Source organism: Arvicola amphibius, chromosome 1, assembly GCF_903992535.2.
Source record: "Arvicola amphibius chromosome 1, mArvAmp1.2, whole genome shotgun sequence".
In the NCBI taxonomy this organism is placed as follows: domain Eukaryota; kingdom Metazoa; phylum Chordata; class Mammalia; order Rodentia; family Cricetidae; genus Arvicola; species Arvicola amphibius.
In genome coordinates, this window is record NC_052047.1 from 17,952,972 (window position 1) to 18,080,540 (window position 127,569).

Here is a 127,569-nt window from a genome sequence, read left to right on the forward strand (position 1 = left end):
AATTTTGGTATATGACTCAGCTTCTTCAATGCTGTCCCAAGCATTCAGAGCTACTGTACGACCTAGGGCCAAGATGTGTTCATTATAAATACACCGTCATTGCAAATCAGCATAATAGCCTTCACCAAGAAGTTGATTTAGGAAATTCTAACATCTCTGGCCCTGCTTAGTTGTTCTACAACCCTGGCCTCGTCTTTCCACCAAATCTTCCATTATAACTGAGGACCTACTTCCAATACTGCTGCGACCAAATCTTTCCAGTCTTGTGGAATAATCCTGTTACTAGTCACCCATGTATTTAACATCTGCTTCATGAAAGGTTAATGCATAACATATTGCTTCCTTAAGTCTCCTTAAACCTAACATTTGTACAGGATTCCAGTAAGCTCTTCCGTAGCCTTGGGGGAGCCTGTCATTTGGTGATTTTTCCTGTATGATGACTGGATAAATTAAAGTTGGGTTTCTGGTAACTTTGGAACACTCTTCTTTAATTTCATAATGCAATGATGAGGCAAGTTCTGCTCTAAATTTCTCTGCATGTGTCTGAATACTTTTATTAGTAAGTTTTTCCAAGGCTTGTTTCTTATCAGTCAAACTTTTATTTTCATTAGTGAATATTTCTAAAGTCTGCATTTTATTTTTATTGTTTTAATTACTAAGTATTTGAAAGACTTGTATATTATTATTTGTAACCTTTTCTAAGGCTTATATCTTATGAATAGTAAGTTTTTCTAATTTTTTATCTTATCTGTCATTTTCTCGTATTTGGCACAGTTATCAAACCATTTTAAAGATGAAATATGAATAATCAAACTGATAATAATTATGACCAACATTAAGTCAATTCCAGCTAAGTTTATTATCCCTTCATTTATCCCGTAAATAGTAACAGTAAGTAGGGTCCTAAATTCCTGGGTTGTGATATGTTTAATATTTAATGAAGAAGATTTTAAGATTGCCCCCTTTTTTTCTTGTCTTTCTATTTATTTTTGTTTGTTTGTTTACCGTTTAAAAATTACGACGTGTCTTACCAGCTCTGTCGCCAATGTTTGAAAGGACAGGGTTGTGCAAAGGTAGATGTAGTGACGATGCTCAGCCAGCAGAAGGAGCAGGTGCAGCACCGAGTCACGAGGGGAGTAGATACTGAGAAATTCAGGTGCAGGACAAACCAACAGCTCTGGCTCAGCGTGCTAGGAATAAATGCTCTCAGGCCTCAACGGTGTTGATTCGTGGGAGACACAGAAGAGGGCTTCGGCAAAGGCAGCTGGACTAGCTTCTGCCATGGTGCTTGTGTGCTCAGCGGGATTGGCCTGGGAGAGTAGTGGTGGACACACGCATGAACTGAGCAGACCTGGGAGTTTGTGCCTGGGAGGGTGTCCAGGGAAAAAACCCTCGAATGCTGGAAAGCAGGCAAGGAAGGAGTGGCGGAAGACTGACTATGCTTTCCATTACAAACAAAGTGGCTGCCACAGCATGTAGCATGACAGAATCCCACTGCCTTTGTGTGGTTTAATAACACCCTTTCTGCGCACCAGATAGAGCAATTTCTTTTACGGTGTATTATGAAATAAAACTAGGAATATTAAAGGTAAAATCTTGAGATAAGTGCAAATGACCACAACCGCCACCATCCACTTCCTGGCTCGAAAAGCTGCTCAACCCAAGGGCCTTTCTTTTTACAATCTTGTAAACATGAAATACAGAATTACCAGTTGAAACTCATGTGTGTTAACGTATGCGTGTTTTTATCATCAAAGTTTTGAAATATGCATCTACTCAACAACAGCTAATTGATATTATTTACCTGCATTTATATTTTATATAGCTATATGCAGCACATACCAGACAGAAGGGCTTCCAGTGAACACTATTTTTGACACTACTCCAAAAATACTACACACAACATATACATAAAACCAATAAATGCAAAGTCATTCCCTCTTGATTGGAAGATAGTCTTACGCAGCTTAAAAAGATACAAAATTGTTTTAGAGCCTTGAGGTCACCAAAGTTCGGTTTGACCAACTGCATTCCACACCATCAGATGGTGCCCGTTAACAGTGGACTTTGAAGTGTGGGAGTTACACATTAACTTCTTGATTGATTTATTGTTGCATGGAAGCATGAGTTCATACGAATAGCAAATGTGAAAGAAGTTCTTACATTGCACCAAGCACCTACACAGCTTACTTACCTTGGCTCCTCTGCTGATGCCAGGACATCTTACTTTCACTCGGGGAATTGTGTAAGCGTGCTGATGTGACCTCGGAATACAGCCATGGGATAGCTATTGACACATCCTGAGTGAACTTTTACAGAGATCCGGAGGGGCATTCAGTTCTTACTGACCCCAGCAATCTGAATTCCTTAACACTTGAGACTCTCTCCGTATATTGGATGAAACAGGAGTTTGAAGATCACATCACAACATGAGTCAATTAGTGATTACGCGAGTAATGAAAGTGTTGATTTGGGAACTGTTAGTCACAATAGCCAAGAGACTTTGCAGAATATTGGAATATTCTGGACAGTGCTGCAGAGACTCTTGACAAAGCTGCAAGACTTAAACTTTGATGTTATAGTTGAAGATGCCATTTGTCAGTGTGGTGAGCTGGTGGCTGATGGTTTTTTGAGACAGGGTTTCTCTGTAGCTTTGGAGCCTATCCTAGAACTAGCAGCTCTTGTAGGCCAGGCTGGCCTTAAACTCACAGAGATCTGCCTGACTCTTCTGGGATTAAAGGCATGCTCCACCATGGCCCAGCTAGTAGCTAAGATTCTTAAAATACTTTTTAAAAAATTACCCTCTGCACTTCTGGCCTGGCTATACAGTGGACAAGTACAGCTGAAGATTTCCTCCCTTTGTAGGACATTGCTCTCTCTGAGCTAAGTGAGAAAATGACATTCAGAGAGAAGGTTAAAAAAATAGAACTTACATGGTTTCTCTTTGTCTTTTCATTCCAATCATCTACTGAGAAAAGACAGAAATAATTTTAGAGTAAAGTTCTAGAAGTGTTTTAAAATAGGTGATGTAAAATCTTAGTGTTTCTGTTCCTTTGAAGGTGAACCTGTATATTGCTTTTTTATCGAAAGACTGGACTTTTGTAAATCAGGCCTGGAATCTGTTGTAAGATTGTGTCTGGCAACATCAGAAGCCATACCCCTAAAGTCTCACCAACATGACCACCTAAACAGGAGATGAACAAGGACAACAACAAGAGACATGTCAAGGTGGAGAAAAACCAAAAGGGGTCATCCCTACAATATGAACTTCAGGCAGCTAAGGAATGCTGAGAGCAGGAGAATTAGTCTTCCCCAATACCAAATGGTCATCCCTGAAAACCTATATACATACAAGTAACATTATATAGATTTAGATATGGATTTAGCTGGTTATCTTTAGGACTTGGGGAGGAGAAACAGAGAGAAAGAGAGAGAGAGAAAGAGAGAGAGAGAGAGATCACACATATAACATTAGAGTCTACATAAGGGATAAAACATATTGTCAGATTTGTTTAATTACCCTAATATGATTAACTCCAATTGTGTCTGTTTTCGAGAAAATGACATAACTTCATCTTCTAAGGCTGAAAAGTCCCATTTTGTATATAAACTACATTTTCTTTGTTGTCTGTGCTTAAACTTAAGTTGGTTTTATAACTTTGCTACTGTGAATAGGGTTGCAACATTGATGTGCAACCTTGGAATCTCTGGAGTCAAGCTCAGAAGTGGTATAGCTGTGTTGTGTCATATATATATTAATATCAGAGCAAAAGTTGTCATACATACAGCCTTACATAAGAACACTGAATATTACATCAAAATGGGTAAATCACAATACATACTTCTGGATTACAAATAAGGTTCTTTTTTACTAAATTTCTGAATTCAAACATCATAAACCAAAATTCAGATTTTTTTTAAACTTCTTGTCATTAAAGAGAGATTTAGGTGGCAAAACTGGGAAACTTTTACAAATTTAGACAATATATAAAGGAATACAGAAGGTAAGAGATGGAAATATACTGTAATTATAATTTCAACTACTTCTTACATATCTCATGATCAAGGAAAAAATATATACTCAATGAAACAAGTCCCAGATAACTTGAAAGAATTTTGTAAAAGTGTAATAATAAATAAATGTAAAGTAACTAAATAACCCCTTTCCTTTTGAAAATACATTGTGAGGGCTGAAGAGATGGTTTAGAGGTTAAGTGATCTTGTTTCTCTTGTGGAGGACCAGAGTTCAATTCTAAATACCTAAAAGTTGACCAGCTTAAAACTACCTATAACTCTGCATTGCCAATATGGTACCTTCTTCTGGCTGCCATGAGCATACTCATACTTGTGCACACATGTGCACACAAACATATAAATAAATAAATAAATAAATAAATAAATAAATACTTCAAAAATACATACATATATTTATACGTATTAGTAGTAAACAATAACATTGCAAATGGTAAGTCTGAGTAGAATGTTTTCTTAGTGTCCCAAAATAAGTCTAGTCAAAAGAACATATGCCCAGTGTCTGTGGAAATGTGACATATCCACCAGAGAAGACTACTTAGACATGGGTTCAAGCCAATAGTAAGCTTTTATTCACTGGCTGGAGAAAGTCCCAAGCCTTTCTTAGGTTGAGCTTTGAAGCACAAAACCACATCTTGAATTGACACACCTCAGTTAGCAAAAACAGTTAGTCAGAAGTATAGCTATAGGGGCTAAAAAGCATTGTTAGTACATTTAGGGACATTCCTGGAACTATGGGCTTTGGTAGATTAGGTCTCAGTTCTTGTTTTTTTCTCTTTGTTTCTCAAGTGTTGCTGCCTATATGCTGAGTTCCAAAGCCTGAATGTGTTCCATTCTTCCACTATGGCATCAATTCTGTTAAGATCCAGGGGTTTGTTACAAAACACACCACAGTAACTTTATTTAAGACCATGACAATTTGTGTTTCTATCACCCAAACCATATTTTCAGTGTGGAGTGCTGCAATTTGAATATGACCTATCCACATGATAAACTTTGGTTATTGTAAAAAGGTTGAGAAGCAGTAGAGACTTTTGACAGATGATTATAAATTTCTCCTGGGAGTACCTACATCAGTTAGGATTAGAGTCATTCCTGTAATAATAAATTGTTATGAAGTAATGCACATACACATTTCATGTCTTATTTCTCTGTCATTTTAATATATAGACAAATTGCTATCACTAGGGATTAACCCCAGGCTGTCTGGGCTTTCCAGCTACCAGAATCATGAGCAAACTATAGCATTTTTCCATGTGTTGTAGTATGTTGCAAATATTTTGTTACAGAAATATTTTTTAAAGATTTTTTAATGATAAAACTTTAACAAATGAAATGTAACAATTTTATAATTCTATAAATTTACTGTACATTATTGAACTTTAACTTTTGAATTTCTAAATTGTATGCTATGTTGGTTTTATAGTATCAAAATTTTAAGTACATTTTAAATGGACAGATGAATAATTTTGACACAACTGCATTGCATCATCTTTATAATTCTAAGTAAAGGAGAGTGTAAGCAAGGTGGTTGTAGATGTAAAAGAGAAAGGAGATCACAAATAAATTTTTATAACCTTCAAGTCATCTGAGCTCTATGGTACCGAAGTGTCCACATGATCAAAAACTAAAAGTATTGATTTACAAGAAAACATAGAGGTTAGACTTTAACTTCTTGATTGCTTTGTCCTTAAAGTGAACCAGAGAAGAAAAACAAAATTTGCCAGAAGCACTTACATTGCAGCAATATTCCTAAGCATGGTGAGGGGCTGGAGAGATGGCTCAGAGGTTAAGAGCATTGCCTGCTCTTCCAAAGGTCCTGAGTTCAATTCCCAGCAACCACATGGTGGCTCACAACCATCTGTAATGGGGTCTAGTGCCCTCTTCTGGCCTGCAGGCATACACACAGACAGAATACTGTATATATAATAAATAAATATTTTTTAAAAAGCACAAGCCAATATTTCTGCCTCGTTATCCCTTTTTTCTGCTTTCCCTGTCATATCTGAGTCTAATGAGGAAAAGTGCATCACCTCCTCTCTCCTCTTTAACTGTCATGATACCCTCCTTATATTATAAAGTTCTTTATAGACCAGCAGCTGAGTCTAAGTAGCATTTACATCACCTACAGCAACAGTCACACAAACCACTCTACTAGAATAATATTTGATTTTATCTGTATTTGTCCCTTTTTGGACTACATTTACATAGATGATGCTTTTCCTAGAAACATGAAAACAAATGTCTATTAAGATCAGAAAAGGCATTGATGAAAAACCAAATTAGTAATTTCACTCAAGTGTGGCAAGGTGAGTCAAGGAATTTATTGGGTTATTGCTGTGACTTATGGTTATTGTTAATAAAAAAAACTAACGGGCAGATAGCAAGACAAAAAGAGATTGGGTGAGACAGCCTGCCACACAGAGAATGATGGAAGGAGGAAGGGTAGAGTCAGGGATGTCAAGGGAGGCACAAGTGAGCTGCCAAATGAGCCAGATGTACATAAGGTGAAGTAACAAGTCACAAGTCATGTGGCAATGCATAGATTAAGAATATAGATTAATTTAAGTTGTAAAGACTAGTGAATAATAAGCCTGAGATATTGGCTGACCTTTGTAATTAATATAAGCCTCTGAGTGATTATTTGAAAGAGGCTGTGGGCCAAAAAACAAAAAACCCTCTGCCTACATAAGGCAACCACCATCTGGTGTGGATCCACGTAAGACCTGAAAAGGCTTTAGAAAGGTTCTAAATACACAGAAATGAAGCTGCACTGAGTTTTCTAGGCTCTCATGCTAGCCATATGGTACATAGACACATCTCTAAAGAACTGCCCATGAAATGGAATCAGACAACAACCACCATAAGCTAAGTAGAATGGCAGATTTCTGCAATCTCTCACATGGGCCACAGTACAGAGAGGTGTTTCTCAGTCATTGCCTTTATACTTGAGCTGAAAGCATCAGCTTGCTGCACAACAGATTTGAGGTTTTTCTCATACAGACAAAAAAGGTTACAGATACACAGTAAGGACATATTAAAATAGAAAAATCTCTAAACATGTTACAGTGTATTCAAAAATAACATTGGGAGAGACAGAAAAAAGAGTATATAAAATAATTTAAGAGTAAAACAGTAAAGGTCTTTAAAAACAGAGCAATAAAAACACAATAAGCCAAAAAATGATGAATAATACACAAAGAATATGGATTCTATATGTTATTGTGTTGTCTTTAAATTTTTTGGTTACTAAGGGACATCAGATTATGGAAACAGCTGGATTAAGCCAACCTATATATTTTAGCAATATTTTGACTTCAAAATTTAAGTCAAAAGATATGTTGCATTGGGGGAGAGGTTATGCTTTTATTTCCATAGGAAATGAAAAGTTGTGTGTGAATTCATTCTGGTTTTAAAAAAATTAGGATTGAAAAGGAAGACCCCAGACATTAAGGGCAACATTGAATAAATGGGACCTCCTGAAGCTGAGCAGCTTCTGTAAAGCAAAGGACACTGTCACTAAGACAAAAAGGCAGCCTACTGACTGGGAAAAGATCTTCACCAACCCCACAAGAGACAAAGGTCTGATCTCCAAAATATATAAGGAACTCAAGAGACTAGACTTTAAAATGCTAAGTAACCCAATTAAAAAATGGGGCACTGAACTGAACAGAGAATTCTCAACAGAAGTTCGAATGGCCAAAAGACACTTAAGGGCATGCTCAACCTCCTTAGCAATCAGGGAAATGCAAATCAAAACAATGTTGAGATACCATCTTACACCTGTCAGAATGGCTAAAATCAAAAACACCAATGATAGCCTTTGCTGGAGAGGATGTGGAGTAAGGGGTACACTCATCCATTGCTGGTGGGAATGCAAACTTGTGCAACCGCTTTGAAAAGCAGTGTGGAGGTTTCTCAGGAAATTTGGTATCAACCTACCCCAGGACCCAGCAATCCCACTCTTGGGAATTTACCCAAGAGATGCCCAATCATATTACAAAAGCATTTGTTCAACTATGTTTATAGCACCATTATTTGTAATAGCCAGAACCTGGAAACAACCTAGATACCCTTCAGTGGAAGAATGGATGAAGAAAGTGTGGAATATATACATATTAGAATACTACTCGGCAGTAAAAAACAATGACATCTTGAATTTTGCATGCAAATGGATGGAAATAGAAAGCACCATCCTGAGTGAGGTAACCCAGGCCCAAAAAGATGAACATGGGATGTACTCACTCATAATTGGTTTCTAGCCATAAATAAAGGACATCGAGCCTATAATTCGTAAAAAAAAAAAAAATCCTAGAAAAGCTATAGAAAAAAATCCTAGAGAAGCTTTGGGTGAACCCAAAGAAAAACATATAGTTATCCTCCTGGAGACTGGAAGTAGACAAGATTGCCGGACAAAAAATGGGAACATGGGGGTGGGGTGGGATGGGGGGATGGGGGGATGGGGCGAGAAAAGTGTTAAGTGGAGGATGGGAAGAGCTTGGGGGAATAGGATGGTTGGGATATAGGAAGGGTGGATATGGGAACAAGGAATTATATATCTTACTTAAGGGAGCAGAGACTTGACTCTAGAGGGGTTCCCAGGTGTCCAGGAAGACGCCCCCAGCTAGGTCCTTGGGCAGCTGAGGAGAGGGTGCCAGAAATGTCCAGATCCTATCGCCATACTCATGAATATCTTGCATATCACCATAGAACCTTCACCTGGCATTGGATGGAGAAAATGACAGAGCCCCACATAGGAGCACTGGACTGAGCTCCCAAGGTCCCGATGAGGAGCAAAAGGAGGGAGATCATGAGCAAGGAAGTCAGGACCGTGAGGAGTGCGTTTACCCATTGAGACGGTGGGACAGATCTAACGGACCACCAAGTCCAGTTGGAATGGGACTGATGGAACAGGGGACCAAACCGGACTCTCTGAATGAGGTTGACGGTGGAGGAGGACTGAGAAACCAAGGACAATGGCAATGAGCATGAACTCTACAGCATGGACGGGCTCACTGTGAGCCTTGTCAGTTTGGTTGCTCACCTTCCTGGTCTTAGGGGGAGCTGGGAGGACCTTGGACTTAACATAGTGAAGGGAACCCTGATGGCTCTTTGTCTTTGGAGAGGGGTGGAGTGGGGGTATGGGTGGAAGGGAGGGGAGGGAAGGGGGAGGAGGAGGGGAGGAGATGGAAATTTTTAATAAAAAAAATGAGAGAAAAAAAAGTGCATCTATGTACTTCGAATTAAACAAAATTCTCTCACAGGCATGTCCTTCACTTTTGGATTTTATTTAAATCCAGAGGTAGTCAAGTTGTCAATGAAGAATAACTCATCACAGACATGAGTGTTTTGGAAATGTTTAATGAAACGATTTAATTTCTTCAAAAAAAAAAAAAAAAGGAAGACCCTCCCTGAAAAATCTCTGATGTGAGCCAATGGCTCAGATGACCCACCATCTCAGAACACCTCTGTTTCAGTTTCCTCTGAGCTCCACAGCCAAAACATCTTCAAGGCACCTGGTAAAGATGGTCCAACCACACAGACTACTACAACTGGGACTTTATCATTATCCCAGTTTTCTCAAGATTCCCCAAATATTAGCAGGACGCCAACTAACATGAAGTCATCTAGAAAACTACTCCCAAACTCCCAAAAGTTGAGGTATGAGGGGTTGGTTATTCGATGGATTATAAGTGTTTATCATTGTTTAGGAGGAGTGGTTACAAATTATTATTTGCCATGGTCAAAATAAGTCTAAAGTATGATTTCTTAGTGGCAGCATTGTCTCAGGTGGGCTCTGTTTGCTAGAGGCAAGCAGAAGAGTGGCTCTTTTAAGAGAGGCTTCCTGACTTAGTGTTAGCAGCAAAACCTTGCAGCTTTTAACAGGACCACTGGCATGCTTCTTGGTGGTGGAATGTACCTAAAAACTCCACAGAGTTGTGGGGAAAAAAAACGTGGCTCCCACCAGTACCTCTGCCATGAAGCTATGAAGCTAGACTCTCAGGAAGCCAAGGAGTAGGCTGATCCAGCTGCCAAAGATGCAGCTTTAATCCTAGCCATATCATTTAGCAAATTAGAAACTTGTGTAGTCAGTAAAAAGAGATATACAGTAAAGACAGATTTGGAAAAAAAAAAAACTCTATATGGTTTACGGTGTGTTTCAAAATATATGTAGGATTGAGAAAGGAAGGAAAAAAGATAAAGTTTGACCTGAAGAAAGACATGCATGGATCTAAGACATACATGGGTCTAATCTACATGGGAAGTAGACAAAGATCTCCTGAGTAAATTGGGACCATGGGGACCATGGGAGAGGGTTGAAGGGGAGGGGAGAGGAATGGAGGGGAAAAAATAAAAATGTATAACTCAATAAAAATCAATTACAAAAGAAAAAATGAGAGTATTTGGGTATAGTGGCATATGCCTTTAATCCCAGCACTTGGAAGGGCAGAGACAGGCAGATCTCTGTGAGTTCAAGGGCAGCATGGTCTACAGAGTGAGTTCCAGGACAGCCAAAGATACACAGAAAAACCTTGTCTCAAAAACAGGAAAATTAAAAATAAAAATAAAAGAAATAGAATAAAAAAGTCATGTAAAGATGAAAATACACAGGGAATCCGGATACTGTATGTTATTATGTTGTCTTTGAATTGTTTGACTCCTGAGGAAAGAGCAACAGTTGCTAAAAGACATTTGATTATAAATGCTGCTAGATTAATCCAATATATATATATATATATATATATATATATATATATATATATATATATTGAAAATGCCTTGACTTCAAAATTTAAGTCAAAAGATAAGTTACTTTGGAGAAGAGGTTTTGCTTTTGTTTCCACAGGAAATGAGAGGCTGTGGATTCATTCTGGGGAAAGAATCTTCAGTGGAAACAGATGGCCCAGATGATCCAGTGTTTCAGAGGACCTCTGTTGCAGTTTCCTCTGAGTTCTTCATCCAGAACAACCTCAAGACTGCTGGCTGAGATCATCCAGGCTCACAGAATTCAGTCAGTACTTGACCATAATCCTAATTTTTCTTAAGGTCCCTGTAAGATTATTAGTGTCCCCATCAGCAGGAAGTAGCCTAGAAAACTACACCTTTATTCCCTCAAAACGGATTATGGATGTTTGTTTTTGTTTAGCATGTTGGTTGCAAGTTGTTTTGGATGATGGTCAGGAAAAAAGCTAAACAAAGGAGATTCAGAGCTCTTGTTTTCTTTTTTTAAATGAAGGAAGTTCTGTGAGCTAATGCTCTTGTACCTTGTAAAGATTTTTGTCATTCATATTGGTTTATTAAGGCCCTGATTGGCCAGGAGCCAGAGAGGTATAGATGGGGGTGACCTGACTAGAAGAACTCTGGGAAGAAGAAAGACTCAAGTCTAGAGTCACCACCCAGACCCAGAGGAAGCCAGATGAAAATGCTACACTGAGAAATGGTACCAAACCATGTGACTAAACATAGATAAGGATTATGGTTTGATTTAAGTTGTAAGAACTAGCTAATAATAAGCCTGAACTAATAGAACAGTGTATAATTAATATAAGCCTCTTTGTGTTTCTTTGGGACTGAATGGCTGTGGGACCAGGTGGGACAGAAACTTCCATCTGCACTCCTCTCCTGAGTATTATAGGATCTCCTCCTTCTTCCAGGAGGAAATGCAGCAATTTGATTATAACATAATGCATTATATATAATCAAGAATTTAAAAAAGCACCATTGTCTAAGAAAAGCTGATCTACCCATACCCTGGTTTTATTTTTACTGCTATGAAATAAATAGGAGGTTCTCAGTTGTGACTCCTTCTATGGCTCTAATATTATATTTAAGACAAGATAATTGCACACGGGAATCATTTGATCTTAGCTGAATAGTATCAGGCACCCAAAGAAAAGGGGACAAACAAACTTTGTTAACCTTGAGTTCATGTTTCATGTTTGTATTTACACATGACATTACACCACCAGGCTTATCAATTCATTGATGTGTTTTGCAGTTACATGTTAACTTCTTGATTGATTTATCTTTGCATAAAAGCGTGAAAATTTGTGAAGAATGATAGATGTCAAAAGTCTTCTATTTCAGCGAAATGTCTGTGAAACAGATCTCAGCTTTTCTGTTGATTCAGCTGATATGCTACTTTAGACTTGGAACTTGTGGGAAAGTGCTGGTGTGGCCCACAGAATACAGCCACTGGATAAATATAAAAATAATTGTGGATGAACTTGTGCAAAGAGGTCATGAAGTGACTGTTTTGACATCTTCAGCTTCCATCCTTATTGATCCTAGCAGTGACTCTTCTATTAATTTTGAGATTTACCCTGTACCTGTGAGTAAAGAGGAGCTTCAATATATGTTTCAATCATGGGTAGCTGAATGGACATATGACTTTCAAAAATACTCCTTTTGGACATATTACTCAAAGATGGAAGAATTCTTTAGTAAATATTCTGATGTGATTGAAAACTTTTGCAAAGCTATAGTTTGGAACAAGAGTCTTATGAAAAAGCTCCAAGAATCTAAGTTTGATGTCATTCTTGCTGATGCTATTGGTCCCTGTGGTGAGCTACTGGCTGAACTGCTTAAGACACCTTTAGTGTACAGTCTCCGCTTCTGTCCTGGATACAAATTTGAAAAGTACAGCGGGGGTCTTACACTCCCTCCGTCCTACGTGCCTGTGGTTCTCTCAGAATTTAGTGACCACATGACATTTGTGGAAAGGGTGAAGAATATGTTGCAAATGCTATACTTTGACTTTTGGTTTCAAACATTTAATGAGAAGTCCTGGAGTCAGTTTTACAGTGAAGCCCTAGGTAAACTGTCTTTCACTGCTATACTGAAATCCTGGCTTCTTACATCTTTGAATATGAGTGTGTGGGGAGGGGGGATATAAAGTCATATAATGAAGTTGCTAATTGTAAGTTGATAAAGTAAAATAGCCTCCAAACAAGGCAGGCCAGCTGTTGAGTTGTTCAGGACACTCCAGAAATTACTAACTTTGCAAACTAAAACAAAGATTTCTCTTGGTATCATTTTATTGTATGTTTGTCTTAGTATAAGAAACTCTAGGTTTCATTGAATGCTTTAGTGGCTGTAAATATATACACTAAGGATAAATAATTCACTTCTATGAATATCTATGTAGCACTGGAGAGAATATGTTCCTTTATTTCACTTGCAAATTAAAACATTTATCTAGAATATCATGAAAAGTAGAGTTTAAGACTTCTTAGATGCATAAAACTTATGAATTAAAGCTTACAATTTTGTTACAAAAATGCAGATTTTTTACTGTTTTAATACCTTTACATTAAATAGAAATAGCATCCAAATTAAGACCAAAAACAACTTAAATGTTAATTTTTGATGGAAAATATCAAGATGTGACTTTCACACATACAGCTGTTAGCATTGCTAGTCCCTTATGATGAACTCAGTAGAGCAGGAGTTAAAAGGAATTTAGTCATGCGTTACAGATTATCACAGTGCATTTGAAGAAACAAAGATCAAGTAACTAGCTTCTAAAATCTGTGAATTAGACTAAATATTCTATGAAAACTTTTTTGTATGTATTTTCAAGGTTCTTTGCAGTGGTCAAAATGCTTGTAAATTATTGATGTAACTTTGGAAGATAATATAATTTTTGCACAAATTTGTGTTAATCCATTTATATTGTAAAGGACAAGTGAAATATTTTAAATTGTTGTCAACTTTATTTCACCTTATCTCCAGAAATCACATGCTATATGCCAGACAAAATCCTTTCATCACTGTATATTTTTACTTGTTTTTGTGATTCAGGGAGACCCACAACGTTATCTGAGATGATGGGGAAGGCAGATATATGGCTCATTCGAACCTACTGGGATTTGCAATTTCCCCACCCTCTTCTACCTAACTTTGACTTTGTTGGAGGACTCCACTGCAAACCAGCCAAACCATTGCCTAAGGTAACCCTCTGTTGTTTCCTTTGGTAAATTGCTTTGTCTTTTTCACAGAAACAATTCTACACCACTCTTTCAAGATATTTGGTTTCATGAGAGATATAAAAAGAGGATTAGAACTCTCTGCCAATTGACATATACATTATTTTCATACGTCAACACATCTCTCTGTCTCACTACTGTTAAGAAAAAATGTCAAATCCTTTTAGAATGTGGTCAGTGACTTAAGGACATTTATGTAACTCATAAAAAGGAATTTGTACTCTATTCGAGAACATAGAATAAATGCCAAAGATGTATGTTGAAAATCTAAAAAAACAATAATAAATTTCTCTAACAGAATTTATATTCTACTTGAACAGATTATAAGCATGAAGAAATATATACAGTATAATAAATGTTGTGTATTGTGTTTTCAGAGAGGGATAGATATGTTGAAGAAATATTCAACAGAGATCACAAGAACTGTCTTAAAATCCTTACATAGCTACAGTGACCTGGCCAGTGTACAGGGTTAGATGAAAGAATGAAAGGGAGAAGGATAAAAGACTACAGACAATTGCAAGAACAGTTGTCAAAAACTCCACACTCAGCTAAGCAGGAAGGTGGTGAGGCAGACAGTGTTAGAAAGCTACATCTAGGAGTGTCCCACATGCGCTCTTGTCCTCTCCACTTTGTTATGGTCTTTCTACATTTACATTTTGCTGGTGGTTTGTTTTTGTCTTTGTAGTTTCCACTTATAAAAGGAAACAAGGCTTCTCTTTGTGAGTCTGGCTTATTGATAAACATGGTGTCCTCTAATTAATAGCTATTTTCCTGAAAATTATACAGTCCTAATACTTTTACTATCTGGGTAAAACACAATTATGTATATATACTAACACTAACACTCTTTTACACATTTGTCAGTTGAAGACTATTTAAGCTAGTTATATATTTGAGCATTGTGAATAGTGGTATAATAAACATTGTTATGAGGACTTTTTGCCCTTGTGACTATTTCTCTCAGATCTATCATCCAAGAATGGCATAAATGAACCGTCCATTTAGAGCAAATGTTATTTGTATGAAGAACCTTATGTTTTTCATATTGGTATCATTTCACAATCCTATCTACAATAAATATATGAATTCTGGATTTACATAATGTCTGTGGGAGTATCTTCTATTGTTTTAATTTTGTAACATTCATGCTAACTGGATTATGATGGACTATCAACATCTTTTGAGTTTTATTTTCCTAATAGCTAAAACTATTAAAATATTTTTCATATAATTATAAGCTACTTGTACCTCTACTAAGAAATATCTCATTTGAATCATTTGTCTATGTTGAATGAATTCTTTTTCTTTTGATGTTTAGAGTTTTTAAATTCATCTACACTCTGGACATGTTTTAGATTTTTCTCCCAGTTTTTAAAGAGTTTCTTCATTTTGATGATATTTTTCTGTGTTGTTCAGAAGCTTTTCCTATGGAGTAGTCCCATTTGTTAATTCCCAATTTATTTCCTGGGCTGATGGGGTTCTAATCAATAAATTACTGTCTTTTTCAATGTCCAGGAGTTTCCTTAATGGGATTTGAACTTTCAGTTCCAATTTTCATCTAATTTGAGTAAAATTTTCAGAGTGAGAGAGGATTCTATTTTCAACTCGTTTGTGCAGATAAATGCAATTTTCTGTAACATTCTTTAAAAGGGCCATCTCCAACTTGCGTGTACAATTTGAACTCATTTGTCAGAATTATAGAAGAGTTGTAAGCTTATTTTTCTTTCTCGGTTTCTATGTTTGTTTTCTTTTTACTGGCTATTTAAAGAATTTTATACAGTTTGTTTGGATCATATTCAGTTCTCCCTAACTTCTCCAAAATCGACCTCTCATCCTTACCCAATCTGATTGTGTGTGTGTGTGTGTGTGTGTGTGTGTTTTCTTTTTTACACCCTTCTAGTCAAATTTGTGCTTCTTATGTACTCTTGCAGGGATGACCTTCTACTGGAGGTCATCAGCATACCAGGGGCAACATTATTAAAGAAAATGACATCACCTCACCCAGCAGCCATCAATTGCTAGTGATTCCTTAACTTAGGGTAGAAATTCATGTCTACCTCTCCTTTCCATGCTATGATCTTTTCTTGCTTGAGCTTGACAGGACTTATGCATGCTGAGAGAGATAGCGATCACAAAAATAAAAATAAAAATAAGAGCTGTGAACTAACAATCAGTAAGACCAAAAATGCCAAGAAAAACAAATTGAAAGACAAAGCCAACAAAAGAAAAAAATCATGTGGTTTATTTTTTGTTGACTAATACTTTTGGGAATGGTTTCTGCTCTGGGATATGGATGATTTACTCAGTGACACTCCATTAGAGAGAGCTGTCTTCCCCCTTTGCTGTCAGGTATCAACTACAAACAAGTGCTTAGTTAGAAATGGAAGTCCATGTCCATTTTCAACTGTCAGTGCTGGAACCTCATCTGGCTTGAACCTGTGCAGGTCTTATGTTGCCACAATCTCTGGAGTTTAAATGTTCATCACTCTAACAGTGCCTGGAAGACACTGGGAAATCATCCACCCCTTCTGGCTTTTACACTGTTTCTGCCTCTTCTTGGTGTGATCTTTCCTAATGATCATCTAAATTTCAGTGACATTTCTAACAACATTACTTTTTTATCTCTAATTTACTTACTTTGGTCATTTGCACTGTAGTACAAATGTGCTCTCGACAAATATTGAGTATCAAAGCAAAGGAAATCTTAAAATAACTCCAGTTATTACATTATTTCCTCTCATAAAGTCTGTCTCAGTCCCTTAGACAATTCTTCCCATGCTGTCATTCATTTGTGATGTCACATCTTTCTTTGTAGGAAATGGAAGACTTTGTTCAGAGTTCTGGAGAACATGGTATTGTGGTGTTTTCTCTGGGTTCAGTGGTTAAAAACATAACATCTGAAAAGGCCAATATAGTTGCATCTGCTCTTGCCCAGATTCCACAAAAGGTGAGATAAGTCTACTGAATGCTGAAAGGATTTAGAAGGGAAATTTTCTGTGTGGAAAGTAAAAAGAGGAAATAAAACAATGAGAAATATTACCTTGGAGCTGAAGAGATGACTTAGGGGTTAAGAGCACTGGCTCTTCCAGAGAGCCTGAGTTTGATTTCTAGCACTTACATAGTAGCTCACAGCTGTCCCCAGCTCAAGTTCCAGGGGATCTGAATGCTCTTCAGATCTCCAGAAGGCATGCTTTATAATGCACAGAATTACATGCAGGCAAAACACCCAAATACATAAGATGGAACAAAAATGTTTGTAAAGAAAGAGGAGGGGAAAAGATCTTCCCAATGACTGATGTAGAAAACATATTTTTTAAAAAAGCCTGAAAATAGTTCCTGAACCTGAAACAAGCCCAGGATTATAAGATTATAAATGTATCTACAGGAACTCTGCTTCTAGATCACCAGGTGAATATTTCTTTCTCGTTGGGGAAAGAGAAAGGAATTCACAGTGGATTCAGGAATAAGTCAGTATTGGCACAGGAAGAATCTAGCAGCTCCTGACTCCACAAATTTTTGTATGGTTGACTCACTTTCTGAAAGCATCCATCTTTGGCTGTTTGTGAGCAACATTTACCCTATTATTTGATAACAATTTTTCCTGTTCATCAAGATATTTTTATGTAAACATAATTTCTTTTATCAAACACAGAGCATATAGTAGGTGAAGACAGACAATTTATATTCCAGTTTGTGGAGACTGCTTATATTTCAGTACTCAGTTAGGTACTAGACATGAAATATATTTAGAGCAATAGAAACCACGCTTAAAATTTTTCTATTAATATTTTTCTTTGGGCAGTCCTTAAAGACTCATCTGAAACTAAGTAAATACACTTCCTAGTAAGAGAGAAATTATTTATCAGAATAGTAAATTATGTCAATATGATATTTTATGCATCAAAATAAACCTATTATAATGAATAGTGTAAGGAAGATGGGAATATTGGTAAAATTATGTGTTCATGACTCAAAAAGATATAAATTAATATTGAATTTTTAAAATATGACCTAGGATTATACATACTACATACATAATCATAAATTATTACTAATTGTTCATAGTTTTCCCAATCAGGATTATATTAATTTACTAAAAAATTCATGTAGACTTAAATTTGTCATTATCAAACCTGCATACATTAATATGATTAAATATGATGCTCAAGTTATTATAAATCTGTGTACAGAAAATGTATTATTTATTCCGGTCTTTTAACATCTCATACTATTTTAAAATCCCCTCTTAATTTAATTAGCAATCATCTGAATAATATTCAACTGAATAAAGTCCTTAATTCTCCAGAATCAAAATATACCAAGGAGTTGTGATTTCTATAATTCAATAAGGTATTTTCTATGTGTATCAGGTTCTGTGGAGATTCGATGGTAAGAAACCAGACACCTTAGCATCCAATACTCGGCTGTACAAGTGGCTCCCTCAGAATGACCTTCTTGGTAAGGCAAAGGTCAATAAAGAAAGAGAAAACAAGATATTGAAGAGAGTAAAAAACAAAGCAAACTTATTTATACTTATTTTCATAAATACAAAATGGAAAAGAACTGCCTATAAATGTTACCATTTTGTTATTCAAAATCATCTTCTCTATGTCTAGAATCTATCTTAACTTCAGCTATAATAACTATTCCTAGAATCATCCAGAGACTGTATGAATATCCTCTTTGTCTTCTGTTTCTTCATTTTTCATTATCTTTTATTCTGCTACAGAAATATTTCAAATACCACTGAGAATATGAGCCCTTCCTGCTTCAACACTGACTTTATGTTTTCTATGCAAACAAATGTACTATCTATACCACAAACTGTGTAGTGGGAATTCTAATTGGTTTTATTAATAAAAATTTGGAGTCAGCTATCAGAGGTGAAAACTGAAGGATCAGAGAACCAGAGCATTCATCCACTAAAGTCCTTACTTCTACCAATTCTCAGACTGAAGGGACAATCTTGTCTCTATGCATCCTCAGACTGCATGCTCAGACTCAGACTGAATCCTCAGACTGCCTCTCAGATCCTCTCTCCTCCCACCTTATATTCCTCTCTCCACTCAGCCATATCTCTTCCTGTCTACCCTCCCTAGTGTTGAGTTTAGAGGCATGTGACTCCCGAGGCTGGGATTAAAGGTGTGTGCTACCACTGTCTGGCCTCAATGGCTAACCAGTGACTTAGCTCCACACTCTGATATTCAGGCATGCTTTATTTGTTAGATTACAAACAAAATATCATTACAAAAGGGCTAATGTATTTCATAAAAAACTATAGATTGATTGGCCTTAGATTACACTATTTACCATCCTAGTGACTATACACTACACATACCAGACCCACTGTCACAACTATTACTATATACATAGTCTAATTGCTTTTTGAGTTTTAGTGTAATATATTAATAAAAATTTTGCACTATATATTTTAGTCAAATTAAACCATCAACTCCATTTACCTTAATTCATCTCAGATCTATCCTCTTTCTCCCACTCAACCACATTTTTTCTTTCTTCTTGAGTGCTATTATTGTATCTGTACATACAAATAAATATACAAATACAAAATGTTGAGTCCATTCAGTATTCCTGTTATATTATATTTTTTGGACTCACCATTTGGTTTTGGATAACAAATTTGGGGTCATCCCTGGGGAAAAATGAGTCTCAGCATTTATTAAGGGTCTGTGCCTCTTTCTCTGGGAACAAGGCACTCTGAAATTCTTCACCTTTACATTGGCATGTCAACTGTTATATTCAATGTACTGATCTTGTTTCAGCCACCATAAAGTTGAGATTCTCCCTGTACTATATGAAGACTCAGTCTCAGAGCAGACATCCTTTTCCTACAATTCTTACACTATTTCCACCCCCACTCTTCTGAAATGTTCTCTGAATGGTACATATAAGAGGGCTGTATTATAGATGTATTATTTGGAGATTAATGCCTCAAGGTCAGTTCTCTGCATTTTGACAACTTTGGCTTTCCATAATGGTCTTTGTCTGCTGCAAAATAAGATTCTTTGATTGGAGCTGAGAACTACACTTACAAGTGGGTATAAGGATAAGGATTTCAAATGCAATTAGAAATTATACTGGTTTGGAAAAGTGAGTTCTTCTCTATGGTCAGATATCAGGGGAAACTCATACCTGGTAATATAAAACTGACCACATAAACTTTTTCCCACTAGATTTTTGCCACAATCGTCCTTTCATTTTGTTTTTTTGATTATTTTATTGTTATTATTATTATTATTATTAAAATTTTCCACCTCCTCCCCTTCCCCCATTCTCCCTTCCCCTCCCTTCTCCCCCTCCCCCTCCGTCTCTCTCTAGTCCAGGGAGCAGTCAGGGTTCCCTACCCTGTGGGAAGTCCAAGGTCCTCCCCCCTCCATCCAGGTCTAGGAAGGTGAGCATCCAAAAACAGACTAGGCTCCCACAAAGCCAGTACATGCAGTATGATCAAAACCCAGTGCCATTGTCCTTGGCTTCTCAGTCAGCCCTCATTGTCCGCCATTTTCAGAGAGTCCAGTTTGATCACATGCTCCATCAGTCCCAGTCCAGCTGGCCAATCTTGTTTTCATTTTTGCACATCTTAAGACACATAGTACTTCCTCCAAGTAATCTTCTCTTACCCCTCCAGCTCACTGAAGAGCTTCTTACTATGAGAGCCCACAGCAGTTTCACTGCAAATCTGTGGCTATAATAATATGTTTTCTGTGAGAACAGCCCCCTCTGAACCCTTATCTTTCATTCCCCTTTCACATTTTAATAAATAATTATGCAAAAATGATTCTAATTGTAGGTCATCCAAAGACTAAAGCTTTTATAGCTCATGGTGGAACCAACGGCATCTATGAAGCAATCTATCATGGCATTCCTATTGTTGGTATTCCATTGTTTGCGGATCAACCTGATAATATTAACCACATGGTAGCCAAGGGAGCAGCGATTAGAGTGGACTTCAGCACACTGTCAACTACAGAGCTTCTTAATGCCTTGAGGACTGTCATTAACGATCCTTCGTAAGTATAACTATTTTTGGTTTGAGTTTTCTTTTTTGAGGCAGGGTCTTACTGTATAACCTCAAGACTATACTTGAACTCATAGAGATCTGCCTGCTTTAGCCTACTGAGTTCTGGGATTTAAAACATGTGTCATGCTTGGTATATATAACTACTTCCTTAAAAATATTCGGAAATATTCTTATCATAGTCATATTGATTTTAAGCCCAGTTGAAAGACAATAACTGTGAAAACCTTCCAATTATTTTGCATATCTGAAATATATGCTTATTTTCAACAATGATTAGTCTGAAATATTCTGTATATATAAATAATGTTTCAAATATACATCTATTGGCTGCAAGGACACTATAAACATGACAGAATATACATAATAAAGTAATTAACTTTAAAATTAATGAAAGAACATTTAAATATTTACCCATATTTTCTGAAGCTATAAAACTTTATTGAAATTTTATTTTATTTCATCATTTTTTTAACAGGATCTCATTTTGTAGTACTAAACTGGCCTCATATTCAGAGAGATCCTCCTGACTCTGCCACCCAAGTGCTCAAACAAATGACATGTTCTACCAATCCTTCAATAGAAGCTGTGGTGACTAGTTTTGACAAAATGTGTTCTAAATTCAATTATATGACATCTCAAAAACCCTTAGAATAGTTTAGGTCATTTTATCACTCTAAAATAAATATCGAGTCTCACTGAACTCATAGCCAGCATCTAAGGCTGCTAAGCCAGTGGTGTCAACAAAGGAACCTATGTTAGTTGAAAGTTGTGTTAAGCCCTGGACAATGAGATAAAAGCAACCATACTGGAATGACAGTCAATAATAAATTTATAACATACACAGGGAAGACCACTGGAAGGTTCAAGGCTTACCAGAAGATAGTTGTACCTAATCAGAAAGTCAAGACGTCAAACAATAAGAGAAAATGCTGCTGGTTCTTACATACACAATTTTCAAGTCCAGGAACAGGATTAGATGGTTTTTTTTTTTCATTTTGTTGAGAATTCTTGTGCAAGTTCTATGCAAAGAAGAATCGTAATTCTAATGTTTTCAAAATATGAATCTACCTACAGATTGAAATTAGGAAACAGAGATAGGAGAAGGGAAGATAAACAACAGGACACATTGTCTCTGTAACGCAATTGTAAGACAGTTGTAAGACGATTCTATGTATACTTCACTTAACGATCTAATAGCAAATGTTACATGTTCCTCACATAAAAAAGACTTACATCTCATTGCTAATTTTCTCTTGTCAGTTTGGAAAATATTGCTGAAATGCAAAAACACTGATTAAAAATAAACATTTTATGGGGAATAAAGCAAAATCAGAGCCAGCATTTGTAACTAGGGTGCTGGTGCATGCGGGCAATCCCATCAGTTGGAAGGTGAATAGAGAAGTTCACTAAGTGGTCCAAGGTCAGTGTAACCTACACACCAAGTTCAGAGCAAACCTGTGCTACATGAGACTATCTCAACAGTCTCCCATGCCACCTCATAAAGCAGAAAAGTCTGTGCTTAAATTTGAGTCACTTTGGGGATTTATTTCGCAAACCAGCAAATATTAGTGTGCTCTGCAAATTAGTTTCATTTTGATTTAGTTGTATGCATTGTCCCTTCAGGTACAAAGAGAATGCCATGAAACTGTCAAGAATCCAACATGATCAACCAATGAAGCCCCTGGATAAAGCCGTCTTCTGGATTGAGTATGTCATGCGCAACAGAGGAGCCAAACACCTTCGCCCAGCTCTCCATGATCTCACCTGGTTCCAGTACCATTCTCTGGATGTGATTGGGTTCCTGTTGGCCTGTGTGGCAGCTGTGGTATTCATCATCACAAAATGTTGCCTCTTTTGTTGCCATAAGACTTCCAACATGGGTAAAAAGAAGAAAAAAGAATAGCTGCATTGAAGCCAGGAGAATCTTGAGAGATGGGACTCTCGCAGCTGCTTCCAGCAAGAAGAGGCTGTGATAGCAAATCATTTCCCTCTAAAACAAGACAGTTTCAGGGTGTCACTAAAGATTGTTTTCATGTATTTCATATGTTTAAGACAGTGAAAGATTTTATGTCAAATATACCCTCAGGGATTATAAAAACAAAATCACATGTTCAGTTTAAAGTGTTTTGATGTAATTAAGGAGCTATCCTCAACAACTCTCACTGAGCTTACCTATGGTTTGCAAAAATCACATGGGCAGAAAATGTATCTAAATACCAGTTATGTTCACAAATGCCAAGCCTTCTCTGCCTTTATTTGCTGAACAATTTCCTTTCTTGTTTTTACTATACATAAATAATAGTGTTCAGATTACAGACTTTTGAAATAAACTAACTGGTCTTTCCAAAAGGGAAGCCATTGCTTCTGGTTATTTTTCGGTACACAGACCTCACATCCTTTATTTCCTAAAGGACCTGTGATGAAGGTCACCCTCCTCCAAGCAGAGGTATTTCTCCATGGCACTCAAACAAGCATTCTTACCTGCTTCTGCTAAATTCTACCACTTGGGAGGTTCTGAACTTGACAAGATTATTCATTCACTTTCCATCATATCCCTTCGTCACAACTGACCTTGACACTGTCGCTCTAATCTCAGGCTTTTAAGTAGATTTGAGCTGTCAAAAGTTCCATTTCCTCTCATTCATGGAGCACACATGGAAGACCAGACCACAGTGTTTTTAGGTTGCATCATCACTTACCACATATTATATTCCAAGTTTAAAATTACCACACAGAGTCACAATTTCTTCTGTGGATTTTGTTTAATTTATTCATTCAGAATTTCTTACTTAGACTCAGTGAAACATTAAATTCATCCTTCATGACCATATTCCCACCTCCCACTGGGTGTCACCTGATAGGTTCCAGTTCAAAAATTCTGTCCAATTATTTTATTTTTGATAACCCAGTAAATCCAATTAGTACTGTCTATAGATGATGCATGCATTCATGGGGAGGGGACATTGCTGTATCATGGCCAATGAACAAGTGACTGCCCAACTCCCATAATAATAACTTACCATGTCCTAGAATCTATGATTGCCAATAGCTCTTTATTTACAAGTGGAGTATTAAGAGCTCCTCTCCATTTATTATGGAATTTTGGTCTCCTGATTTTATGTCAGTCCTATAAAGCTGACAGATTCTTTTGGTTTATGGCATGTCAAGAAGGAAGTATTCCATAGCACTTCTCTTCAACATCGGATTCTTACATTATTTCCCCATTTTCCACAGTATTCCTTTAGCCTTAGCATGGGCCTGATCATTCTCAATCATGTGAGTTGTAAATTGAAAGTGTCCATTACAGATTGGTTCCCATTACAACAAAACCTCTCAAACAAAGGTTGAGAACCCAAATCAATGGCTATTAACATAAGCCTTTAGAAGGTAATTTGTTAACATGATCTTTAGCAAAACAGCAATAGTGGGTCCCAAGCTAGAATTGTCTTGACTTTTAATCAGGTTTATGGTGTCAGGTACTTTCCAGTGGAGTGGGGCTAAAATCCAATTAGAAAGTAGTAGTTATCCATCTAGTTAGCTTCAGTTGTTAACTTGACAAAGTCTAGAATCATTGAAAAGTCTGCTCTATTGGCAAGTCTGTAGGAATAGATACTGATTGATGGAGGATGGTCCAGTTCACAAAGCTGACCTGATATGGGAGGGACCATCCCTGTGGTCCTGTCCACAGCAGGTTGAGCCCTCCTACATCATGATGGTCCTGCATTGAAGAAGGGAGCTAAGTAAGGATGAGTTTGGGACTCACACAACTCCAACTTGATCTGGAGGTGTTATCAGCTACTGCTCTGATATAGTCATGTATCATCATTCCACCAACAGATTTCATTTCTATTCCAGTTAGATAAAAATTCAGGAATCATAAACAACAGGAATAAAACAGCAAATGATACTCAGTTCATACCATTGTGAAAGCCTATATCACTTATTTGCATTTCAGTGACAGCTCACACCCACCCTATATTAAGCTCACCCTGGACAGAGATCATGTCTTCTTTAGATATCCCTACTTCACAGAACAATGGGATACTCAGGAAATAGTTTTATAATGAATTTAAGAATCTTTTCTATAATCTGGGTATATTTGATAAATTTCTCATGAGTAGAATAAAATTCTAAATGTAAAAACAATACTATCCTAACCTAAGATCATTTAGATAGAACTTGATAGTGCTATTCTAGAAATGGAAAGAATGAATCAAGACATAGTATGATTTCTGTATGCAGATGCATGAATTTACTAAGAAACACCAGGTTAGTCTATGACTCTGATCATAGATGAAGATTACCTTTATGATATAAAAAAAGAGTTTTTATGATGTTAAACCCCAGTCAAATGCTCCATAGCTGAACCTCCAGAGAAAAAGTTTGTGCTGGCAGTGTGGCCCAGAGGGCCGTATTTTAAAACCATGTGGGGTTTTTTTCTGTTATAGCTGAATCAGGAAAACTTTTCTTAAAGGAGCTGCTGTACACTGCCATAAAAACAGCAAGAAGCTGTCTTAAACTCTGTATTTTTGTGACTAGATTTCCTTTTCAAACTCTCTTGGGTTTTAAGTGGATTTAGCTGGCCATGTTCGAACCAATTTGTTGGAGGAAAGGGACTTGGTTCCTGGCCACCTGGCTAGCTTAGCCCTGAAATAATCACACAGAACTATATTCATTAAATCACTGCTTGGCCCATTAGCTCTAGCTACTTATTGGCTAACTCTTATATTTTAATTTAACCCATCTCCATTAATCTGTGTATCATCATGTGGCAGTGGCTTACCAGCAATGTTTCAGCTTGCCTTACTCTGGCAGTGTATCCATGGCATCTCTGACTCCCCTCTTCTTTCTCCCCGCATTCAGTACATTCCTCCCTGCCTACCTAAGTTCTGCCCTATCAACAGGCCAAAGCAGTTTCTTTATTCATTAATGGTAATCACCACACATAGAGGGGACTCCCGCATCATTATAATCAGCTTTTAAAGTCTTAATACCAATGAGTGGAAACAAGTTATCACTATGTAAAGAAGACAGCAGAGTAAACTACCAGAATAAACTATGAGAAGCCAAGTCTCCAGATAAGAGCAAGTCAAAGAAAATCTGTATCTAGTACATGATGTGACCCCACATGTTACAGAAAAATAATGGTTTGTGCAGTGCAGAACTAAAAAAAAAAAGAATGAACCTACTGCCATCCTAATCCCTAAAATAAAATATTCACACATTCTGAAATGGACTCCTGCAGTGGTGAGCATTGGATTTCAAAACAGTCAAGAGGGCTTCTGCTCCAATATAAACTGAGGTGAAATTAGCTGGATTTTATCAACGACAAGAAGGAAATCCTGTATAAGATGCACATGTACTGAAACTAGAAACAATCCTACTGCCATAAACTGTTCACATAAATCAGAGTTCAGAAGCAGCAGACACCCTAGTTAGTGAGAATGAGGTGAACCCTGTAACAATATTCCTGTCACACCTGTAGAGTGTACTGATCCACAAAAGGGTGGGAAGTTAATTATGATCTGGTTGCCCAGGAAGCATCAATAGTGGAAAAGGACAGAAAAGAAGAGTAACTGCAGCTACTACAGAGTGTCCTACAAAAGAGAGATGAGGAAGCTGATCAATCAAGAGCCCTTGCTCCTTCCACACCCAGGGCGGACTGAGATCCCCTGTGTCTAAATCCCAGGGCAATACAACCAAGCTGATGCCAGGAATAAATGAAATAAGGAAGAGAGCTGAAGCTGCTCAAATGAGTTCCCCATAGATTTGCAAACAGATTATGCCAAAGTCCCCAAGTTACAGGCCTGAGCTATAAAGGCAGCACTGGCCAAAAGAAATCTTTGCTCACAAGGGTTAAAAGAACACTGATTGTTCACAGACAGAAACATGTCTGATAACATACAGAGAATCCATACAAAGAGACTAGTAATGGGAAGCAGAGTCAGCAAGAAAAACACACAGACTTCTTTACAGAGGGTTAAAAGCTACTTTTTACTTTTTTATTCTTTTTGTTGCTTGTTCTACTCTATTCTCTTTTCATTTTGTTCTTCTACCCTGATGTTTCTCTTCTTTCTCTTTCCTGGTGATTTCCTTTTCTTTTTCTGATGTTTACCTTCTACATCTTGACTTCTATCTGCATCTTTCCTGATATTTTCCTTCTGTCTTCTTTACTTTTATACTTACAGCTTTATGCTGCAGCAGAATCTTTCAAGCAATATAAAAGTTATGGTGTGGTTACATTCTATTTATTTATTTTTAATTATTTTTTTTAGAAAAACTATCTTTTCTTATTTTACGTACAAATCCCAGCTTCCACTCCCTCCCCTCCTCTCTTTCCCTCCATCTTCCCCCCATTCCACCTACCATCCACTCCTTGGAGAGAGTAAGGCTTCCCATGGGGACTCAAGAAAGTCTAGCACATTGTTTTGAGGCAGGACCAAGGCCCTGCCTACTATATCTAGACTAAGCAAGGTATCCCTCCAAAGAAAATGGGCTGCAAAAAGCCAGAACAAGCAGTCGAGATAAATCCTGATCTCACTGCCAGTGGCCCTAGCATCTGCCTCAGTCCTACAACTCTCACCCACATTCAAAGAGCCTAATTTGGTCCTAGGCTGGTTCCCTTACTCTCATTCTGGAGTTGGTGGGCTTCCATTAGGTCAGTTAAGTTGGCTATATTTTATTTTATAAATGAATGATTATTATTAATAAAAGAAAAGACACCCTGTTTTAAATGTCCCTTAAAATATTAAACATTTTGTGTATTACAGGTAAAAAACAAATTATCCCCAAGAACCTACATACAGTGAAATATTTACCTTCTAGACTTCTCAGAAATCAGGAGCCTTTCAGCCATAACTGTTTACACGCACAGTAATATTTATAAATGCCAGAAAAACAGGTTAATAGTTTCACTTTTCATATTTCAGCATTCAGGTCAACTACCTTAACTAACTATCCCTTTCTTTGTTTTCTAGTTGCATGAAGTCATTATTTAAAGCTTTGTTTAGCTATGAGATACACCAAAACATGTGAACACTTTTTCCAGTATCAAAAAGAACTTAAGCCATTCCCTGGGACTTGGTTGTTTTTCTTAATCATTAAACTAAACAATCATTTATGAAGCTCCACAAGGGACACTCATAAGTTTTAGTTGTGTGACATTTCTTTATTTTCTATCTTCTGCAGCCCCTGCTTTATCAGGTGCTGGAGCAATACTATACCCTACCTTTTCCTAGGTTATTTTTTCCCACTAAACTAACCTCTATCATAATTCCTCATTATATTTGTTAGAAGCCCTTAATCATCAAAATTCAATTAGTTAACACTATTATTGTATGTAATCATTACTTCAGATAAACAGTACAACTTAAGAGGAAATCATCTTCATAATAATCCACAGTTGAGAATGTCACATAGTACGGGATATTTCTATGAGATAATCACACACTACACTAAAAGCCATGGAGATCCCCCACACCCACTCACACCATGCCAATACCAGAGAAAAATGACAGCCATGCAAAGGCACAGCAGGTAAAGACAGACATTCTGAAGTCAAAGCCCTTGAGGATTTGCTTATCTGAAATTCACCCATTCGTGGCTTCTTTTCTAGTAGGCTGAACTCCAGAATTCAAGTGCCACCTTCTGATCCTCTGACATGGCCATGGGCAATAGCAAAAGCAGACTCTGGCTCCTTTCTGCTAATATTTGCATTCAAAGCAACCCTGAGCAAAAACCAAAGGTCATATTTGATGAGATCAAGTAGGTTCCGGATGGTGTGCCCATTCCAAAGTTCACTTAAACACCCTCTTTCTGCCTTTCTGTGTACCATATGCATCCTTCATGTACCATGTCTTTAGCACATAATACCAGCTTTTGCACATCTAGAATTTAAAGGCATATTGGCCCATTAATTTTCATACTGAAGTTTTTATTTTATAAAAGTTGCTTCATAATGGGATCATAATCCCTCTCCAAGTCTACTTGTTTGGAATTGCATTTTAGTTCCCTGTGGGCCTATATTTTATATAAAATAATTTACAGGCAGGCTCACTGGCCAGTAGGCAGATGCAATCCTGCCAAACAAGTAAGACAGCTGACGAACAAAGGCCGGGATGTATCGCTCCTTTCTCCTTTGTTAAAAATGTAGATCGCCTGGGGAGAGGTGTTTGCCAAAGCTGGTGAATAAGTTGCAGGTGTTTCCATAGCCCCGCGTCCCCAAGAATATTAACGAGAATCCACCTTGGTTTACATGGGGGGATAAAAGATGTTTTGTATAATAAACGTGAGTAGTCTTCAGGATGGAGAGAAGCCTGAGATGCTTTTCCGTTATGACTGTGTGAACTGTATTGGTTATTTCTCAAGCCTCCGTACCGGTCCAGTTAGGAAAAATAGTTTTGTATGTTGGGGCCCACGGGCCCTGACAGTTTCCTATCTTTAAATCTTATTCATTTATATATGCTGTATGAGTATTTTCTCAGCATGTGTGTGTGTATGTGTATGTGTACCAAATGCATCCTTCATGCATTCAGAAGCTAGAAAATGCATAGGAAATCCTATGACTGGAGTTCCAGATGTCTGTGAGCCATGTGGGTGCTAGGAATCTAACTTGGTCCTCTGGAAAAGCATTCAGTGCTCTAAACTGCTGAAATAACACTTTAGCAGCAGGGCTTGATGTGAAACTTATGGTTCTTTGTTTATCTCTATCCTTTCTTTAATTTCATTTGTTTTTATGTTTGTTTATTTATATACTTGAGACAGAATCTCACTGTGCAGCTCTGGCTGGCTTCAAACCCTCTAGATAGAGGCTAATCTTGAACTCAAAGAGATATACCCGCATCTGCTTCCTGATTGCTGGTTATAAAGGTTTGTGCCATCTTTCCTGGCTAACTTAAACTTTTTAATTTTTTTAAAAATTATATGTACATAAAATGAAATTTAAAAAAGTAGCCAGGTGTAATGGTACATGTCTTTAATCCCTGCATTCCAGAGATAAAAGCAATGGATCTCTGAGTTCTAGGCCAGTCTGGAACTACATAAGAACCCCTGTATCAAAAATAAATTGTGTGTGTGTGTGTGTGTGTGTATGTATGTATGTATGTATGTATGAGCATTTTGCCTACATATATATCTCTGCACCACCTGCATGTCTGGTACTTTCAAGATCAAAAATAGATTAACTTTGATCTGGGCTTTGAATCCATGTCCTCAGAGAAAAAAACAGTTCACTTAACCACTGAGTACTTGTAAAGCCCTATTATTTGAGAATTTTTGTATAATAGATTTGGATCATATTTAACTCCTCCTAGGTTCTTCTCTGCTCATTAGCTACCCATCTTTGTGTCCTTTTCCTTACCTCCTATATGATTGTCACCATTGTAGATGTGGTATCATTTCTCTTTTTCAAGAGGTTTCTCATTTTCAAAGTGAATCTTTATTAATTTTGATGATATCCATAATTTTTCTTCTCCTGTGGAAACAAAAACGAAACCCCTTCCCCAACGTAGTGTATCTCTTGGTTTCCGCTGTAAGGTCAACTCATCCTTGAAATATACTGGTTGACTCAACTCAGAAGTTTTTTTCCATTATCCAATGCCTCTCTGCTGTCGTTCCTTTCTCATTAGTGTTAAGAAAATTCAAGGTTAATAAAGCATTATGCAATCTATTTCTGGGGGTATTTTCCATCCTTTTCTCTTTGTTCAGCATATCATTTATAGTACAATTTGACCTTTCTATAACTGCCTGACCTTTAGGATTATTTTGTATACCTGTAATGTGCTTTATATTATAATAAGCAAAAAAAGTTTCATTTTTTAGATACATTGCCGGACCATTGTCTGTCTTTATTTGTGCAGGTATACCCGTGACATCCATAACTTCTAATAAATGTGTGATTATCAAATCAGCCTTTTCTGAGCTCAAGGCAGTTGCCCATTGAAAACCTAAATACGTGTCTATGGTGTGGTGTACATATTTTAATTTACCAAGTGCCGTAAAGTGAAACACATCCATCTGCCAGATTTCATTCCTTTGAGCAAAAAATTTCATTTTTTGCTTTGCAGGTTACTTCCTACAGGCAATGGTGTTTGATTATAGAAAGAGCAAGTAGGGCATCTCTTTATAATCTCCTTAGCTAGTTCTCATGTCATAGAAAACTCTTTAAACCTTTCCTATTGACATGATGTTTTTATGAAATTCTGAGGCCTGCAACATGCTTTAAATCAATAATTGATCAATTTCTGCATTACCTTGTGCTAGAGGACCTGGCAGACCTGTATGGGATCAGATGTGTGTTATGTACATAGGACAAAGCCTATTTCTGATTATGTCTTGCACCTGGATAAACACTGAATCAATTCTGTATCATCTGGTATAAACTCAGCAGTTTCAATATGCAAGATAACTTTTCTTGCATATTGTGAATCTGCATAGCAGCAGACAGGGTGGATCTCCATTTCCGGGGTCCCCGCCCTGAGCCTGTTAAACTCAAGCAAGATCCTGCAAGATGTTTCTGCCCAAACTTCCTACCAGCCCAGCTCCCTGCTGCACCCCACTATCATACCCACCCCAGGACTGGCCACAAGTTCTACCCTGTATCTCTCTCTACCTAATCTGTCTACTCAGGAGCAACCTAATTTGTGGGTCCCAGAAAGGACAAGTCAGGATAAATTCGGTTCGGCCCAAGAGCGTGATGGTGATCCATGCTGCTAACTCCTTATAAAGACACACTGAACTGTGATATTTTAAAAATATTAATCAACAGTTAGTCTTTACTTCAAGTTCTTATTAAGGAAGCTACATTAGAAGCACAGAGAGATCTTACTTTCCACTGTTCTCCAAGTAATTATACATTCAAGGTCATTGAGAATCAGGAGTCATTTCTGATGTGTGCACATCTGCCTCCTGGTTTTTGCACTTGACATCCTGAGGTTGTGACTATCCCATGTCTATTTGCCTTAGTAGGTACAAGTTATACTTTAACTAAATGACCATTACCCTTTCTTTAACTGCAAGAGCTGAGCAACCACCATTTGAAACAAAACTCTGAATTTAACCAAGATGTCTGTGAAAATGACAGCAGCCCTGCTCCTGCTACAGCTGAGTGGCTTCTTTGGACCTGTGAGTGCTGGAAAGGTGCTGGTGTGGCCAATGGAATACAGTCATTGGCTCAATTTAAGGATAATCCTAGATGAACTTGTGAAGAAGGGCCATGAAGTGACTGTTCTGAGACCCTCATCTTCCCTTTCTTATGAGGTTGATAACACATCTGCTATTGAATTTGAAACATACTCTTCATCATATTCCACAGCTGATGTACAGGGACTTTTCTTGGAGTCAATTAGGAAACAAATTTATGAGATGTCAAAGAAGTCATTTTGGAGATACTTTTTAATGTTGCAAGAAGTGGTTTGGTTATATTCAGACTATTTTGAAAGTCTCTGCAAAGATGTCGTTTTTAACAAGGAGCTTAGACCAAGGTCCTCCCAACTCCCCCCAGGTCCAGGAAGGTGATCGACCAAGCTGAGAAGGCTCCCACAGAGCCCGTCCATGAAGAACAATCAGAGCCCAGAGCCATTGTCCTTTGCTTCTCAGTCAGCCCCCGCTGTTGGCCACACTCAGAGAGACGGGTTTGGTCGCATGATCCATCAGTCCCATTCCAACTGGAGTTGGTGATCTCCCATTAGTTCTGTCCCACCGTCTCCATGAGTGAACGCACCCCTCTCGTTCCTGACTTTCTCCCTCATGTTCTCGCTCCTTCTGCTCCTCATCGGGACCTTGGGAGCTCAGTCCAGTGCTCCAATGTGGGGCTCAGTCACCTTCCCCATCTGTCGCCAGCTGGAGGTTCCCTCACGGTCCTGACTTTCTTTCTCATGTTCTCTCTCCTTCTGCTCCTCATCAGGACCTTGGGAGCTCAGTCCGGTGCTCCAAGGTGGGGCTCTGTCATTTTCTTCATCTATCGTCAGGTGGAGGTTGGGGAACCCTGATGGCTCCTTGGCCTTGAGAGGGAGGGAGGGGAGGTATGGGTGGAGGGGAGGGGAGGGAAGGGGGAGAAGGAGGGGAGAGAAGGGGGAGAAGGAGGGGAGGGAGGGTGGAGGAGGAGGGTAGGAGATGGAAATTTTTAAATATAAAAAAAAATAAAAGTATAAAAAAAAAAAAAAAAAAAACAAGGAGCTTATGATAAAACTACAAAATTCAAGCTTTGATGTCATAGTAGCAGATCCCTTCATACCCTGCGGTGACCTGCTGGCTGAGATTCTCAAGACACCTCTGGTGTACAGTCTCCGATTCTTCCCTGGCTCCACATATGAGAAGTACAGTGGAGGACTGCCACTGCCTCCTTCCTACGTGCCTCCTGCTATGTCACAATTGAGTGATCGATTGACATTCATGGAGAGGGTGCAAAATCTAATCTATGTGTTTTATTTTGACTTTTGGTTCCAAACATTTAACGAGAAGAAGTGGAATCAGTTTTACAGTGAAGTATTAGGTAAGTACCTATTTAATTGGGACTGCTGCATTCTCAATTTGCTGTGTCATTGAAGGTGAACCTGAATCAACAGGATTGGCAGAAGGACGATTTCTCTCTCCTAAGTAAAATGGTGAAAAGTCTGTGAAATTATCTGCCAAATTCAAAGCGTTGTAGAAAAGCTTATGTCCCAATGTCAACTACAAAACCTTGTCTATGACATGAACAGAACACTTCAGAAAAGCATAGACCCACAAAACAAAACTTTAAGAATTTCTCTAAGAATTAACATATATGCAATCCATTTCAGTTCATGCTTTAAAAAACTAGTTTTACCTCAGTTGTGGCATCATCAATATCATTATTATATTGCTGTCATTACTATAATCATCATGAGAACATGCATACTTGTGTTATGGGTTGGAACTTATGCTCTGTGTGGCATATGTAGAGATCAGATTAAACTTTGAAGATTTTTTTCACCTCTCCCTTCATGTAGATTCTCAGGATGAATTCAGGTGTTCCAACTTGTATGGGGACTGAACTCAAGTCATTATTCTTGCACGGTAAACTCTTTTACTTCTAATCCATTTCACTAGCCCCCCCAAACAGTAGCTTTAAACAAACTCAATGTCTTCATGATTTATATCTTTATGCTTAGGACTAATACATATTTCTAGATAGATATCTACATAGAATTGAGAAATTTTTTATTTATATAAATTAGTTTTCTCATTTATACTTTGAAACACTTTCTCATTTCACCTACTAAATTCCTGCACAGCTGTGAATACACTGTCTATGTACCAAGCACATAAAACATGTGAATTCAGGATTTTGGAGAATCTATGTTTATTTATTAGGATGAATGAAATTGTATTTAAAATGTATGACATTGAAGTGCAGAAATAATGATTATGAGTTTCAGTGTTTTAAAATATACCTAATGAACAAACAGCTCTCCTTCCATATTTTGTGACTTGTTTACCTTTATTATCTGAAAACAAAATTGCATACACCTAATTATTACATAGTCAATCATGAATCAAGCACAATATGAGGACAAGGAACTCAGGCATAATAGAAAATTTTCTCGGAGGTCAGCCAGGGTGATACAGTGAGACTGTGTCTCAAAATGAAATCCTGAAACTAAATCCCCACAAAAAGTTCACACTGGGTGAGTGCCAGTTCACACCCATAACCGCAGCAGTTCAGACCTGGAGAAAGAGGATCTGGAATTCAAGGTCAACTTTGGCTATCTAGTGACACAGGGACCACCCTGAGTTCTATCCGAATATCTGAAAACAAAGCCAAACAACATAAAACTCTCCGTTCCCTGAGAGGATCACTCATCAAGGTTCCAGCACCTACCAGGGAAAACTGGATGGAGACTTCCAAGAAAGGTGTTTCCCTGAGTGTGACAGACAGGATTCATAGACAATTGTAGTTGTTGTGGGCTTGTTGCCGCTGCCTATTGTATGATCCCTATTTCCCTGGGGTGAGAAGACATGGAGGCAAAAACACAGACTCTGGGAGATTCCAATACAGACACTTTTTATTGAAAACAAAAAAGTCAGGGGTTTTGGAGGTTTAGGGAAATTAAGGTAGAACAGGAACGTTTTTGGTTGGTCCTTTTGAAACTGGCAGTCACTGCTGGATGTTGTGACTGACTAGCTGTGTGTGTCTTTACTTACTATGCTGTTGGTCTGCTAACAGGTCGTTTTGGCCATTTTTGCTTATTCATTGAGTTTGCATGTGCTTGCCCTGCCTCATCTCACTCTTTTTATTTTATTCTTATTGGGCAACCTAGTGGGAGTTATGGAATTTTATAACCCCACCTCAGTGACGCCCCAGCATTTGGGGATGTGCCTATCATAGGCTGGCCTGCTAGACAGGCTCTTACCTGACTTTGACTACAAGTCCTCAAAGGGTTGGGTCCCCAGAAGGTCCCAAGAAGTCAGAAGCAAGGGGAGACTTTTCAGAGTCCTAGAGCTTTAAATGGCCTCCTGTATTTGTGTTAGCCAACCATGGACCACTCCCTTGGAGGTTTTGGTTCAGCATGCTCCATAACCATTAACGCCTGGAGCGTTGCCTTGTTCACCCGCTGTTATCGGGACCTTAGCTGTAGAGGACACTTCAGCAGAAATATGAGAGCCACTACCACCCCTCCCATGAGGCACCATGCAACAAGTTTAGAGGGGTCTAGCATGGATTTTATATGTTCCCACAATTGGTCAAAGAATGTGGTAGACATATTCAATGGCTCAGCTCGTGTTGATTAAGTTGCATAGGTTCTGATTAAATGTTTACAGCTGGGAAATGGTAAACGAGGTAAAACGTGAGCAAATTTTGAGGGGATAAATGAAATTGCTGATGGAGGTGCCTAGACTGTTCCAGCAAAGGCAAAGGCACTGTCATAGTCATAATTAGGCAGTCTACTCGTGGTTGCCTGTTGCTAGCATTCCTGGCAGCCCCATATGCAATCTGATATGGGATATGTGCCAGGTGTGTACTCTGGATTGTAATAAGTCTTGAATAGTTTACATAGTTTGGGAGATGGAATCCTTTGGGGACTTTAATTTTGTGCAAAGATAGTATTTTGCATGCTTTTATGGCATATCAGCTACATGAGAAAATATTTACAGATTGGTCATTTTTTGATATTTGGTCATTTCCAATACCTTAAGGACTGCCAATAACTCTCCTGGTTGTATTGATCCAGGATTTGGTTAGGTATAGGCCTTTTTCTTGTAATTAACTCCCATTATTACTTCAACCCAAAATTAGTTTTATTGGCATCTGTAAAGGTTATAGTAGCCAGGGCAATGACATTTTTTGATGGTGTGGCATAATTTTTTATCTTTAATTTTAAAAAGGGGGAGGGCAGAAAGTTGTCTATCCTGAGAGAAATGATTATCCAGGGTGCCCATACTGGACCTAGCAATGGCTTTAAAACAGACTTCCCCTCTAAGTGGTTTGTTGTTGTTGTTGTTGTTTTTGGCTTTGCATACAACAATGTCTCTGCAGTCTATAACTGTAACTTCTGGATCAGAGAGTACAAGTACCACCTGCAGCTACTGACTGACCTGAAGGGCAATAAACGACTTATTTTCATAGACTGTCCTGGGAAGCTGACTGAACATAGAGCATGAGCAACAGAAACTTCCTGCTGCCATCTTGGCTCTGGAAGAGCATCTAAAAGTATTCCACAATGCTGTCAAGCTAGCTCACAAAGGCACTAAAATCTCTATTAAGACTGGTTCTACTGCTGTTCAAGTAACCTCAGCAGAGAGAACAAAAGTATTGGGACAATCCATCTTTTTAAAGGATATCTATTGTGCTTCTGAAATTAAAGAGATCTGCCTAGTGAACCAGTTCACCTTAACCATTGCACACCAAGGCACAACACTTACCTTCATGCACCAGGAGTGTGAAGCCCTTGTCTAGTTTATCACTCATGGTCTGGACCCGCTGGGAGCATCTAGAGTTTTATTCCCAATGATAATCCTTTTGACATTTAGGGCATAGGGTCTTTGGACGAGTCCTGGGACAATCCCTATGTAAGTGGCCAGACTGTCCACAAACCCAACAAATATGGTCTGGCAGGGCGAAATTATCATCCTTGTCAAGTTTAGCATTGACCAAGGAATTGGTGGAAGCCATAAAGGTAGAAATGGCCTGTCTGTGTGTCAATATCATGGACAGCCAAGACCCACTTATGAATATTTTCATTTCTAACAGGTGCAATGATAGGTGACAGTGTTGAGCCCTCCCAGGTTAGCTGTATAGTAAGAATATCCTTAGTAGAGGCAGATGGAATGAGCTTTTTAACATCATTGTTGACATGGGTCAAAAATTCAGGAAATAGTTCCACAGCCTGCTGGACAAGATTTCAGAAATAGCCTGCACTGTCCTAGGGTATACAAAGATTGATAGCCTTGAAGGCTAGGTTGGACACTTGTTGGAAAGCGGCATGTGGGCCAATCATGGACTATGAGAATCAGTATATTTCCCACAGCCAGTAAGCATGTCCAAGGATAATATTAAGTCCAAATTGAAGATTTATACAGGCTTAGGTCTCTGCTGCATCATCATAGGCAGAGTGCAATTGGAGAAAAACTGAGGGGTCTAGGCCTGCCTTCAACATAGTGTACCCATCGTAATGTGTTTGGTGCTTCATGGTCCATTGCCTGAGTACTTGCTCAAAATAAGGAGAATCGGAGTAGCATCAGTTGCCCTTGTACACCACTGCATGGCTCCCAGCCTTGCTGCCACTGGGAGGGCACAATAACTGACAAGGACAGCATCACTGCAGCCTCCAGACTCCACAGGGATGGGATGCACCCGGAAATGCTCAAGGATATTGAAAATGGACTGGAACCACAGATGTTGGACCCGGCACTGACTCTCCTCATTCAGTGACTAATACAGGTATTTGGCCTCACCCTGGAAATTGAAATTGACCACATATTCACCACATCTTATCTCACTGTGACATACTAGGAAGACACCATGGGAGTCAGTGCCTCCTTCCAGCATTAACTGGGCAGCCTTGAGTCGAGAGAGCAGGCTGTGGAACCAAGGATATCCTGAGAGGGGCTGATCACCCTCAGCACCCTTTGACAACCCCCCTGGAATGACCCTGTGGCTGTTTCTGAAATATCCAGGGAGGGTAGGGGGTTGAGAGGGGATGAACTGTCCCTGCTGGTGGTCCCTCCTCAATGGGAATACAAGGGGGCAATTCCAGAGGAAGCACTTCCATTGAGTCAAAGTGGGAGGCAGCAATGGAGGCAGAATTAGGAGAGAACACTGTCAGCCAGTCAGAGAGGTCCCCAAAAGCCCCCTGCAACAGGTGGGCATTTTACTCTCACTGGGTCCCAGAAGCAGATCCTGGCTGGGCAGACTCTCTGAATGATTCAGACAGGGCAACTTCAGTCTGTCTGTTATCCTTTGTGAGGAAGGTGGTCCCAGGATCCAGAGAAAGAAAGATACTACAAACTTGTATCAAACATTATACACATGGATATAGATAGACAAATAGAGATAGATGATAGATAGATAGATAGATAGATAGATAGATAGATAGATAGATAGAGGGAGAGATAAGTCATAAAAATACGTAGATATACGCAAATATGTTATATCCCAGCCAAAAAAGAAGATGAAAGAAAAAAGAAAGATAAAAAACATTTAAATGGGGTACAGAACTACACAAAGAACTCTCAAAGAAGATAAAACATAAATGCCTGACAAAAATTAAAGAAGCATTTAATACCTTTAGTCATAGGGGAAAGGGAAATTAAAACTACCTTGAGATTCCATCTAGAACCAGTCAGAATGGCCAAGATCAACAACAACAACAAAAAATGACAGTTTATGCTGGCAAGAATGTGGGAGAAGGGGGGGACACTCATCCACTGCTAATAGGAATGCAAACTTGTACAGCAACTCTGGAAGTTTCTCAGGAAGATGGGAAGCAATATCTCAAGATTGAAATATATCAATTTTGGGCATGTATCGAAAGGATTCTACAACCTACCAGGGAAACACTGGCTCATCCATGGTATTGCTACTCTAGTCATAATAGCCAGAAACTGGAAACTCCCTAGATGTTCAACAGATGAGTGGATAATAAAATTGTGGTGCAGTTACATAATGGAATATTATCCAGCCTTGAAAAAGAGAAACTATATTATGAAATTCATAAATAATAGATAGAGCTAGAAAGTCATGTTGAGAGAGGTTACCCAGACCCAAAAAAGAAAAATACTATACTGTTTGCTTTTAAGCCAGCTACATGTAGACATGCTACAATATGTAAAACTTCAGAGGTTTGGTGTAGAGTAAGGGGTAGGGGGAGGAGCAGATCTCCCAAAGAAGAGGAAATACAATATATAGTTGTGGAAATTCAGTAGAAAGACTGAAGCAGAATTGAATGAGGAAGAGGTTTTGGAAAGAGGGAAGTGATAGAATAAAGGGAGAGACAACAAATCCAAGGGTCATTTGATTGGTTGTATGGAAACCTTCTATTTTAGAAGTTTTGATTTATACTATGGAATAAATTTAAGTGGAATTACCAAATGATTAAGGAGAGTAAGCATCTTTTAGCACAAAGAGATGCTTCTTGTGCCATGAACAAAGTACATATAATTGACTTGTTGGCCAAAGGGACCCAATGTAACCTCCCAAAACTCTGACTATTGTCAAGGCTATTGACTGCCCACCAAGAAACAATGGTAAGCCCCTATTGCTGAAGACCACACTTATTTAACTTATTAAAAATGGAGAAGTTGAGTGAGGGCCTGCCTAGAGCCTTCACCCCTACTGACTAGTATTCACCCTACTGACTAGTATTCAAAGGTACTTTAGAACCTATCAGAGGAGAAATATAACCACCAACTCAGCTATGCACTCTTAAACCTAGAGTGGGGACCTGCCTGTGTGACACACTGGAGAAACAGTGGCACACATGTAGCAACAACCAACTACTCTGCATTTACAGCCACTTCCATACCTGACAGTGCTCAGCTGATCAAAAACCTAAAACTGGATAGGCCATGGGCCTAGGGAAAAGTTAAATACTACAGTTCTGCTAAAGGAACACAGGAATAAAATGACTCCTACTAACATTTTGCTGTACCCAAAGATCAATGTCTTGCTCACCCATCATCAGGAAAGCATTCTCTTGTAGTGGATGAAAACTAATACAGAGACCCAAAACAGATACTGTGCAGAGAGTAAAGGACTTTGGAACACTCAGTCCTAAGTATGATAGGACTGAGAGACATCAAGGAACAGTAACAGTGCCTCTGAGACACAACAGGAAGTTTGTAAATATGAAGTTACAGAAACTGTGGCAGCATGCACAGGGCGTAGGTTCAAGACATACAGAATCTCAGTGTGGAGAGAGGGAGGTTGGTTTGAGCCCCCATCCCTAACAGTGAAGCTATCTCCAACTGAAAATTGCTCTCAAAGAAAAAAATTAGTATTCTTCATTAGAATCTCACTGAATATATAAATCACAGTTAAGGGTGGGTTCCAATTGGGCTCAACTCCCAAAGTCCAGTCGAAGAGTGGGAGAAGTGAGAATATGAGCAAAGAGATCAACACCATAATGGTGATACCCACTTAAACAGCTTACCTAAGCTAATGAAAGTCTTCCAACTTTGGCCTGACAGCAAGAGAGTAAGTACTGGACCAAACTAGGCCCTCTTTATGTGGGTGACAGTTGTATGGCTGGGGCAGACTGTGTGGTCATTGGCAGTGAGAGCAGGATTTATCCCTACTTCTTGTTCTGTTTTTTTTTTTTTTTTTTAAACCAATTCTCTCTGGGGGGGATACCTTGCTTGGCCTGCAAATAGGAGGAGGCCCTTGGTCCTGCCTCAAAACAATGTGCTAGACTTTGTTGACTCCCCATCAGAAGCCTTACCCACTCTGAAGAGGAAATGGAGACATGTTTCATTCCTCTTCAGGAAAACCCACAACACTCACTGAGATGATGGGAAAGGCAGATATATGGCTCATTCGAACCTACTGGGATTTGGAATTTCCTCACCCTGTCTTACCAAACTTTGATTATGTTGGAGGACTCCACTGCAGACCTGCCAAGCCTCTGCCAAAGGTAAATATTGTCCCATTTGTTTGCTTCTGTTTTCCTTGAATTGTCAGAAAGAGTGATTATCTTTTATTCCTTCAGAATGCTCATCAAACTCAGAGAGTCATAGGAATTTAGATAAAGAAGCTGTCTGTAGAAACACCTCTATAACACCATAACAAGAGTGTGACTATCAGTTGAATTAACTTAATTCAGCAAGATTTTGTTTTAAAAATACTTTCTTATATTTGAGTGTAGAAAACACACAAATACTAAACGCAGAGAGAGTTCCAGAAGATGAGATGTATGCAAAGTGATTAGAGAGAAAATAGATGGAGTGTGAACAAAGAAAAACAGGTCACAATGGCTCTATTTACTTTCTTGATCAATCACACAAGTGAAAGCACACATACATATACAGACATTTGCAGTAATTTATACAGTAAAAAAAATTGACAGCAGATAGTAAATTTCTTTCCAATAAAACTAACATCTGATAGAAAGAACACAAATGAAAACAGAATGGACAGTCTTAATGAAATTAGAAATAGATTTGTGGTCCATGAATTCTACTACTGAGTATATATGTAAAAGAACTGAATGAAGGACCTTTATGAGATAGTAATTCAGGGATGATCAAAGCAGCATTATTCCTAAAGGGAAGAGTACACAGTGGTTTGTATAAGAATGACCCCATAGGCTCATATTATTGAATTTTTGGTTCTCAATTGGTGAATTGTTTAGGAAGGATTAGGAAGTGTGGCTTAGTTGGATAAAATGTGTCACTGGAGGTAGACTTTGAGATTTCAAAAGCACAAGCTATGCTTCGTCTCTTTCTATCTGTCTACCACTTAAAGTACAGGTTTAGTTCTGGGTTACAATTCCAGTGCTGTGCCTGCCTGCCTGCCTGCCTGCCATGGTGTTCTCCACTATGATGCTCATAGATCAACCATCTAAAACTTTAAGAAAGCCCCCAATTAAATGCTTTCTTTTAGAAATAGCCTTAATCCTGGTGTGTCCTCACAATAGAACAGTAACTATGACATAGAGAAGTTACGTGGGTATCACTGGAATGGTTAGTAAAAATTATATACAATAATTTTTGTATTTGTAGTTTTCAAATACAAAAAACATTAAAACTTAAAATACTAGCATATAGAGATACATGGTATGAACTTAGTGTCAGTACACTTAGTAAACTAGCCAATGAGCAAGACAAAAGTAAAATGTCCTTATGAGAACTCCCTAAACTGGTCAAAATAATAGAAAAATAAGTAAGATATTTGGTGGCTAAGGGACTGGAAAAGGAGAAAAAATGAATTTAATATCAACAAATCTTGCCTTTCAAGATGAAAATGTTCCAGAACTCTTTGTGTGAGTGTGAATATGTGTAACACAAAGAGCTGTAACCTTACACTACTAAAAGTTACGTCTTGTATGTGGAGATGAATAGTTTTAAATTGCCCACCACTCTGGTCATTTCTAATGCTGCTCAGTTTCTTTCTGCCAATGTTTATATCAATTTTATGCAGGTTGGTATCACATTGGTGTTGCTGCTGTTTGCAATGGGCTGATATTTCATCAACAGGAAATAGAAGACTTCGTCCAGTCTTCCGGAGAACATGGTGTGGTGGTGTTTTCCCTGGGGTCCATGGTGGGTACCCTAACAGAAGAAAGGGCCAATGTGATTGCAGCAGGCCTTGCCCAGATTCCACAGAAGGTGAGAAACAGTGCCTCAGTGTGGCATGCTTTCTGAGATGGTCACATCCTGTTCAGGTGTGATTGAAGAAACCTCGTGTGAAATTGAAGTTGTGATGCGAGATCTAGCTCATCCCTGATGTCATTTGTGACACAGAAATACAGGGGGGAAATGCCAAATATTAGGTGGTGGATCTGAATAATAACCTTGTTATTAACATCATGTTTAAAAAGGAAAACATTTAACAAGTGTTTGCAAACTTGATGGTAGGAAGGTATTATATGCACAAAACTGTGGCTTGTTACTTACTTCAATTTCCTGGAGGATATCTGAAGATTATGCATGCACTAAAGTATAACTATACAACACTTAAATTATAACCAGTAAGTGCACTGTCCCTGCAACAATAAGGAAGCACTCAAAATTTGCAGTTGTAGAACTGGAGAAATGCCCCATCCTTGAAGAACATGCATTGCTCACCCAGAGGACATGAACTTACTTTGAGATGCCATGTTTATCACCTCAAAACTGCCTATCATTGTATCTCCATGGGACTCAATGCCCTTATCCAGCCTGTCATGACAGCTGCACATATTTCCATGCCTATGTATACACACACTGTCATAGGGCTTTTATTGCTATGAGGAGACACCATGATCACAGCAACACTTATAGTTATATATAATATAAAATTTCAAATATTTAATTGGGGCTGCCTTGCCATTTCAGAGGTTTTCTTCATTATCCTCATGGCCAGGGGCATGCAGGAAGACATGGTGCTGAGAAAGGAGCAGATTTCTACATTTTTATCCACAGGCAGCAGGAGACTGTGTGCCACATTGGACGCAAGTTGAACATATGAGTACACTAAGTCTGCCCCCAAAGTGACACAATTCCTCTAACAGGGCTACACTTCCCCTAACAAGACACACCTCCAAATAGTGCCACTCCCTATAGGTCAAACATTGAAACACATGAATCCACAGGACCCATAACTATTCAAACCACCACACATGTGCACGCACATAGACAGACACTCTAGTTTACTCATGACTAAAAATAAATCATTTTCTTCAAAATGGAGTTGGTGCTACTCTGATTTATTAATCTTATATATCATTTTATTTTTATTATTTACATATCTGTTTCTGTTCCTTCTTTCTATCTTTGATTTTTTGGGGGGATTTTAACAAATCTGAGACTCTGTTAAGTTGATACATGATAAGGTAGTAATGGCCTACTAAAGCATCTCATTTCCAAACACAGTACTTGAAAGAGAGAATGACTTACCAAGGTTGAAGAATTAAAATTAAACTCATAAAATATAGGACATATACAAAAAGAGACAGCTGTAAAGTTTATTTCAGATTATCTTCTAGATGGTAGTTTTCCTAGCAGACGTTATGCTCTTGACTCCGTGTTGAGAAATTAATACCAGGTCATGCCACATTGTTATGAAAAGACTATTTTGATAGTTAACCCTCATTTAGCGGGCAAGCAAAGATGGATTCTCAGGATCCCCAAATCTTTGCACTACACGTAGGTCATATTATAATTAGTTTGCAGAGTAATTTGGAATGCAAAGTGATTTTTATTCTGAAGCTTCCTAATTCAAATATGAATGGCGTACAAATAGGCCAAATCAAGAGTTTATTTTTCAACCAAAGTAAAAGCAGAAAGAAAATCTTCTTAACCACGACAGTATGGCTATTCTTCACAGCTTGAAGTAGCCAGTAATGGAGATTTTGTGTGGTTGTCATGGTGCCTATGGTGGTAATGGTGATGATAGTAGGGGAGGTGGTAGTGGTTTGATAGTAAAAATGTAGTACATTGCATTTAACTTCCCAATTTCAACTTCCCAACTCATCTCAAAGAAACTTCATAGACAAGCACAAGACTCTTATTACAGAGAAAATTTTGCAATGGTTTCTTATTCACTTTGTTGTATTTACCTGTTTGTCTTCTAAGGAGAGAGAAAGAAATGGTGTGGATTTGGATGAAAGATGAAGGGCTGGGGGGGAATATAATCAGAACATGATTGTGAAAAAAAATCTCTTTTCAATAAAACAAAAATCAAAAAAGAAGACAATAAAAAATTTTAAAATGGGGTTAATATAATAGTGTAGTATTACTTTATAATCTTGGTCAAATGTGATCGCCTATGAATTAAAATGACCTCATGTTCAGTAATATTTCCCTTGCTATTAAAAACAATAGGTGATAGGATTTACCAAACCCAACACTACCTGGGGGACTGAGGCTTTTATGTTGACATGGGGACATAGGGTGTAATTGGAGATGTGGTCTGGAAGTAAACATGGGCTTAGACAGTGTTGTGCTAAAAAAAATACCTATTATAAAATGATTATAAGTAAACTAACACAAATATCATTGACAAAGATTTATGTTGAATTTCAAAAATAAAAATACTATAAATATATTGGAAAAATCAAGGTACATATTAGTAACATTGGTGGATTGTTGAACTGGAACTACAATGACACATTTCTTATTTTTGTGTGTGTGTACATTGGTGTTTGGACTGCATATTTGTTTGTGTGAGGGTGTCAGGTCCTCGGAAACTGGAGTTACAGAGAGACAGTCATGAGCTGCCATGTGGGTACTGGGAATTGAATCTATGTTTTCTGGAACAGCACTCAGTGCTCTTAACCATTGAACCATTTCTCCAGCCCTGACACATTTCTTAACCCCTGCTTAATATTATGATATGATATTGACATAACTTTACCTAACTTGCTGTTAACTAAATGTTAAGGCGCCAATCTGAAACTCGGATAAGCATGAGACTAACTGCAGGACGGTGAGGAGAACTTGCATCCTTGCTGTACTAGTTCTTCACAGTTCCCATCATCCATCCTCACTGCCTGGCCCTTAGGGACTGGGGTTTATCTCCACTGATTCTTAATCTCCCCAGAAATCTCGTAGTAGTAACTTGACATTTGAACAAAGTAATAAGAGGCTATCTTCATCTTAACAGGTTCTTTGGCGATTTGAAGGCAAGAAGCCAGACACTTTGGGCTCCAACACTCAGCTGTACAAATGGATTCCCCAGAATGACCTTCTTGGTAAGCATAGGGAGATGCCTGAGACATAGGAATGGCTGCTCAGTATGGGGTATGTCAACATTAATGCATTTATGACAACTGTGATCTAGTCCTGGAGAAAATAAATAAAGAACTTATGTAAATATGTTGTTCAGTAACATTGGAGATGGGAGATTCCATTATTATCTCCTCTATAGTTTTCATTCAGGTAAACTTAAGCCACTTCTTCATGTTTGTGTTTTCCTCCTATTTCTAAACCTTTACATCTGCCCTTTCCTCTAGGGTAGCACAATTTCAAAGGCCAGTGAGGATGGTATTCTTTCTTTACTGACCCTTCATTTACTAGCTCCCCCAAAACCCCACATCATGTGGCAGTCCTGTATTAGATGAAGTATTGCTTGTCCTAAGCCTCATCCCATCAGGATTAGCAACAACCCCCTACCACATGGAAGGGACATATCACGAGCAGTGGCTTCACTGTTTCTTTAGGAGAACATTCTCTCCTGAACCACTGCCTGTGCTTGCACTTGCTGTTTACTCCACTTGGAAGGTACTCTGCCTTTTTGTCCATTGCAAAAATCATTCAACTTCCACATCCTACATCCTCTATGGGGTCTTCAATAATCATCCATGGACTTGAGATGCTCCGTATCTAAGATATAGAGGACTTCATTTCCATTCCATGGGTATGATGATGTTGTTGAGAGAATATTTGCCTTTTCTGTGCCTTTTTTCTCTCTCATTTTTCTTTCTCAGATTTATATTTAATGTTTGCCTTTTATTTTCCCCTTGCTAGGTCATCCTAAAACCAGAGCTTTTATAACTCATGGTGGCACCAATGGCATTCATGAGGCAATCTACCACGGAATCCCTGTCATTGGCATTCCTTTGTTTGGAGACCAATTTGATAATGTTGTTCACATGAAGACCAAAGGAGCAGGTGTGAGACTGGACATTCTCACAATGTCCAGCACAGATTTGCTCCATGCTGTGAAGACAGTCATTAATGACCCTTCGTGAGTACAGTGATTTTGTTCAAGTTGGTACTAGTTCTGATAAATTCTATCCAAAGGGACAGTAGAAATCATCTGATCTTTAGATTCAGTTTGAAAACAACAACATCAATGTAACTCATTTAAACACGGTATAATGAGCTTTTTACTGTCAATCAAGACTGTAAAATATCCCTACAGACTTACTGTATTAGAAGTTAGTTTAGAATAATTTGATGATGGAAATAATTTCTAAGCAAGTTATCAATGACCTGTATCCCAGCCCTTAAGACAGCTTGTGCAAAGTATACTCCATTCTCGAGTAGTCATTTTTAATTACTAATAGTGTTTTTATTGAAATTTTGGGAATTTTGACAGTTTCTTCTCAAGCGCATAAGTGTGATCAGTGTCAAACTGTATAAACCATCTCATTTACAGGGTTTGAAAGGGTCTATGGACATTTCCTCTACTGGAAAGATTTCCTTCCCACAATGATTTCCCATTTCAGTTTTGGAAAGAATTTCACAGAAAATACCAACCTCCAGGCAAACCTACAAACATGTCCCAGTCAAAACCACACTGTACTTAGTGTTCCTTTATGACATTTACTGAGTCTCTTGATGCTTTTCCTGAACCTTTCATAGGCTTGAAGAAAGTAAACTAACTGACTTTTGATGTTGATGTTGATGTCTTTAGCTATAAGGAGAACGCCATGCGGCTATCAAGAATCCACCACGACCAGCCAGTGAAGCCCCTGGACAGAGCCGTCTTCTGGATTGAGTACGTCATGCGACACAAAGGAGCCAAGCACCTTCGTGTGGCAGCGCATGACCTCACCTGGTTCCAGTACCACTCTCTGGACGTGCTTGGATTCCTGCTTGCCTGTGTGGTGACTGTGGTGTTTGTCATCACAAAGTGCTGCCTCCTTTGCTGCCAGAGATTTGCTAAATCTGGAAAGAAGAAGAAAAGGGAGTAGCTGAAGTGGGGAGAACTGACACATGGACCTCCTCCAGTGCATCACAGAAAGGGAGGATTTCCATCGTATCCCTTAGCCACAACTGACCTGGACACTGTCACTGTTATTTCCTCATTTTGAGGTAGACTTGAGCTGTCAAAAGTTTCATTTCCTCTTGCTTAAAATGTACACATTCAAGATGAGACCACAATATGTGTAAATTCCATCATCACCTAGCTCATATTGCATTCTAAATCTGAATATCCCACACAGGCTCACAATTTGTTTTGTTGATTTTTTTATTCATTCAGAATTTTTTAGCTTGATTTTGTGAAATATTAAATTTATCTCCCATGACCACATTGCTACTTCCCACTGGATTTCTCCCAATATGTCCCAATTCCAACATTATGTCCCCTTGTTTTATTTTTAATAACCCAATAAATCCAATGAGTTCTGTCTATAAAGGAATGCATGCATTCCTGAGATAACATGGCTGTATCACGAGCAATGTAGCAGTGTACACCCAACCCCCATAATAGTGATTCCTCCCCTCCCAGAATCTGACTCTCAATAGCTCTTTATTTTTGTTGGAGTATTAGAAGCTCTTCCTCATTTATTATGGAATTTTGGCTTCCCAATCTTCTGTAAATCCTGTGCAGCTGACAGATTCTTGGAGTTTATGAATGCTATGGCCATGGTATGTCCAGAAAAAAAAATGCTCAATAGCACTTCTCATCATTGGGCTCCTACATTCTTCCCTCATACTTCCGTAGTATATCTGGAGCCTTAGCATGAGGCTGACCATTCTCAGTCCCTTGAGCAATTTTATGACTCTGAATTGATTGGTACTCATTACAACAAATGCTTCTCAGACAAAGGCTGAGAACAATGCAGATCTCTGGCTATAGCTATTAACATAAAATTTAAGGAAAAAAAATTTGTCAGCATGACCATTTAGGAAAATAGCAATAGTAGGTTCCAAGCTAAAACTCCCTTAACCTTTAACCAGGTTTATGCTGTCAGGTTCCTTCCAGGAGACTGTGGCTCAAATCCAATTAGAAAATATTTAGTTATCAATCTATTTAGCTTCAGTTGCTAACTTGGCAAAATCTTGAGTCATTTCTGAGGAAAATTTGGCCTATTGGCAAGAATGGATTTTGATTCTTGATTGACAGGACAATCCTTGTGGTCCTATCCACAGCAAATTGAGCCAACCTGTTAAGGGAGGGACTATCCTTGTGATCCTGCCCACAACAGGCTGGGCCCTCCTTACACCATGATGGTCCGTGATCAAATAAGGAAGAGTCTGGGAGCCACAATGCTCTAACTTTATTTTGAGGTCATATCAGTTACTGCGCTGAAATAGCCCTGTGTCATCAGACCACCATCAGATGTCATTTCTATTCCAATTAATAAAAATCCAGGAATCCTAAATATAAGAAATAAAACAGCAAATGGCACTCAGGTCCTGGCATTGTGCCATGTTGTGTCACTTATTTGCACTTTCAGTGACAGCTTACACCCAACCTATATGAGGTTCATCCTGGACAGAGACCATGTCTTCTTCTTCATATATCCCCACTTCATAGAACAATGTGATACTCAATGGCTGATTCTTTTTAATGAACCTAAGAACCTAGTTCTATAATCCAGATATACACTACAAGGTTCTCATGGGTAGGATCAATTCTAAATTTAAGAACAACCCTATCCTAATCTGATATCAGATCTAATTCAGATATAAACTGATAGTGCTATTCTAGAAATAGAACGAATGCTTTAAGGTGTAGTGTGATTTATGTGTGCAGGCATTTATTAAGAAAAACCAGAGTTTTCTATATCATGGCCTTGATAATAAGACATAGATAATGTTTAGGATGTAAAAGAGCTCCTATAATTGGTTCATGGAGTTTTAATAGAAAAGAGGAAAAGCAATAGCTATCACTATATAAAGAAGACAACTGAGTAAACTACAAGAAGCCAGTTCTCCAGATAATAGCAAGCCAAAAGAAAAACTGTATCTAGCCCGTAATGAGGTTCCATATATTATAGATAAAAATGCTTTGTGTAGTGCAGAATCATGAAAAGAACTAACCTACTGCCATCCTAATCCCTGCAATAAAACATTCACACATTCTCGAATGGACTCCTGTAGTAGTGAGCACTGGATTTCAGAGCAGACAAGGGGACTTCTGTTCCAATGTAAGCTGTGCATACTCGAGCACCAGGTGAAATTAACTGGATTTTATCAACAACAAGAAGGAAATCCTGTATAAGAAGCACATGCACTGAAACTAGAAGCAATCTTACTGCCAAGGCGAAGCTGAGCTCTTCACCCATAAACTGTTCACAGCATCAGAGTCAGAAGCAGCAGACACCCTAGTTAGTGAGAATGAGGTGAACCCTGTAACTATATTCCTGTCACACCCGTAGAGTGTACTGATCCACAAAAGGGTGGGAAGTTAATTATGATCTGGTTGCCCAGGAAGCATCAATAGTGGAAATGGACAGAAAAGAAGAGTAACTGCAGCTACTACAGAGTGTCCTACAAAAGAGAGATGAGGAAGCTGATCAATCAAAAGCCCTTGCTCCTTCCACACCCAGGGCGGACTGTGATCCCCTGTGTCTAAATCCCAGGGCAATACAACCAAGCTGATGCCAGGAATAAATGAAATAAGGAAGAGAGCTGAAGCTGCTCAAGTGAGTTCCCCATAGATTTGCAAACAGATTATGCCAAAGTCCCCAAGTTACAGGCCTGAGCTATAAAGGCAGCACTGGCCAAAAGAAATCTTTGCTCACAAGGGTTAGAAGAACACTTGTTGTTCAGAGGGAGAAAATTATTGGATAAGAGAAGCCGACTCTGGCTCCTGCCAACACTTGGATTCAAAATAATCTTGAGCAGAAACCAAAGTTCACTTTGGATGAGATCAAGGGTAGTGTGCCCATTCCAATGTTCACTTTAAACACCCTCTTTTTGCCTTGATTAGTATGAAATTCCAGTCTCTGTTTACTCATGTTCTTGAGACAGACTCTCACTCTGTAGTTCTGGTTGTCCTCAAACCCTCTATGTAGGCCATGCTAGCCTTGAACTTACAGAGATCCTCCTGTATCTGCCTCTTGGGTGCCTGGATTAAAGGTGTGTGTCATATTGTCCAAAAAATTTAACTTTTTTTTTAGTTATTTTATGTAGCCAGACAGCAGTGGCACACTCCTTTATCCCCAGCACTATGGAGGCACATACAGGTGGATCTCTGTGAGCTAGACCAGCTTAGTGTCAGAGTGAGTTCCATGACAAGCAAGGCTAATTCCACAGAGAAACCCTGTCCCCAAAAACCAAAAAGGAAAAATATTTTATGCAAAAAAGTATAAGGACTTTTTTGGTTTTCTTTAAGGGATTTTCTCCCAATTTTTTGTGTGTCTCTTCCCCAAAACCTTTAAGGGAATTTTTCATTTCCTCTTTAAGTGCCTCTATCATCTTCATAAAGCAATTTTTAAGTTCATTTTCCTGTGTTTGGGCTGCACTGGAATGTTCAGGTCTGGCTGTTCTAGTGTTAGTATAAGGCTGTTTTAATTGTTGACTGTATTCTTACACCAGCATTTACTCATCTTCTCTTCCAACTGGTATGGCCTGTTTCTGCGCTTGTTCTTCCAACTGTTGTGGTTTGCACCTGTGCCTATGCAGTCTGCTGTTTGTTTGTTTTAACTGATGTGGTTTGTGCCTGTGCCTAATTGTCTGCTAAGGTTGCAAAGGAGGGCTGGCCAAGGGGAGGTTGTTCAACTGCATGGGATTAGGTGTTAGAGTGAATCTTGGAGGGACAGAATCCAGGTGAAGCCTAGAGGAAGGTCTCTTAGCTATGTGCAGGTTGGTGGAGACTGCACCAGAGCAGGAGTTCCACCAGAGGTGGGGGCAGGGCCCAACAGCCTTGCTGGTGCTGGGATGGGAGCAGGAGATGAATGGGATATGCCATGGGTTTAGTGAGGGTCTGGTCTTTGGGTCGGTCAAGCTGAGAGACCAATCCAACATCTGTTTTGTTGACTGGTATGATTTGAGCCAGTACCTATGTAGTCTGCTGTGGTTACTTGGGAGGGTTGGCCATGGGGAGGATGCTCAGGTACATGGGGTTAGGCAGCAGAGTGGGTTTTGAGGAGACAGAGTCCAGTGGGTGACAAGGGCCAGGGTGGAGCCTGGAGGCAAAAAAAAAAAATGTGCTGACATAACTTGATGTTGGCATATAAAAGAATGCAAACAGATCCATACCTATTGCCCTGCACAAAATTCAAGTCCAAGCAAATTAAAGACCTCAACATAAATCCAGTTACACTGAACCTGATAGAAGAGAAAGTGGGAAGTAGCCTTGAATGCATGGGCACGGGCAATCACTTCCTGATTACAACCAATAGCATAGACACTGAGATCGACATCTATTAAATGAGACCTTCTGAAACTGAAAAGTGTAGTAAGAGGCCGCTTGTTTGTTCCCAGCTTCCCAGCCCCAAAATAATCACACAGAAGCCATATTATTTGCAATACTGTTTGGCCAATGGCTTCAGCATATTTCTGGCTAACTCATATCTTAAATTAACTCATCTCCATGTATCTGTGTATTGTCACTATGCTGTGGCTTATGGAGTAAAGTTCTGGCATCTGTCTCTGGTGGGGCTTCATGGCTTCTCATTGACTTCGCCTTCTTTCTCCCAGCATTCAGTATAGTTTTTACCTCCTAGTTCTGCTCTGCCCTATCAACAGTCCAAGACAGTTTCTTTATTCATTAACCAATAAAAGCAACACATATACAGAAGGACTTCCTACATCAGAAAAGCTTCTGTAAGACAAAGGAGACTGTCAACAAGAAAAAAAAGCAGCCTACAGAATGGGAAAAGATTCTCACCAACCCCACATCTGATAGAGGTCTGACCTCCAAAATATATAAAGAACTCAAGAAACTACACATCAGAATAACAATTAATCCCATTTTAAAATGGGATCTAAATTTAAAGAGAATTCTAAACAGAAGAATCTTGAGTGGCTGAGATAAAATTAAAGAATTGTTCAACATCCTTAGCTGTCAGCGGAAAGCAAATCAAAATGACTCTGAGATACCATCTTATTCCTGTCAGAATAGCTAAGATCAAAAATGCTAATGACAATCTATGTTGGTGAGGATGTAGAGTAAGGAACACTCCTTCACTATTGGTGGGAGTTCAAGCTTGTACAACCACTTTGTACTGATTGGCATAGGGGTTTCTCAGAAAACTGGGAATCAATTTACCTCAAAAACTAGCATTGCCACTCTTGAGTGAGGTAACCCAGACCCAGAAAGACAAATACAGTATATACTCACTCTTGTGTGAATTTTAGATATAAATGCAAAGGATAGTCAGGATAATTCACAGCCCCAGAGAAGCTAGGTAACAAGATGGACACTCAGAGGGACACACGGATCTTCCTGGGAAGAGGAAATAGATGAGAAGTACTGGGTAAGTTGGGAGCATGGTAGGGGAGGAGTGGTAGAGGGGAGAGAATAGGGAGATGGTAATATGAGGGATCAGATGGTTGGGTTGGTGGTGGAATGGAGGTGGAGAGTATGAAAAAGGTATGTTGTCAGAGGGGCCATTGTGGGGTTAAGGAGAAACCTGATGCCAGGGAAACTCCAAGGAACCCACAAGGATGACCCTAACTAAGATTCCTAGAAAATGTAGAGAGGATGAATAAACTGGCCTTCTCCTGAAATCAAATGGGTGACTACCCTAAATGTTGTCATAGAGCCTTCATCCAGTAACTGATGGAAGCATATGCAGAGATCCACAGCCAAGCACTGGGCTGGGCTCTGAGAGTTTAGTTGAAGAGGAGAAGGGATTATATGAGCAAGAAGGGTCAAGATCATGACAGGGAAACAGAGATACAATGAACCTGAACTTGTTGGAGCTCACAAATTCTGGACCGACAGGTAAGGAGCTGGCATGGACTGATCTAGGCCCTCTGCATGTGGACAAGTTTTATAGCTTGGTCTTTTATGAAGCACCTTACAGTGGAACCAGGACCTGTCCCTGATGCAGGAGCTATCTCTTTGGAACCTCGTCTCTATGGTGGGATGCCTTGCTCAGTATTGATGCAAGAGGGATAAGCTTCCTTCTGCCTCAACTTGATATGCTATACTTTGGTGGCTCCCATGGTCTTACACTTCTGAATGGAGACAGAGGAGTAGTGGATTATGGGATAGAATGGAGGTGGGAGGTAAGAATGCAAGAAGAGGACAGAGGGGAAATTGTGATTGGTATTTAAAATAAATGAATAAATTTTAATTATTTATAAATGAAAAAATTAAACTATAGCCAGGCACAGTGGCATATGCCTTTAATCCCAGCACTCCAGGGCTGGAGGCAGATTACTGGCACCCATGTGGACAACTGCATTCACATAAAACCTGAGAGAGCTTGGGAAGTAATTCTAGACAGAAAAGAATAGAGTAGAGCATGGCTTCTTGGTAGCAGCAATTTCTCAGATATGCTCTCAGGCAAGCACCGTCATTTAAGAGAGGCTTCCTGACTCAGCTATAACTGCAAAACCTTGCAACTCTTTAAGAGGTCCTGCCACGAAACATTTAAATGGTGTTGATCAAAGCTGACTACATGCTTTTTGGTTTTCAGCAGTAGCAGGAAAAAAGCTGTGCCATTTTAAAATGCCGGCTTTCTGGGCTGTCCAGCCAGTGCAAACTCTGACTCTTTGAGGCAGGAGGTCGGGCTACAGAGAGAGCATTTGACTGTTGTTTGTGGACACACTGTTGCAGCTTGTTTGCTGGCAGGGATGTTGAAGCACTATCGAGTTGGGGAAATAAATATGGCTACAGCCGGTACCTCAGCCATGAGGCTGGAATCTCACAAAGCTTAGGAATGGACTGGATCCAGCTATCAAAGCCAAGGCTCGCTAGCCTTCAATCCACCCCACACCCAACCTGCCATTCCCTGTGAGCTCCTGGAGACCAATGCTTAGTGGACATTAGAGGAAGAGATGGCTTTACTCCTCTCTATATTGCTTAACGTATTAAAGACTCAGATGGTCAGAAAAAGAGATATACAGTAAAGAGGGATTCAAAAAAAAAAAAGAAAACCTGTGTTTAAAAATATATGCAAGCTTGGGAGAGAAAAGGAAAAGATTAACGTCCTTAAAATTAAAAAAGAGAGAAAGTAGTTGGGTGTGGTGGCACACACCTTTAATCCCAACACTTGGAACACAGAGGCAGGCAGCCCTCTGTGAGTTCAAGGCATGGTGGCACATGCCTTTAATCCCAATGCCTGGGAGGCAGAGGCAGACAGACCTCTGTGAGTTCAAGGTGTGGTAACATACACTATTAATCCCAGCACTTGGGAGGCAGAGGCAAGTGGATCTCTGTGAGTTCAAGGACAGCCTGATCTACAGAGGGAGTTCCAGGACAGCCAAAGATATACAGAGAACCTGTCTCAAGAAGTAAAAGTAAATATAAAAGAAACAGAGGTTAAAATAAAGCCATGTAAAGATGAAAAATACACAGAGAATTTTGATACTGTATATTATTATGCCCTCTTTGAATTGTTTGAATGCTGAGGAAAGAGCAACAGCTGCTAAAAGATTGATGGAGGAGAGTTATCTGTCTATGTTTCTTTCATTGGTTAATTAATAAAGAAAACTGCCTTGGCCCTTTAAGAGACAAAAAATTAGGTAGGTGGAGTAGACAGAACAGAATTGTGGGAACAAGGAAGTAGAGTTGGGGAGATGCTTCAGGCAGTCGCCATAGTGAGTCTCCATGCTTCTCCTCTCTGAGATGGACGCAGGTTAAGATCTCTCCTGGTAAGCCACATCTCGTGGTGCTACACAGATTACTAAATATGGGTTAAAGGAAGATGTGAGAATTAACCAATAAGAGGCTACAGATAATGGGCCAGGCAGTGTTTTAAAAGAATACAGTTTCCGTGTAATTATTTTGGGTGTAAAGCTAGCCGGCGGCCAGGTGGCGGGACGCAGCCCCGCCGCTTCTTACTACAAAAGATATTTGCTTATAAATGCTGCTAAATTAATCAAAGATAGGTATTTTGAAAATACCTTGGCTTCAAAATTGAAGTCAAAAGGTATGTTACTTTGGAGAAGAGATTTTGCTTTTGTTTCCACAGGAAATGAAAGGCTGTGAATTGATTCTGCATTAAGAAAAGTCAGGTTTGATCAAGGAAGACAACTTGAGAAATCTCCGGTAGGAACAGATGGCCCAGATGGCCTGAGTTCTACATCCAGAACAGATTCAAGACTGCTGTCTGAGATGATCAAGACTCACAAGATACTCCAGTCAGGATTTGATCATAATTCTAAATTTTCTGTACGTCCCTACAAGATTATCAGCACCCCTAACCAGCAGGAAGTAGCCTGGAAAACTATGCCCACATTCCCAAAAAATGGAATATGGATGTTCTTGGTTTTTTTTTTTAAAAAGGGGGGGGGGTGGTGCGGGACAATTCTATATTCTGTCAGTTATGTTTTAAATAAATGCTGATTGGTCAGTAGCCAGCAGGAAGTATAGATGGGACAACCAGACAGGAAGTAGAGGTGGGGCAATGAGAACAGGAACATTTTAGTAAGGAGGAAGCTCATTCCTCCACAGTCCTGTCCAGACACCAAAAAAGAAAGATGTGATCTACCCCACTGAAAAAGGTACTGAGCCATGTGGCTAATATAGATAAGAATAATGGGCTAATATAAGTTATGAGTTAATAAGAAGCCTGAGCTAATGGGTCAATCAGTTTATAACTTATGTAGACCTCTGTGTGATTTGGGGGAGGGGGACTTAATGATTATAGGAACTTGGCAGGACAGGAAACCCCAACAACAGCAGGTGGATCCCTGAATTACAATCTAGTCTCGTATACAGAGACCAGTTCTAGTACAGCCAGGGCTACATGACCAACCCTGTCTCTAAATAAACAAAAATAGATAAATAGTTACACACACACACACACACACACACACACACACACGTGTTTGGCCTACATATATACCTCTTTATCACATGCATTTCTGGTGCCCATGAGGCCAGAAGTAGATTCACCGTGTGGGCATGTAGGTAATGTAAATTGAATCCATGTCCTCATGAAAAGCAGTCAGTGCTCTTAACCAACAAATCATCTCTTCAGCCCTTGGAGTCTTTTGTAAAGCCTTATTATTTTGTATAATATGTTTGGATTATATTACACCCCTCCATTAGCTCCTCTAAGATCTATCTCTGCTCATTAACTTTGTGTCCTTTTCCCTACCCTTTAAGTTCAGTGCATGTTGCCCATATATTCTTGGATATGTAGCCTTCCACTGGAGTATGGTAGACTTACTACAAGCAATATTCTCCTATACCATGACAGTACCTTCACCTGGCGATGGATGGAGATAGAGATAGAAACAGAGCCCCACATTGGAGCATCGGACTGAGCTCCCAAGGTCCTGATGAGGAGCAGAAGGAGGGAGAACATGAGCAAGAAAGTTAGGACCGAGGGGGGTGCGTTCACCCACTGAGATGGTTGGACAGAACTAACAGGAGATCACCAAGTCCAGTTGGAATGGGACTGATGGAACATGCGACCAAACCGGACTCTCTCTTAATGTGGCCGACGGTGGAGGCTGACTGAGAAGCCAAGGACAATGGCCATGGGCTTGGATTCTATGGCGTGGACGGGCTCTGTGTGGGCCTTGTCAGTTTGGTTGCTCACCTTCCTGGACCTGGGGGGAGTTGGGAGGACCTTGGACTTAACATAGAGTAGGGAACCCTGATGGCTCTTTGGCCTGGAGAGGAAGAGAGTGGAGGTATGGGTAGAGGCAAGGGGAGGGAAGGGGGAGGAGGAGGGGAGGACATGGAAATTTTTAATAAAAAGAAATGAGAAAAAAACATTATAAGCATCAAAGTCAGGCACAAAGCATCAACCATTTTATAATAGTTACATGAAAAGTTCAGAATAAGGAAATAAGGGTGTTAAATAACTTAGGATACCACAGATTGTGTGTTCCAACAAGCAAGTTACATACCACACACACTTACACAGAGACAGGAATACGCCTAAATAAGTCAAACAAAGGAGCCAAATCAATTTTCAAATAAAAAAACAAATTTATTTATTGTGATCACTTTAGGAATAAGGATAATAAGAGCCTATACCCAACTCCTTCTTTGGGATTTTACAAAACGTACACATAGCTCAGCATCCAGCAGTGGTGTGATCTCTTGCCCAACATTATTCTAATTCCTAGGCTATACAAAAGAGTTAGTCTACACTAGCTTGTATGCTCTGAGAACTCCTTCAGCCACTAACCTTTAAGATACTGGCCCCAAATTGGGCACCAAATTTTGGCATACAAAAGAGTTCCACAATAGCCTGGAATAGAGTATAACAATAATTCATTTACTTCAGGATAAACTCACAGAAAAGATAGTGATCTACAGTCCTCTGCATGCCCTAGAAACTGGAATTAAATCCAACACTCAAGAGGGTCACACATGCTTTTCACCTGCATTTACAGTACATGAGATTACACCCAAAATCACCTTCAAGCCTTCAAGCTCTGTGTTCCTTGATATTCTGTCCAACTCAAACCTTCTCCATATGTGGGCATTCTGCTCTTAAATAATTAAATTTGATAGTTATTCTAAGACTCAGGTAATTAAGGTACTGATCTAGGACCTGTCTTACTGCTACAACTGCAAAACCTGCTGGCCAATCAAGATTATTATACATACAACAATTTTCTAAAAATTATATTGGAGGTAAGTTAATTTGATAAATAAATAAATAAATAAATAAATAAATAAATAAATAGATTTGAAAATTGTAAACCAACCCCAAGATAATTTCAGACAATATCACTATCCAGGAATTTAACAACCTTTTGGTTTCTACTATGAATGAAATTCTGTAAGAGATACATGACTTACCTGGGACACATATTTTTGTGTAGGTATTACTTTTGCTCTTCATATTATTGTAGCGATGTAGCTGCGGGCAGGCCTGCTTTTTATCCTGCCTGGCTCCCAGCCACCGGCTAGCTTATGTCCCGAAATAACATCACACAAATTGTATTCTTTTAAACACTGCCTGGCCCATTATTTTCAGCCTCTTACTCACATCTTGACTAACCCATATCTAATAATCTTTGTAATACCATGAATGGTGTCTTACCGGGAAAGATTCAGCATGTCTGACCTGGTGGCTGGCTTCATCGCATCTGTCTCCCTGAGGAGAGGCACAGCAGTCTGGCTAACTTAGGAGAGGCATGGCATCTGTCTGAGCCATCTACCTCACTTCCTTTTTCCTGTTCTGTCTACTCCACCCACCTAAGGGCTGGCCAAGGCAGTTTCTTTATTAAAACAGAAGACTCTTCCACATCATATTATATCCTTAAAAATGGTTTGATAACAGAGTTAAAAATAAGTAACATTTAGGAATGATACAGTCTTTAGCTGAAAGGATTCATACTTTTGAAAATGATAACTGTAATTTGACAGGCAAAACTCAACCCATGTGAATTGGTTATGAAATGTTATAAAATGGAACTGAGAGATTATCCAAAAGGATTCATGCTGTTGAAATTGACTTTCAAAATCTGTTAAAAAGTTATGATAAGCTAGCAGATAGAACATCCCTCTAGGAAGACAATCTACACAACATATTGACACCACACCATACTTTTGTTTTTAATGGCAACTGCTTTGAGTTTGGGAAAGGCTGATTTGGTTAATCGCACATTTATTAGAGGTTATGAACATCATGTGTATACCTGCACAAATAAAGCCAGACAATGGTTCAGCATATGTCTCTAAGAAAATGAAATAGTTTTTTTGCTTTTTATAACATAAAGCATATTACAGGTATACCACACAATCCTACCAGTCAGGCAGTTATAGAAAGTTAAAATCTAATTATAAAGGAAATATTAAACAAACAGAAAAGAATTGAAGATACGCCATAGAAATACATTAAATAATGCTTTATTAGCCTTGAATTTTCTTTTTTATTGATTTTATTTTTTAGATTTTTTAATTGATTTTATTGTGCTATACATTTTTCTCTGCGCCCCTCCCCTTAGACTCTATCCCATCGTCCCCATGCTCCCAATTTACTCAGTAGATCTTGTCTTTTTCTACTTCCCATGTAGATTAGATTCATGTATGTCTTTCTTAGGGTACTCATCGTTGTCTAGGTTCTCTGAGATTATGATTTGTAGGCTGGTTTTTCTTTGCTTTATGTTTAAAAACCACTTATAAGTGAGTACATGTGATAATTGCCTTTCTCTGTCTGGGTTACCTCACTCAATATGTTTTCTAGCTCTATTCATTTTCCTACAAATTTCAAGATGTCATTATTTTTTTCTGCTGTGCAGTACTCCATTGTGTAAATGTACCACATTTTCCTTATCCATTCTTCGGGTGAGGGGCATTTAGGTGGTTTCCAGATTCTGGTAATAATAAACAATGCTTCTATGAACATAGTTGAGCACATGTCATTGTGGTATGATTGAGCTTCCTTTGAATATATACCCCAAAGTGTCATTGTTGGGTCTTAAGGAAGGTTGCTTCCTGATGTTCTGAGAAATAACCATACTGATATCCAATGGGACTGTACCAGCTTGCACTCCCACCAGCAATGCAGGGGTATTTCCTTTACCCCACAACCTCTCGAGCATAAGTTGTCATCAGTGTTTTTGACCTTTGCCATTCTTACAGGTATAAGATGGAATCTCAGAGTTGTTTTGATTTGCATTTCTTTGATGACTAAAGATGAACATCACAGAAGAGAAAGTGGGAAGTACACTTGAATGCATTGGCACAGGAGACCACCTTCTAAATATAACCCCAGTAGCACAGACACTGAGAGAAACAATTAAGGATTTCCTGAAACTAAAAAGCTTCTGTAAAGCAAAGGATATGGTCAAGAAGACAATATGGCAGCCTACAGAATGAGAAAATATCCTCACCAACCTCACTTCAGACAGAGGTCTGAACTCCAAATATACAAAGAACTCAAGAAATTTGTCATCAAAAGAACTTATAACCCAATAAAAAATGGAGTACAGACCTAAACAGAGAACTCTCAACAGAGGAATCTAAAATGGCTGAAAGACACTTAAGAAAACTTGAATTTTCTTAATGCTAATGAGAAAGGAAGAATGGCAGCAGAGAGACATTGGATAATAGAAAAAAATCTGAATTAAATCAGCTGGTGTATTTCAAGGATGTGTTGACCTTAAAATGGAAAGCAAGAGATGTGCTACACTGGGAAAGTAGTTTTACTCTTGTTTCCCTGGTAGAAGAAAAGCTATACAATCAAAATTAATAAAGATTCAGTTTGAAAAGGAGAAACCTCTTGACAGGTGATAATCCTACAGGTTATAATGAAACCTCATAAGGGTTGGAGCAGGATTCTGTTATTGTCTTTGCAGGAAAATAGCCATCTTCAAAAGGTCAGAAGACCTCAGAAATCTATATGCTTAAAGAAGAAAAGATAGCCTTTTCTCCCTATATCTTAGGGAGGTTGCAGTGGCCGTTGTCACTCTCTGAGCTTCATCGTGCCACCCAAGGAAGACGAGAAGAAGAATAATACCAGAAAGTGAGTCACAAAACACAAAGACCCAGTAAATAAGTCTGGGAAGGTGCAAATGCAAGAGTTCTTCCAATATCCTAAAAAGCAACATGGTAACACCAGAACCCAGTGGGCACACAACAGGAAGACTTGATCATCCTAACCCAGAAGATGTAGATGAAAATGACTTTAAACATAACTTTATGAAAATTATAGAGACCTTTAAAGAGGAAGTGAAAAACTCCCTTAAAGAAATGGAGGAGAAGACAAACAGAAAGCTGAAAGAAATTAATAAATTCCTCAAAAAATCCAAGAAAAAGCAATCAAACAAGTGAAGGAAACAGTTTAAGACTTGAAGATTGAAATAAAGGTAATAAAGAAAACACAAACAAAGGGAACTCTGGAAATGGAAAACCTGGGTAAACAAACAGGAACTTCAGAGGCAAGTATAACTAACAGAATACAAGAAATAGAAGAAAGAATCTCAGGTGCTGAAGATTGTATTAAGGAAATAGACTCATTGGTCAAAGAAAACACTAAATCCAACAAATTCTTAACACAAAACATTCAGGAAATCTGGGACACCATGAAAAGACCAAACCTGACAATGATAGGGATAGAAGAAGGAGAAGAACTATAGCTCAAAGGCACAGAAAAGATATATATATATATAACAAAATTATAGAAGAAAACTTTCCCAACATAAAGGATGTCCATATGAAGGTTCAAGAAGCTTACAAAACACCAAATAAGCTGGATCAAAAAAATCCCCTCATCATATAATAAATCAAAACACAAAACATATAAAACAAAATAATATTAAGAATTGCAAAAGAAAAAGGTCAAGTAACATATAAAGGTAAAACTATGAGAATTACACCTGACTTCTCAATGGAAAGCATGAAAGCCAGAAATCCTGGATAGATGTGCAGTAGAAACTAAGAGACCATAGATGCAAGCCCAGACTACTATAGCCAGCAAAGCTTTCATTCACCATTGAAGGAGAAAACAAGATATTCAATGACAAAAACAGATTTAAACAATACATATCCATAAACCCAGTCTTACAGAAAGTACTAGAAGGAAAACTTCAACCCAAGGAAGCTAACTATACCCACAATAACACAAACATCTGATAATCCTCCACAAGCATATCCCAAAGAAGGGATTAAACATCTCAATATAAAATTAATTCCATGGTATCTTTCACTGAATATATGTCTATTTGAAAAATGTTTAAATTTTCCACAATGAACAAAAAATTTTACTGCAGTAATCTTTGAAGTTTCCAGGAAGAATATGGGGTCTCACTACAATTCCACCTGATTGATATATGATCATTATATTGATAGCACCACTTTAAGATTGGTTTGGGATTACAAACTACTCAAGATGATTCCAACTTTGACTAGCTGTGATGGTGCACCTTCTAAAAATGTTCTAGACAGAACTTCAAATAAGACCTTCAGAAAAACCGTACTGACTACTCAGAGACTATCTGCAATTGTACCAGACAGTAATCTTGAAACTTACTCATCATTTTAGTTTTTACAGGATTTCATAGAAATACCTTTGCCCCCATGACAACTGGACGTAATTCTAAAAACAACATCCCTCTCCCAACCAAGTTTGTCCTCAGGACTAGGGACATAATTAGGAGTTGGTTATAAGTGTTATAAGGTTGGGAGTGGAAATAAAGTTGGTTCAGGGATCTCTCTTGAAAAAAGGGGGGAAGGAATGGATGGGATGGGATAATACATAGATTACTATGAGCTTACTCACACTAATAATAATAGTGAGAAACAGTGATATTACTTATGAGCTTTGTTTATAGACAACCTACATTGGTATAAATTCTTGTATCTTGATAAAAATTCAAGTTATATTTGTTATACTGAATATGCTTCTATTTCTGTTTACTGTATTTGGGCACCTATGGAAAGTTGTTTTGTCACATTGTATACATGCATGTTTCTACTCTGATTAAGGTATTTTGTATATTGATGCAATTTTAGGATATACTTATCATATTGCACTATACATTTCTACCTCTGATCAAGATTCTTATATATTGTTTACATTTTGAGGTCATTGTCCTCATTTGCTGCACATTGTTTAAAGATCATTTAATTTTTTTTAATATTAAGCCTCAGTTTTTAAGCTACATAGGTATTAAGAATTAGAGGTCAATAGTCATCCATGTTGTCATACTTGTAGTTAGACTACTCAGGCTCTTTAGATGTATAGAGATTATATTCCTCATAGATAGGTAATCTTCAAATACTTTGAAGAAATGTAGAATATGGCATTTAAATAACTTAGGATTCTGTTGACATGAGACACAATAGCTCCTAGTAGCATTGATATATTCCCAAGAGAATATAAAATACTCCATTTGGAATTTGTTTTCTTCTTGGCAAAACTGGCCTTTGGGCAAGGACCTGCCTGTGCCTCAACCATTGACGAAATGCATGGTATTCAGACTGGACAAGTAAGATATAAGCAAAAAGGCTGTCAAACTTTACCAGGACAGGGTAAAACAGTTTTAAATTTTTCCTGCCTCTAAAAATCATCTGTCAGAGACTCTAGACCTTAGCCAAAGTTGCTTGTGCCAACATTGCAAATGAGACTTTGGGTGAATGCCAAGTAGGTGATTGCTTCTATCTTTTCTTGCAACTTATGGAAGTTGATTGACTGTGTTATCTTTTTTCATTTTACATATCAATTCCAGTTCCCACTCCCTCCCCTCCTACAATTCCCTCAAACTTCACCCCACCACACCCGTTACACACTCCTCAGAGAGGGTAAAGTACATTGCTTTGGGGAAGGTCCAAGACTTTCCCTACTATATCTAGGCTGAGCAAGGTAGCCATCCAAAGAGATAGGTTCTCAAAAAGTCAGTACAAGCAGTAGGGAAAATCCTGGTGACACTCCCAGTAGATCTGCAGTCTGTCCCAACCATACACTGTCACCCACATTCAGAGGGCCTAGTTTGGACTTATGCTAATTCCTTTCCTATCCAGCTAGAGTTGGTGAGCTCCCATTAGTTCAGGTAAACTGTTTCTGCGGGTGTTCCCATTACGGTCTTGACCTCATTGCTCATATTCTCACTTCTCCTATTCCTCAAATGGACTTTGGGAGTTTATCCCAGTGCTCCACTGCTGGTCTCTGCCTCTGTTTCCATCAGTTGCTGAATGAAGGTTCTTTGTTGTAAGGAGGTTGCCAGTTAGTTCCTGGACACTGAACCCTGAAATAATAGCACAGAAACTGTATTATTTAAATCACTGCTCAGTCCATTAGCTCTAGCTTCGTATTGGCTAACTCTTACATATTAATTCAACCCATTTCTATTAATCTGTGTATCACCATGTGGCTGTGGCTTACCAGCTAAAGTTCCAGTGTCTGTCTCCAGTGGGGCTACATGGCTTCTCTCTGACTCTGCCTCCTTTCTCCCAGCATTCAGTTTAGTTTTCTCCACCTACCTAAGTTCTAAGGCCAAGGCAGTTTCTTTATTCACCAATGGTATTCACAACATACAGAGAGGAATCCCACATCAGTTCTATGGTGACGTTTAAAATATTCATCAGTCTGACTACAGGGCAAGACCAGTTTGGGCAAGCTCTTCTTTATTGCTTATGGTCTTAGATGGGATAATCCTTGTGGATTCCTGAGAAATTCTATAGTGCCAGGTTTTTTGCTAGCCCTATAATGGCTCCCTCAATCAAAATATCTCTTTCCTTGCTCTCATCTTTGTCCTTTCTCTATCTTGACCATCCCATTTTCTCAAGTTCTCCTTCCCCCCCCTTCTCCCCTCCTCTTTCCTTCTGTCTTCTCTCTCTCTCTCTCTCTCTCTCTCTCTCTCTCTCTCTCTCTCTCTCTCACACACACACACACACACACACACTCACACACCTATGCTCCCAATTTTGTCAGGTAGATCTTTATATTTTTTTTTCAGGAGGACCTGTATATGTTTTTCTTAGGGTTAACCTTGTTGCTTAGCTTCTCTAGGGTCATGAATTATGGGTTAGTCAACCTTTGCTATATATCTGGGATCCACTTATGAGTGAGTACATACCATGCTCAATCTTTCTGGATCTGAGTTACCTTGCTCAGGATGGTTTTTCCTAGTTCCATCAATTTGCATGCAAATTTTAAGATGTCATTGTTTTTTACCACTGTGTAGTACTCTTTTGTGTAAATGTATCACATTTCCTTTCTCCAATGTTTGGTTGAGGGACAGCTAGGTTGTTTCCAGGTACTGGCTATTAAAAAGAATGCTGTTATGAACAGTTGAGCAAACATCCTTTTACTATGATTGAGCATCCTTTAGGTATATGCCCAAGAGTGGTATTGCTAGATCCTGAGGTAGATTCATTCCCAGTTTTCTGAGAAACTACCATACAGATTTCCAGAGTGGTTGTACAAGTTTGCATTCCCACCATCAGTAGAGGAGTGTTCCCCTTACTTCATATAATCTCCTGGTTAAGCTATCATTGGTGTTTTTAATCTTAGTCATTCTAACTGGTGTAAGATGGTGTCTCAAAGTCATTTTAATTTGTACTTCCTTGATAGCTAAAGCTGGTCTTCTTTTCCTTAAGTGTCTTTTGACCATTTGAGATTCTTCTATTGAGAATTCTCTTTTATAGTCCTATACCCAATTATTGAATTGGATCATTTAGAATTTTGATGTATAATTTTTGAGTTCTTTATAAATATTAAAGATCAGTCCTTTAATGTGGGGTTGGTGATGATCTTTTCTCATTCAGTAGGCTGCCTTTTTCTCTTATTGCCTGTGTCCTTTGATTTACAGAAGCTTCTCAGTTTCAGGAGGTCACATTGATTTATTGTAGTTCTCAGTAACTGTGCTACTGGTGTTAAATTTAGGAATCAGTCTCCTGTGCCCACACATTGAAGGCTACTTCCCACTTCCTCTTCTATCAGGTTGACTGTGGTCAGATTTATATTGAGATCTTGGTACTTGTTCCTATTGTATATAGTTCTATATTAAATTTAGAACTCTACTATACTGGCTCACTTTAGGTGTGTTCCCATGCACTATAAATACAGATGAAAAGCTTGTGTTGCCCTCTTGACTGCTGGATTTGGTCTAGTTCCCAATGTATGCAGAAGATTGTGGATAGCTACCCTTTCTCAGAGTTTATCCCCAAATAAATAAACCTTTGTTATACTTTATTCCAGGCTATTGTGAAACTTTTGTATGCCAACACCTGGAAATGACCTTCTATATCAGATTTCTCCTGGGGCCTCCCAAGGTATTAGACATTTCTTCTCCCAGCAGAAGGTCACCAGGAAAATTCTAATTTTTGGCATTCATGCTTTCCATACTCTGATAGTCAAGGAGGGAAGAAGAAGTGTCTCATTAGAATATATTCATGCATTCATGCTGACTAGTTACAAGAAAGCAGATTCCTGGTTGGGCAGAGCTGGAACCAATGGAAAGACAAAAAGAAAAGGACTTCTCCCTAAAACAAAATCAGCTCTAAATTTAATTACAATGTTAATAATTTGAAGATATACTATGTGCCTCTGAACTATTTATTTAAAGTCATTAAATAGTATGGTAAATGATTGCAGTTGCCAACATTTGTATGAAGACACACTGAACTGTGATTTTTAAAAAATCAACACTTACATTTTTACTGCAAGTTCTTTATTAAGGAGAGAGAGAGAGAGAGAGGAATGGAGATCTTATTTTTCACTGCTATCCAAGTACATTATAGATTCAAGTCACTGAGAATCAGGAGACATTTCACATCTGCCTCTTGGGTTTTGCACTTTGCATCCAGAGCTCTGACTGTCCCAGGTATATTTGCTTTGGTGGGTACAAGTTATGCTTTAACTAGTCATTACTCTTTTTATATCTGCAAGAGCTGAATAATCACCATTTGAGAGACAGCTTTAAATTTGAACAAGATGTCTCTAAAAATGAAAGCAGCATTATTCCTCCTACAGCTGAGTGGCTTCTTTGGATCTGGGAATACTGGGAAGGTGCTGGTGTGGCCAATGGAATACAGTCATTGGCTCAACTTAAAGACAATCCTAGACGAACTTGTGAAGAAGGGCCATGAAGTGACAGTTCTGATACCCTCAGCCTCCCTTTCTTATGAGGTTGGAGACACATCTACTATTGAGTTTGAGAAATACCCTGCATCTTTATCATTGGCCGACTTGGAGGAACTTTACAAGGACTCACTCAATAAATACATTTATGAGCTGCCAAAGCAATCATTTTGGGGATACTTTGTATTATATCAGGAATTGGCTTGGGAAGATTCAAAATATTGTGAAAGTCTCTGCAAAGATGTAGTTTTTAACAAGGAACTCATGACAAAACTACAAAATTCAAGCTTTGATGTCATAGTAGCAGATCCCTTTGTGCCCTGCGGTGACCTGCTGGCTGAGATATTCAAGATACCTCTGGTGTACAGCCTCCGATTCTTCCCTGGCTCCACACATGAGAAGTACAGTGGAGGACTGCCACTGCCTCCTTCCTATGTGCCTGTTGCTCAGTCAGAATTGAGTGATCGAATGACATTCATGGAGAGGGTACAAAATCTTATCTATACGCTTTCTTTTGACTTTTGGTTCCAAATGTTTAATGAGAAGAATTTGAATCAGCTTTACAGTGAAGTCTTGGGTAAGTTCCATGGTCAACTGGGATTGTTGCATTCAAAATTTGCTGTGTCATTCAAGGGAAACTTTAAACAACAGGATAGGCAGCAAGAGAATATATCTTTTCTAAGTAAAATGGTGGGGCTGTGAAATTATCTGCCAAAATCAAAGGATTATAGAAAAGCTTATGTCCCAATGTCAACTGCAAAGCCTTTCTTATCACTTGCATGGGACTCTTCAGAAAGGCACAGGCACAAAACAAATCTCCTAGAGTTTCTCTAAGAAATAACAGTTCAACAAGTCATTTTATTTCATGTTTTAAAACAGTAGTTTGACCTGTGTGGTAGCATCATCATCACCATCATTATCATTACATTGCTGCCATTACTATTAAAAACATGAGTATATACATGTATACTTGTGTCATAGGTGGGGAGCTTATGCTTTGTGTCACATGTAAGGATGTCAGATGTAAATAATTAATTTTTACTTCTACCTTTATTTTGATAGTTGTAAACAATTGTGAGACACCTCCAAACTCACTGATCATCAGACAAGGTAGAAGCAGGCTCACATTTTTGGGTCTCCACAACATTCATGATTATTACATAATCAATCATGAATCAAGAACAGCATGAGGACAAGAAACTCAGGTATAATCAAAAATTCCCTTTGAGGATAACTTGGGTTATACAGTGAGACCCTTTCTCAAAACAAAGTGGTGAAGAAGTATCTCCATAAATGTTTATACTGGGAGTGGCAGCACATGCCTGTAATCCCAGCGGTTGACATTTAGAGGGATAGGATCTGGAGTTCAAGGTCAACTATGGCTATCTAGTTACATAGGAACCACCAGGGGCTCTATCAGAAAACCTCAAAACACACCAAAATAGCCCAAAATTCTCAGTTCACATAGAGGAGCACACATCAAAGTTCAAGCAGAACAAACTAGATGGAGAGTGGCAGGCAAAAGTGTTTCCCTGAGTATGACAAACAAGACTTATAGGTAATGGAACTAGTTATATTTAAATAACATATCTAGATATTTGGTAATCATGAATTTCCAAGGTGTGTTACAGATGTGGGATCTTCTCCCATATCATTTGCACAGTGGCTGACTTTATATGTGTGTGTGTATATATATGCATATATATGTATAAATATGAGAATGATATTACAAACTTACATCAAAGATTTCATACTCATGGATAAATAGATATATGATATTACAAACTTACATCAAACATTATAAACTCATAGATAGATAGATAGATAGATAGATAGATAGATAGATAGATAGATAGATAGATAGATAGTCAAATATGTCTTCTATCTCAATCACACTTATAAACAACTCTGGCTACATTATCAAAGTGCTCTGTTATGCCCAAAGACTGAAACTCTGAAATACCACCATGAGACCAAGTCTTGTGCAAAAGCAAAGAGTCTCTATTGTGAGTTAAGTTGGGTCCCATAGTCTGTCTGGAGTGATGGCAACAGCAGTGACAGCAGCAACAGCAGCAACAAGAGCAGAGCAGGAGAGGACCCTGAGCCAAGTGCAGAGGTGATTTTTATAAAGAGGAAAGCTTGGGAAATTTCAAGTCTACAGGTTTGTGATTGGCTGCCCCTTCCAGACTAAGGCCTGGTAAAGGTCATGCCTCTAGACTGAAGATTACTACTTCCCTATTCAAGGATTAATTGCTTTTTCCTGCTCAGCAATTGGTTGATTTTATGACAGGGGCAGAGATGGCTCTGATTTTAGGGCTAAACTGTTCTTTCTCTGATCCTTTTTTGTTTTTAGGCTCCAATTTTAGGGCCAGGGTAAGATTTTTTTAAAAGGTTCTGATTCTAGGGACAAAATGTGTTCTTTTAGTTCTGGTTTCAGACTTAGCGTGTTTTTCTCCAGTTCTGGGTGCATGGATAAAGTGTTTGTTTCTTTTGCTGACTCAGGTTTCAAATCCAGAGTGTGCTTCTTTTGCTGGCTCTGGGCTCAGAGCTGGGGTGCTCATGGATTGTGCAAGCACTGTGGATCACAGACATACTGGGTCCTGGATCTCTCACTTCCTGAAGACTACCTGGCATAATCATCTTCACCTGACAGTTTTGTTACCTGTCCTACCTTGACTGTTCTGATTCCTTTTCAGGAAGACCCACAACACTCTCCGAGTTGATGAAAAAGGCAGATATATGGCTCATTCGAACCTACTGGGATTTGGAATTTCCTCACCCTGTCTTACCAAATTTTGATTATGTTGGAGGACTCCACTGCAGACCTGCCAAGCCTCTGCCAAAGGTAAATATTGTCCCATTTGTTTGCTGCTGTTGTCTTTGAATTTTGAGAAAGAGTGAATATATTTTATTTCTTCAGAATGTCTATCAACTCAAAAAGTCATGGCAATTTAGATAAAGTAAGCTGTCAGTAGAAGTGCCTTTATCTGTTCCCTCACAAGAGTGTGACTATTATTAGGATTAAATTAATTTAGCAGGATTTTGCTTCATAAAACCTTTTCATATATTTGACTGTAGAAAACACACAAATATTAAATGCAGAGAGAGTTCCAAAAGTCAAGTCCTATACAGAGTGATTTGAGACACAATAGATGGAGTATGAACAAAGAAAATGTTCACATTTTACTTCACGTTCATTCATGTTCACAAGTCACAATGACTCTATTTACTTTCTTGATCAATCAGAGAAGTGAAAACGAACTCTGGCAAATACACACACGTGTGCAGTAACAAACACAGTAACATAAAGACAGCACATAGGAAATTTCTCTCCAATGAAATTAACATCTGATAGAAAGAACACAAGTGAAAAGAGAATGGACAGTCTTAACCAAATAAGAAGTAGATTTGTGGTCCATGAATTCTGCTCCTGAGAATGTATGTAAAAGAACTGAATGAAAACCCTTCACAAGATCATAATGCGAGGATGATCATAGTGGTGCTATTCCTGAAGGGAAGGGTGCAGGGTGGCTGGAACAAGATGACCCAATAGGATCATATACTTGAATGTTTGGTTCCCAATGGGTGAACTGTTTAGGAAGGAATAGGAGGTGTGACTTGGAGAAATGTGTCACTGGAGGTAGGCTTTGAGATTTCAAAAACCTAAAACATGCCTGGCTCTTTCTATCTGTCTGTCATTTATGCTTCAAGATGAGTTCTGGGTTACAATTCCAATGCCCTGCCTGCCTTCCTGCCATGGTGCTCCCCACCATGATGCTCATAACCTAACCATCTGAAACTTTAAGCAAGCCCCCAATCAAATGTTTTCTTTTAGAAACTGTCTTAATCCTCACAACATTAGAACAGTAACTAAGAAAGGGGAAAGTAGCCAGGATATCACCAGAATTGTTGATCAAAATCATATACAATAATTTTTGTATTTGAATTTTACAAATACAAAAAAGTCACTAAAATGTAAAATCCTAGTGTATAGGAAACATGGTATGACCTTAATGACAGTATATTAAATAAACTAGCCAATGAACAAGACAGAAATAAAATAAGAAAACCTTATGCAAACTCGCTCGACTAGTCAAAGTAACACACACACACACACACACACACACAAAAGCAGATGTTTGGTGGCCAAGGGACTAGAGAGGGAGAAAGAGAACTTTGATTTAAATATCAACAAATCATGCCTTTCAAGATGAAAAGAACTGTTTGTAATAGTGTGAGTATGTGTAACACAGAGAGCTGTAACCTTACAATTGACTAAAACTTACATCTTATATGTGGATGTGAATAGTTCTAAAACACCTAATACTCTAATCATTTCTAATGCTGCTCAGTTCCTTCCTGTGTATGTTGGTATCAATTGTGATGCAAGTTGTTTGGTGTTGCTGTTGTTTATGATGGACTGATATTTCATTAACAGGAAATAGAAGACTTCATCCAATCTTCCGGAGAACATGGTGTGGTGGTGTTTTCCCTGGGGTCCATGGTGGGTACCCTAACAGAAGAAAGGGCCAATGTGATTGCAGCAGGCCTTGCCCAGATTCCACAGAAGGTGAGAAACAGTGCCTCAGTGTGGCATCCTCACTAAGATGGTCACATCCTTTTCAGGTGTGATTGAAAAAAACCTCGTGTGAAACTGAAGCTGTCACGATAACTCTAGCTCATCCCTGAGGTCACTTGTGACACGGAAATACAGGGGGAAATGCCAAATATTAGGTGGTGGTTTTGAATAATAATTATGTTATTAACATTGTGTTTAAAAAGAAAAACATTTAACAAGTGTTTGCAAACTTGATGGTAGGAAGGTATTATAGGCACAAAACTGTGCTTTATTACTTCCTCCATTTTCCTGGAGGATAGCTGAAGACTATGCACACACTAAAGTATAACTATACAACACTTAAATTATAACTGGTGAATGCACTGGCCCTGCAACAATAAGGAAGCATTCAAAATTTGCAGTTGTAGAACTGGAGAAATGCCTCATCCTTGAAGAACATGCGTTGCTCACCCAGAGGACATGAACTTACTTTGATATGCCATGTTTATCAGCTCCCAACTGTCTATCACTGTATCACCATGGGATTCAAGGCCCTTATCCAGCCTGTCATGACAGCCACGCATATTTTCCATGCATATGTACATACACCCTGTCTTAGTTAGGATTGTTATTGCTGTGAGTTGATACCATAAGGACAGCAACTCTTATATATCACATATAATTTCAAATATTTAAGTGGGCCTGGCTTACCATTTCAGAGGTTTAGTACATTATTCTCATGGCCAGGAGTATGCAGGAAGAAGGAGCAGATTTCTACATTTTTATCCACAGGCAGCAGAAGAAGACTATGTGCCACTTTGGACACAGGTTGAACATATGAGTACACAAAGTCTACCCGCACAGGGACACACTTCCTCCAACAAGGCTACACTTCCTCTCATGAGACCACACCTCCAAATAGTGCCACTCCCAACAGACCGAACATTGAAACACATGAATCCATGGGGGCCATACCTTTTCAAACAATCACATATACACACACATGTATGCAGATAGACTAACTTACACATAAATTTAAAAAACATCCTTATTTTAAAAATGACATTTGTGTTATTCTGGTTTATTATCTCTTATCTCATTTTATTTTTATTAGATGCTGTAGTGATGAGGTGAGCAGGCTGCATTCCCGCCTGGCTCCCGGCCGCCTGGCTAGCTTATGCCTTGAAATAACAACACACAAACTGTATTCTTTTAAACACTGCCTGGCCCATTAGTTTCAGCCTCTTATTGGCTGATTCTCACATATTGCTTTAACCCATATTTAATAATCTGTGTAACACCACGAGTGGTGTCTTACCGGGAAAGATTCAGCATGTCTGACCTGGCAGCTGGCTCCGTCGTATCTGTCCCAGAGAGGAGAGGCATGACGATTGCCTGAGGCATCTGCCTCACTCCCAGCATCCTGTTCTGTCTACTCCACCCACCTATCTAAATCTGCCCTATCAAAAAGCCAAGGCAATTTCTTTATTAACCAATGAGAGTCCTCCATCAAGATGCCTGTTTGTTTTCTAAGGAGATGGAAAGAAAGTGTGTGAATTTGGATGAAAGACGAAGGGCTGGGAAAGGGAAGAATATAGTCAGAACATATTGCATAGAAAAAAATCACTTCAGTAAAACAAATTAGAAAAAGAAGAATAAATTTTCTTGAAGGGGTTTTCATAATAATGAAATATTCCCTTGTAATCTTGACCAAATGTAATCAAGTACATATTAAACTGGGCTTATGCATGGTAATGTTTTCCTTACTATTCAAAAGAATAGGTAGAATAGGATTTACCAACCCCAAAGTCCACCTTGGGGACTGAGGTTTTTAATGCTGAAATAGGGGGTAACTGGGGACTTTCTCTAAAGTGATCCCATGCTTAGACAATATCATGCTGTAAAAACCTATTCTAAAATATTCCTATGATAAAAGTGATTAAAAGTGAACTAACACAAATAGCATTAACAAACATTTATATTGATTTGGAAAGTAAAACTGCTATAAATATATATTGGAAAAAAGTCAAGGTACATATTGGTATCATTGGTGGACTATTGAACTGGAATTACAATCATACATTACTTTTTTTCTTTTCCGCTTATTTCTTTTATTCTTTATTTTTATTTTTTTAAAAGGAAAACAAACTGTCCTTTTTCAGTTTACATACCACTCCCAGATCCCACTCCCTCTCCTACTCCCATTTCTTCCATCTTCTTCCCACCACCCCACCACCCACCCCTAGAAAGGGTAAGGCACATTGCTTTGGGAAAGGTTCAAAGCCCTCCCTCATATATCCAGGCTGAGAATGGGTTCTCAAAAAGCCAGTACAAGCAGTAGGGGTAAATCCTGGAGTTAACTGCCAGTGCCCCCTCAGTCTGTCCCAGCCATGCAGCTATTACCCACATTCAGAGTCTAGTTTGGTTCTAGGCTGGTTCCTTTCCTGTCTGGCTAGAGTTGGTGAGCTCCCATTAGCTCAGGTAAACTGTTTCTGTGTGTGTTCCCATCATGGTCTTGACCCCTTTACTCATATTCTCACTCCTCAACTGGACTTTGGGAGCTCAGCCCAGTGCTCCACTGTGGGTCTCTGCCTCTGTTTCCATCAGTTGCTGGATGAAGGTTCTATGGTGACATTTAAGATAGTCATCAGTCTGACTACATGGCATGGCCAGTCTGAGCACCTTCTTCTCTACTGCTTCTGATCTTAGCTGGGATCATCCTTGTGGATTTCTGAGGACTTCTATAGTGCCAGGTTGCTTGCTAGCCCCATAATGGCTCCCTCAATCAAAATATCTCTTTCCTTAGTCTCATCTCTGTTTTTCCTCCATCTCCACTATTCTGTTCCCTCAAGTTCTCCTCCCCCTCCACCTCTCCCCTTATCTTCCTTTTCTGCTCTCCCTTCTACCACCCCCCTCCATTATCCCATTTAAGACTGGCTATCTTGTCTATTTCCCCTTTCTGGGTAGATCTATATAAATGTTTATCTTAGGGTTCACTTTGTTACATAGCTTTTCTAGGGTCATGGACTATAGCCTAATTATCCTTTGCTTTACAGCTAGTATCCACTTATGAGTAAGTATATACCATGTTCACCTTTCTGGGTATAGGTTACCTTACTCAGGATAGTTTTTCTAGTTCCATACATTTACATACAATTTTTTAGTGCACATTAGTGTTTGGCCTGCAAGAATGTTTGTGAGAGGGTTTCAGAACCTCTGGAACTGGATATACAGAGAGACAACCCTGAGCTGCCATCTAGGTGCTGGGAAATGAACATGGGTAATCTGGAAAACATTCCTTAAGTCCTGCTTGACATTACTAGGGGAGCAAACAGGTATATAATAGTAACTTTGGTAGATGGTTGAACTAGAATTACATTCATACATTTCTTAACTCCTTCTGCTTCACATTACTGGATATAACTTTACCTAAGCTGCTGTTGACTAAACCTTAAGGTGCCAGACTGAAACTCTAATAAGCATGAGACTAACTGCAGGACAGTGAGGAGAACTTGCATCCTTGCTGTACTAGTTCTTCACAGTTCCCATCATCCATCCTCACTGCCTGACCCTTAGGAACTAGCGTTTATCTCCATTGAGCCTTAATCTCTCCAGAACTCTAGTAGGAGTAACTTGACATTTGAACAAAGTAATAAGAGACAAGCTTCATCTTAACAGGTCCTTTGGCGATTTGAAGGCAAGAAGCCAGACACTTTGGGCTCCAACACTCAGCTGTACAAATGGATTCCCCAGAATGACCTTCTTGGTAAGCATAGGGAGATGCCTGAGACATAGGAATGGCTGCTCAGTAAGGGGTATGTCAACACTAATGCATTTATGACAACTGTGATCTAGTCCTGGAGAAAATAAATAATGAACTTATGTGAATATGATGTACAGTAACATTGGAGATGGGAGAATCCTTTATTATCTCCTCTGTAGTTTTCATTCAGATAAACTGAAGCCACTTCTTCATGTTTGTGTTTTCCTCCTATTTCTGAACCTTTACATCTGCCCATTCCTCTAGGGTAGCACAATTTCAAATATCAGTGAGGATGGTATTCTTTTATTACTAACCTTTCATTTACTAGCTCCCCCAAAACTCTACATCATGAGGCAGTCCTGTATTGGATGAAGTATTGCTTGTCCTAAGCCTCATCCCATCAGGATTAGCAACAACCCCCTACCACATGGAAGGAACATATCACGAGCAGTGGCTTCACTGTTTCTTAGGAGAACATTCTCTCCTGAACCACTGCCTGTGCTTGCACTTGCTGTTTACTCCACTTGGAAGGAGTTCTCACTTTCTGTCCACTGCAAAAATCATTCTACTTCCACACCTCACCACCTCTATGTGGTCTTCAATAATCGTCCATGAACTTGGGATGCTCCATACTCTAAGACATGACAGGACTTCAGTTCCATTGCATGGGTATGATGATGTTGTCTAGAGAATATTTGCCCTTTCTGTGCCTTTTTCCTCTGCCTCTCATATTTTTTCACACTTCTATTTAATATTTGCCCTTAATTTCTCCCCTTGCTAGGTCATCCTAAAACCAGAGCTTTTATAACTCATGGTGGCACCAATGGCATCTATGAGGCGATCTACCATGGGATCCCTGTGGTGGGCATTCCTTTGTTTGGAGATCAATTTGATAATGTTGTTCACATGAAGACCAAAGGAGCAGGGGTTCGACTGAACTTTCTCACAATGTCCAGCACAGATTTGCTTCATGCTGTGAAGACAGTCATTAATGACCCTTCGTGAGTACAGTGGTTTTATTCAAGTTGGTACTAGTTTAGATACATTGTATCCAATGGGACAATAGAAGTAATCTGATCATTAGTCTAAGTTTGAAAACAGCAACAACACCAACAACAATAGAAATATCATTCCAGCATTATCCAATAAGTTTTGCTGTAAAACAAGACTGTAAACTATTCCTATAGACTTACTAGATGTGAAGTTAGTTTAGAAAAATTTGATAGAAATAATTTATAAGCAAGTTATCAAAGACCTGCATCCTAGCCCTTAAGTCATCCTGTGCAATGTATATTTCATTCTCACCAGTTGCCATTTTAACCACTAATAGTATTTTTATTGAGCTTTCAAAAAATATTGGTAATTTTCTTCTCAAAAGCATCAATGTGATCATCATCAAACTGTATGAACCACCCCACTTACAGTGGTAAAAAAGGCTTGTCAATATTTGCTCTGCTGGAAATATTTCCTTAGTAAAATGATTTCCCATTTTAGTTTTAGAAAGAATTTCACAGAAAATACAAACTTCCACGCAAACCTTCAAACATGTCCCAGTCAATACCACACTGTACCTAGTGTTCCTCTATGGTACTTATTGGGTCTTGTGTTGCTTTCCCTGAATCTTTCATAGGCCTCAAGAAAGTAAACTAATTTGATGTTGATGTTGATATCTTTAGTTATAAGGAGAATGCCATGCGGCTATCAAGAATTCACCACGATCAGCCAGTGAAGCCCCTGGACAGAGCCGTCTTCTGGATTGAGTATGTCATGCGCCACAAAGGGGCCAAGCACCTTCGTGTGGCAGCGCATGACCTCACCTGGTATCAGTACCACTCTCTGGATGTGCTTGGATTCCTGCTTGCCTGTGTGGTGACTGTGATGTTTGTCATCACAAAGTGTTGCCTCCTTTGCTGCCAGAGATTTGCTAAATCTGGAAAGAAGAAGAAAAGGGAGTAGTTGAAGTGGGGAGGACTGACACATAAACCTCCTCCAGTACATCACAGCAAGGGAGGATTTCCATCATACACCTTAGCCACAACTGACCTGGACACTATCACTACTATTTCAGCCTTTTGAAGTAGACTTGAGCTTTCAAAATTTTCCATTTTTTCTTACTTATACAGCACACATGGATGACAAGACCACAATTTTTTAAGTCCCAACACCATCTAACTCAAATTATAATCCAAATCTGAAATGTCCCCCACAATCTCACAATTTGTTTGGTGGATTTTGTATAATTTATTAATTTAGCATTTCTTGCCTTGATTCAGTGAAATATTAAATTCATCTCTCATGATCACATTCCTACTTCCCACTGGATCTTCTCTAATATGTCCCAATTCCAACTTTATGTCCTCTTATTTTATTTTTAATAACTTTGTAAGTCCAATTAGTACTATCTATAGAAGCATACATGCATTTGTGGAGGGACATTGCTGGATCATGGGCTGTACACGCAACCCTCATAATAGTATTCAGTCCCTTCCAGAATCCATGGCTGCCAATAGATCTTTATTTATGGGTGGAGTATTAGGAGCTTCTCCCCATTTATTGTGGAATTTTGGTCTCTTGATCTTATGCAACTTCTGTTAGCTGACAGATTCGTTGAGTTTATAAGTGCAATGGCCATGGCATGTCAGGAAGAAAGTGTTCCATAGCACTTCTCATCATTGGATTCTTACATTCTTTCCCCACTTTGCTGAAGTATTTCTTGAACCTTACCATGGGCCTATTTATTTTTGGTCCTTTGAGTAATTTTAAGTCTTTGAATTGATTGTTCTCCATTACAACAAAACAAAAACAACAAAAAAAACTTCTCTGAAATGTCTGAGATCAATCCAGATCTCTATTAATATAAACCTTTAGAAGGTAATTTGCTAACATGACCATTTAGAACAATAGCAATAGTAGGTCTAAGCTAGGATTTTCTTGACTTTTGACCAGGTTTATAGTGTCAGGATCCTTCCACTAGAGAAGGGTTCAAATCCAATTAGAAAATGTAGTAGGAGGCTGTTCATTTTTTTTCCAGCTGCTCAGCCCCAAAATAACCACACAGAAACTGTATTAATTAAATCATTGCTTGGCCCATTAGCTATAGCTTTTTATTGGCTTTTACATCTTAATTTATCCCATTTCTATTAATCTGTGTATCATTCGTGGCTGTGACTTACCAGCAAAGTTTTTGGCATGCCTGTCTCTGGCGGCAGCTCCATGGCTTCTCACTGATTCCACCTTCTTTCTCCCAGCATTCAGTTTAGTGTTTCCCACCTACCCAAGTTCTGCTTTGTGCAGGCCTAACACAGTTCTTTATTAACCAATGTTATTCACAGCATAAAAAGGAGAATCCCACATCAAGAAAATATTTAGTTATCCATCTAGTTAGTTTCAGTTGCTAATTTGACAAAACCTATAGTCGTCTGAGGAAAGTCTGGTCTATGGTAAGTCTGTGGGAATGGATTTTGATTCTTGATTGAGAGGACAATCCTTGTGGTCCTGTCCACAGCTGACATGATATTAGAGGGATCATCCTTGGGCTCTTTTCCACAGTATGTCGAGTCCTCCTACACCATGATGGTCCTGAATCAAATAAGGAAATACTAATTAAGGAAGAGTCTGGGAGTCACACAACTCCAGCTTTATTTGGAGGTCATACCAGTGACAGTTCTGACATAACCATGTGTCATCATACCACCATCATATTTCATTTCCATTCCAGTCAGTAAAAATCCAGGAATTCAGGAATAAAACAGCAAATGGCACTCAGGTCCTGGTATTGTGCCATGTTGTGTCACTTATTTGCAATTTCAGTGATAGTTACACCCACCTATATGAGGTTTATCCTGGATGGAGACCATGTCTTCTTCTTCATATATCCCCACTTCATAGAACAATGTAATACTCAGTGAATAATTTTTAATGAATCTAAGAATCTAGTTCTTTAATCCAGGTATATACTATAAGGTTCTCATGGGTAAGATCAAATTCTAAATGTAAAAACAAGACTATCCTAATCTGATATCCTAGATGACTCAGATATAACTTGATAGTGTTAGTCTAGAAATGGGATGAATGCTTCAAGGTGTACTGTGATTTCAGTGTGCAGATGACATGCATTTATTAAGAAAAATTTGGGATTTCTATCTCGTGACCCTGACAATAAGACATAGATTACCTTTATGATATAAAAGCTCCTATGATTAGCTTCCGAAGTTTTAATGGCAATACAAGCAAGCTGATGCCAGGAATAAATGAAATAAAAAAGAGAGCTGAAACAGCCCAAGTGAGTTCTCCATAGATTTGCAAACAGATTATGCCAAAGTCCCCAAGTTACAGGCCCAAGCTATAAAGGCAGCACTGGCCAAAAGAAATCTTTGCTTACAAGGGTTAAAAGAACACTGATTGTTCACAGGGAGAAAATTATAGGACAACAGAAGCAGACTCTGGCTCCTGCCAATACTCCTGAGCAGAAACCAAAGTTCACTTTAGATGAGATCAAGCCAGTTCATGATGGTGTGGTCATTCCAAGGTTCACTTTAAACACTCTTTCTGCCTTGGTTATCTCTTAATTCAAGTCTCTGCATAGCTAGAATTTAAAGACATATTGCCCCATTAGTTTCCATACTGTAGTTTTTAATTTTATATATTTTATAGAATTTGCTTTATAATGGAATCCTAATCTCTCTCCAAGCCTACTTGTTTGGGATTACATTTTAGGTTCCTATTTTTAAAACTTATTTGTTTACATATGCTATATGAGTGTTTTCTCTGCATGTATGTGAATGTACCACATGCATGGTTGGTGCATTAAGAAGCTAGAAGATGGCATAGGTAAGTCTCTGTCAGGAGCTACAGATGTCTGTGAGATGTGTGGGAGCTAGGAATATAACTGGGTCCTCTAAAAAAAGCAACCAGCCCTCTTAACTGCTGAGCCAATACTTCAGCACCAGTGTTTAATGAGAAAATTATGTTTCTTATCATTTTTATTTTTTATTTTATTTTATCCTTTTCTTCCATTTGTTCTCCTTGTGAATGATTATCTGTATTCTTGAGACAGACTCTCATTATGCAGCTCCAGGCATTCTCAAATCATCCAGGTAGCCCAGGTTAGCCTTGAACTCATAGAGATCCTCTTGCATCTGCCACTTGAGTGCTGGGATTACAGGTGTATGTCTTCTTGCCTGGGTAACCTAAACTTCTTTTTTATTTTTATTTTCTAATTACTTTATGTAGTCAGACACTGGTGGCAAAACTCTTTAGTCCCAGCACTCTGGAGGCAGATACAAGGGAATCTCTGTGAGCTCAAGACCAGCTAATAGTACAGAATGAATTCCATAACAGGCAAGGCTACACACACACACACACACACACACACACACACACACACACACAAATTTCAAAAACCCAAAAAGAAAAAAATTATTTCATGTAAAAACTATAAATGAAGAAAAAAAGCAAAATATGGTGGCACATGCTTAACCCCAGCACTCCAGAACCAAAGGCAAATGGATCTCTGATTCCAAGCCAGCCTGGTCTACAGAGAGAAAGTTCTAGGACAGCCAGGGCTACATGAGCAACTCTGTCTCAAAAATATATAGATATAGATAGATAGATAGATAGATAGATAGATAGATAGATAGATAGATAGATAGATAGATTATAGATAGATAGATAGATGATAGATAGATAGATGATAGATAGATAGATGATAGATAGATAGATAGATAGATAGATAGATAGATAGATAGATAGACGATAGATAGATAGATAGATGATAGATAGATAGATAATATGATTTACAAACATAAACATATATGAATATATATGTATGTATTATGTCTATGATTCCTATTCTTGTTACAATGTTGGGAAATAAACATTTCCTATTTGCTTCTTGATCTAGGTTTGCTTTTTATCTTTATTAAAAACAAAACTGTTGTATCAATGTATTATGTTCTTTGACACAGGTAATATCTACAGTTTTTATGTACACATAATCATATTAAATCATATATTAGCAATAAATTATCATTAGTGTTTGGTGTTTATATTTATTACTTATTTGCTTTGTTATATTTTGTGCATGAGTGCTAAAGTTACAGTGTAAGGACGTGGAAATTTTTAAGAAACTTGCTTGATGAGGAGCTGGTTAAGGCACTGGATTCAAGAACTTTCCAGCATCAAGAGTTAGCTGGTAACAGAAGCCTTTGCAAAAGTGCAAACCAACTGTCTCTAGCAGCTAGCCCCTGTTGACACCCAGTTTTGTGGTCTAGACAAGAACAGTAAAAAAACTCCTTGGGAGTAGGGCGAGGGGCATGCACAGAAGCAGAAATAGCTGCTTAAAGGAAAGAGTATGGAGGAGTCCATACCCTGTACTCAGCAAAACTAACCACCTTGACCCTAAGTAAACCTGGCTTGTGGTTTTTGCCTATGTATGTCAACCCCAAATGAGAAGCAGGAGCTCTCCCCATTGCCCTGTGTCCTGTGTGAAGGCTTTGAGCTCCCAGCTTCCTGATTTGAATTTTGCCTGCTGAATAAACCTTGCTTTTGCATTCTGGACTTGATTGGATTCCAGTAGTGTCTCTCTGGGGAGGTCTCAATGTGGGCACAACAATAAAGCATATAAAACTATACAATTTGGTTGATATTTGACAAGGATCACAAAACTGTTCATGGCAAACTTGCAAGGTTTGTTTTTATTGTTTGTTTTACTTTTTCTTTTTTCTTATTAAAGCTCTTTAGAAAACTATTGGCATAAAAAATTAAAACAGGACCTCTAACTCTTTTTGGGTATTTTTTATTTTTATTTTAAAAGGTTTTCTTACATAGCAACCACCATTCCCCCTTACCCTATTCCCACTCCTCCCATACCTTCCCCCCACTAAACCCCCAATCCACTCCTCAGAAAGGGTAAGGCTTCCCATGGGGAGTCAACAATGTCTTGAGGCAGGACCAAGCCTCTTCACCCTGCATCAAGACTGAGCAAGGTATCCCTCCATAGGAAATGGGCTCCAAAAAGCTAGTTCATGCACTAGGGATCAATTCTGGTCCCATTGCAGTGGGCACACAGGCTGCCCAAGCCACAGAACTGTCACCCACATGCAGGAGCCTCTACCTCTTAAATGATCATATACAAATGAATATATACAAATGATTATTTAAAGTGCTTTAAGAAGTAAAGCTAAGAATTATAAATATAAGATGTTAATAAAGGTGTGAAAATATATTTGTTACTGAATTTGAAATTTGTTTTTCTCTTGAACTCAAATACAGAAGCAGCTAGGGTAAATTTCATTACTTGAAATCATAAAAATAAAAACTTCTCTCATCAAAAAAAATCATAATATACTGAAAAGACAAATCACAAACCTGAACAAAAAAAATTGCAAACCTGGAGAATGCATTTGAAAGTCATATACCAAAAGAAAAAAAAAAAGAGGAGAAGAAGAAAAAGGAGGAGGAGAAAGAGGAGGAGGAGGAGGAAGAAGAGGAGGAAGAGGAGGAGGAGAAAGAAAGAGGAGGAGGAGGAGGAAGAGGAGGAAGAGGAGGAGGAGGAGGAGGAGGAGGAGGAGGAGGAGGAGGAGGAGGAGGAGGAGGAGAAAGAAAGAGGAGGAGGAGGAGGAGGAGGAGGAGGAGGAGGAGGAGGAGGAGGAGGAGGAGGAGGAGGGAAAGGAGAAGGAAGGAGGAAGAAGAAAGAAAAAAAGGAAGGAAGAGGAAAGGAAAACAAAAGGGAAAATGATTTAAACATTGTGTAAAGAAAGGTGGAAGGTTAAACACATGACCTGACTCCATATAAAATACGGAGAGATGATCCAAGGATCTGAATAGACATTTTCCATGAAATAACTGCAGGTGGTCAATACACATATAGAAATATGTTCAGCATCATTATGCTTAACGTCATTCAGACTCAGCCCCAAAAACAAGGCGATAGGGATTCACCTTCTTACCTGGTTATAATCAAGAGAGAAATCATAACAAGCAAGGGGAGGCATCAGGAGACTGCTGTACTGTGTTGTAGGCGGCAACCCAAGCAGCTCCTTGGAAACAGTCTGCCACTTCTGCAGACTTTAAAGATCCTGAGCATTGCGCTCCAGTAGTTACATATCAAAGACAAGTAAGAACAAACCCACATGAACCCTTTACAGGCAGCCAGGATGGCGACATAGCAACAGGCAGGGTGGATCCCTATTTCCCAGGTCCCCGCCCCAGCTTGTTAAACTCCCGCGAGGTCCTGCACTGCAAAAAGTTTCCGCCCAAGCTTCCTGCCTGGCCAGCTCCCGGGCTCCCTGCTGCACCCACTTTCATGCTCACCCCAGGACTGGCCACGAGTTCCATCGGGTGTCCCATTCTTCGCTGCCCACTCAGGAGCAACTCTGTCATCTTGCCCACTTCGGGGCTCCCCGAGAACACAGGTCAGGATAAACCGGTTCTGCACAGGAGCATGAACCACTTCCCCTGCTCTCTAAGTCCTCTTGCCTTTGATCTCTGAGGCCGAGCTCATAGTTCACAGGAGCGCATGTTTGGTTTGTGCTGTGTGTAGCACAGCCCTGGAGCTTAAGCAGAGAGGCACTCAGTCGTTTTCTAATGATATCCTGCAAACAAGGGGTTATGCTCGTGGTGAAGTCTGCAAAAGATTCGTGGACTCAGAAAAGGGTTTAGATCAAAATGTAGAACAGGGAAAAAAAGGTGGGACATGAATATTAGTAAAAAGTATTAATTAGTAGTCAAAAGTGGGAATAAAGCTAACATCTATCAAATAAGAAATGAAGTGTTACAAAATAGATTTAACATCACATATACATGACAGCACTTAAAGCCTTACAAGCATCAAAGCCAACAAAGCACCAGGAATTTTATATCAGCTACGTGAAAACCTCAGAATAAGGAAACCAGGGTGTTACATGACTAAGTGGTCACAACCTGTGTGTCCCAACAAGGCAGTTACACACACACACACACACCTAAATAAGCCAAACAAAGGAGTCAAAATAATTGTGAAATCGAGAAAAAAGCAGACTTATTCATTGTGATCACTTTAGGAGGAGAGACAGTCACCCATAACCAACTCCGTCTTTGAGATTCAGACAAGATATAGCATAGCTAAGCAGTCCAGCCATTATGTGGTCTCTTGCCCAATATTACCTTAGTTCCTAGGCTCTACAAAAGCCTTAGTTTACCTAACATGTAAATGACCTTTGAAGACAGATTCCTCTTGGGTGCCCCCAAGGCAGCAGACATTTCTTCTCCCAGCAGAAGGTCACCAGGAAAATTCTGGATTTGGGCATCCTTTTTTTCCGTACTCTGATAGTCACAGAGGGAAGTAGAAGTGTCTCAGTTTATATTCACTTCTGCCAGCATGACTAGTTACAAGAAAGCAGATTCCTGGTTGGGCAGAGCTGGAACCAATGGAAAAGCTGGAAGAACAGGGTTTCTATCTAGGATAAATCATCTCTAATTTTAAATACAGTGTTTATAATTATATTGCATGATGTATATTCTGAGGTTATGCTATAGACCTCTGAACCATTTATTTAAAATCATTAAATAATATGATAAATGATTGCTGTTGCCAACATTTATATGGAGACACCCTGAACTGTGATATTTAAAAAACATGACTCAACAAATATTACTTTATTGCAAGTTCTTATCAAGGATGCTACATTAGAGGGAGAAAGAGGAGAGGGGAGATCTTACTTTCCTCTGTTCTCCATGTACATTATACATTCAAGGTCACTGAGAAATAGGGAGTCATTTCAGATCTTCACATCTGCCTCCTGGATTTTGCATTTGTCATACTGAGACCGTGACTATCTCATGTGTATTAGCTTTAGTGGGCACAAGTTATACATTAACTAATTATTACTTTTTATATATATATAAGAGCTATACAATCATCATTTGAGGAGCAACGCTGTGCCTAACCAAGATGTCTGTGAAAATGATAGCAGCTTTGTTCCTGCTACAGCTGAGTGGCTTCTTTGGATCTGGGAGTGCTGGAAAGGTGCTGGTGTGGCCAATGGAATACAGTCATTGGCTCAACTTAAGGACAATCCTAAATGAACTTGTGAAGAAGGGCCATGAAGTGACAGTTCTGATACCCTCAGCCTCCCTTTCTTATGAGGTTGAAGACACACCTGCTATTGAATTTGAGACATACCCTTCATCCACTTCCCTGGCTGATGTGGCAGCACTTTACATGGAATCAATCAGGAAATGTGTTTATGAGCTGCCAAAGCAATCATTTTGGGGATACTTTGTATTGTTGCAAGAAGTGGTTTGGGAAGATTCAAATTATTTTGAAAGTCTCTGCAAAGATGTAGTCTTTAACAAGGAACTCATGACAAAACTACAAAATTCAAGCTTTGATGTCATAGTAGCAGATCCCTTCATGCCCTGCAGTGACCTGCTGGCTGAGATTCTCAAGATACCACTTGTATACAGTCTCCGATTCTTCCCTGGCTCCACACATGAGAAGTACAGTGGAGGACTGCCACTGCCTCCTTCCTATGTGCCTGTTGCTATGTCAGAATTGAGTGATCGAATGACATTCACGGAGAGGCTACAAAATCTTATCTATACGCTTTCTTTTGACTTTTGGTTCCAAACATTTAATGAGAAGAGGTGGAATCAGTTTTACAGTGAAGTCTTGGGTAAGTGCCATGGTCAACTGGGATTGTTGCATTCAAAATCTGCTGTGTCATTGAAGGGGAACTTGAAGCAGTAGAATTGACAACAGAAGGATTTCTCTCTCCTAAGTAAAATGGTGAAGAGGCTGTGAAATTATCTGCCAAAATCAAAGCGTTGTAGAAAACCTTAGGTCCCAATGTCAACTGCAGAGCCTTGTCTATGACTTGCAAGGGACTCTTCAGAAAGGCACACACAGAGAAAACAAATCTTTGAGATTTTCTCTAAAAAGTAACAGATCAACAAGTTTTTTTTTAACTTGTGGGGTTTTTTTCTTCTTGTTTCTTATTCTTATTTTTCTAATTTTTTAATTGATCTATGTATTTTTCTCTGCTCACCTCCCCTACTACCCTTTCTCATGGTTCCTATGCTTCCAATTTACTCAGAATATCTTGTCTTTTTCTCCTTCCCATGTAGAATAGATGCATGATATCTGTATGTCTCTCTTAGGGTCCTCTTTGTTGTCTAGTTTCTCTGGGATTGTGAATTATAAGCTGGTTTTTCTTTGCTATATGTCAAAAGCCACTTATGGGTGTGTACATATTTATCTTTCTGGATCTCTTACCTTACTCAAGATGATGTTTTCTAGATCCATTCACTCATCCACTAATTTCAAGATGTCATTTATTTTTTTCTGCTGTGTAGTACTCCATTGTGTAAATGTACCACACTTTCCTTATCCATTCGTTGGTAGAGGGGCATTTAGGTTATTTCCCATGTCTGGCTATGACAAATAATGCTGCTATGAACATAGCTGAGCACATGTCATTGTGGTATGATTGAGCATCCTTTGGGTATATACCCGAAGTGGTATTGCTGGATCTTGAGGTATGTTGTTTCCTAATTTTCTCAGAAATGGTCATACTGATATGTATAAGAGGCTGTACCAGTTTGCACTCCTGACAGCAATGGAGGAGTGTTCCCTTTACCCCACATGCTCTCCAGCATAAGTTGTCGTCAGTGTTTCTGATCTTGTTCATTCTAACAGGTGTATCTCAGAGTTGTTTCATTTGCATTTCTCTGATGGCTAAGGATGTTGAGCATTTCATTAATTGTCTTTCAGCCATTTTAGATTCATCTGTTGAAAGTTCTCTGTTTAGGTCTGTACCCCAATTTTTATTGGATTGTTTGTTCTTTGGTGACCAATTTCTTGAGTTCTTTGTATACTTTGGAGATCAACCCTCTGTTCAACATGGGGTTGGTGAAGATCTTTTCCCATTCTGTAGGCTGCCATTTTGTTTTGTTGACTGTGTCCTTTGCTTTACAGAAGCTTCTTAGTTTCAGGGGGTCCCATTTATTAATTGTTTCTGTCAGTGTCTGTGCTGTTGGGGTTATATTTAGGAAGTGGTCTCCTGTGCCAATGCATTGAAGTGTGCTTCCCACTTTGTCTTTTATGAGGTTCAGTGTGGTTGGCTTTATGTTGAGGTCTTTGATCCATTTGGACTTGAATTTTGTGCATGGGGATATATATGGATCTACTTTCATTCTTCTGCATGTTGATATCCAGTTATTTCAGCACCATTTGTTGAATATCTTTCTTTTTTTCATTTTATATTTTTTGCTTCTTTGTCAAAACTCAGGTGCTCCTAGGTGTGTAGATTGATATCCGGGTCTTCTATTTGGTTCCATTGGTCTTTTTGTCTGTTTTATATCAATACCAGGGTATTTTCAGTAATGTAGCTCTGTAGTAGAGATTGAAGCCTGGGACTGTGATGCCTCCAGAAGTTCTTTTATTGTACAGGATTGTTTTGGCTATCCTAGGTTTTTGCTTTTCCATATGAAGTTGAGCATTGTTCTTTCAAGATCTGTGAAGAATTTTGCTTGGATTTTGAATGGCATTGCATTGAATCCGTAGATTGCTTTTGGTGAGATATCCATTTTTACAGTGTTTATTCTACCTACCCAAGAGCATGGGAGATCTTTCCATTTTCTGGTATCTTCTTCAATTTCTTTCTTCTAAGATTTAAAATTCTTGTCATACAGGTCTTCCATTTGTTTGGATAGAGTTACTCCAAGATCTTTTATATTATTTGTGGCTATTGTGAAGGGTTATGGTTCTCAGATTCCTATCTTAGCACATTTATCATCTGTGTAAAGGAGGGCTACTGATTTTTTTCAAGTTAATCTTGTATCCTGCTACATTACTGAAGGTGTTTATGATAACTCATGTTTTAAAACCATATGTTGTCTTGTGTGGTGACATCATCATCATCATGCCATTGCTAACATTACTATTATTAACATGAGTATGCATTGCACACTTGTCTCATGGGTGGGGAGTTTGTGCTGTGTGTGTGTGTGTGTATGTGTGTGTGTCAGAATCAAATTTGATGAGGTTTTCCTTTCACCTTTATTTGGATTGTCAATATCAATTCAGGTATTGAGACATGCATTTAGACTGAACTCAATTTATTGAGCTTTCGTTGTAAACACTTTTACTGCCTAATTCATTTCAATAATCTCTAAAACAGTAGCTTTTAAAAAAAACTCCATGTGCTCATGATTTGCACATATACCAAGGGACTACTAAGTATTTCTAGCTTAGGGGTATGCATAGCTTTGAGAACTTTTCCCTTTATATGCATTAGTTTTCTCATTTAATATTTGAAATTTTTTTTATTTCACACGCTAAATTTCTGCACAGCTGTGAATATATTGACTATATACAAAGCACAGAAAATACATAAATTTAAGAATTGGAGAATTCACATTTATTAATTAATTAATTTATTTATTTATTAGAAGGATTGAAATTGTATTTAAAATGTATACCACTGAAGTATAGAAACAATGATTACTAATTACAGTGTTTTAAAATACATGTAATGGCCAAACATCTATCTTTCCATGCTTTAAGACTTATTACCCTTATTATCTGCAAACAAACTTATACATGACTGATTATTACATAGTCAATCATGAACCAAGAGCTGCATGAGGACAAGGAACACAGGAATAACCAAAAATTCCCTTTGAGATCATCTCGGACTATACAGTGAGACTCTGTCTTAAAATAAAGTGATAAGCAGAAAACCGTGAATTTTTACACTGAGCATGGCAGCTCATACCTGTAATCCTAGCAACTGCATTGTGGAGGAAGAGCATTTGGAGTTCAAGATCAACTATGGCTACATAGTGATGCAGGAGCCACCCTGGGCTCCACAAGAAAACCTCAAAACACAGCAAAACAGCCCAAAATTCTCAGTTCACTTAGAGGAGCGCACATTAAGGCTCAGGAGCTAAACAGGACAAGCAGGATGGAGAGTAGCAGGGAAAAGTGTTTCCCTGATTATGACAAACAGGATTCACAGGTGACAGAATTTACTATATTTAAATGGCTTATCTAGGTATTTGATAATTGTGAATTTCCAAAGTGTTTACAGATGTGGGATCTCCTCCCACATCACTTCCACAATGAATTTGAGTTTACATATATCTAAGCCTAAAAATGAGAAACATATTACAAACTTGTATCACACATTATACACACAGATATAGAAAAATAGATGCATAGATATATATGTAACTATATGTTTTATAGCCCAGAAATACACTTTTAAACAACCAGCTACATTATCAAAACTATTTCCAGAAGATGACCTGGCATATTCATCTTCTCCTGACATTTTTTTCACCTGTCCTACCTTGGCTGTCCTAATTCCTCTTTAGGAAAACCCACAACGCTCACTGAGATGATGGGGAAGGCAGATATATGGCTCATTCGAACCTACTGGGATTTGGAATTTCCTCACCCTGTCTTACCAAACTTTGATTTTGTTGGAGGACTCCACTGCAGACCTGCCAAGCCTCTGCCAAAGGTAAGTATAATTGTTTGTTTCAGGTTTTTTTTTTTTTTTTTTTTTTTGCATTTTCAGCAAGGGTGATTATCTTCAGAATGTTCGTCAAACTCAGAGAAACATAGGAATTAGATAAGAAGTAAGTGGCCAGTAGAAACGCCTGTATCTATTCCATCACAAGAGTGTGACTATTATTTGAATTTAATTAATCCAGCAAGATTCTGCTTTAGATAAACATTTTCTTATATTTGAGTGTAAAAAGATCAAACAAACATCTAATATAGAGAAAGGTCCACAAACCAACTCCTTTAGAAAGTGATTTGAGAGAAAATAGATGGAGTGTCAACAAAGAAACGTTTATTTTCACAAGTCACAATGGCTTTATTCGCTTTCTTGACCAATCACACAAGTGAGAACACACCCCGGACCATACATACCTACACATACATTTTCAGGAACAGGCACAGTAACATAAATTGACAGCACATAGTAAATTTCTTTCCAATGAAACTGACATCTACTAGAAAGAACACAAATAAAAAGATAATGGAGAGTCTTAAGAAAATTAGCAAGAGATTGGTGAACCAGGCATTCTACTCCTGAGAATGTATGGAAAAAACTGAACAGAGGACTTCAATGAGTTAGTAATGCAAGGATGCTCATGGCAGCACTATTCCTGAAGGGAAGCATACATGATGGTTTGAATAAGAATGATCCCATAGGCTTATATACTTGAAAGTTTGTTTTCCAATTGGTCAACTATTTAGGAAGGATAGGAAGTGTGGCTTAGTTGGAGAAATGTGTCACTGGGTATAGGCTTTGAGGTTTCAAAAGCACAAACTATGCTTGGCCTCTTTCTATTTGTCTGCCTCTTATACTACAGGTTTAGTTCTGGGTTACAGTTCTAGTACCATGCCTGCCTGCCATGGTGCTCCCCACTATGATGCGCACAGACAAACCATCTGAAACTAAACAAACTCGCAATGAAATGCTTTCTTTTAGAAGTTTCCTTAATCATAGTGTGTCCTCACAACATTAATACAGTAACTAAGAAAGGGATAAATTACCTAGATATCACTAGAATTATTGATAAAAATTATAGAGTGTGAAAATAAAAGCAATAACTAAAACATTAAAACCTAGGGTATAGAAACACATGGTATGACCTTAATAACAGTACAATAAATAAATAAATAAACTAGCTAATGGGCAAGACAGAAATAAAATAAGACCTTATGAGAACTCCCTACACTGGTCAAAATAATAGAAACAGAAAGCAGGTATTTGGTGGCCAAAGAACTAGGAAGGGAGAAAGAGAACTTGGATTAAATATCAACAAATATTGCCTTTCGAGATGAAAAAAACTGTGTGATTGTGAGTATGTGTAACACAGAGAGCTGTAACCTTACACTTGACTACAACTTACATCTTATATGTGGATGTGAATAGTTTTAAAGCACCCACCAATCTGATCATTTCTAATGCTGCTCAGTTTCTTCCTGTGGAGGTTGGTGTCAGTTTTTATGCAGGTTGTTTAGTGTTGCTGCTCCTTGTGATGGGCTGATATTTTATCAACAGGAAATAGAAGACTTCGTCCAATCTTCTGGAGAACATGGTGTGGTGGTGTTTTCCCTGGGGTCCATGGTGGGTACCCTAACAGAAGAAAGGGCCAATGTGATTGCAGCAGGCCTTGCCCAGATTCCACAGAAGGTGAGATACAGTGCCTTGGTGTGGCATCCTCACTGAGACAATTTCAAAGAGAGGTGTAGGGATGAAGATCTAAGAGCCACACAATGGGAATCCATAAATAAAATAAATTTTATGGATGAGAACATCTTTTTGCAATAAATGGAAATTAGACAAAATAAACAAAATGCAAAATTTTAAAATGGAGTTTGTATCATAGATTTACCTTCCTGTGTAATCATGAACAAATGTGATCACCTGCATTGAAATGGGCCTATGCTGTATGTTTCCCCTGCTAATCCAAAACCTAGGTAGAACAGGATTTTCCAATCGCCAAGTCCACCTTCAGGAACTGAGCCTGTTAGCGCTGGAAAAGGGGTAACTCGAGGACATGCTCTTGAAGTGATCATGCACACAGTCACTTTTCGGGGGCCTAAACTAATAAAATACCTATGATTAAGGGATCATAATGAACAAATTCAAATACTATTGGCAAATATTTATAGTGGATTTGAAAAATCAAAACTGTTATAAATATATCCTGGAAAAACAAAACCAGGTATATATTAGTAACTTTGATGGATTGTTGAACTGGAATTACGTTCACACATATCTTAACTCCTACTTCACATTGCCAGACCAAACTTTACCTAAGTTGCTGTTGACTAAACGTTAAGGCGCCACTCTGAAACTCGGATAAGCATGAGACTAACTGCAGGACGGTGAGGGGAACTTGCATCCTTGCTGTAGCAGTTCTTCACGGTTCCCATCGTCCATCCTCACTGCCTGGCCCTTAGGGACTGGGGTTTGTCTGCATAGATTCTTAATCTCTCCAGAAATCTAGCAGGAGTAACTTGACATTTGAACAAAGTAATAAGAGGCTAGCTTCATCTTAACAGGTCCTTTGGCGATTTGAAGGCAAGAAGCCAGACACCTTGGGCTCCAACACTCGGCTGTACAAATGGATTCCCCAGAATGACCTTCTTGGTAAGCATAGGGAGATGCCTGAGACATAGGAATGGCTGCTCAGTATGGGGTATGTCAACATTAACGCATTTATGACAACTGTGATCTAGTCCTGGGGAAAAGGATAAAGAATTGATGTAACTGTTCTTTATCCAGGAGAGTAACATTCAAGATGAGAGAATCTATTGTCACCGCCACGCTAATTACTGTTCAGATATATTTAAGTCACTTCTAATTTCTCTTCATGTCCTATTTCTATAACTTAACATCTTCCTTTCCCCCTACTGTAGGGCAATTTTAACTGCCAGTGGGAATGGTATTCTTTCAATAAGAAGGCTTAACTTACCATGCTCCCCGCTCCCCCAAAGACCCAACAACATGAAATGATCCTAAATGTGATGAAATAGTGCCTTTCGTCAGTCTGATTCCATGAAAACAAGCACTCAGGCCCTACTGCTTGGAGCCAACCCATCTAGAGCAGGGGTTGCACTGTTTTCTTAGGAGAACATTCTCTCCTGAACTTGCACATGCTGTTTGCTCCACTTGGAAGGAGCCCTGCCCTTTTTTTGTCCATTGAACAAAATCATTCTACTTTCCAAATTCTACATACTCTATGTGACCTTCACTTAATCCCTGTGGACTTGCTGTGCTCTGTCGTCAAAGACATGGGAGGAACTCAGTTCCGTTACATGGATATGATAATGTCATATAGAGAATATTTTCCCATTCTGTGCCTTTTTCCTCTGCCTCTCATTTTCTTTCTCAGACTTATATTTAATATTTGCCCTTAATTTCTTCCCTTGCTAGGTCATCCTAAAACCAGAGCTTTTATAACTCATGGTGGCACCAATGGCATCTATGAGGCAATCTACCATGGGATTCCTGTAGTGGGCATTCCTTTGTTTGGAGACCAATTTGATAATGTTGTTCACATGAAGACCAAAGGAGCAGGGGTTCGAGTGGACTTTCTCACAATGTCCAGCACAGATTTGTTCCATGCTGTGAAGAAAGTCACTAATGACCCTTCGTGAGTACAGTGATTTTATTCAAGTTGGTACTTGTCCGGATAAGTTCTCTCCAAGGTTACAGTAGCATTCTTCTGATCTTTAGTCTGAGTTTGAAAACAAAATGAAACTCACTTAATCACTGTGAAATGAGCTTTTACTGTCAATCATAACTGCAAAGTATCCCTATAGACTTACTATACAAGAATTTAGTTTAGACTAATTTGATTATGTAAAACATTTTCTCTTGCTAAATGATAGGACACAATTTCCACAATAGGATAAAAATAAAACAGAATAATGAACCTAAAAAGGAGTAAATATTACAAGTCAATGACTAAAATTTCTGAAACTCATATTTTATGTTTGAATAATCCTTACTCATTGCCCAAAGTAGAACAATTATGAATATATATATATATATATGTAATGACCAAATAACTTACCATTTCCATCTCCTTGAGCATTTATAATTTTGTTTTTGTCTTTGCTAAAAGTCTCCTCTTCCACATTCCACAGCTATAATAAGACATGTGACTTGTAGTTCAGTCATGGACTCACTGTAGAGCACTAGCCTGCTCGCCAGTGGCAGAACGTATATATTAGCTGACCTCTCTCTATCTCCACTCACTGTCTCCCTTCCTAGACTCCAGTTACTACTCTGCTACTCTCTATTTCTATGAAATCAACTCTGTGGTTCCACACACTGATGAGAATGGAAAGTGTTTTCATTTAGGGCCGAGTTTGTACAACTTAGTGTAATATCTTGTGATTTTTTTTATCCTTATTACTGTAAAAATAAGCTTTCCTTCTTTATAATTGTTAAATAATATTCAACTATGTTTTATATTCACATTTTATTTATCCATCATTTCACTATGGGCACCTCAGTCAATTCCAGACCTAACTCTCATGATCAGTGCTGCAAAAACCATGGGCCTTATGTTATCGTTTTGAAATATTGTGTATTATTTCATTAAATAAATTCCTAATAATAAGAAAGCTAAAACCAGGGTAATTAGTCAGAAAATCCATGCTGTTTTAGTAGTTGCTGTACTGAATTACACTCCAGCATTGACATATATTAGTAATTCCTCCACAGCATCCTACCACTGATCAGCCTGTCATCCTGACTTCAACACACAAAATAACGTTAGAAAGGCAGAGAATAGACTCACACATGTTTTCCTCTGACATCCACACATGCTGCATGGTACATACCACACCCACATGGCACACATAAAAACAATAAGAATACATAAATGTAAAACATAATTGAAAATTACCATATCCTCTGCATCCTTGTAATTACTATGCTTGTGTCTCTCTTAGAAGTTCTAGGGGGTGAATTCAGACCCTCAAGCATTCTAGGCAAGCTATCAATGAGCTGCATCTTATGTCATCTTATGCAAACTATGTCCCTTTTTGCCATTTTACTCATTTTTCACCATTCCTGTTATTTTTATTGAGTTTTCAAAGAGTTTCAAAGACACAATGCCTTCTCAAAAGCATCAATGCAATCATCTTCAGACTGTGTCAAGCCACCTACCTTGCAGTGCCTGAGACAGCTTACTAACATTTACTCTGCTGGAAAGATTTCCTGCCCAAACAGTTTCCCATTTCAGTTTTGCAAAGAATTTCTTGGAGAATGCCAACTTCCAGACTAACCTTCAAACATGTCCCAGTCAAAACCACACTGTACCTAGTGCTCCTCTGTGGCATTTACTGAGTCTCATGATGCTTTCCAGAAATTTTCTTAGGCTTGAAGAACTTAAGTAAACATTGGTTTTTGATGTTGATGTCTTTAGCTATAAGGAGAACGCCATGCGGCTATCAAGAATCCACCACGACCAGCCAGTGAAGCCCCTGGACAGAGCCGTCTTCTGGATTGAGTATGTCATGCGCCACAAAGGGGCCAAGCACCTTCGTGTGGCAGCGCATGACCTCAACTGGTTCCAGTACCACTCTCTGGACGTGCTTGGATTCCTGCTTGCCTGTGTGGTGACTGTGATGTTCGTCATCACAAAGTGTTGCCTCCTTTGCTGCCAGAGATTTGCTAAATCTGGAAAGAAGAAGAAAAGGGAGTAGCTGAAGTGGGGAGGATTGACACATGGACCTCCTCCAATGCATCTCTGGAAGAAAGGCTGTGGGGGTAGGATCCTTCATCCTGTGACAAGACAGCTTTTCAGTCTTATTCATCAAGTCTCGGGATTTTTTTTTCTCCCAGAGAATTAATAATTTTTGCATTTAATTGTACATCATGCCTGAAATTAAACTGAAAAATAAACCCAGTAAAATTAAAATAGCCAACATGAGTACACATAGGAATTTTAGAAATTCATTTTACAGTTTAAAAGTTATGCCCCAAAATAGCTTGGTCCATCACCTTCCTGGACCTGGGGGGAGTTGGGAGGACCTTGGTCTTGGCATAGAGTGGGGAACCCTGATGGCTCCTTGGCCTTGAGAGGGAGGGAGGGGAGGTATGGGTGGAGGGGAGGGGAGGGAAGGGGGAGAAGGAGGGGAGGGAAGGGGGAGGAGGAGGGGAGGGAGGGGGGAGGAGGAGGGAAGGAGATGGAAATTTTTGAATATAAAAAAAATAAACCATGAGGAAAAAAAATAAATAAATAAATAAAATGGCTGAGGTGACAACTCCAAGGGTAAATTACTGGCCTGTCAAGTCTTCCTCCTTTAGCTTGGATCCCCAGAACCCATATCAAAGCTATAACCAGTAGCACCTGTAGGCCCAGTATAAGCAAGTCAGATGTGAGTCTGAGACAGAGTTGCAAACTTGCAGGCCAACTGGTCCTTGTGCTCAGCGAAAGATACCCTGCCTCATGACGTGTGGAAGGCGAAAAATAGCACTGGTGCTTGTACTCTGACATCCCATATGCTCGCCACGATAGGTGTGCCCCCATCACAAAGGAGCACACACATATCAAAATACACAATTACACTCTTCAAACTCACTAACTCCCCCAGAGAATGAAGGTGTCTCAGAGGTGGTTTGTGGATGCAAGATCACTAAGACGCCCACTATTGATATCAACATGGTTTTGCAAGTATTGAAGAAGTTTTCAACTTGCTTACTGCAGACTTTGTAGTAAAAATTTCTAGGCAAAGTGTTCAGGATTGGAGCTGTGTAAAAATCCTGGTCCCATACTTGTCTTTGGGATACCAGTATGGCTGTTGGTACCACACTGAGCACAAAGCCTCTAAATAACCTTTTTCTTTTTTTTTTTCTTTTTTTTTTTTTTTTTGGTTTTTCGAGACAGGGTTTCTCTGTAGCTTTGGAGCCTGTCCTGGAACTAGCTCTTGTAGACCAGGCTGGTCTCGAACTCACAGAGATCCGCCTGCCTCTGCCTCCCGAGTGCTGGGTCCTTTTTCTTAAGGATCTACAAAGACAGTGCTTGGAGTGGAGAGATGGGCTCAGCAGTTAGGAACACTAACTCCTCTTCTACAGGACCATCAATAACACCAGTTCCATGGAGTTTGTCACCCTCTTCTGGCTTCTGGTGGATGTACATGCAGACTCAACATACACACACATAAAATAAAAATTAATATTGAAAAACTACTTGGTTTTGTGAGATGAATTTTGTTTCCACTTAACCCTTTAAAATAATAATAAAATTGTCTCACTATCATAATTAATTTGGGGAACAGATGTAAGATTCCAAGTTTAAGTTTAGATATCACAAACAAAATTCAAAAACGGTATGTTTTCATTGTTGCAGTGTGTAGATGTGTCTATATATCTATGTCCCTGTTAAAAAACAATATAATTTACCTTTGTTCTTCATAGTTACGCTGTGACTTCAATATTTCTATAGAAGATGTTTTGAAATAATGAATATGTGCTGGGAAGATTTCTCAGTGGTTAAGAGTGCTTGCTGTGCCAGAATTAGGAGTTAGATCAAATTTCCATCATGTGTGGAAACCTAGCATACCTGTGTGAATGTCCATAAGTTCTGGGAAGGAGGCGGGGAGAGACCCTTGGATCTGAGGACTTACCGGTCACCAAGCCTAAGAGAAGTGGCAACCTTGATGTTCAGTGAAATAGCCTGTCTTTAGTGAATAAGATAGGTGATCAATACGTGAATGAGAGTGCAGGCAAGACACTGGGCATCCTCTGTCTCTGGCATACACATGAATTAGTGCACGCACATTCACATACATACACTACTCACATGCCTGCTCACATCACACACACACACACACACAGAGAGAGAGAGAGAGAGAGAGAGAGAGAGAGAGAGAGAGAGAGAGAGAGAGAGAGAGAGAGAGAGATGAGAGAAAGAGAGACATGAGAGAGAGGGAGAATACTCAATACCTCATCAACTATAGCTTTCAAAAGCATGTGTGATGGCCAATATTAATTGTCAACCTGAGTGCATTTGGAATCAACTAAAGCCCAAGCTATGGGACACACTTATGAGGAGTTTTTTTAATTGTTTTTATTGAGCTATATAATTTTCTCCACTACCTTCCACCTCCTCCACTTCTGCCCTCTCCCATGATCCCCATGCTCCCAATTTATTAAGAAGTTCTTATATTTTTCTACTTCCCATGTAGATTAGATCCATGTATGTCTCTCTTAGGGTCTCATTTGTTCTCTAGGATCTCTGGGGTTACAAATTGTAGGCTGGCTTTTCTTTGCTTTATGTCTAAAATCCACTTATAAGTGAGTACATATGATATTTGTCTTTCTGAGTATGGGTTACCTCACTCAATCGATGTTTTCTAGATCCATCCATTTGCCTGCTAATTTCAAGGTGTTGTTATTATTATTATTATTATTATTATTATTATTATTATTATTATTATTTCCTATGTAGTACTCTGTTGGGGCAGCTGGCCCAATCCCTGCGTTCAGGGGCGTGGCTGCTCCAGCGGGGTAGCATTCCCCTTAAATAGGATTGGGGAGCCGGAAGGCGCCCCATTCTTTTGCGCTGTCCCGCGCTCACCTTCGGCTCCGCTGGACCCTTGGTTCTGTAAGTTCCCTTATCTCCCCTTGTATTAAAATTGAGTAATTATAAAAGGACTATTTTTGGTTATTTCCAATCTTCGCCGCTTCATCTGGCGCCCAACTCGGGCTAGTCCGCCGCCGGCTCTTCCGCCGCCCTGCGCCATGGCGGGCTGCGCGGCGCGGGTTCCGCCGGGCTCCGAGGCGCGTCTCAGCCTCGCTACCTTCCTGCTTGGCGCCTCGGTGCTCGCTCTACCGCTGCTCACGGCGCGCCGGCCTGCAGGGCCGCACCGGGCTGGCGCTCTACGTGGCCGGGCTCAATGCGCTGCTGCTGCTGCTCTACCAGCCGCCACGCTACCAGGTGCGGGTCGGGTGCGGAGGGACCGGAACCGTGATCGGGGACGGGCGGGCCGGTCGCGTGAACCGAGATCGGGGACAGATAGCCATCCGAGCTTGTTTCCTTGGCTTTGTGTTTGGCTGCAGTGTGCTGCTAAGTTTCAGCCAGTCTTCTTGGAATCACTTTGGCTGGTACGTGTGCTCGCTGTCATTATTCCACTATTCTGAGTACTTAGTGACAACTGTCAATAACCCCAAAAGTCTCTCCTTGGATTCCTTCCTCCTGAATCACAGTCTGGAGTACACGGTGGCTGCTCTTTCTTCCTGGATAGAGTTCACACTTGAAAACATCTTTTGGCCAGAACTGAAGCAGATCACCTGGCTCAGCACCACTGGGCTGCTGATGGTGGTGTTTGGAGAATGCCTGCGGAAAGCAGCCATGTTTACAGCTGGCTCCAATTTCAACCACGTGGTGCAGAGTGAGAAGTCAGACACCCACACTCTGGTGACGAGCGGCGTGTACGCCTGGTTCCGGCATCCCTCCTATGTGGGGTGGTTTTACTGGAGTATCGGAACCCAGGTGATGCTGTGTAACCCCATCTGCGGTGTTGTCTACGCCCTGACGGTGTGGCGCTTCTTTCGTGATCGCACAGAAGAGGAGGAGATCTCGCTGATTCACTTCTTTGGGGAGGAATACTTGGAGTATAAGAAGCGGGTTCCCACAGGTCTGCCTTTCATAAAGGGAGTCAAGGTGGAGCTATGACGGGCAGAGGCCTGCGGGGCCAGGGAATCTCTGGCCCTGCGCAGCCTAGGACGGAACTGCTTCCAGTTGGCCTCTGCAAAATGAGTTTCTTAACCATTTTATATGTCACTAATTACTCCTCAGAATGTCACCCAAGACCTAACGGTCAGAAGGCCTTAGGACCACAGGGCCCACTACAGCATTCTCTTGTGCGGAATGAAGGTAGAACACAGATAAACAGTGAACAAGGAGCGTGTCACAGCTGTCCCCTCAGTGTTCTTTCTACAGTGGCGGGGTGAGGACCCAAGCCACAGTCTCACGCCCCCTCAGGCCAGAGTGTATTGGCACTGTGACCAGGACATCGGGAGAGGACAGTGCCCTCTGCAGCACTCATGCCAGAATGTGTAGTCAGAGCTGCCTCATAATAGCATTCGAATTACATCAAAACCCTTTAATTTAACCGAAAACACAACATAGCTTTAACCTTGTCTGCCCTAAGTGCATGAGCATCTGTGTTAACTCCAAAGGCTTTGACACTTTGGCTCATTATACGTTTAATCATTCTTCCACACCAGTTTCCTAAAAATAGCAGAGGGACACCAATGCTCCCCGTCTCTGTATTTCTAAGACCAACAGGCAGCACAGACTCCTCAGAGTGCTCCGGGGCTTTGAGCAACCATTGCACTGGGCCTGAGGACGCGGGCCCTGGGGGTCTCCTGCAGCCCTGGCCTCAGAGATTGTGTTTCCAGGAAGTATTTTTCAGGTGCCTGTGCTAATGTTGAGAAGTACTGCCCTCTGTGTATTTGGGATTTTTATTCATTTTTATCATAACTTGTGTTTTGTATTTTTTGTGTTGCAGTGTGAGTCTATTACATTTGTTTTCTGTGTTCTTTCAAAGTAAGTCGCCCCTACTACTGCTTCAGATGTTCCAGAGGGCCCAGCATAGATCATGCGTCTGTGGGCCCAGCATAGCTCATGGCGTCTGTGGGCCCAGCATAGCTCATGCGTCTGTGGGTCCAGGCACCTGACTCCTAAAGAACCTTCAGTTGGGCGGCTCAGTCCAGGTCCACTGGCATCTTTGTTCTGCAGGTCTGGGGAGAACATTTAGCTTTTTCTATGTTCCACATAAAAAGCTTCAAGAGGTGCGGTGGTGTGGGACAATGGTTTATAGTCTGTCAATTATGTTTTAAATAAACGCTGATTGGCCAGTAGCCAGGCAGAAGGTATAGGTGGGAAAACCAGTCAGGAAGTAGAGGCAGGTCAATGAGAACAGAATTCTGGGAAGAAGGAACTCCTGGTTGGCAGTTGTGAGCCCACCACAAAAGAAGCAAGATATGACTGCCTAGCTGAAAAAGGTACTGAGCCATGTGGCTAACATAGATAAGAACAATGGGCTAATATAAGTTGTAAGAGTTAATAAAAAGCCTGAGATATTAGGCCAGTCAGTTTATAACTAATGTAGACCTCTGTGTGATCTCTTTGTGAATTAATGATTGTGGAAACCGGGCAGGATAGAAAACTCAGTCAACAGTACTCCATTGTGAAAATATACCACATTTTTCTGAACCATTCTTTGGTCGAGGGGCATTTAGGTTGTTTCCAGTTTCTTTTATGACAAATAATCTGCTATGAACATAGTGAGCACCTGTCCTTGTGGTATGATTGATCATCCTTTGGGTATATACCCAAAAGTAGTATTGCTGGGTCTTCAGGTAGGCTGTTTCCTAATTTTCTGAGAAATCACCTTACTGATTTCTAAAGCAGCTGCACCAGTTTGCACTCCCACCAGCAATGCAGGAGTGTTCCCTTTACCCCACAACCTCTCTATGGTAAGCTGTTATTAGTGTTTTTGATCTTGATCATTCTGAAAGGTTTAAGATGGAATCTCACTGTTGTGTTGATTTGCATTTCTCTGATGGCTAAGGATGTTGAGCATTTCTTTAAGTGTCCTTCAGCCATGTTAGATCGTTTCTTGAGAGTTCTCTATTTAGGTCTGTACCCATTTTTTATTTGTTCCTTTGGTGACCAGTTTCTTGAGTTTTTGTATATTTGGAGATCAGCCCCTGTCTGATGTGCGTTTGATGAAGATCTTTTCCCATTCTATAGACTGCCATTTGTTTGACTGTGTCTTTTGCTTTACAGAAGCTTCTCAGTTTCAGGAGGTCCTTTTATTAATTGCTGCTCACAGTGTTTGTACTTCTGGGGTTATAATTAGGAAGTAATCTCTTATGCCAATGCATTCAAATGTATTTCCTACTTTCTCCTCTATGAGGGTCAGTGTGGTTGGTTTTATGTTGAGGTCTCTGATCTATTTGGGCTGAGTTTTCTGCTTGGTGGTAGATAGAAACCTATTTTCATTCTTCTACATGTTGATAGCCATTTATGACAGCACCATCTGTTGAATATCTTTCTTTTTTCCATTTTATATTTTTTCCTTTTTTGTCAAAAGTCAGATAGTCCTTCATGTGTGCATTGATATCTGGGGCTTCAAGTCAGTTCCATTGGAAATCCTGTCTGTTTTTATGCCAATACCAGGTTGTTTGCTTTACTGTTTGAAGACAGGGATTGTGATGCCTCCAGAAGTTTCTTTATTGTACGTGATTGTTTTGTGGTTTTTTTTTTAACTTTTCCATACAAAGTTGTGTATTATTTTTCCAGGTCTGTGAAGAATTTTGCTTGGATTTTGATGGGCATTGCATTGAATCTCTAGATTGTTTTTGGTAAGACTGCTGTTTTTGCAATGTCAATTCTACCTTCCTAAGAGCATGGGAGATCTTTCCAATTTCTGGTGTCTTCTTCAAATTCTTTCTTCAAAGATTTAAAGTTCTTGTCATACAGGTCTTCCATTTGTTTGGTTAGAGTTACTCCAAGATCTTTTATATTATTTGTGGCTATTGTGAAGGGTAATGTTAAATTAAATTTGTATCCTGCTACATTACTGAAGGTGCTTATGAGTTTAGGAGTTCTTGGTAGAATTTTTGGAGTCACTTTTGTAAACTATCATATCATTAGCAAATAGTGAGAGTTTGACTTCTTTTCTGATGTATATTCCCTTGATCTCCTTCATTGTCTTATTGCTCTAGCTAGAACCTCAAGTACTATGTTGAATAGATAATGAGAGAGTGGACAACCTTGCCTTGATCTTGATTTCAGTGGGATTTCTTTGAGTTTCTATTTAGTTGGATGTTGAATGTTGAATTGCTGTATATAGAGTTTATTATGTTTAGGTACGTTACTTGTATCACTGTTCTCTCCAAGAACTTTATCATGAAGGGCTGTAGTATTTTATCAAAGGTTTTTTATTCAACATCTAATGAGATTATCATCTGTGTGTTTTTTATTACTTAGTTTGTTTATGTGGTGGATTACAATGACAGATTTTTATATGGTGAACCATCCTGGCATCTCTAGGATAAATCCTACTTGATCGTGGTGGATGAATTTTCTGATGAACTCTTGAATTCCATTTGCCAGTATTTTATTGAGTATTTTTGATCAATCTTCATGAGTGAGATTGATCTGCAATTCTCATTCTTAGTAATATCTTTGTTTGGTTTGGGTATCAGGGTAATTGGATCCTCATTGAATGAGTATGGCAGTGTTCTTTTGGTTTCTATAGTGTGGAACAATTTGAGGAGTATTGTTGTTAGTTCTTCTTTGAAACTTTTGTAGGCTTCAGAGCTGAAACCATCTGGCCCTGAGCTTTATTAGTTGGGAGACTTTTGATGACTGCTTCTATTATTTTAATGATTATAGGTTTATTTAATTTGTTTATCTGGTTTAAATTTAATTTTGGTAAGTGATATTTAACCAGAATGTTGTCTATTTCCTTTAAGTTTTCCAATTTTGTAAAGTACAAGTTTTCAAAGTATAACCTGTTGATTCTCTTGATTTCCTCTGTGTCTGTTGTTTTTCATTTCTGATTTGGTTAATTTGGATATTCTCTCTCTGCCTTTTGGTTAGTTAGGATTAAGGTTTGTTTATTTTGTTGATTTTCTTGACAAACCAACTCTTTGTCTCATTAATTCTTTGTATTGTTTTCTTTGTTTCTATTTTGTTGATTCCAGCTCTCAATTTGTTTATTTCCTGCCATCTAGTCCTCCTGGGTGAGTTTACTTCTTTTTGTTCTACAGTTCTCAGGTGTTCTGTTAACTCACTGATGTGGGACTTTTCCAGCTTCTTTATATAGGCGTTTAGTCCTACAAACATTCCTCTTGGCACTGCTTCCATTGTATCCCATAAACTTGGATATGTTGTGTGGTAATTTGCTGAATTATAGGAAGTCTTATATTTCTTTCTTTATTTCTTCCTTGACCCATTGGGGATTTAAGTGAGTATTGTGTCATTTTCATGTGCTTGCAGCCATTCTGAAACTAGTGCCGCTGTTGAATTCTAATTTTAAGTCATGTTAATCCGATAAGATACATGGGGTTATTCCAATTTTTTTGTATCTGTTGAGGTTTGTTTTGTTACTTAGTATGTGGTTAATTTTTGAGAAGGTTCCATGAGGTGCTGAGAAGAAGATATATTCTTTTCTGTTTGGATGAAATATTCTATAGATGCCTGTTAAGACCATTTGAGTCATAACATCTATTAGTTCCCTTATTTCTCTCTTAACTTCTGTCTGCCAGATCTGTCCAGTGGTGAGAGTGGGGTGTTGAAATCTCCCACTATTAGGGTTTTGGGTTTAATGTGTGATTTAAACTTTAATTGTGTTTCTATTACATATGAGGCTGCCCTTTTATTTGGGGCATTGATGTTCAGTATTGAGATTTCAGATTGATGGATCTTTCCTGTGACTAATATGAAATATCTTTCTTTGTCTCTTTTGATTGATTTTAGTTTGAAGTCTATTTTGATAGCTATTAGGACAGCTACACCAGCTTCTTTCTTTACCCTGAGGTAATGCCTGTATTTAAGGTTGAGATGTGTTTCTATTATCAGCAGAAGGATAGATTCTGTTTTTGTTTCCAATCTTTTAGTCTGCGTCTTTCATTGGTGAGCAGTTCATTTATATTAAGGGATATCAATGACCAGTGATTACTAGTTTCTGTTATTTTAAGTTTTCATTGTTGGTGATGTTATTGTGTATGTTTTCTCTTCTTTGATATTTACTGCTATGAGATCATCTACTTTCTATGTTCTTGTGGATGTAACAGACTTCCTTGAATTGGAGTTTTCTTTCTATTACTTTGTGTAGGGCTGGATTTGTGGCTAGGTATTTGTTAAATCTGGTTCTGTCATGGAATACCTCATTTTGTCCATCTATGGGGATTGATAGTTTTTCTGGGTATAGTAATCTGGGCTGGCATCTGCGGCATATTAATGTCTGCCTAACACTTGACCAGGACTTCCTGACTTTTGTTGTTTCCACTGACAAGTAAGGTGTAATTCTGATACATATGCCTTTATATGTTACATGGTGTCCTTCCTTTGCAACTCTTAATATTCTTTCTTTATTCTGTATGTTTAGTGTTTTGATTAGTTTTTGTTAGTTTTAATGTTTTGTTTGATCATAAGACTATTTCCTCTATCGTATGTTCAATACTTGAGATTCTCTCTTTCAGATCTTGTATTCCGCTATTTATGCTTGCCTTTGTGGTTCCTGATCGATTTCCCATATTTTCTGTTTGTAGAATTCCTTTAGTTTGTGTTTTCTTTGTTGTCTTTATTTCAATTTTCAAGTCTTGAACCTTTTCTTTCACCTGTTTAATTGCTTTTTCTTGGTTTTCTTTAAGGGGTTTGTTGACTTCTTCCAATTTTTTGTTTGTCTTTTCCTCCATTTCTTTAAGGGAATTTTTAATTTCCTCTTCAAGAATCTCAAACATTCTTCTAGAGTTATTTTAAGTCTTTTTCTTCTGCTTCATTTGTATTAAGGTGTTCAAGTCTTGCTATTGATAATTCAAGTCTCTAATTCATAATGCTCTCAAAGAAAAAAATCTAATGTTCTCCATTATAATCTCACTGAATATATAAACCACACTTAAAGGTAGACCCCATGCCAGGATTAGATGGCCACCCTGAAACAAGTTCCATGATATTTTTGTAGAGTATTTTTTATTTTTAGTCTCATAATGTCTTGTTTGGGCACTTTTAAAAAATATTATTGGTATTTTCCTTGTATATTATGGTTTCTGTTTAGGGTTAGCCTGACCTCCTGCCTGATATAGTCAGAGGTCGCACTGGCAGCCTGGCCCAGATAGCCAGCATTTTAATATGGCGCAGCTTTTTTGCTGCTGCTGCTGCTGCTGCGTCAGAAAAGCTCGCCTAATAGAGCTGCAGCCTTCCGCCAGCAAACAGCAAAAAGCTGTGTTAAACTCTGTATTCTCGTGTCCAGAATTTTTTAGGCTTTTTAGGTTTTACGTGGATATAGTCAACCACATTGGATCAAGGACCAGGTGGGTCAATGAGAACAGGGAAATTCTGGGAAGAAGGAAGACCTAGTCCACAGTCCTGGCCCAGCCACAAAAGAAGCAAAATGTGACTGCCTCACCAAAGGTACCTGGCCATGAGGCTAATATAGACAAGAATAATGGGTTAATATAAGTTATAAGAGTTAATAAGAAGCCTGAGTTAGTGGGCCAATCAGTTTATAACTAATGTAGACCTCTGTGTTACTTCTTTGGGGCTTAACAACTTCAGGGACTGGACAGGACACAAAACTCAGACAACAAATATTACCATAGAACCTCTGTCCAACAACAGATGGAAACAGAGGCAAAGACCCACATTGGAGCACTGGACTGAGCTTCCAAGATCCAGTTGAAGAGTGGAAGGAGTGAGAGTATGAGCAAGGAAGTCAAGGCAATGAGGGGTTCATCCACTGAGACAGTTTGCCTGAGCTAATGGTAGCACACCAATTCCAACTGGACTGAGAGTGAATGAACACGGAAAGAAACTAGCTCCTCTGAATATGGTTGACAGTTGGGCAGACAGAGGGGCCACTGATAGTGACCATGGAATTTATCTCTACTGCATGTACTGGCTTCTTGAGATCCTATTCTCGTTGGATGTATACCTTGCCCAACCTAGATGTAGTAGGAAGGGCCTTGGACTTTCCACTTGGTAGAGTACATTGCCCTCTCTTCAGAGATTATGCTATGAACCTCTGGACTATAGATCTAAAATTGATGAGTTATGTGATACATGAATAACACATCATATACATTCACATGGGGAAAAGTCACTGAACTATGAAGAAATAAAATATGTCTCAGCAGTGTGGCCTTTATTTCAGGATTTATATCAACCTATATTTTTTTGACAAGTTCATTTTGACTTTCTTTCTCTGTCTCTGTCTCTCCTTTCTTTTCCTCTCTCTGTATCTCAGTCTCTCTCTCTCTCTCTCTCTCTCTCTCTCTCTCTCTCTCTCTCTCTCTCTCTCTCTCTCTCTCTCTCTCTCTGGTTTTTTGAAACTGGGTTTCATGTGTCTTTGTGTAGCTCTGGATGTCCTGGAACTCCTTTGTAGACCAAGTTGACATTCAACTCAGAAATCTGCCTGCCTCTGCTTCCCTAGTGCTGGGATTAAAGGCATGTGCCACCACTGCCAGCACAAGTTCATTTTCACTATTCTAAGAAAAATGTTTTAAAATCTCTAGCATATCAAAGACAAATTATTCATTCAAGGTCACTGAGAATCGGTAGTCATTTCACATGATCACATCTGCCTTCTGGTTTTTGCACTTGGCATCCAGCGACTATGACTATATTATTTCTATTTGCTTTGGTGGATACAAGTTATTAAATAATTAAAGAGTAATTATTACTCTTTCCTTTATCTGTAAGAGTCGAGAAATCACCATTTGAAAGGCAACTCTGAACTTAACCAAGATGTCTATGAAAATGACAGTAGCCCTGCTCCTGCTACAGCTGAGTAGCTTCTTTGGATCTGGAAGTAGTGGGAAGGTGCTGGTGTGGCCAGTGGAATTCAGCCATTGGCTCAACCTAAAGATAATTCTAGAAGAGCTTGTGAAGAAGGGCCATGAAGTGACTGTTCTGAGACCTTCGGTTTACTTTTCTTATGAAGTTGACAACACATCTGCTATTGAATTTGAAACATATCCTGCATCATTTTCCATGACTGATGCAGAAGAATTTTCCAAAGCAGCCTTCAATAAACGCATTTATGAGCTGCCAAAGCAATCATTTTGGGGATACTTTTTAATGTTACAAGAACTGTTTTTGTTCGAGTCAGAATATTTTGAGCATTTCTGCAAAGATGCAGTTTTAAACAAGGAACTTATGACAAAACTACGTAATTCAAGCTTTGATGTCCTACTAGCAGATCCATTCTTACCCTGCGGTGAACTGCTGGCTGAGATTTTTAAGATACCTCTGGTGTACAGTCTCCGATTCTTTCCTGGCTCCAAGTACGAAAAGCACAGTGGAGGACTGCCACTACCTCCTTCCTATGTGCCCATTGCTTTGTCAGAATTGAGTGATCGAATGACATTCATGGAAAGGGTACAAAATCTAATCTATGTGCTTTCTTTTGAATTTTGGTTACAAATGTTTAATGAGAAGAGGTGGAATCAGTTTTACAGTGAAGTATTGGGTAAGTGCCATGGTCATCTGGGATTGTTGTATTCAAAATTTACTGTATCATTGAAAGTAAACAACAGGATAGACAGTCATCAGTAAAAATGTAAAAAACCTGTGAAATTATCTGCCTAATTCAAAATTGTACAAAAGCCTATGTCTCAATGGTAAATTAGAAAACCTTGTCTATGACTTGCCAAGACACTTACAAATGGTACATATTCACCAAGCAATGGTTTGTGGGCTTTCTAAGCAAGTACATAGGCATTTTCTATTTTATCTCATGTTTTTAGAACAGTTTTACCTGAGTGGAATGTATCCTTATCATCATCACCATCATTAGTATCATTATTATCTATTTGTGCACTGGTTGGGGGACTGTGTATCAATGCATACAAGTGGAATTTGAGGACGCCTTGGAGTCTATTCTCTTTACATGCTTACACATATTCTGAAGATGGAAGTATGCTTGCCACCTTGCAGAGCAACTGCTTTAACCCATTGGACCATCTGGCTGACCCCTAAAACAATTGTTTTAAACTCATTCAATGTCCTCTCGAGCAACAGACATATAGATTGAGGATTAACAGACATTTCTACCATAGTTACCTATACAGCATGAAGAACTTATCACTTCTAAAATAATTAGTTACTTTATTTAAAATTTGAAAACTTTCTGACTTTACATAATGAGTTTTTTTCACAATTGTGACACACACCATCTCTGTCTCAGACACAGCGAATTTATGAATGAAGGATTTTAGAGAATCCAAGTTCAGTCACCGGGTGTCTAAAATTCTTCTCTTTTAAACCTTTAATGGTGCCAGCAAATGGCTCACTAGGTAAAGGCACATCCTTCCAAAACCCTGAAGACATTAAACCCATCCGTGGGGTATAAGGAATGAAAGGACAAAATGACTTCCTACAAATGTCCTCTGGCCTGTGAGCTCTGCATACATACACACGTGCACACATGTGCACTTAAACCTTTTAAAATACTAAAATGTTCAAGTGTGAACATGGACATTGTTAGCTATAGAGTTTTAAATGGTTTCTTTTTTAAAGGAAAAATAGTAGGGAATAGAGCTCTCATTCCATAATCTATGACTTACCTTTGCTTATAATTTACAACCATAGGTATACATGCATTCAGTCATAATTTAAGAGTAGTACCAGGATAAGGGACAGAGGGGTAATCAAACTTCTCTTGGAAATCAACTAGGACAATCCAATGGGACTCTGTCTCAAAATGAAATTCTGAAGCAGAATCCCCACAGATGTTTACACTGGGCATGGCTGCACACATCTGTAATCCCAGCAGTTGAGATGCGAAGGAAGAGGATCTGGAGTTCAAGGTCAACTTTGGCTACACAGTGACACTGGGATCACCCCGTGCTCCATCAGAATATGTGTGTTGAAACAAAAAAAAAAAAAAAAAAAAAAAAAAAAAAAAACAGCACAAAATTCTCAGTTCCCTTAGAGAACTACACATCAAAGTTCCAGCAGCTAAAATAGGGTAAATCAGTTTTAAGGGGGCATTTCCCTGAGTTACAAATGGGATTCATAGACAGTGTCATGAAGTATATTAAAATGGCATATCTAGATATCTGGTAATCATGAATTTCCAAGATGTGTTACACATGTGTTATCTTCTCCAAAATCACACACACATGCACGCACACACACACACACACATACACACACACACACACACACAGACACACACACTTGTAAACAACTCTGACTACATTATCTAAAGCATTTTCAGAAGACTACCTGGCATGTCCATCTCCACCTAACAATTTTGTCACCTGTTCTACCTACACTTTTCTGATTCCTCTTCAGGGAGACCCACAACACTCACTGAGATGATGGGGAAGGCAGATATATGGCTCATTCGAACCTACTGGGATTTGGAATTTCCCCACCCTGTCTTACCAAACTTTGAATATGTTGGAGGACTCCACTGCAGACCTGCAAAGCCTCTGCCAAAGGTAAAACAAATTCCTGTTTGCTTTCTTCTCTTTCCCTTGCATATTTAGCAAAAGTGACTTTCATTCCTTCAGAATGTTTGTGGCAGACTCAGTGTCACAGGAATTTAGATAGAGAAACCGTCCAGTAGAAACACCTGTACTATTCCATCACAAGAGTCTGCACTTCCTTTCTGAAGCCCGGTGGGACATCTAAGGACAGGGAGGGACAGAGTACTGCTCAACACAGAGATGACCTCAGTTATTCAGGCAGAACATACAGATATGTGACAGGGCCACCCTACAGGAAAGTGCTGAGTACACAAAGACACAAAGTGTGCACAGCCTCACCCAGAAACACCAGCAATTCTACTCTGAAGACAGACTCCTTGTAACAATGTTACAATGAGGAAAGGCCAAGCTGCCTGGCAGTAAAAGTAAAGATGAGCGAGGGCACAGAGTTTGGCCTAGTGAAGAAAACTCAGTATCTCTCTGGGCACACAAATCTTCCCATAATTAGTGACTAGAAATGATTTATATAAGTTCACAGATTTGTTTAGGAATACTGTTTTAACTAGGCAAAGATGTGTGAGACTTGTTTGTACTGTAGAAAATTGCTTTAACTGTGTAAAGGTGTGTTACTTTTGTTTGTGCTGCATTTGTTTAATTGTGGAAAGATATGTTTGTTTGACCTTCCCTGCCTGTGGCACCCGATTGGTCTAATAAAAAGCTGGGGTAGCACATATCTAGGCAGAGAAATATCTAGGTTGACAGGGCTGGAAGGCAGAGAGAATAAATGGGAGGAGAAAGCTAGGCTTTAAGAGGAGAAGAATGAGAGAAGGAGGAGTTAATAAGGGACACTCAAGGGGCCAAAAGCCAGGCATCTGTAGGCCAGCCAGACACTGCAACAGGAAGAAAACAAGACAAGGTGAAAAATCTCCAAGGCAAAGGTAGATAGCAAGAAACAGGTTAATTTAAGTAAAAGTTGCTAGCCAGAAACATGGTTAAGCTAGGCTGAACATTCAAAACTAATAAGGCTCTGTGTCATGATTTGGGAGCTGGTTGGTGACCCCAAAGTAAAAAATCTTGTACAGAGATTCTAGCTTCACATTAAGGAAATGGCAATGTCAGCCAGAGACAATGAAGGGAGGCAGAGTGAGGACCTAAAGGGTGTGCTGAGGCTGTGACTCAGTGGTGCAGAGCTGGCCACACCTGCCCATGCAGCAGAAAGGAAGGAAGAAGGAAACAGAGGTGGGAATGCTGTTTACTCCTGATAATTAGGAATAACATATATTATATTGAAATCATAGGAAATAGTTTTGAGTCTTAATAATTTTCAACAGTTTTGATCCTTTAGGATAGGAATTATTCCTCCGAAGCACTTGCTTGCTCTCATTAAATACTAAAAATTTTCTGTGCATTTGAAAGAATAGATTTGACAAAATGCATCAAGGATATAAAATGCAGGCCCACTAGGTGGCTGAGGCTTAAAGGCTCTTGCAACAAAGCCTATGAATCTATGTTAGGTCCTGAGACACAAATGACAAAAGCGGAGAGGTAAGTCTCAAAAAAATGTCTTCAGATCTCATATACGCAATAAGTAAGCATAATGAAGCAATTAAATTATACTAATGAAAATCATTAAAATGCATATTTTAAAACATTTTGTAAAACCGGGTGGTGGTGACACATGCCTTTAGTATCAGCACTTGGGAGACAGACGGAGGTAGATCTCTGTGAATTTGAGGCTGGCCTGGTCTACATACCAAGTTCCAATACAGCTGAGGCTACACAGAGAAGCCCTGTCTCAAAAAACAAAACAAACAACAACAAAATATAACATGGTTGTCTAGGAAGTCACTTGATAGACCAGGCTGACCTCAAACTCAAAGACATCCATCTGCCTCTGCCTGCCAAGTGCTAGGATTAAAGGTGTGTGCCACCATGCCTCACATCATATTCATATGTATAAAATTTCTGAAATAAAAATTAGAGCATGTAGTAAGTAATTTAAATGTAACCAGCTCCCATAAGCTCATAGGAAATGTCACTACTGGGAGGAATCACTTTGTTGGAGTAGATGTAACCTTACTGGAGGAAGTTGTCACTGTGAAGGCAGGCTGTGAGGTCTCATATATGGTCAAGCCATGCCCAAGATCTCAGTTCACTTCCTATTGCCAGTGGATAAAGATATCCAATTCTCAGCTCCTTCTCTACCACCATGCCTACCTGCATGCTGCCATGCTTCCCACCATGATGATAATGGACTAAACCTCTGTTGCAAGGAGAGGGGTCCCTTTGTTTGTTCCAGCTGCCCGGCTAGCTTATACCTGAAATAATCACACAGAAACTGTATTAATTAAAACACTGCTTGGCCATTAGCTCTAGCCTCCTATTGGCTAATTCTCATATCATGATATAACCCATTTCTATTAATCTGTGTTCACCATGAGGTCGTGGCTTACTGGGAAAGATTTAGCATGTCTGGCCTGGCATTTCCATGGCAGTTCTCTCTCTCTGCTTTCTTCTTCCCAGAATCCAGTTCTGTATTCTCCATCTACCTAAGTTCTGCCCTATCAGGCCAAGCAGTTTCTTTATTGATTAACCAATAAAAGCAACACACAAACAGAAGAACCTCCTACACCAAACCTCTAGACTTTAAGCAACCAATTAAATGTTATCTTTTATAAGAGTTACCATGGTCATGGTATCTCTTCACAGCAATAGAAACCTTAGATAAGACAGAGTACAATTAGGAGGAGAAATATTCTGTTTAGAAATGGTAAATTGTGCCCATTGTTGTATTTTTAAAAAGGGAAAACAGTACCTTGAAAGCAAGTTCCAAAAATGAGCATGTACTGTGGTAAGATTTCTAGGACAATTTTGGCTACACATTGGATTTTGTTGTAGCAAAGCTCACTGAAGAAGGTACAATTATTCTCATATGGAATCTGTAAGGCAAGTGCTACAGGATCACATGCTCGAATGACATTTAGACAATTCGTGACAAAAATCCCATAGGAAAAGTAAGGGACAGAGTCAGGGAATAGTTCCTTCCCAGAGTTAAGGGGAAGAACAATTAAGACCTCAAACCAAGAAGGTCCTTTTTTCATTAAAGAACCTACAACTATAATAAGATTCTGCCCATCCACTAAAACTGAGATATCTAAGAAACTGGTCTTCTTTATCCCCCTGCATTCTAATTAAATTTTAAAATGATGGTAAGGTCATTAAAACACAAGACCTATCCTCACTAGCATCAGTAAATGGTTCAGTTCACCCTCTGTGAGGAATGGATGGGGGGAGGGGCACATAGGTAGAGGGAATGGGAGGAAGAGAGGGAACTGGGGTAGGTAAAATGAAAAAGGATAGTTTGTTTTCTTTTTAAAAAATAAAAGAAAATTTTAAAAGTAAGGAAAAAAGAAAACTCATGGAACACATTTATAATTCTTTTTTTGATGACCAAAATAATAAATAAATAAAAAGAAGTTTCAGTTCAATAACTATCAGTCAATCAGTCCTAAGTGAAAAACATGATTTCACAGATGATCATGAAAAAAGTGAGAGATTCAGAACACCAAAGAAGAATATGTCCCTCTTTGCAGTACAGTACTATAACTGTTATGAAAAGAAAGTTACTTGAGATGTTTAGGATCAGAAATTCCAAAGGAAGGACTATGCAGGAAATAAAAAATACATGTAGGATAATCATGACAGCATTTGGGTAACATTAACTCAATAAGATTCTGTTAGAGCAGTGGTTCTCAACCTTCCTAATGCTGGACCCCTTTAATACAGTTTCTCATGTTGTGATGAACCCTAACCATAAAATCATTTCTGTTGCTACTTCATAAGTATAATTTAGCTTCTGTTTATAAACCATGATATTAATAGTTTTGGAGACAGAGGTTTGCCAAAGGGGTCATAACCCACAGGACAAGAACTACTGAATTAGAGTATAGCTTCTTATATCTGAGTGTGCATGAAATCCCACAATGAGCTGAGGAGCTATTATGTTTCTAGCTGCTGGGAAAGGGAGCATCATCTCTCTTTAATGATGTGATGCATGGTAGGTTGTCTATATACCAGGGCAGACCCCACCCCCAAGACTAGATAGGCACCAGAAACTAGACTCAATGGGGAAAAATGAGAGAAAAAAGAAAATGTCTCAAAGTTAAGAGGAAAAGAATGGAATGGTAAAGGGAAGAATTGTTGGAAAGAGAAAGTTTTTTGTTAAAATACATTGAATGAAATTCTCTAATAAAATATTGCTAAAATTTGAGTATGCAAAAAACAATAAATGAACACAAAATTCAGAGATATGAACCAAGAGCCACGTCCTGAACTAAATTGTTGTCAGGGTTTCGTCTTGTCCAATTCCCACAATCATTACATCCCAAAGAAATCACACAGAGGTCTACATTAGTTATAAACTGATTGGCCCATTAGCTCAGGCTTCTTACTAACTCTTAGAACTTATATTAGCCCATTATTCTTATCTGTGATAGCCACATGGCTTGGTACCTTTTTCAGTCACATTTTGCTTCTTCTGTGGATAGATCAGGACTGTAGAGGAATGGGCTCCCTCCTTCCAGAATTCTCCTCTTCTCATTAACCTGCCTCTACTTCCTTTCTGCTTGTCCCACCTATACTTCCTGCCTAGCTGCTGGCCAATCAGCGTTTATTTAAAATATGATTGACAGAATACAGACCTTTCTCCCACACAAAATGACCTGAGATAAAACTGATATAATTTTTGTGTTCGGGTTTCTATTGTTGTGAATAGAAAACATGACCATGGCAACCCTTATAAAGGAAAATAATTAATTGGGACTTGCTTACAGTTCAGAAGTTTAGTCCCTTCTCATCAAGACAGGAAGCATAGCAGCATGCAGGAAGACATAGCACTGGAGAAAGAGTTGAGAGTTCTACATCTGGCAGCAGGAAGAGAGAGTGACACCGAGCCTGGCTTGAACAACTGAAACCTCAAAGCCCCACTCCCATTGACACACTTTCTCCAACAAGGACACAGATTCTCCAACAAGACCATACCTCCTAATAGTGCCTCTCACTATGGGTCTGTAAGGGGCCTTTTTATTCAAATCACTATAGTCTGGCCAAAAAAATTGCAGAGGTGCACAATTGCTTTCTCTGCTTCTTAAAGGAAACAGACAAGAATAAGCACTTTCTTGCCAACAAATACATACTTATACATACTATATTACATATACAGTTGTACATTTATATACAGTAAAAGAGAGTGATATCAAATAGAAAATATCTTTCCAAAAAACTAACTAATCTCTGCTAACATACAACCAATACTGAAAAGAAAATGAAGTTTTTAATGAATTAGAAATAGATTTTGTGCACCACTCCTGAGTATTCATGTAGCAGAAGTGACTGTTGTATCTCAAAAAGATAGCCATGAAGGATAACTATATATGAAGCAGCAACCTAGGAACCAACTAATAGATTTTAGTTAACAATAACAGTATATCCATACAAAAACATATAGCTAAGCCTTAAAATATAGGGAATAAGGACACATGATATAACCTATAAGAACCATAATGATATCACAAAGAAGTAAAATAATATGAAAATACCATAGGGATCATTATCATAACCCGACTAGTCAAAATTATGAGAACATAAACATAAGTTACAGTAAATTAGGAAAAGGAAAAGAGAACTTTGGATTTAATTATTACAAATTTGTTTTTTAATATTATAATGAAAAAAGATAACTGTGTTCTAAGGCTGTTTGTTTAAGCATGTACACATGTGTAATGCAGAACTATAACCTTCTAAATGGCTACTGCTCTACATCTTATATGTAGATGTGAATAGTTTTAAAACACTCAGTAGTCTAATCATGTCTAATGTTGCTCAGTTTCTTCCAGTGGATGTTGGTGTCAGTTTTGATGCAGGTTGTTTGATATTACTGTTTTTTTTTTTTTGTGATGGGTTGATTTTTCATCAACAGGAAATAGAAGACTTTGTCCAGTCTTCTGGAGAACATGGTGTGGTGGTGTTTTCCCTGGGGTCCATGGTGAGTAACCTAACAGAAGAAAGGACCAACATGATTGCAGCAGGCCTTGCACAGATTCCACAGAAGGTGAGATACAGTGCCTCAGAGATTCATTCTCACTTAGATGGTCATATCCTGTTCATATGTGATTGCAGAAATCTATAGGAAGCTAAAGGTGTCATGCTAACTATAACTCATGTCTGAAGTCACCTGTGACACAGAAATAGGGGACAAATGCTAAATAGTTTGCGTTATAAGATATATTTTGGGGTAAATTCTGTCATGGTTCAGCCACAATGAGTTCATACATTTGAGGGTAGGGGTATGTGGCTTAGAAATGTTAGATAGGAGAAACAGACATACAAAGGAAATACAAAGATAAAGGATAGTACTGGGAGGACAATTCAGTGAATACTGAATTTGCCAAAATTTACTTTTTATAAGCTTTATAACCTAATACAAATGGGAAGAAGGCAAAAGATTACTTTAACATGACATAAACTTACACATGAATGAAAATAATTCCTTATTTTTAAAATGGGATTTCTGCTATTCTGGATTCATTTTTTTTATCATATATATATATATATATATATATATATATATATATATATATATATATGATCAGTGGTTCTCAACCTTCCTAGTGCTTTAATACAGTTACTTATGTTGTAGTGACCCCAACCATACAATTATTCAATTATTTCAATTATTTTTGCTACTACTTCATAACTGTAATTTTGCTAATGTTATGAATTATAAAGTAAATATGTGATATTCCTGATGGTCTTAGGCAACCTTTGTGAAAGGTTCATTCAATCCCCAAGGGGGTCAAAAACCTAAGGGTTGGGAACCATTGGTTTAGATGATTGTTTCTTTCCTAAAAACAGAGAGAAAGAAAATATGGATTTGGATAAGAGGGGAGATGACAATCAGGGGAGGGTTTGGAGGAGAAGAAACCATAAACAGAATATATAATGTGGAAAAAACTTCTTTAAATAAAGAAAATATAAAATATAAATTTAAAAACTGGAATGGCTATTAAATCATCCTTTGTAATCTCGGCCAAATATGATCAACCATTTTTTTATTTAAAAAATATTTTTTGTGTTTTAAAAACCCACTGTATTTTCCATCATCCACATTTCAAAATGGGCCTATGCATGGTATTGCTTACCCTGCTATTAAAAAAAAATAGGTAGGACAGGATTTACCAACCTCAATTCCAACTGGGGTCTTAGTCTAGGAATTCTGAAACAAGAGGTAACTTGGGAACTTGCTCTTGAAGTAACCATATGTCGTACCACAAGGGTCTAATCTAATAAAATACTAATGATAAAAGTGATTATACATCAACTAAATCAAATACCGAGGACAAAAACTTACAGTGAAATTGTAAAATAAAAGTTATAAATATATGCTGAAAAAACAAAACCTGGTATACATTTGTAACTTTGATGGATTGTTGAACTGGAATTGCATTCACACATTTCTTCCTTCTGCTTAACATTACTGGGCCAAACTTTACCTAAGCTGCTGTTGACTAAACGTTAAGGTGCCATTTTGAAACTCAGATAAGCATGAGGCTAACTGCAGGACGGTGAGGGGAACTTGCATCCTTGCTGTAGCAGTTCTTCATGGTTCCCATCATCCATCCTCACTGCCTGGCCCTTAGGGACTGGGGTTTATCTGCATTGATTCTTAATCTCTCCAGAAATCTAGCAGGAGTAACTTGACATTTGACCAAAGTAATAAGAGGCTAGCTTCATCTTAACAGGTCCTTTGGCGATTTGAAGGCAAGAAGCCAGACACCTTGGGCTCCAACACTCGGCTGTACAAATGGATTCCCCAGAATGACCTTCTTGGTAAGCATAGGGAGATGCCTGAGACATAGGAATGGCTGCTCAGGAGAGGGGATGTCCACACTAATGCATTTATGACAACTGTGATCTAGTCCTGGGGAAAAGATGAAGAACTAATGTGAATGTGTTGGACAGATCCATTTTACCTCACTGTAATTACTCTTCAGATATATTTGTCACTTCTTTTCCTCCATTTCTTATTTCTATAACTTACATCTTCCTGTTCCCCTACTGTAGGGCAATTTTTAATGTCAGTGGGAATGGTATTCTTTCATTAATGGCTCTTCATTTACTCTGCTCTCCCGAAGACCCCACAACATGAAATGGTCCTACACATGGTGAAGTATTGACTGCCCTCAGTCTGATTCCATCAAAATGAACACACAACCCTTATTGTGTGGAGCCAACCCAGAGCAGTGGCTTCTCTGTTACTTTAGGAGAACATTCTCTCCTGAACCACTGACTGAGCTTGAGCAAGCTGTTGGCTCCACTTGGAGCTCTGCCGTTTTTGGTCCATTACACAAAATCTTTCTATTTTTCACACTCTGCCTCCTCTCTGTGACTTTCACTGAATCGCTGTGCACTTGACATGCTCCTTGAGCTAAGGCATGAAAGGAATTCAGTACAGTCCCATGGTTATGATAATGTTGTGTAGAGAATTTTTGCCTTTTCTGTGCCTTTTTCCCTGATTCGTTTTTTTTTCTAGAGTTATGATTAATACTTGCCCTTAATTTCTCTCCTTACTAGGTCATCCTAAAACCAGAGCTTTTATAACTCATGGTGGCACCAATGGCATCTATGAGGCGATCTACCATGGGATCCCTGTAGTGGGCATTCCTTTGTTTGGAGACCAGTTTGACAATATTGTTCACATGAAGACCAAAGGAGCAGGGGTTAGACTGGACTTTCACATGATGTCCAGCACAGATTTGCTCCATGCAGTGAAGACAGTCACTAATGACCCTTCGTGAGTATACTGATTTTTTAATTTGTAGTGTTTAAGATAAATTTCTTCAACAATAACTGTTGATTTCAACTAATATTTATTCCAATTTTGAAGAAAAAACTGTTAACCACTGTTGAATGAGCTTTTATTGTAAACCAAGACTTGCGCTATCCCCACAGACTTACTGTACAAGAACTTAGTTTACAGGAATTTGGCACAGGGACCCTTTTTCTCTTGCTAAATGAAAAGACACAAATGCCTCAAAGATGATCAAATCAACAAACAGCATATTGAATCTGAAATATAGAAAATGTATCAATTCAATGCCTACAGTTTCCAAAACTCTTATTGTTAAATAATCCACATTTATTCAAGAGTAGCTAATTATACATACATACATACATACATACATACATACATACATACATACATAAAATATATAAAGCATAATCAGGATACTCACATTTCCATCTCCTTAAACTTTTAGTATTTCATTTGTTCAATGTTCTCTGTCCACTTCTTATTAAACTTGTATATTGTAGCTCACAGTCACTGCCTCTGCTATAGTGCACTATCCTACTATCCAGTGATAGGATGTATCCGTGAACTGACCTCTCTCTAGCCCCATTCCCTCCCTCACTTCCCAGACTCCAGTTACCATTGCTCTACTCTCTACTTCTATGAAGTCAGCTCTAGTAGTTTCCACACAGTGGTCAGAATGTGCAGTGTTTTCTCTTAGGATGTTGTTTACATGACAATAAAACATCCTCCAATTGCATCTTATAACTGCAAATGTCTTCTTTGTAATGACTGAATAATATATATCGTTCTTATTATCTAATATAAAACATATTCATTATTTTCATATCACTTTTTAAGCCATCATCCCACAATGGGCACCTCAGTCAATTCACTTAGCTATTATGGCTAGTGCTGCAATTGCCAAGGACATGCAGGTATCTATTTGATAGATTATTTACTATTTCTTTAAATAGACTCCTAGTAGTAGGAAATATGTGGGTTTTTTTCCTAGTATCCATACCATATTACACCCTAACCAATCTCAGTAAGATTTCCACTTTCTAATATGAACATGTGGGTAATTGGGTAAAGGTTCTTTAAAGCAGTTCTAGCCGCATAAATTTAATCTCTGGAATTCATGTGGTGGAAGAAGTGAACTGACTCTTACAAGTAGTCCTCTTACCTCAGCATGTGTACCGTGTACATGTGTGTACATGTAGGCATGCACATACCACATATAAATGTGTTTTTTAAAAGAATCAGACTTTCTCTGAATGCCTGGCAGGCAATATATGGGTATTGTGTTTGTGTTGAACTCAGGCTGTTGTATATTCCAGGCAGACTATCAATGAGCTACATCCTCAATATTTATATCATCTTTTGAAAAACATGTATCTTTCTCATCATTGATCAGTTTTTAATAAGTAATAAGGATTTTTTGGTGAGATTTTAAAGAATTTCATGGCATAATCGGTCCTCAAAAACATCAATACATTTATTCTGCATTCAACTATAACACTTACAGTGGTTGGAATGAGTTAATAACATTTAATGTCCTGAAAAGATTTAGTTCTCAAAATTATTTTCCATTTCATTTTTGAAAAGTACTTCTCAGAGAATAGCAATTTGCAGGCTAACTTTCAAACATGCCCCACCCCAAGCCATACCTCTCCTCCTGCTCTTGTATGACAACATTCAATCTCATTATGCTTTCTCTAATCTTTCACGGGCGTGATGCTCTTCAGTAAATTAATTAACATTCAGTGTTGATGTTTTTGTGCTTCTCCTTTACATCTGTCTTTAGCTATAAGGAGAACGCCATGCGGCTATCAAGAATCCACCACGAGCAGCCAGTGAAACCCCTGGACAGAGCCGTCTTCTGGATTGAGTATGTCATGCGCCACAAGGGAGCCAAGCACCTTCGTGTGGCAGCGCATGACCTCACCTGGTACCAGTACCACTCTCTGGACGTGCTTGGATTCCTGCTTGCCTGTGTGGTGACTGTGATGTTCGTCATCACAAAGTGCTGCCTCTTTGGCTGCCAGACATTTGCTAAGTCTGGAAAGAAGAAGAAAAGGGAGTAGCTGAAGTGGGGAGGACTGACACATGGACCTCCTCTAATGCATCTCCGCAAGGGAGGCTGTGCGGGAAGCTCCTTCATCCTGTGACAAGGCCAATCTCTCTCTCTGACTCATCAAATCACAACATTATTTATAAAGTTTTAAGGATTGAACATATGCTAGAAATATTTTTGGTCACAGTGCAAGAAACTAGGAAAAAGTAACAATCAAACTATATCAGTGCCTCTTAAGCAATACTTCTGTGGCGCTGAAGAGATAAGCATGTCTCCATGCTTATGAGCACTTTTTGTTCTTGTAGAATATGACTTTTACCTCCAACACCCACAGGCTGCTAACAATCGTCAGTAACTCCAAAGTATCTGATGCCCTCTTCTGACTCCCTCAGGCACTGCATGCACACATACATGCCGGAAAACACACTCATGCACATAAAATAAAATTAATATATCTTTAAAAAATGGCTGTAAGGCCGGGCGGTGGTGGCGCACGCCTTTAATCCCAGCACTCGGGAGGCAGAGGCAGGCGGATCTCTGAGTTCGAGGCCAGCCTGGTCTACAAGAGCTAGTTCCAGGACAGGCTCTAGAAACTATAGGGAAACCCTGTCTCGAAAAACCAAAAAAAAAAAAAAAAAGGCTGTAAGTTACATGTTATCCTCCATTATTTTCGTCATAATTCCAGATCATAAGTAAATGGTGGCCATAAGGTCCTTCAAAAATCCGCACGTAGTGTCTATATTGTTTTGACAATACTCAGCACGTTGTTGCTACACAGTTGCAGAACTGTGTAGTATTGTGGGGTGTTTGTTTTGTTTTGTCTTACTTTTCCCAAACAAGATGTCCAAAGACTTACACTTTGTGGTGGTTCGCATGAAATGGCCCCAATTTGCTCTTAGGGACTGGTATTATTTGAAAGGTTTAGAATTTGTGGCTTTGTTAGAGTCGGCATGGATTTGCTGCAGGAAATGTGTCATTGGGGGTGAGCTTTGAGATTTCAGAAACTCAAGCCAGGTCTGGTGGCGCACTTGCTCTTCCTCCTGCCTCACAATCCAGATGTAGAACTCTCAGCTCCTTCTAGAGCACTGCATCTGCCTAAGCACCACCGTGCTTCCCACCCGGACTGTAATGGGATAACCCCCCCCCCCCAAACTGTAAGCCAGCCCCAGTTATGTGCTTTCCTTTCTGTGAGTTGGTGTGGTCATGGTGTCTCTTCACAGCAAGGGGACACTGGCGGGGACACCCTTCCACTTGGTTGTATAGAGCAGAGCTGCTGCTTTGCTTACATTGCATCCCAGCCTTGGCACCACTTCTTTCGTAAGGGACCTGAAGCTGTGTTTACCTTTTTCCTCCTGAGGTCTTCTCACTTTTAAATGCATTTACTACGAGAAATAGTTTCCATACCTGCTTCCGGCTACAACAGTAAACTATGTGGGACGTATACCCGAGAAGCATGTGTTGTTATGCAGAGCCATGTGCTATCCAGGCTCAAGCTGCTGCTTATGGCCATGTCTGGGTCTGTGATCCTTCCACAGCTGGGGTCTGTGTTGATGACCACTGCGTGGGTTATCACAGGGACCCACGAGAACCATGTGTGGAGCCACGCATTGAAGTATGAGGGCCATGCTGAGCCACACTCCCCCTCACTGAGAGCTAACTGGTCCCTCTCTTCACCATGGGTGTGGCAAGACCACTCACCTTAGGGGGCTGGTCTTAGCAGTCTGGTCAGAACAACCCAGCTATCCAGAAACACATCCAGGGCTTTAAGTGAGCACTGCCCAGCACCTAACCCATGTATGATCTGCTGGAGTGTGTGAAGGGACTGGCCCTGCAGGATCTCCACAACTCAATGCAACTGCAGAATACCCTGTTGAACTTAGCCCTTATGTGCCATGTGGAAGAAAAAGACAACACTTTTGGGCTCCAAAGATTTTAATAAATCACCACATAAGCAGGTCACTGATCCATCAGGGCTGCAGGACAAGGACTCGGAGCCTTGTTTCTCCTGATAGCCCCAAGCAGGGGCAGAAGTGATGTTGAAAAGCATAAAATTCACAAACATTTGTTGCCAAGTTACAGTTACAATTTTCACCAATCAGGATTTAGAGATTAGGGGCTTCCTTGTTGTGTTCCATCATTGTCAACGGACATACAATGCAAGCCTTTCAGTCCAACCAATCAGATTTATTTGTTCCTTCTGTGTTTAGGAACAGCCATAATATTTCTAAAGAACTAAAGATGCATAATGACTATTTCTGTGGTTGGGGGAGGCTGGTCAGTCATTGGGGAGTTCTCAGCTCCCCTAGGGCTTGGGAACACGAACCTTATTTAAATCAAAATGGCAGTACTTAGGCCAAGGTGCTTTTTGCTTGCTCCCTCCAGTCTGAGAGGAGTTTCAGTGAAGGTCCAATATTAATGATGAAGCAGAAGCCAGAGACCTTGGACCTGACCAACAACACATTAGACAATGAACATTTGCAGGTAAAGCTGTATGGAGAAAAGGTTGTACTGATGATACGCAGACACTCCCAATGCCACTACAATTGAAGAGGAGATGGAGACGCAGGAAAGATGGAGAAGCAAAGTGCTTTTTTAGTTGATTGCTTTATTCTGTTTTGTCTTTGTTTTTAATTAATATTCTTATTTGCATTTTTATTTTTATCTTATTTTTATAATTTCTTTGTTAGTTTTCTTTGAGGGGTCACTACAAAGACGAAGGATGGATATGGAGGGACTGGGAAGTGAGTGGGATTGAGGTGCATGATGTGAAATTCCCAAAGGATCAATTCAAAAATTATGTTAATGAAAAAATTCAAAAAAGGAAAGAAAAAAACCAAAAAGCTTCCCTGTTTACTGACAATATCATTTCCAACCTTTAGGGATAGAAGTACGGTCTCAATTACAGGTTTGATACTATATATATTTAAGGCATGCAAGCCAGGAAAACAAGTAAGCTAACTGCAGATCTTCACACTTGTTCCTCTCCTCCAAATCCACTCTCCCAGTCTCATCTCCAGCTCTGCAACCTGATGGGAGAGCTAACCAATCCCCTTGTTTGAGGGGCGTGTCCCCTGGGGGGGTGGGGGACAAATACCTTTAAAACATCCGTGTGCGTTTGTTTTTGCTCTCTTTGTTTCCTGCGCTTCACTGGAACTCTGGCTTTGTAAGTTTTTCCCTTTTCCTCCTTTTATTAAAGCTGAGTATTTTATAATAAAACTAGTTTGGTAATTCCAATTGCTGACTGACCACGCCCCTTCAGCAACCACCTGCTGCCTCCCCTCGAGCCATGTCCCCCGTCTGTGGTGACTCACAAAGATCCTCTCTTACCTACCTTCCCTAGACTCATCCCTTTATCCCAGGCCCCAACCGCAGCAGGTACTCTGGGGGAACCTGCCAGGCAAGCTTGTCAGAGAAATAGCCCACCAAAAGGCAGATAGGTGAGCTTCAGATCTTCCCTATCCCTCCTCTTTTTGAGATTTCATCTTAAGACAGTCAGAAAGTACAAGATCAACAAAACAAATGACAGCTTATACTGAAAAGTGTGTGCAGTAAGGGTAATAATCTATTGCTGGTGGGAGTGAAAACTGGTACACACACTGTAAAAATCAATGTGGTGATTCCTCGGGAAGATGGGAATTAACCTACTTTGGGATCCAGCTATACCATTCTTGGGCATATATCCAAATGACACTTTATCCAACCACAGAGACAATTAGTTAATTGCTGCTCTATTCAGAATATCTTAAAAAAAATGGAAACAACCTAGATAACCCTCAACAGATGAATGGATAACAAAAATATACATTGGCACAATGGAAGATTACTCAGTTATTAAAAAAAATAACTAAATCATGAAATTTGCAGGTAAATGGGAGAAGCTAGAAAAAAAAAATTATCCTGAAGTAACTTAGATCCTATAAGACCCAGTGGAGACAGAAGACCCTATGAAAAGAAATCATTCTAAACATAACAGGATCTATATACACATGGACTCACAGAGACTGGGGCAGCATGCACAGGGCCTGCACAGGTCCAAGCCAGATGGGGTGCTAGACCTGAAAGAAATGAACACGTGCCACCATTCCTAACCCAGGAGCAATTTCCAATTGATAACCACTTGCAAAGAAAAGTTAGATCTCTCCAAGAGTGTTGGCTTCTCTTCCAGAGGACCCAGGTTCAATTTTCCCAGCATCTACATTGTAGCTCACAACTGTAATTCAAGTTCCAGAGGATCCAATACTCTCTTCTGACACTGTAGACACTGCACACACATGGTGCACAGACATACATGTAGGCAAAACACCCAGGATGCATCTCATATTCTGCTGATGCTGTCTTGAAAAAAATGTATATATACATATGCACATATATACGTATGTATTTATGTATTATGTATGTATGTGGGCTACAAATTACATAGAGAACACGGGGATGCTTGTTGTCATGAAAAAAAAATCAACAAGATAGATAAACCTTTATCCAATCTAACCAAAGGACAGAGAAAGAATATTCAAATTAATAAAATCAGAAGTGAAAAGGGGTATAAGAACAGAAATTGGGGAAATTCAGATAATCATAAGGTGTACTTTAAAAACCTGGACCCCACTAAATTTGAAAATCTAAAATAAAAGGATAATTTTCTCAATAGGCACCACTGACCAAAGTTAAATCAAGATCAGATAAACAATTTAAATAGATCCACAACACCTCATGAAATAGAGCCAGTCCTCTAATTCAGTAGAGATATTTGTATCATTTCAAACAGTGTTACTTGTGTAACTTACTTGATTTTAATGCATAAATATTTCAGAATTTTAAAAAAAAATAGACATGTTAACTAGTTTGACTTCAGTAATCATTTTACTATGTACATACACACCTTGTATAATATGCAATTTAACAATTTATTTTTTGAGTCAGCAAGGAATGTAATGTTAAAAAATCCTGAAATTCACAATTGTAACAGAAACCACAAAGAAATTAAAGAAAGATATAAATCACATAGGAAAAAGAAGTAAACCTCATGGATTTACTTAAGAGTAAAAAGACATAAAATTTGGAATCATCTATGATTTACTGGGTAAGTGTCTAGTCACTGTTCTCCTGCTCTAAAGAGACACAGTGACCAAGGCAACTCTTATGAAAAAGGATAACCGGAGGCTTGCTTACAGTTTCAGAGAGTTAGTCCACCATCATGGTGGGGATCATGGTAGCATGCAGTCAGATGCTGGAACAGTAGCTCAGAGCTATAACTTGATTCAGAGGTAGAGACACAGGGCCTGGATAGGCCTTTGAAACCTCAAAGCTCACCCGCAGTGACACAGGTCCTCCAATAAGGTCATACCTACCCCCAACAAGTCCACTAACCATGTTAATCCTTTCAAATAATGCTACCCTGGTGATTAAGCATTCAAATGTATGAGCCTGTAGTGGACATTATTCAAACTACCACAGTTACCAATCTTGATGTTATTTTCTACACGGTTAAGAGATTGAAGATGGTGGATTAGACATACATAGCACATTCCCGCATCTTCACAAAACAAGTAATTGAGCTAACAATAGAAGTCCACTTTAGAATTCAGAAATCATCAGCAGGATAGCAACTTACTCGGCCTAACATTCATCAGTGTACATAAAGATTCTAGACCAAATGTGATATATTCATTTTGCTAATGCTACTTACAGAAATATAAAAGCATCCTTCCTCTCCTTGTCTATGAAAAGAGTACTACTTGAGACAGAATGGGATCAAACTAGTAGCCTGTGCATCCCAACCTCCCCACCCATATCCCAAACAGCGGAGACAAATTTGACAAGACACAACATAGGGGTATTTCATATGAACAAATTGCTTAAAATCCATTTCAGTTCTTGTATAAGCTGTAACATATTGCATAATTTGTGTTTGTATTTTTCAGATAAAATTAGAAGATTGGATGATTTTTTTTTAAATATTACTTTCTCTCTCAATTTCTTCTTCCATCCTTTTTCTTAATTACCCCCACCCTACCACCTCTGAAAATCATGGCCTCTTTTGTCTTATAGTTACACATGCATCCATACACACACACTTAGACTCTGTTCAGTCTTTTTAGTGTTATTTGAATGT

At 39.0% G+C, this 127,569-nt stretch overlaps 6 protein-coding genes across 9 annotated transcripts; all 6 read left to right on the forward strand.

The window, feature by feature from the left end:
• Window positions 1-12,078: 12,078 nt before the first annotated feature.
• LOC119820370 (UDP-glucuronosyltransferase 2B1) lies at window positions 12,079-23,417 on the forward strand. The gene is made up of 6 exons (XM_038338606.1): window positions 12,079-12,848; window positions 13,837-13,985; window positions 16,840-16,971; window positions 18,395-18,482; window positions 20,833-21,052; window positions 22,687-23,417. Exons 1-6 carry the CDS (start codon window positions 12,098-12,100, stop codon window positions 22,964-22,966), a joined length of 1,620 nt encoding a protein of 539 aa, XP_038194534.1. The 5' UTR covers window positions 12,079-12,097; the 3' UTR covers window positions 22,967-23,417.
• An 8,661-nt stretch (window positions 23,418-32,078) lies between these two features.
• LOC119826010 (UDP-glucuronosyltransferase 2B31-like) lies at window positions 32,079-49,979 on the forward strand. Of its 2 annotated transcripts, XM_038347061.1 has the most exons (7): window positions 32,079-32,529; window positions 33,235-33,553; window positions 41,005-41,153; window positions 42,715-42,846; window positions 45,824-45,911; window positions 46,687-46,906; window positions 47,579-49,979. In XM_038347061.1, exons 1-7 carry the CDS (start codon window positions 32,125-32,127, stop codon window positions 47,856-47,858), a joined length of 1,593 nt encoding a protein of 530 aa, XP_038202989.1. In that variant the 5' UTR covers window positions 32,079-32,124; the 3' UTR covers window positions 47,859-49,979. The 2 variants fall into 2 exon arrangements, with proteins under 2 accessions (XP_038202989.1, XP_038202993.1); XM_038347065.1 differs by lacking the exons at window positions 32,079-32,529; window positions 33,235-33,553 and adding an exon at window positions 37,848-37,963.
• A 17,332-nt stretch (window positions 49,980-67,311) lies between these two features.
• On the forward strand, window positions 67,312-78,922 carry LOC119826038 (UDP-glucuronosyltransferase 2B31-like). The gene is made up of 6 exons (XM_038347076.1): window positions 67,312-68,085; window positions 70,205-70,353; window positions 71,947-72,078; window positions 75,745-75,832; window positions 76,611-76,830; window positions 77,506-78,922. Exons 1-6 carry the CDS (start codon window positions 67,362-67,364, stop codon window positions 77,783-77,785), a joined length of 1,593 nt encoding a protein of 530 aa, XP_038203004.1. The 5' UTR covers window positions 67,312-67,361; the 3' UTR covers window positions 77,786-78,922.
• Window positions 78,923-84,101: 5,179 nt separating this feature from the next.
• On the forward strand, window positions 84,102-96,276 carry LOC119826027 (UDP-glucuronosyltransferase 2B31-like). The gene is made up of 7 exons (XM_038347071.2): window positions 84,102-84,243; window positions 85,716-86,484; window positions 90,188-90,336; window positions 91,894-92,025; window positions 92,901-92,988; window positions 93,775-93,994; window positions 95,780-96,276. Exons 2-7 carry the CDS (start codon window positions 85,761-85,763, stop codon window positions 96,057-96,059), a joined length of 1,593 nt encoding a protein of 530 aa, XP_038202999.1. The 5' UTR covers window positions 84,102-84,243; window positions 85,716-85,760; the 3' UTR covers window positions 96,060-96,276.
• Window positions 96,277-98,904: 2,628 nt separating this feature from the next.
• LOC119826049 (UDP-glucuronosyltransferase 2B1-like) lies at window positions 98,905-121,680 on the forward strand. Of its 3 annotated transcripts, none has more exons than XM_038347084.1 (7): window positions 98,905-98,962; window positions 107,798-108,566; window positions 110,396-110,544; window positions 116,510-116,641; window positions 118,332-118,419; window positions 119,164-119,383; window positions 121,188-121,680. In XM_038347084.1, exons 2-7 carry the CDS (start codon window positions 107,843-107,845, stop codon window positions 121,465-121,467), a joined length of 1,593 nt encoding a protein of 530 aa, XP_038203012.1. In that variant the 5' UTR covers window positions 98,905-98,962; window positions 107,798-107,842; the 3' UTR covers window positions 121,468-121,680. The 3 variants fall into 3 exon arrangements, with proteins under 3 accessions (XP_038203012.1, XP_038203024.1, XP_038203018.1); XM_038347090.1 differs by lacking the exon at window positions 98,905-98,962 and adding an exon at window positions 99,861-99,995; XM_038347096.1 differs by lacking the exon at window positions 107,798-108,566 and having other exon boundaries at window positions 98,924-98,962.
• On the forward strand, window positions 99,100-100,909 carry LOC119826071 (protein-S-isoprenylcysteine O-methyltransferase-like). Its single transcript, XM_038347100.1, is given in 3 exon segments — window positions 99,100-99,201; window positions 99,203-99,295; window positions 99,374-100,909. Coding segments are annotated over 3 exon segments (855 nt in total). The 3' UTR covers window positions 100,034-100,909.
• Window positions 121,681-127,569: the final 5,889 nt, after the last annotated feature.

Excerpts from the sequence above, each read along its gene's own strand:
- LOC119826038 (XM_038347076.1), top strand. The coding sequence starts at position 67,362 with ATGTCTCTAAAAATGAAAGCAGCATTATTCCTCCTACAGCTGAGTGGC. Across the intron at positions 68,086-70,204 it reads GCTTTACAGTGAAGTCTTGG|GAAGACCCACAACACTCTCC; the intron begins GTAAGTTCCATG and ends ATTCCTTTTCAG. Across the intron at positions 75,833-76,610 it reads TCCCCAGAATGACCTTCTTG|GTCATCCTAAAACCAGAGCT; the intron begins GTAAGCATAGGG and ends TCCCCTTGCTAG.
- LOC119826027 (XM_038347071.2), top strand. The coding sequence starts at position 85,761 with ATGTCTGTGAAAATGATAGCAGCTTTGTTCCTGCTACAGCTGAGTGGC. Across the intron at positions 90,337-91,893 it reads CTGCCAAGCCTCTGCCAAAG|GAAATAGAAGACTTCGTCCA; the intron begins GTAAGTATAATT and ends TTTTATCAACAG. Across the intron at positions 92,989-93,774 it reads TCCCCAGAATGACCTTCTTG|GTCATCCTAAAACCAGAGCT; the intron begins GTAAGCATAGGG and ends TTCCCTTGCTAG.
- LOC119820370 (XM_038338606.1), top strand. The coding sequence starts at position 12,098 with ATGTCAAAAGTCTTCTATTTCAGCGAAATGTCTGTGAAACAGATCTCA. Across the intron at positions 18,483-20,832 it reads CCCTCAGAATGACCTTCTTG|GTCATCCAAAGACTAAAGCT; the intron begins GTAAGGCAAAGG and ends TTCTAATTGTAG. Across the intron at positions 21,053-22,686 it reads ACTGTCATTAACGATCCTTC|GTACAAAGAGAATGCCATGA; the intron begins GTAAGTATAACT and ends TTGTCCCTTCAG.
- LOC119826010 (XM_038347061.1), top strand. The coding sequence starts at position 32,125 with ATGTCTGTGAAAATGACAGCAGCCCTGCTCCTGCTACAGCTGAGTGGC. Across the intron at positions 33,554-41,004 it reads GTTTTACAGTGAAGTATTAG|GAAAACCCACAACACTCACT; the intron begins GTAAGTACCTAT and ends ATTCCTCTTCAG. Across the intron at positions 46,907-47,578 it reads ACAGTCATTAATGACCCTTC|CTATAAGGAGAACGCCATGC; the intron begins GTGAGTACAGTG and ends TGATGTCTTTAG.
- LOC119826049 (XM_038347084.1), top strand. The coding sequence starts at position 107,843 with ATGTCTATGAAAATGACAGTAGCCCTGCTCCTGCTACAGCTGAGTAGC. Across the intron at positions 108,567-110,395 it reads GTTTTACAGTGAAGTATTGG|GGAGACCCACAACACTCACT; the intron begins GTAAGTGCCATG and ends ATTCCTCTTCAG. Across the intron at positions 118,420-119,163 it reads TCCCCAGAATGACCTTCTTG|GTCATCCTAAAACCAGAGCT; the intron begins GTAAGCATAGGG and ends TCTCCTTACTAG.